At 38.0% G+C, this 120,526-nt stretch overlaps 6 protein-coding genes and 1 long non-coding RNA gene across 10 annotated transcripts; 3 read left to right on the forward strand and 4 right to left on the reverse strand.

Annotated features, from left to right (window-relative positions):
* Positions 1-9,219: 9,219 nt before the first annotated feature.
* Positions 9,220-10,970, reverse strand: LOC135084200 (putative nuclease HARBI1). The gene is made up of 5 exons (XM_063978935.1): positions 10,451-10,970; positions 10,099-10,380; positions 9,557-9,944; positions 9,343-9,476; positions 9,220-9,253 (listed from the first exon to the last, which is right to left on the reverse strand). Exons 1-4 carry the CDS (start codon positions 10,703-10,705, stop codon positions 9,346-9,348), a joined length of 1,056 nt encoding a protein of 351 aa, XP_063835005.1. The 5' UTR covers positions 10,706-10,970; the 3' UTR covers positions 9,220-9,253; positions 9,343-9,345.
* A 19,867-nt stretch (positions 10,971-30,837) lies between these two features.
* LOC135084173 (uncharacterized) lies at positions 30,838-34,685 on the forward strand. The gene is made up of 3 exons (XR_010259776.1): positions 30,838-31,223; positions 31,809-33,736; positions 34,322-34,685. It is a non-coding gene; the product is annotated as an uncharacterized LOC135084173 (long non-coding RNA).
* A 6,914-nt stretch (positions 34,686-41,599) lies between these two features.
* Positions 41,600-63,426, forward strand: LOC135084281 (facilitated trehalose transporter Tret1-2 homolog). Its single transcript, XM_063979071.1, has 4 exons — positions 41,600-41,817; positions 60,331-60,700; positions 61,337-61,472; positions 62,093-63,426. The coding sequence occupies exons 2-4, from the start codon at positions 60,338-60,340 to the stop codon at positions 63,307-63,309; spliced, it is 1,716 nt and encodes a 571-aa protein (XP_063835141.1). The 5' UTR covers positions 41,600-41,817; positions 60,331-60,337; the 3' UTR covers positions 63,310-63,426.
* Positions 63,427-64,660: 1,234 nt separating this feature from the next.
* On the reverse strand, positions 64,661-74,742 carry LOC135084291 (uncharacterized). Of its 4 annotated transcripts, XM_063979098.1 has the most exons (7): positions 74,622-74,742; positions 71,436-71,735; positions 69,983-70,036; positions 67,639-67,801; positions 66,571-66,808; positions 65,811-65,880; positions 64,950-65,037 (listed from the first exon to the last, which is right to left on the reverse strand). In XM_063979098.1, the coding sequence occupies exons 1-6, from the start codon at positions 74,691-74,693 to the stop codon at positions 65,820-65,822; spliced, it is 888 nt and encodes a 295-aa protein (XP_063835168.1). In that variant the 5' UTR covers positions 74,694-74,742; the 3' UTR covers positions 64,950-65,037; positions 65,811-65,819. The 4 variants fall into 4 exon arrangements, with proteins under 4 accessions (XP_063835166.1, XP_063835165.1, XP_063835167.1 ...); XM_063979096.1 differs by lacking the exon at positions 65,811-65,880 and having other exon boundaries at positions 64,661-65,037; positions 70,013-70,036; XM_063979095.1 differs by lacking the exon at positions 65,811-65,880 and having other exon boundaries at positions 64,661-65,037.
* Positions 74,743-100,329: 25,587 nt separating this feature from the next.
* LOC135084160 (facilitated trehalose transporter Tret1-like) lies at positions 100,330-104,207 on the reverse strand. The gene is made up of 3 exons (XM_063978905.1): positions 104,103-104,207; positions 103,383-103,518; positions 100,330-102,168 (listed from the first exon to the last, which is right to left on the reverse strand). Exons 1-3 carry the CDS (start codon positions 104,142-104,144, stop codon positions 100,889-100,891), a joined length of 1,458 nt encoding a protein of 485 aa, XP_063834975.1. The 5' UTR covers positions 104,145-104,207; the 3' UTR covers positions 100,330-100,888.
* A 4,786-nt stretch (positions 104,208-108,993) lies between these two features.
* Positions 108,994-112,816, reverse strand: LOC135084017 (facilitated trehalose transporter Tret1-like). Its single transcript, XM_063978757.1, has 4 exons — positions 112,566-112,816; positions 111,168-111,303; positions 109,137-110,393; positions 108,994-109,094 (listed from the first exon to the last, which is right to left on the reverse strand). The coding sequence occupies exons 1-4, from the start codon at positions 112,611-112,613 to the stop codon at positions 109,081-109,083; spliced, it is 1,455 nt and encodes a 484-aa protein (XP_063834827.1). The 5' UTR covers positions 112,614-112,816; the 3' UTR covers positions 108,994-109,080.
* Positions 112,817-114,622: 1,806 nt separating this feature from the next.
* LOC135084138 (facilitated trehalose transporter Tret1-like) lies at positions 114,623-119,540 on the forward strand. Its single transcript, XM_063978880.1, has 4 exons — positions 114,623-114,713; positions 115,068-115,203; positions 115,899-116,041; positions 116,792-119,540. Exons 1-4 carry the CDS (start codon positions 114,672-114,674, stop codon positions 117,974-117,976), a joined length of 1,506 nt encoding a protein of 501 aa, XP_063834950.1. The 5' UTR covers positions 114,623-114,671; the 3' UTR covers positions 117,977-119,540.
* Positions 119,541-120,526: the final 986 nt, after the last annotated feature.

A 120,526-nucleotide genomic window follows, 5' to 3' on the forward strand; every position in this document is an offset into this window, starting at 1 on the left:
GTTACGCTTGGGGCATTATACCAGAACCGTGGAATTGGGTCAAAGTTCGTTTTATACCCAAAACGGGGAAAAGGGACTACTCACAACCCAAATCCTTCAGACCCATAAGTCTAACATCCTTCCTGATGAAGGCCATGGAAAGGATAATAGACCAGCACATTAGAGCCAAATACTTAGTGAAAAGACCACTAAGCATCAACCAACATGCATACCAAAAGGGAAAATCTACTCAAACAGCCCTGCTCGATCTGGTCGAAAAGGTGCAAAAATCCCTAGAGGATAAGCAAACGGCCCTATGTGCTTTTCTTGATGTTGAAGGTGCATTTGACAATACCCCTATAGAAACCATTCTAAAAGGAATGGAGGCAAAAGGGATTGATATAAGCACCATCAGATGGGTAAAAAACATGCTCTCCAACCGAGTAGTAAACATAACCCTCAATGCTGCAAAGCTTGAATTTCTTGCCACAAGAGGATGTCCACAAGGAGGCGTACTATCCCCACTTTTATGGACCCTAGCAGTAGACCAACTACTTATTAAGATGGCAGAAAAAGACTATGATACTCAAGGCTATGCTGATGACCTAGTGGTTATCATCAGAGGTCCCTGCCTAAGCACAATTTCAAGTCTAATGCAAGGCGCTCTCAACACCATAAGTAGATGGTGTAGAGAAAACGAATTATCTATTAATGCGGATAAAACAGTGATAATACCATTCACAAGGAAGAGAAAACTGGAAAAACTGGTAAATCTGAAGTTAAATGGAAAGACTCTTCCTTTCTCAAGCGAAACCAAGTATCTAGGGGTAACTTTTGACCAAAAGCTTTCTTGGAATTCGCACCTAAACAACATCATCCAAAAAGCCAAAATGGCTCTGTGGAGTTGTTGTCGAATGGCAGGGTCAAGATGGGGACTAAAACCCGCAATCGCCCTATGGCTGTACACAGCGGTCGTGAGACCGATAATAACCTATGCCTCTGCCGTCTGGTGCAGCAAAGTCAACCAAGTGACAACAATACAGAAACTGAGCAGCCTACAACGGCTAGCCTGCATCACAGCAACCGGAGCACTATCAACGACACCAGGGGCTGCATTAAATGCTCTGCTGGATCTTATACCACTGCATATGCATGTGCAAAAAGAAGCCAAGCAGAGCACATATAGAATCTGCACCCGCACGAAAGTCAGATGGGCTTCTCAAAATCTGATAAGACTCAAGGAATCAGTACTTGAAAACAAACTTCTGTGCATGCCTAGTGACGACATGCATACGGAATGTAACTTCACCAAACTATATTCCGTAAACATACCTCCTAGAGACAAATGGCTAGAAGGCCAAATGTCATTTAAGGAAGGTAGTCACGTCTGGTACACGGACGGATCCAAAAAGGAAAATAATGTAGGTTGCGGGATCTACGGAGAGAGGCCTAAGCTCAAAGTTAGCCTAAACATGGGGACTGAAGCCTCAATCTTCCAAGCCGAGGTCTTTGCCATAAACAAATGTGCAGAGATAAACTTGGAAAGGAAGCTCCAGGATCAACACATCTACATCAACTCAGACAGCCAAGCAGCACTGCTGGCCTTAAAATCCTTCGAATACACGTCAAAATTGGTGCAAACATGCACCGAGACACTGAATGCACTGGGAAATACCAACAAAGTAACGCTTACATGGGTACCAGGACATTCGAATATAGAAGGAAATGAAGTAGCAGATGAACTCGCCAGAGATGGAGCCGATAACCCTCAAATCGGCGTAGAACCGTTCTGTGGCATTACCAAACAACGAGCCACCACGCTACTAACCGCCCTCTGCAAACAAGAGGCTATTGAGTGGTGGAAGTCTACATCGGGACAAAAACACTCAAAAGCACTCATTCAGGGATATAGCAACAAAGTAACTAAGGAACTGCTAAAGTTCAAAAGATACAAAGCTTGTGCAGTGACTAGAATACTGACCGGCCACTGCAAACTAAACAAACATAAATCGAACATGAACATGACCGAGGAAACACTGTGCAGATTCTGCCATACAGAAGAAGAAACGGCCATGCATGTTCTTTGCTCATGCTTCCCGCTTATGAGCAAAAGAAGTATCCATCTCGGGCGACACATCATGCACCCGGATGAGATAGCAGATATCACGCTCCAAAGAATCTGGAAATTTATAGACTCAACGGGACTAAGCAGTGAACTCTAAAGACAAGGGCTGCCACAATAGATCAAACCTGGTCGAGTTGGCGCAAATAAAGGCCCAAAAACCAATAATAATAATAATAATAACGTAAAGGAAAACAAAAATTAATTTCCAATGTTCTACAATAACACAGTCGGTAATATCCTGCAACAAACCGTTTTGGTGCCGTTCAATTATGATAAAAATTAGAAACGTCGGTTATGATGCATTATGATAAATGGATGCATTTACAAGATAGAAAGCGGCTATAACTTATTATTGAGCGAGAAAGCTCAAGAGCTTTAAGCTAGGCTGGAATAAATTGCTAGATTATTAACTTAGGGTCCTGTGTAGAGCAGTAACAGGCGTTAGTTTTATTTCAAGGTAGGCAATAAGTAGCTACTAATTTAGGTACCTAATTAAAACAGTTCATCAGTTTGTCGGCCGTTTGGTGTAGTGGTTCGAAACGGACTACTATTCCGGAGGTAGCGGACTCGATTCCCGCACAGTACAAACATTTGTGTGCATGAACATATTATTTGTTTGCATTGGACTGGGTGTTTTCTATGTATAAAAAGTATATATTTACAAAATAAAATATTTAAGTATGTTTAATGTAGGTATACTTAAATACTTTTTTTTTTTGTTATACCGTTACCGTTGTCTAGTACCCATAGTACAAGCTTTGCTTAGTTTGGGACTAGAAGCGCTGTGTAAATGTCCAAGGATATTTAATATTTATTTATTTATTAGTTAAATCAGACTTCTTGACTGTCTATTAATCATCGCACGGTTAGTAGAGTGACTCTATGTTGAAATGAATCAACTTATTTAAACTATAAAGTACCTAGGTAAAGCTAAACCACCCTAAAATTGGGACAAAGTGTTAAGTTTTGATAGCTACTTAGTACGAACAGTTTTGATAAGCAAACCTAGCTACAAAATAATAAACGTTAACATAAGTTTATGTATAAGAAAGCACATAGCTAAATTATGCATTGTCTAAAATCAAAATCAAAAATATTTTATTCAATTTAGACTACTGGTGGCACTTATGAACGGCAAAATATAGTAAATAAGAAAAAAGTCTTATGGATCACTTTACATATCTTCTTATCTTTTGGGCCCTGCCAGCGCTTCGAGACAAACATATTATGGCAAGTGCTGAGAAGAAACGCCGGAACAAACTCAGTCACCACTAGTTGTCGGTATTAATTATCTAACGGTAAGAATAATCAAATTTAAGTAGGTAAGTAGTAGTAGTTAGTAACTGACCACGCATCCTTGTCATGTCATCAATATTATAGTCTCGTACCCTTTGGACATAAGGGTATTTTTATATGTATCTAATTGCTATACTATTAAAAGCTCTGCTCAATTAAGAGGTGGTAAATAGTAAATGTTTTTAAAACATAAAAGCTACTTTATATACCTACCTTTTTGCTCCTTAAGGCAAGCTTACGCCTAGCTGAAGATTATCATTGCCTGCTATAAAATACTTGGCGCGACAACTATGAGAACATTTAAATAAACACACTTTAAATGGGACCACAGAGTTCTAGTATGATTTTATTGCCATAAGGAACCCTACAAGGATCATGCTCAGTATTACATTACATTAAAATGTGTGCCACGGCCTCGATGCCCTGAGATTAAGGCATAAATAAACTGCAATGTTCGCAAAAACACGGCGAAAGTCTCTTACGCAAGCGAGTGAAGCAACACTGGGTATCGATGTCTGTAGTGGTAGTCGATATCGATAGAAAGGAGGTCTAGTTACACGTATCTTCTTCTTCTTATCGTGTCGACAACAAACCTACACAGTGTCTGCCCAAAACACTGCTAAAAGAATGGCGTTGTCAGCAGCGTGGCAGCATTCATTCGGGCACTCAGGGCACGACATCATGTGCTTCAGCGACTGGGGAACAAAACCGCACCTGGTCTGCACTCCATCTTTGAGCCATCTAAGAATCAACAGATTGTCCTTACACGGCGAGACTAGGTGAGATGCAGGCCAAGAGCTTCCTCGTTGTAGATTAAAAATAAAATTGATAGAAAAAAAATTGCAGTCGTACTAATCTCTCTTGAATCTATATTTTCAGAAACAAATTTTATAGAAGAAGAGGGAGTTTAACAGCATAGCTTCATGAAACAGTAGTTTTCTCACCGGCAACCAGCGCTGGCTCGCTTCCAAGTGACCTAATTAACCGCCCTTGCCCTTGCACACATCTGCGACGCGGTAATCAGTCTCGGGAATAATTCTAGATCTTTCCCGTAAACACAACAGTTAGAGAATTTACACAATGCTAGGGATGTACACTAGATTGTGATAAGTTGAAAATATTCTCGTAAATACCTACAAATTACTAATCCCTTATCCCCTCGTGGTAAGATAAATAAGTAGGTATGTGTTATAAGTGGGTTCACCACAATAAATAGGCCCTGTCCATCTGGCAGGGAGAGCTTCACATAATCTACTGGTTCCCCCGGACCAGTGGATATCAATTTCATGCATTTCCTGACGAAAAAATAATGGGTTCACCACAATGGTCGAGTGGCGAATCGAACCCGCGTTCCTGGGATCACGAGTCAGCCATTCGACTATCGTCGCTCAATTCATGAAAAGCTGAAGACAAAACTAATCAATATTTTTGGCAGCATTATGATACGGAAGGCAAACAGTTCATGCTGTATTAATTTTACGACTGCGTTTTAGCGCTCTGGCCAAATAAAACACGGTAGTTGTAGCTCGCCTATAACGTCGCACCAAGACACTAACGAAGCGTCGATCGTACGATTTCCGGTAGATGTTACTAAAAAATTAGGATATTAAAATGGTTTCCGTACAATATCGTAGTTGTGCACATAAAAAATCAACAACTTATAAAGAATTTGCCCTTTTTATCCGTTTCTTTATTAGTTATTATCAGTATTCTGCTGAACTAGCCTTGAATACTTTGAGTGCTTATTTATTTATAAAAACAGTTTCTTCAAGTAAAATCTGTGCATTGTCTTGATAAAGATAAAACACAATCTACCCTTGACCAACCTCTCATTTCCATGCGATAACATCGGTTTTATCGATAGATTTTAGATTAGGTGTCCATCACTACGCTACCTTCACTCTTCCCTCGTGGTGACCGGGCATCTTGACGCGTACTATCCACTCGTTGTTTACTATCGAACTTTATAGAAAGTCTAGTCTATGGTCGGAGAGTGAAGTGTTTTTTTAATGTTTTTAAAGTGTTGCGTTGGGTGTGAGTGATTTGACACCTGAAAGTGAACATACATATAACAACATAGCATTGTTAAGGCAAGTAAAGATAAATTAAATAGATACAGTCTCACTTAAAGTAATGAAATGATAATGTAGAAATGTTTTTATTATGCTACTAAGTTAATGAACTTTAGGAATTAGGAACTATGTTTTATTTGTTTGTTTTACAATAACAGTAGGCGTGAATTTTGCAAAATAGAACAGGTAGAGTTGGATTTACTTTAAGAATAGGTATGCACTAAGTGCGTAGGTAGATGTTACTTACAAAATAAACTAGAATTCTTTATTGCACTTGGTAGAGTCAAGACTACTTTTAAAGCAACAATCTGTAGTCAACCTACGAGGTATAGGTACATTTTTTAAAAGATAAAAATGTTTGGGATGCGAACTGCCTAGCTCGCATAAATATTTATAACTATGTATTTTGAAAACCTGTAAACCTTTGAAAAAGAGGCTGACAATAGTGTCTGAGTTTCTTGCGCTGCTTCTTCTCAGCACTGGCCCATTTATTGTGCTGAAGCAGTGGTAGGGTTAATACTGGGACGTGTAAAAGTGCTTTTTTAAAGCCTACTTACAGAAATAAATGAGTTTTTACTGAGTTTAAATTTAAACTTTACGGCATGCAATAAGATCAAAAAGACTAAGGCAAAGTAACATAGCTACTGAGTATAGGTACCTGTTTCTTGGCCTGTTTATTTAAACTGCGATCTGTGATAAACATTAATCTTTAAACTGCGATCTCCAATCCGCCTGCCAATCGTGGAGATTATGGTAAAACCCTCCACTAAAGTGGAGGAGGCTCATAGTCCAGCAGTGGGCTGTAAAGGGCTGTTGATGATGATGACAACATTCCTAGCGTGGTAAAATACGGAGTCTCAAATCTCCAGCATCATTACCAGAAGCTTGCAGCGGCTTTGACAGGCTGCTCGCTTTTTGGGATAATCTTGGTTGGTTTGCGTAGGAATATTAACTACAAATCACCTGCAATAGTCAAATCAACAAAGTGAGATACGAGTAGTTATTTTTTATGTGACAGGAGGCAAACGAGCAGACGGATCACCCTAGGTAGACCCTACCCTGGCTAAACCCTACCCTAAACTTACTACCAATATTGCTTAGTTAGGTAACATCTGAGCCTAACAATTTATTTTACACAGATTCGTAATCGTTTCACTACGTTTCTTTTTGCTATATTTAATTAGTAACTCATAAGAAGTGATTACGAAATTGATCTGTCACTAATGTCACTTTGTGTGGTTTGCAAGATAACTGTTTAAAATGCCAAAACAATAAAGAAGTCAAACAAATCTACCAAATAGTCAACTATCGAGTGTGCATTCAATCCCTGCGTGGACATACAGACTCCGGTTTTTGTATATTAATGTCTTATTTATAGCCGTCTGGTCTGGTCTGGCTATGCCTGTTTTAAGATAGTTAATGGTTTAAGACAAAACCTGATCCCGTCTCTATACAGAAAATAAGTAATAAAGCTCTTAAAATGATACGTTTTGCTTCTATTTAAACATTAACTGCTATTTAAACATTAAAAAAATCAAAATACTAACGGTCTTATTCATAATAAAATGCTAATATAGGTTTAAAACCTACATTAGCTAAAACGTTTGATAGGCTTAAAACACTCTTATAAACCTCTGATAAAAAACGTTATTCATAATCGTTTATAAACCTTTGATAGCTAAAACAGAGTTTAATATTTTCTTTCCACAGACTATACAAAAAGAATGAACGAAAACAGCTTTTTTGGTGATTTAACTTGATGGACCATGTAAAATCATAGACAAATCGCAGAAAAAAAAAACAAAAAATTGGCAGCTGTGACGTTTTACTTACTGACATTGACATTTGGCACGAAAATTTAATAAAGTTTTCGGTTTTTTCGATCAACTCCCAAGTTTTATCAAACTTTTATAAAACTTGGGATTGTATGTTCTGGATTCTGTACCTCTTACCCTGTACTCTGCAATAAGCTCTTACGACGACCCGGCTAGTTACATCGGATACTAATTATGTCCATGACGAAGGAGAACAGACCGCCTAAAAGGCAACGATCAGAAAACTGGTTGGAGGAAGATAAGGTAGTACTTATTTTTAGCCTGATAAAGTGCCTACTAATTTTTGTAGCATGGTTTTATTTATGTTTGACGCCTAGTGTTTGCTTTTCAGTATTTGCTGAAAGAGTTGGTGAAAGAAAGAGTAAATGCAATCGAAAATAAAAATACAGACACTAACACGAATAAACGGAAGGTTGCGGCTTGGGCTGATTTACAAACAACGTTGGTACATCTTTTGATTTCTGCCTTCAATATAAAATTTTGCCTTTACCTGTAATTCAAAATCCTGTCATTTCTTTTTCAGGTTTAATTCAATGTGCGCTGGTATGAACCGCTCCATTACCCAGTTAAAATCGCAATGGAGCCTCATAAAAATCAGTGCGAAGAAAGACAAGACCATTGCTAGGCAGGCTCAAATTAAAACTGGCGGTGGTCCACCATTATCAGTGCCTGACGATAGGGCTGATGATATAGCATCTTGGTTGCCCAATGAATTTGTAGTCGATGTTAACAGATTTGACTCGGACTCAAATAAAAGTGAATTAATTAACATTCAAGAGGAGGAATCAACTCAAAATACGCAAGATCAGGAATTGATAAATAATGAAGAAATCCAATATGAATTGGTGGTACTTGATGAAGAAATAGAAGATACACATGCTTGTACTACTAGAGGCATATTGGAAGATAAAGAAAATAAAAAAGTAGAGGCAAAAGAAAATAAAGCAAAACCTAATTTTAAAGCACCAGCAATCAAAAAAAAAAGGAAACTGTTAAACAAAGAAGGCTTAATTGATTTAAGCAAAGTTAGGATTTCCGAAATTGCAGAAACAGAATCAAAATGCCGGATTGAACTGCATGAAGTTCAAATGGAAAACGAACGGAAGAAAGGGAGAAACTTGGATCTTGAGCATCAATTATTACAGGAAAAACTTAAATATTACACTCACATTAATAAAGAATAATAAGTCTTTTGATGTTAAAGTTTTTCAAGTACTAACAGATTCTAAATAATAAGTTAGTTCCTCCCTTACTTCTGTTTGTTTTTAATTTGTATTTTATGCAGTTCCAATCCGCATTTTGATTGTGTTTCTGCAATATATTTAGACGGCTATGAATATGTTTACTAGTCATAACTTAATAAGAGTTTGAGATTACTATTAACTAGCTGTTGCCCACGACTCCGCCTGCGTAGACTACTATTTCTGTAACCTACAGGATCTGTGCATTTTTCCAGGATAAAAAGAAGCCTATATGTTATTCGAGACTATATAATCTATCTGTTTTAGCAATTTATTTGTTTATAAGAATTGAACTGTGATTTTTAGTAAGTAAGTTTAATAATTGTACTTAAATTAGTGATATAAAGTAAATACACATATGCCTAGTCACAAACATTCGCCTTTATAATAATAGTGTAAATTATGGTTATTTTGTTTTAAATGTAGAAGGTTGATAACCTCCGAATAGAAACGTTTATACTTAAGCAATTTCTTTGTTTTAAAGAATTGAACTGTGATTTTTAATAAGTAAGTTTGTTGAAACTAATTGTACTTAAATTAGTGATATAAAGTAATTTGTTTTGAATTTTTGCAGAATAATTGCTTTTTTAAAGAGAACTACAGGTTTTGTTTTTGTGATAGTAACAAATTGGACTGAAAATTGAAATACAGGTATTTTTCAATCAAATATTCTTTTTATTTTCATTAAGATGCCAGGAACAGTATCTGAAAAATTAAAATACAACATTTTCATGAACTCAAATGACATTACATAAAAGTAAATCGTTGGAATTTATCAAAATGTATTTTAGTACCATTCAAAAATGTTGATTTATAAAATTTTGTAGTATCAACTGCGACCTACGCCTCAACAATGAAGGTCGGTTGTCGTGAACACTGTTCTCCGTCGAAAGTTGCGGAGTTACAGGGACCTGCTCCATATGTTGTTCTGAAAAATATTATGAATTTGTCAACATTTTGTCATAAAGATTTGTATTCCTTATGTACAGTCAAATTGATAACATTTACCTAACAATGTGTCATTCATATCAATGGCTATATTATGTAATACAGCCAATGCTATGATCACAGCTTTTCCATTTTGGAGGCTTACTGGTAAGCCATGGAGTAGGCATTGGAACCGCTGCTTCCACACCCCAAAACACCTTTCAACAGTGTTCCTAGTTGAGATGTGAGCATTATTGTATGCTTCTTCTTCTGGACGACTAGGCCTTAAAATAGGTGTAAATAGATATGGCAGAAGAGGGTAGCCCGAATCGCCAATAAGGCGTCCTCTAAACTGCCTATCCTCAAATCGTTGTTTTATATTGCTCTCCATAAAAATTCGACTGTCATGTGTACTGCCTCGCCATCTAGCCACTATATCCATTATTTTGAGGTCAGCATCACAGACAACCTAAAATAAAAAAAACAGTATCCTGTAGGTAATCCATCCAATAATATAGTGTTGAATGTTGCTAAAATTTAGATCATACAAAGTAAAAATTATAGACATTATTAAAACAAATCTTTCTCTGTTGTAAACTGTATAAAATCAAAATATATTTTACCTGAACATTCAGGGAATAATAGCCTTTTCTATTAATATAGTACTGGGCCATGTCACCTCCGGTTTTTTTAATTTTAATGTGGGTGCAATCTATGGCTCCTATCACCCCAGGAAAATTTTTAATTGCTCTAAATTTGGCACTAATTCTTTCCTGCTCTCCTATAGTGATAGGCATTTTGATGAAGGAATTTGCCTTATTCGCGATTGCATGCGCGACTCTGGCGCATATCCGGCTCACTGTCGGCTGACTTAGGCCATGGAGGTCACCAGCATCATCTTGTACCTGAAAATGTATGAAAATAATTATAGCAGCCACGACAAAGGGATAAAATAAAACACTTTTTTGTGCTTACCTCACGACGTCCCCAACATCTTATGGCCACTAAAACTTGCAGTTCAGGACACGTGCCACCACCTCTAGCGCTCTGAACCAGATCATCTTCCACCAAATCTATGATGGTGCGCACTGTGTCCTTATTGAACCTATATTTTATTTTAAAATTTAGGTCCCGCAAATCGAATGGGTTGCTTCGTTGGCGGTAGAGCTTTCTACGTCGCGCTGGGTCGGCATTATTGGCTAAATGCACAATTGCATTTATAGCATTCATTTTCACAAGCAAGGATCACAGCAAGGATATTTTGAATAAATAAACCAACGAAGTGACATTCATATGAAATGACATTTATAAAAGTTAGGTTAAAATAGGTTTATTAGAGCTTTAAACAAGGCCCGAGCTCTCGATAACTTATCACACAGTTATAAGAGGATTTTAGCGCTAAATGACGATTATGAATAACAATTTTTATCAAACGTTTTATAAACCTCTAATAAGCATTTGATAAAATGTGAAAAATGATTATGAATAAGACCGTAAGGCTCTATACTCTATCCCCTTATTAATAAAAGTTACACCCTAGTTGAACTCTGGCTTAAATCATTTAGAATGGAAATGTCATTTTAATCCATGGTTCATCCTAGGTGTAACTTTTTATAAGGGGGCAAGGTCTATCGGATGACTTTGGCGATACCTAATATATCTACCACGTAAGTAGTTAAGTACAATATGCATTAGGGCCAGAACAGACGGTGAAAAGCAACTGCAACGAAACTGCAACTGCTAGTTACTTTTGAGTTGCATCTAAGTTTCTGCCGTTGAGAAAACACACATGACGCGACCAGTTTGAAACTTTCAGTTTCAGTTTCATTCATTAGAATCATCAAAAAGTTGCAGTTTCGTTGCAGTTGCGTTTCACCGTCTGTTCTGGGCTTTAGTGTAAGAGTGGGTGGAAAGTTTTAATTAAAATTTTACGTTTAATGTAGAGACTCTATTGTCATCTTCCTTCCATTCCATCCTATTTATACCAAACTTATTTTCTGTACTCTTGGTATCCCGACAGTATCATTAACCCTAAAAAACAAGTTAATTTGAGATTAATAAACTGTGACAATAGGAAAAGCAGTTATTTAGACTATTGAGCCCCGGGAAAGTTATTTTTCGTTTTTATTGCGATGACGTCACAGCAGCACACCCTCGGGACGTCATCAGGAATGTTTCTTTGCTAAATATACGAGGAATTTAGCTAATAACAGTTTAAACATCTACGTCATTTAGGGCTGTCAAAATGCAGGTGAGCTTTTCATCGTCTCGGAAAAATAGGGCCAAATTAAAAAAAGAGCATACCGTTATACAAATTCTTTTTTTTTAGGCAAAGCCCTTCATTTTAATGCCAGATTTTAAAAGCCATACATAGTTAAGATTGCCTGGAAGAAAATAAGCCGCAAGAGACGAAGTTTGCTTGTCTACAAGTGTTTTTCCAATAACAAAAATAAAAAGATTGATTTGAAAAAGTCAGAAATATCGAAAAATACTACGAATTAAAAAGAAATAACCTGTTTTAGTTCTTGTACAGCCCTACAAAGAACAGTTATTTTGCCAAACTTCATTGAAGACAATGCAAGGTCGCCATGTTGTTTCTCTTCAAGATCTCTATTCTGATAAGATTTTAATTTACGCGGAAATTTCCTTGCTCTTCCTAGGCTGTGGTTTGTCTTATAGCGGAGAGCGGGTGAATTGAATTTTGAATTTTATGCCTAATGATAAATTTTAATAGCCTTTTAAAAAGCAAGTTTACAAGTGCCAGTATTAACCCTACCACTGCATAGGGACAATAAACGGGCCATTGCTGAGAAGAAGCAGCGCAAGAAACTCAAGTCACTATTATTATTATAATAGTTTGAGTTGTTTCGTAGGTCTTGGTTTCGATTGTTGATCGTGCTTTATGTGTGAGCTTATAAAGCTTTATATGTACTTAGGAGTGCTGCTATTATTGTATTCTGTGGTGCTCTATGATAAAGGTCTCAGCATGAACAGTTTCTGTTTATTTCAAAGCACTTACATCTGGAAATATATTATAGATGCATGTAAATAAATTATAATTAAGATTGTTTTTACCGCGTAGCTACTTGCAACACACTGCGACGCAATAATATATTGGATTATTGTTGTTAATATTTTATTAATTTTGACATAAATATTTGGCATAGCTACCTATAAAGTAATATTTAGGAATAGTGCCAAACTTTGAGCAATTAATCTGAAAACTCATGAAAATCTTTAGTAAATAATTTCTTCTGCTGACACTATTGACACATCCTACTAATATTATAAAATAATGCGAAAGTTTATATGGATGTCTGGATGTCAACATGTTTGTTACTCTTTCACGCAAAAACTGCTGGCTGGATTTTGATGAAACTTTACAGTATTATTTTTTATAACCCAGAATAACAAACAAGCTGTAATTTATGACGATCTGTGACGAACTGAATTTCACGCGGGTGAAGCCGCTTGCAAAAGCTAGTGCCTTATAAAACGAATGTTTCTTTCTTCAATTCTTTCAACACTAGTTACGCTCGGTTAAACCCGCGTAACAGATTTAGGTCTAACCTGTTCTAAAACTAGATATACTCGTAGCAGACAATTCCTTTAATTTTAAAGCAACATTTATTCATTACAAAACAAAATCAGATTAATCTTAATTAAAACTGTATTTAAAAGGCTAAACAGAACAAAATGAAATATGGCGTTAAGTTCACCATTTCTACACTGTTCGGTTCGAATAAGTTTTAAATAAATAAATTCATGAACTATTTTATCATAATGCTGTATAGCCCCTAGTTGGTAACAGTGCAGTAGATAGTGGTAGTTAGTAGCAACTTTTACTATTAAAATTTTTTTAATATAAAAATATATTGGACACGTATATTTTGAATTGTCAATCAAACAAATAATTACAAAGTTATAATGCGTTGAAGTTGCTTGCGACATCACAAAGTGCTGCACTTTTACGCACTCGTTGACGTCACGGGCCTTTTTTTAGAACTCTGACACGCTTTATCTATTTTTACATTTTCATTAGTTTTAAAAAGTAAAAAATACGTGTTGAGTAGTTTTTGATAAGCTAACTGACGGACTAATTAAAACTCTTGCTTTTTTACTCAGGAAACATCCCTATAAACCAGATAGTAACAAAACTACCAAATACAGTCATTTTTATCTTGCAAATTTTCCAGCAAGTTCATATTTGTACTACCTACCTGTGTCACACCGCAAAATGTCACAAAAATATCAGATCGTTTGTCTTTCACAAACAGAAAATATTTATTTAACATTTTTGAATATAACATGTACCTTTTTACAGCGTCATTGTTAAAACAGAAGTCTGATGAAATAGCAACACACAAAAATAGAATATAAAACATGATAATTGTCTTATGACTTTATTTATAAAACAACTTCGCAATTGGCAAAGAAAGGACATAGAAGAATATTCGCGACACGTTTATGAAATTAATTTCGGGATCATTGAAAGACAAACGCATTAATTCGACAGTTATCGTCGATTTTCATGAGTATTATTCTATTGATTTTAGTGGGAAAGTTTGGGAAACATTCCATGGCATCTACATAATACACTAGATATTCAATAATCTGACTTGTTTACACAGTGATCCGTTTTACAGATATTCGTGTAGGTATACTTCAAAGTATGTATATTAATTACTGGCAGCCGCCCACGACTTCGTACGCATGAACCCGGTTTTACCCACTTTTGCAAAACCCCGTCTTAGTGGGCACCTATTACGTTCTAAAAGGAACCCCCATGCTAAATTAGAGACTCCTAGCACTTGTAGTTTCTGAGATTTCGTGATGAGTGAGTGATTCAGGACTTTTCGCTTTTATACAGGGTGGAATTTTATAATGACACCTGGAGGGAAAGTACTCTTAATATTGTAGATAGACATTTTTTCTTAAAGAAAACATTCCTTTGTTTTTGAAAAGAAATAGAACTGCATTCAAAGATTTCCGAAAATTTACTTGCCACACCCGGAATTCGAACCAACTAAATTCTGTGAAAAATTACACTCTGTTTTTTTATTGCATCGATCGTTAGGGTTAGGTATAAGGATGAAATCTCTCTAACAAACTTGATAAATCAAATGAAAGGAAAACCATGAAATCTTAAATTATTTTAATTATGTAGGTACAGGAAATTGTATGTATGTTGTAGGTGGTAGTGAATTTTCGAAAAATTTTCGAAAATCTTTGAATGCAGTTCTATTTCTTTTCAAAAATAAAGGAATGTTTTCTTTCACTAAAATTTTCTATCTACAGTATTAAGAGTACTTTCCCTCCAGGTGGCATTACAAAATTCCACCCTGTATATCGTAGATGTATGTTACTACGACATTATCAGTCTTCGTTGGGGGTCGTTCTACTTATGAAGTGGTACTTTTACGGTTTTTCCTTTAACCTCAAGTAATCTGAAATCAAAATAAATGTACGAAGATAGCAGTTCACACGTAAACTTGATAATGATTTTAGAGGACACTCTCGTACTACGCAAACATTGCATGAACTGAATAAATACAGTAACTATGCGAATGATCGCTTTGCTAAAATAAAGACTACAATAAAATATGTTAAGACCTTTTGAGTACTAGATTTATGTACTTTATTTTAACTCTAGAGTCACCTGCGGCTTTGCGGCACATGTTGAAATAGTTGAAGCAATGGCAACCACAAAGTGTGCGTCATGCATTGAGTTATAATGTACTACGTACTAGAGAAGACATGTCAACTAGACTGTTTCTGGCACGTAAATAGGTCCACGGACCGAAATTCAATTAGTATGTGCTCAGCGGTTGCTGTGACAACACGCTTGAGAGCAGTTTTGTTTTTTGAAATATGCCATCCTATAGACGAAAATACTGTTCAAAATAACTCCAGATACATATTAAGTAAAAATCAAGGAATGACTTTTTACCATTAAGTTGTACATTTATGCACTTTAAAACACTGATTTAATTTTAATTTGTTAATTACAAGGCGTCACCGCGGCGGCAGCCATTTTACGAAAATTTCAAAGAATAAAAATCGCAGACTTGACACTGACGCATAAATTAGTATACGAAAGGAAGGTTAAATACAGCAATAAAAAGATTTTTTTAAAGATTATAAGCACTTTGTATTGCACAAATTACTAATAGTCCCGTCCAGCCCCTTGTGTTAAGCTAAATAAGTTTGGGTTACGGGTGGGCTCACACAATAGTCGTGCGGCATCATGGATCAAACTTGTTTGAATCTCACTGCTGTTGTTCGTATGCGACTGGTTAGTTAGTAAATCACCCTAATTATTGACACCTAGCTCACGAGATAGGCTAAAATTATAATAATTGTACAGTGTGTCTGGTCACCAGTGTCCGACCCGTTAGGGCGCAGTAATATGATCAATTTAATCGACAAATCCAGTATTAAAAAATTACAGCTATTTTAATTTTTTTAGTTTCTGAGTCCGGATGGATTCATTTATTTACCAAATCTACCAATGTACAGGACCTATGAGTATAAAAGTGATTCGTTCGACAGCTGAAAAAGTAAGCAATACGTTGTCATCAAAAGCTTCCATTTAAATTTCTTAGAAACACTTGGTAAAAAAATGATGCTTCTTTTTAGATTTTTCAATGTTACAAAAAACTAGAAAGTTTTACATTTTTAGATGCACTAAGTCATTACCTAAAAACTGATATACCTTGGCTTTAAATCAACTAGTCTAGGTGCTAGCTACACAGGAGATGCAGCGGTGAAAAGGAGAGGTGGGAATAGTCCCGTAACTTCTACCTCACAGCTATTATACGTGTAGTTTCTGACTTTCAGTTATTTTATTGGTTCTGGAGTGAAGGCGTGGGTCATCCCTAGCTTTGTTCCTACCGTGACGAGTGGGTTTTTTTCTAAAATCTCAAGATGGACTGACTGAAGATAGCAGGAAGACGCTGGGTGCAGGCCACTATCAACTGGGCGATGTGGAAATCATTAGAGGAGGCCTTTGTTCAGCAGTGGACGTCCAGTAGCTAAAATGATGATGACGATGTTTCCTTACAGTATCCAATTCAATAGGCAGAAACTAAACGTAAACGAAGTGTCGCCTCTGTAATGGTATCATTATCTATAACTCATAATATTTCGTGCGCTGTTGGATGACAGTTTTAAACTAGAGATGGGTAATTTTTTTATCGAATTAGAAAATACCAGTTAACGATTCTCAAGGCGATTATCGATTACATTAGATTTTAATCGGGAAGAAAAATAATTAATGGCTTAAGCATCAGTATGAAGCCCATACGCACTTGTAGCACACGTAACACGATTAGCCTCAGTCCCCTCAGTTGTGAATTCGGAATCGCCAGTTGTAATTTTAAAATCGCATCACAGAGTGAAGTAACTAACACCAAAAAACGGCAGAGCGAAGTGATTTCGAATGTTTCAACTGCTACGTTTTGTCACTTGTCTAGGAGGGCTAATTTTAGTCTAAGGGAGGGGAGCTCAGATTACATTACAGGAAACGCACAATATAATAAAAGAAAATAATGTAAGTAGCTGAACCTTTTTGCTATTGAGCACCATGAAAATTTAACACAATTTAGCCGATTTGTTTATTTTCACAATCGTTTCACAATGTCTATGATGAGGCGACCGCAGGAACGTCACTATTCGTGCAATCCTATCAATGAAGTACGACATTTTCTGGTGCAGATTTTATCGCCATAAATTATGAAACTTGATAGTCATGGATTTGACTGACAGCTGTCCGTCAAATTCCCGCCCCGCACCCCGCACTGTACATATTTTGTTCGCGATGTCTGTTCTATACGTAGTAATATTACTTCAATGGCGTCATGTTCGAGATTAGAACCCAGAACAACGCTGGTATTCTGTGGAAGGCATAATATTTGAAAAAAGAGCTTTGCTTTGTTAATAGCCTTAGGCGTATCTAAGCTTTAGATATTTATTTATTCCAGTTTCTACCATAAGAGCTTAGGCTCTACATAATTTGAGGCAATTGAAGTGATTTCAGCCACAGGACGTCCACTGCTGAACATAGGCCTCCCCCAATGACTTCCACATCGCACAGTTGGTAGTGGACGTCCTGTGGCTGAAATGATGATGATGATTAATTGAAATGATAGACTAAAAAAAGTGAAGAAAATTCGGAAAATTCAAGGCATTCAAGACATAGCTGCAATGATAACACTTATAAATAAGAATGTAAATATTAATATTGTAAATTCTTATTTGTGTCTGACTCTGATCTTATCGTCAATGCAAAATATTAATCTTATTATCAATAGCACACTATGCCATATAAATACAGTAGAATATTCATGCATAATGATCTACAATGTTGAATGATTGTGATACTAAAGTCATCATTTTTCAATGAATTATGATCGTGTTATGATTTATTTTACGAACAATTATGAATTTTAGCTAAGTATCAAACAAAAGTTATAACAAAGATTAGAAAAAAAATTAACAGTCTAACATATTTTAACTTGGCCTTAATACTAGTATATAGACGTTACATAGGCTCTTATAAGTTTAAAAACAACGTCATTGTCACTATTCACCGTAATAAAATAACTGCAAACAATACGCATGTTTATTTAGGATAATGCATGGCATTGGATTCAATTCAGATAAATAACTCCGTCGTTAATGAAGGAGTCACGTGAAAACTGATGAAGTAACTCCAATACTTGTGTAATAAGTGGCAATTGATTCACATTCTAACAAAATTCAAAGCAAAACCACACCTTTCTTTCCCACCACTGTAACTTCTGTGTAACTATAGGATCTACAGGGTCCTCGTCATCTAGCGAGTGTATTGAAAAAATTTAATCTATGAAGATTTATCATAATCTACTAAAATAAAAGCGAAAGGTCAGTGTCTGACTCACTCATCACGAAATATCTCAGAAACTTCAAGTGCTAGGAGTCTCAAATTTTGCATGGGGGTTCCTTTTAAAACGTAGGTGCTCACTAAGACGGGATTTTTCAAAATTCAACCCCTAAGGGGGTAAAACGGGATCCACGCGTACGAAATCGCGGGCGGCCGCTAATGCCATTTAATTTCTTACGCTGTCGATAGCGTGCACCTAATGTAAACTTATGGTGGTAATCACACAGATTGGCAGACAGTTATAATTATTTCTAAAAAATAATATGTGAGGAAACTCCTATATAGCCAAGATCTACAGTTTGACCTCCAATGAAACCGAACCAGTGAAGGATAAGTTCTAAATAAGAGAGAGTAATCAAATCGTCATTGGATCCGCAACGAAATTAGAAGAAAATTGGAGTTAAAGAAAATTACTAGCCTTCGTGGTCCAGTGGTCATGGAGTTAGGTACTCATGATAGATTCACAAGATTTAAAGCACATATCAATTTGCTCGGAATTTAGTAGACATTGCAGATTTAAAACGAAATACGAATTATGATTCCGTGATTTAAAGAGAAAATTAACTTAATTCATTAGGGGTACCGAGTGGAGTTGAAGTGGAGGCCACGTACCGGAAAACGCAGCGTGGGAAGTCCACCCACAAGATGGACCGACGACCTCATAAAGGTAGCGGGAAGGCGCCGGATGCAGGCCGCCACCAACCGGCCATTGTGGAAATCATTGGGGGAGACCTGTTCAGCAGTGGACGTCCTGTGGCTGAAATGATGATTATGATAACATCTGACACCATTGTTATGCCATCAATTGTTACTACGAAATCTGACACCATAAATGAGTATCAGTAGTAGGTACTACGAACTACTTTAAAAAACATGTTGATGTGTGTACATCAATATTAAAGAAATTCGATACTGTAACTGCGTAGACCTCACACTTGACCCCCCAAATTTACAGTTCACTTGTGACGTCATAGTGACGTAAACACGGCACGTATCAATACGACTGATATTTCGTTTTATCTATTACTTCGCGGAAACAATACATATTTTTTGTTCTCGCTCTAGTTTGGGGAAGTTATCTCGTATGATTTTGAAAGCAATAATAATAACCTTGGAAATCTGCGTTGTTTGATGTTTTGTTATTGCATTCTATTTTTATTATAAGTAGGATAATTCGTGCACAGTATTTATAAAATGCAGCTGGATGCTGCAGCGTAGGACCGGTCGCTGTAGAAAGAAATCCTTGAAGAAGACTTTTTTTTTTTTGCCAGCAGTGGGCGACTTTTGGTTGAAACGAACGAATGTAAAGCCTTTGTCAGAAGTGAAAGGGTTGGTTTTGGTGCTTGTTTACACCACAATCTAAAAAGGGTTTTCGCGATTGAAAAATCCGCGAGATGGCAATACGTAGACGCGAGGCCCAAATGCTGCGTGATTGGTGGATTTTGGCATATCTGTCAATGTCATGTCAAAAATAACCAATCATGCAGCATTTGGTCCTCGCGTCTACGTATTGCCATCTGGCGGATTTTTCAATCGCGAAAACCCTCATTACATAATTTTTAAGAGATGTCAAAACGCGAAATTTTTGAGGAATGAATCTAAAAAATAACAATAATAAAAATGCTCTACACTAAACTGAAATATCTTACGACCAAACAGCATTAAGGCGGCAGATTGGAATTAATTAATTTTAAATGATTTCAAGTGGAATAATATAACATTGCTTACTTTTATTTTTCAGCCCAGACACTTAATTAAAATACTTAACTTTGCTGCAAATGAGCAAAAAATAGGTCTACTCAATTCGAATGCAAAGTACTGAAACCTACTTGCCTTGAATTAACCCAGGTTTGGTTTCAATGTCAATGATAACTTGTAAGTTAACTGGATATAATTAATAAACTTTCGTCAAAAACTAGATTTTTCCACGTGGTTCCGTTCGTAAACTTTGGTTAAAGAAGAAGGGATCAGTAAATCAGTTATCCTCATACAAATGCCTTCATTTTCTTTTTTTATTTATTTTATTTTAAGTCACTTCTGGAATTTAGTAACTACTTATAAGTTATTTTCTTTGAAAAAGCGATAGGATTTTAAAAAGCCATTTTAATTTAACCCTTCCACCGCTTCGAAACAAAAATATGAATCAGTACTCAGAAGAATCAGCGCAAGTACCTACTTACATTATACATAGTTATTGTTTCCGCAAAGAAGTAAAAAGGATAGCTTCAATTGTGACGTCACTAAAGTTCCAAGAAAATAATTTAATTTAAAACAAAAAAGCATACCTACACAAAAACATTGGTGCTTGTCAATACGAATAAACAGAAAATACCTGTCTGGTTGGTGTTAAACTGGTCAAAAATACATAAAAAATATCTACAAAAACATAGCTAATGTCACTTTGAGAATAACTAGACTAACTGACATCTGACAAGTTGTTAGATTGCAGCACAAAAAATAGTGTGGGTAGAAACGGGCTACTACCGCTATCTGATTTTGTGAAATCGATAATCTAAAAAAATCTGACAAAAAGTTATTATGACGCTAAGCGAGTTAAAAGTAAGTAATATGAGTATACGCTTATGTACGTAGGTACGCACTGCGCATCCCCGTTCTTCCCATCTTTATCATGATGGTATAAAGTGAAGGGGTTAAATAATAATAATAATAATAAGTGGAAGAGGGTCTGCAGGACTTTCACCTCTGGCTTGCCTTAACCGGCCGGCCAGAGTGGAGTCGCTAGAGCTATATGCTCCAGGGGTGGAAGTGTTAAAGGGCATAACGCCGCGAGTAACTCCGGAGAAAGCGCAGCACACCTCTCTACACCCCTGAGCTGGCAGACGCCAATGTTGCCCCTCAGTCCGGTCTATACGACCCATGACGCCAGGGGGGGCCCATTTAGTCGCTGGCTAGTCACCGCCTGCCATTTTTTCAGTCCGAGACTATGAACCAGGCAGGTGTCCCGTAGTCTCCATCCATAGCCCAGTAACCAGTCCATCCATCCTTCATCCATAACCCTAGTCCATTCTCCAATAACTGCAATAGCTCCTGTGCACAGGCTGGGGATGGTCTCTGGCTACATCCCATGATATAGTCAGAGACTAGATCCAGCATTTGCACCACTTTCACTTTTGTCGATTATTTTGCGCTTAAAACGGCCTCTACGTGTTGGATCTGTATCCCCACGCAAGCCTTATAAAGGACCGGGCCACTTTTGACCCGTGAGCTCCAAAGCGTACAAACATAATAATAATAATAATAATTGTACGGCGATTCCTACAAGAGGACCATCACTTGGTTAACAACCCGTGAGGTTCTCTTTCAATACCGGAACAACCAGTTCCGAGAATCTTTAAGAAGAAAATATAGATAATAATAATAAAGCCTTTTATTCCAAACCTTGAATAACATTTCAGATTTTTGCAATGACATATTAAGAATTTAATCTAATTAAGGGTATGGACCCCGTTTTGGGTATAGGCCTCCTCCAATCCTTTCCATCTTGCCCTGTCCGCGCCTAGGTCGATCCAGTCTTTCCCACCCGTCTGCACAATGTCATCTTCCCATCGCTGTTTCGGTCTACCTGCCTTTCTTTTGCCTGATGGTCCTTTCCATTTGGTGGTTTCCAATGTCCATCTTCCATCAGTGCAGCGTGCTATGTGACCAGCCCATTTCCACTTCAGTTCTAGTGCGTGTCTCAATGCATCCGTAACCTTTGTTTTTTTCCTTATCTCTTCACTTCGTACTTTATGTATCTTCCTGATCCGTAGTATGCTTCTCTCCATTGCTCTTTGTGTATTCCTGATTTTTTGTTTAATATTTTTTGTGAATACCCAAGTCTGACATCCGTATAAAAGGCAGGGCATAATGCAAGTGTTTATCACAATTTTTTTCATGTGTAGGTTGTAGTTGCCTTTTAATATTTCTTTTAGCGACCAGAATTTTTTCCAAGTTATAGATATTCTTCTCGTTATTTCTTCCAAGTTACTGTTCGTATTAAAAGAGACTTGTTTTCCCAGATAAATATAGCTGTCAACATATTCTATTTTGTGGCCGTTCACTTGTATTGGTCTTTTGTGATAGTTAGTCATTATTTTTGTCTTGCTTGTATTCATATCAAGGCCGACTTTTTTACTTTCCTGATCTAGTGTTGTTACCATTTCCTCTAGGTCTTTAGGCGTTTCGGCCAATACAGCAATGTCATCTGCAAATCTTAAATGGTTAAGATACTTTCCGTTGATCAGTATGCCCTTTTGTGCCCAATTTATTTTGCTGAAAATGCCTTGCAACACCGCTATAAAAAGTTTTGGAGATAGTGGATCACCCTGTCTCACACCACGTTCAACCTTGAAAGGTTCGCCACAGGTCTCGAGTTTTACTCTGTTTGTACTGTTTTCATATATGTTTTTTATTATGTTAATATATTTCTGATCTATTGTTAGTGAGTTGAGTGACTTCCAGATGGAACTGTGGCTAATGCTATCGAAGGCTTTACTATAATCTATAAAGGCCACATAAAGGGGTCTGTTAAATTCCCTGTATTTTTCTATTACTTGTTCTATTGTCTGTAGATGGTCGGTAGTGCTGAAACCTGAGCGAAAACCTGCTTGCTCTATAGGTTGTGAGCTGTCAATTTCTTGAGCTATTCGTTTGAGTAATATTGAAGCAAAGAGTTTGTAGGTACTTGCAAGAAGACTGATTGGTCTATAGTTACCTATGTCGCACGGGTCGCCTTTTTTAAAAAGTAAAATGATGTCTGACGAGCACCATTTTTTCGGAACTGTTTCTGATTCTAGAATCATATTAAATAGTTTAGTCAGGTGGTATACTAAGACTGGTGCTCCAATTTTTATAGCTTCATTACTGATTCCATCAGAACCGGGACTTTTTTCGTTTTTTAATTGTTTTATATGTGTGTACACCTCCCATTCATCGATTGAGTGGACCGTGTTAGTTTTTGTTTCGTTAGTCTCTTGATTATTATCAGTGATAGTGTTGTCCCTATTCTTGTATAGGTTTCTATAGAAGTTTGTAGCATGTTCTATCACTTTTTTTCTTGACTTGGTTTCCTCTGATTTGTGGTTAAGGTTCTGTATCCAGTCTTTATGTGTGGTTAGCTCCTTGAACGCCCTTTTTGTACTCCTGTACTTGACTAAATTTTTTGTTATGATGTTGTATCTGTATTTGTTGTAATCCTTTTTTATTGCTTTATTTGTGGCTTTGTACAATCGGCTAAGTTCCGCTTTCAGTTCGTTGTTCTTGTTTTGTGTCTTGATTAACTCTGTTCGTCTTCTGATTAGTAGTTCTGTATCTTTGCTGAAAATTTTATTTGGTTTGTTTTCTGTTTCATGGTGTGTTTTCAGGCTGTCTAATATAGCGTTTTCGAGCTGATTGTAGTAGGCCTGTACGTCGGTAGCTTTGATTAGTTTGTCTGAGGAATTCATGATTTCGCTAAGACTTTTCAAGTATTTGTCAATGTCTTCGCTTGTTTTGGGGGTTAAATAATACATGACATCAACTGACTCCATGCCGACGTTATAAAAAGATATTATGAGACATGTAAGTAAAGGCTCCATAAGAACAAAACTAAAGTTTTTTTTTTAATATTTGACGATTTGTAAGCAAGCACTATTTAAACTATAGTCTCCCAATGATTTCCATGTTGATTCAGCGGTGGACGTCCTTGCCTGAAATGATGATGATTATAATAGTCCATGCAAATAAAGGAATTTTGACTTTATCACTTCCCCCTTTGATAATCGAACCTAGAACACTTAGTACAATCAAGACTGAATAGTAAACATTCCTGCAATTAAAAAATAATTAAAAGCACAATTTATTTAAAAGCTTTATTTAGTTCTTTAGAGCCCAACAAGTAAGTGCGCCATCCAGTTGGCAACTTTAGCATAGCAATAAGATAAAAATAAGTTCTGCTCAGTCAACGAACTATATAGGTGAGGTTCAAGGCGACGTGAGTAATCTTTCTTGGCGACTTTATTCAATAAGAATCGAGTTTTCAAGGCATTCACTTGCAAAGTCCGCGACAATATAAACACACAATTTTACTAACAAATAGATAAAAATTGACGCCAAGCTGTCTATGTATAAAAACTCATAAAACTCATTTATTTTTGCGAATAGGCTTTTAAAAAGCACTTTTACACGTCCCAATAATAACCCTACAACTGCATCGGGACAATAAATGGGCCACTGAGAAGAAGCAGCGTAAGAAACTCAGTCACTATTAGTATCATGAGATTTAATAAAAAAATAAATAAATTCTTTATTGACGTAGATTACACTTAAAACATATCAAACAATAATAAGGAGATAAACCTATGTGATATTAAGCAATACTTATCGTGAGCTTAAAGTTTGTACAACTCTTTGAGAGTTTCAGGACCTAGTGGTATATCATGCAAAGAAGACGCATGGAAACAATTAAGCAAGCTTTCTTGCAAAGTTAAGCTGAGTTGCACCACCTAACTTTGACCGTAAATATCACGATAACTGGTGTTTTTGTATGGAGTTTGACGGAATTTTGACGTTTGTCAAAGTTAAAATAAGATGGCGCAACCCAGCCTTAGTTTCAAAAACAGCACGTCACGCTAAAAACTATGTAATTGCATTATTGTAACATTATCTTCGGTGGCAGAGTGAATTAAATTATTACTCTGATTAGATTTTTATCATAATAATGTTAAAAAACTACCAGTATCCATTGGCGCGGACTATAAAGCTCTTAAGCCTGTTTCCGAACCAATTAAGTATCGATAAAATAGAAAACATTTATCGCCATTCGAATGTAAAGTGTCCGCTGTGCTAGAGTAGGTATTATTATGAGAAACGACACAAAAACTATGCTAAGTATGTTTATTTTTTTAAACATGTGACAGAAGAAAAAAATATCTTTGGATAAATTATAATAAACTAACTATTAAAACTAACTTTTGCCCGGGCTTCACCCGCGTGAAATTTTGTCTGAAACAGAAAACTTTATCGCGCGCGTCCCTGTTTCAAAAACCGGGATAAAAACTATCCTATGTCCTTTCCCGGGACTCGAACTATCAGATAGACGGACAGAGACACTTTCGCATTTTTAATAATAGTAGGGAAGTAGGGATTGGAAATTCGTAATGTACTTAAATGCCTGTTAACTACGTAAGTGCGAAAATGTTTTGGACAATACCGTATACAATGTTTGTCCATTTTACTAGCACTAATAATACCCAAAATAGTCAAAATTTAACAGTACCTGTTTATTATTCCCAAAATGAAATATCACATTAGATCATCATTTACTAGTTCATCAATAGTTATGTGGTATTTTCCCATCCAATACGTTCGCAATACATATAAAATTACCATGGGGACAGTCGTCATTCACCATTACATAATCATTAATGATCAAGGCCATAACCCAAATCCCTTTACATATTAAAATACCTAGCTTGAATCAATATTTATTCAAACGTAAGGAAAAAGTTTTAGCGGAGGCCCTTGAGGTAGCGGGAGTAGACTTGAGGAAAAGCTGCTTCTCCCACTGCCAGTTGTATGTGGCATGCTGGAAGCTTGGGGATTCTAGCACCCGTAGGAAAATAAAAAAAAAATTAAGAAATACTGCGGTAGGTGTAGTATTCGATTTCGTTGTAAAAAGATAATATCCCCGAGAAACTTTCATCAGATCAAAGGCCGAGCTTCATGTTCATTAAACATAACAAAATTTCATTTAAATCCCTACATTTTGTTAAAGATTTTATATTTTATAACTAACTATTCAAATATTTAATAACGTTAAAAACCATTTCAAAATCCCATGAAAACGTTTTCGACTTCTACGCGGACGAAGTCGCGGGTAAAAGATAGTTTACCATAAAGACCAGTTTCACCGGTTCCCAAAGTTTCAAGTTACAGTTGGCGTTGCATGTCATTTGACATTTAAAGATAAGGAACTGGTAGATTCACAAGTCCTTCTTGTTATTAATTAATTTACTTAAAATGCTATCTAATACAATATTGCCTGCCTTTAACTGTCGGATTAATTTAATTTCTGAAACATTGACGTAAAAAATATATAAAACAATTTATAAATACTCACTTTTTCATTATTTTTCCCGCTCTAAAACAAGTTACAGACGAAAATATTAAGTGCTGGTGGTTCACACGCGAATGCGAATGCTTAGTCGATGACACCACGCGAATTGAAATTCGCCCGTTACTTACGATGGCGGCTAATTGCAAAGTTTAGCCAACAAGCCTCAATTGGGGCTTAATAATTAATTAACTCAAATAGTTCCGCAGTCCAATTAATTGAGCCCGCAATAACAATTGTTTTCTATTGTCTTGTTGCTGTATAAATGATTAGAGAAGACCGCTAATCTCTTAGGCCTAAAGAACTCTAGACAAAATAACATTCGCCTAATTTTTTTGTTTGTCTTTACTACGAGAAACGATCACAAATTGGATCTGTCACGATGTATATTGTGTACCGAGTCCTATGTAGATTCGACTATGTGTTTCGCTTCTCTACCTTTCACAAGGTTAGCCTTTGTTTATCACCTGTCATCCGCTTTGCAATGGAGTTACGTCAAACCTTAACTTCGAACTCCTCCTTATGTTCTTCTGATTAATTTCGTTGCGGGTCCAATGACAGTTTAACTTTTCCCCGGGACAAACTTGGCCTTCACTGGTTGGGTTTTTATGACGGTCAAGCTGTAGATCCTGGCTACACAGGAGTTGCAGGAGTGGGAACGAGAGGTGGGAATAGTCCCGTACCTTTCACAATGAAGTTAAATTAAAGCAGAGAGTGTTATCTACAGACACAATTAGATCGGGATATAGCAAATCTTCAATTACAAACAAAATGTAAGAGCGAAGGAGTCTGAGTTTCAGTCGCTGCTTTTTCAGTTCTGGCCCCTAAGCAGTAGTAGAATCAACATTGTTTAATAGATTTGTTCACCTATTGGAGAGAATGCTATGGCAAATCAGACGTCATTTTTTGCTAACCAGTTACGGTACCTTATGTTTAGTGAGCGTGACGCAAATGATCAAGTATTGAACCCGGGTCCAAAGCTCAAAAGCTGGTTAAGAAACATCCCGTACGCAAGTCAAAGTTAGCTTATTGATTGCTTTATTAAACTCCAATAACAAGCTGGATATGCCGCTGTCTGTAGTTTAGCGCAAAATCGCCTTTTTTGCAAGATCTATCTATAAAGTTATTCATAGTCACGCTTGTAATCATTCTTTTAATAAACACGCAGAGCCAATAAAGCCAGTTTTCAGAAGAATTTATAACGAAAATATCCTTGGATTATTACTACTAAAATCCTTTGGATATGCATTTTATAGAGCTCCATTAAAACATTATTCTAATCCAAAACTCAATTGATTTAAGACGACAAAAAGGCTACATTACGCTACATCGACTACAAAGAAAAAACTACCTTAATAATGGGATCAAATAAATAGTGTAATATAGGGGATTTCTCAACCGCTGCATGAAACCGTCGGTAGGTAAATAGGATGCGTTATTCACACGTGACTTAGAAACTTATTTTACACAAAATTAGACACTTTTTACTTTTTTACAAAAAAATAAGACATTTTTTAATTCTTTAATCCATCCATTTTAACTCGCACCGTTTCCAACACGTGGGTTTTAAACGTGATATTTAAAAAAACTTATCCGACGTTTCACATAAAATGCTGCCTACTTAAAACCACACAACGCTCACCTGTGTTTTAAAGAATCTAGGTACTTATAATAATATCTATACCTACTAATATTATAAAGCTGAAGAGTTTGTATGTTTGAACGTGTTAATCTCAGAAACTACCGGTACGATTTGTAAAATTATTTTTGTGTTAGATAGCCTATTTATCGAGGAAGGCTTTATGCTATATAACATCACCCTTCAGCGAATAGGGGCGGAATAATAAATGAAAATGTTGCAAAAACGGTAAACTTTATTCAAACCATTTTCACGCGTCCAAAGTCGCGGGCACAGGTAGTCAATTATAAAAAGCATAGAGTAACTTCTAAAATCACGCATCATAAATCATTCACTATACAGGATAAAAAGCAACCTTTCACAGCAATAGCAAACACATTACATAATTTATTGGTGCCTTTTAGTTATGTAAGAATTAAATAATCTTCGCCATCTTTCAATTTCACCATCAAATTGATTGACAATACGTATGGCGACTCCGAAGCGTACAAAAAATGAAGGCAAAAAGCTTTTCTAACTGTATAGAAACGACAGTTAATAATGTAGAGTCAACAAAATAATCAGCAATTGACTTTATTCTACCATATAACTAAAGCAGTAAAGCTCAAAGTCTGTTTCAGGCTTCCATTTTTTTATTATACATAACTAAATAATATAATTTAGCAATTTATTTTACACGGTGACGTAATATTTCTCCCAATCAATCAGTAAAAAATTGACAAAAAACAACATGAGGAAGTATATTCTGCACAAAAAGTCAATTAGATCGGGTCCGTGCTTAATTTTGTTTGTGTGCTATAAATAGGCATTTTCCGTGACAATCAAAACTGAAGGACAGTGGGCTTTCTAACTGGGACGACAAATAATGTGTACCTGCTCGTACTTTTAAAGTTCAATTACTAAAAAGAAACATGAGTCATCATCATCATTTCAGGCAGAGGACGTCCACTGCTGAACTCCGCTTCCTTCAATGATTTTCACATCGCCCGGTTGGTAGCGGCCTGCATCCAGCGCCTTCCTGCTACCTTTATGAGGTCGTCGGTTCACCTTGTGGTGAAAAAAAAACATCTGCTCAGCTGAAAACTTCTCCAGCACAATGGACAGACGACCTCAAGAATATTACAGGCAGTGACTGGATGAAAAAAGAGGGAGATTGAACTCTATGGCATTCAAATTCAAATTTAAAATCTTTATTAGTTTGTAGGCCCCTTTCAGGGCATTTATAATTTATATAGCCTGACCAGGAACATAAAAACCCTCGCCATGTTGCGGAAAATTAATGGTACTAATTTCTTTTAATGGCAACAGTAACTGAAAACTTCATTGACATGTCACCTTGCATGTCAGTCTATTGCTGTCAAAGTGTAAACAAACTTTATTTTAAATGTGCGCAATTGATTTTGTGAATTAAATTGCTAAAATCTTTTTATAGTCGTGAAAGAAAAGTGGTTCACAATGTGTTAAAGTATTTGTCGAAGAGAAATACTAAGGGTTCGGACAATATTTTCATTGAATAATGTTTCCGACAAAGGTTGTCAAATTGACTGACATGTTTATCGTATAGTACAGTCAACTATGAAAATTAGCTGTGGTTTGTTTCAACTACCTATTTTAAAGTTTTTTGTCACTTTGTAAGTATTTAATTTTATGGAATTGGGAAAGAAGTTCCGAGTTTGAAGCGTTCATGAGCAGACATTGTAGTTGAATATTCAAGTTCAGAATTTGATTATTGATGAATAATAATAAAATCTTACTTGCTCCATTGATGGTTTCATTTAATTTATTTAAACCAGTTTACCTATAATATAATATTTTTTTGTTAATTTATGAAAATATTAAATTAGCCTATAATCCTGAATCCTGATACATAAAGTTAGCCTATTAATTTAATACAGGTACGACTGTACCCAGTGTTACACTATCAAATGCAATTGACGCGCCTCTATGCCAGGGTTTTTATGTTCCTGGTCAGGCTATACGTCCCATTTATAGGTTGCCCTATAGCCACTTCTTTTTGCTTGGCTGAAATGTGAAATGTGAGTATTTCATATTTGATAAAAAATCATCAAAATAGCCAGTAGTTTTAAACAAACTACCGCCCGTATTCACAAACGATGATTGCTTAAGTGAAGCAGCAAATTGAACGCACAGCGTTGAATACAGCTCTGTGATTGGTTCGTATGTCATCCAGTGCGTCCACGCGTACTGTGAGACCTCATAGTAATACTCATAGTTTGTGAATACGGGCGCAATCTTCCCAAACTTTCTTAGTTGGGGAGATACTAAAAATAATTCAAATTCAATTACAACTAAATTATTTAAATATGTACAAAGACTTTATATGTATAATTCTCGAAAGATATGACTGTTCAAAAAGATATATTTACATTGTAATTCTGATAAAGATGCTTACAAAAACCGCATGGATACAACATATTTGTCTCGCAATCTGTAATATAAACAACAAGTGGCGTGTTCACGTACAAATACATAATTTAGCGAAATCTGTCACCACTAGTGTTGTTATCGATTGTAAAGACTGTCTAGAATGTCAAGGGAGTATAGTCTATAGTATTGTCATGTGCAATAGTATCGTTAGTGTCAATATGGCATTTTGAAAAAAAAAAGTAAATTATATTACAATACTATTGATCCCACATACTGTAACGGTTAGCGTTACCGCTGACCGTTATCTTAGATCTAAATTCTAATTTAATTACTATTATCTACCTAAATAAATAAACTTTAATAATAATATATCTAAATCAACGTAAACTACCTAACTAAATAACTTAATTAAATAATTTATATTGTTCTACACTAATAAAATAAATAAAATAATAAATCTACAAGCAAACCCGCGCGAAACAAGTTGTTCAATATTTCTTTTGTTCTCTGTCGAGCGGGCGGGCTGTTTTTTATGCATGCGCAAGCGACGCGCCTACGGCCTCGATGCTCCCGCCGCGTCTCGTAGTCCGAGCCAGAGCGTTAATGAGCACGGACGTATCGCTGTCCGTCACCGCCGGACCCGCGATGTACGTAACCTTATAAAACTACAAATATGTAATCGCGTATTGGTGAACCCCGCTACCGGGTGAGTGTTGCAAAAGTATTTTTAATGCCTAGATTTTATACTTGTGCTAAATGTAAGTACCTAGCCGCCATTTTGTTCTTCAAATGTGCTATCCATGTGCTCGGTGTCATTTCATACAAATTTCCTATTTCTATAACTTCCTAATATTATTAATTTACAACTTACTACATTATTAAATAAATAAACTAAATATTTTATGAAATGACATCGACACGTCATGACCTTTAAATGACCTTGTTCGTACTGTAACGACACTTTCTAAAATCTATTTAATTTGCTAAATTGAACTATTCTAATCTTATTCTACTGTTCTAATAATTCTAAATTACTACCTACCTATATTGTTCTATAAATTAATTGCCTACATAGATGATATGCTAAATTATCTTCTACCTACATAATTTAATATTTTGCCTACTTCACTGCAATCACTTTCACTGCACCTATTGTAATTCTGTTTGACTGCCACATCATTACATCACCATTAATTACCAAAAATCATTCCATCTGCTTCGCTAGTATTTTGATGTCGCAGTCAAACGGACAAAAGCTAGCAACTGCTTTAGTGTCCGCTTTGATTCACAGGGTTCACGTTTACCTTCACGCTCATCTTCTTCACTACAAAAACCTGCCATGCATGGTCACCACTGCCGAAACTACCACCTGGGTCTTCAACCCGGCAGAGCTGCCTGCCGTGTCGGACGGCCCGTGCGCACATTCTAAGTGGCCCTACACCACAGTGCGTACGGCCCTAACCGTCTGGCGCGTCGACGACTCTGCGGGCCTACCATCAAGAAGAACCAACCCACATCACCATCAATGCTAGCGAGGACAGTGGTTTGAATATACTACCCCGGTGACGAATCTCGTGCGATATGATAGTTAGCTCGTAACCCACACCCTTAAGGTCTCTTACTCTTAATTGCAATAAATGACTTGTTAACCTAAACTATCTTTTATTTCTCTAATAACTCTAAATTCTAATTATGTCATGGCTCTAAAGCTCCAACCGTGACATTTTGTTAACCTAAACTATCTTTTATTTCTCTAATAACTCTAAATTCTAATTATGTCATGGCCCTAAAGCTACCAACCGTGACATTGGCGCCCATACCGGTCTATTCTATCGCACTTGAGACGTTACCAGTGAGTTTTACTTGTAATGAATGGTTATTTTTGGTGTTGGCATTCAAATAACTTAGTTATAAGATTGTAACTAATATTGTAATCTCTGTGTGGTAGTACTAAACTTGTAATTTTTGTGGAGAATAGCTACACTATTCTACCTACTATAATTTTGTTGAACATGAAATGTATCTACCTACATTTTATAATATTAACTAAATTCTACCTACCTTTGGTAATATTATTTAAATTTTAATCACTACCTACCACACATAGATTTTGTTTAACTAAATTGTAATACTTACTGTCTTATTGTGTAAATTGCAACACACACCCGCGTGCCTACCTAGTATTTTTTTATATTACGTACTCGGTAATTCTAATCTAAAATATATATTTAACTTGTAACTGAAAACGTTACTTCTAAATAAACTATTAAATTAAATAATAAATTGTAAATACTACTAAAAATAAACAATTTATTATACCTACTCGTATCTTACCTACTGGTATCTCTTAAACCTATAATTGAAAATCTACCTTAATTAAAAAGTCTAAAACTATTTTTAACTGTCTTGTCTGACGCACCATCTAAAATGGATTGCAAGGTACACTCTACTTAGTACCTCTTTGCATTGCTTAGGACTTAAGATAGGAAGTTGTTGGGTGCAGCAGTTGCTAAACAACTGCGCATACTTGTAATTAGCTGTAGTCTACCCTACAGATAATATTCCGACCTCTTCATTAAATAATGGTTATCTTATGACTTTCTCTAAATCTTAACTTAATGAATCTTGTGAGTATTATGAGATCTACTAAAAATCATATACTCTGTACGTCAGGTTGCAAGTAAACAGACCTAAAATGTTTATTTTGTTAGTCAGACTCAAGATTAGCTAGTACAGTTGAGATAGCGGATTTTCCTTAGGTAAAATCCTACCGTAAAAAGGGGGATATGTAACGGTTAGCGTTACCGCTGACCGTTATCTTAGATCTAAATTCTAATTTAATTACTATTATCTACCTAAATAAATAAACTTTAATAATAATATATCTAAATCAACGTAAACTACCTAACTAAATAACTTAATTAAATAATTTATATTGTTCTACACTAATAAAATAAATAAAATAATAAATCTACAAGCAAACCCGCGCGAAACAAGTTGTTCAATATTTCTTTTGTTCTCTGTCGAGCGGGCGGGCTGTTTTTTATGCATGCGCAAGCGACGCGCCTACGGCCTCGATGCTCCCGCCGCGTCTCGTAGTCCGAGCCAGAGCGTTAATGAGCACGGACGTATCGCTGTCCGTCACCGCCGGACCCGCGATGTACGTAACCTTATAAAACTACAAATATGTAATCGCGTATTGGTGAACCCCGCTACCGGGTGAGTGTTGCAAAAGTATTTTTAATGCCTAGATTTTATACTTGTGCTAAATGTAAGTACCTAGCCGCCATTTTGTTCTTCAAATGTGCTATCCATGTGCTCGGTGTCATTTCATACAAATTTCCTATTTCTATAACTTCCTAATATTATTAATTTACAACTTACTACATTATTAAATAAATAAACTAAATATTTTATGAAATGACATCGACACGTCATGACCTTTAAATGACCTTGTTCGTACTGTAACGACACTTTCTAAAATCTATTTAATTTGCTAAATTGAACTATTCTAATCTTATTCTACTGTTCTAATAATTCTAAATTACTACCTACCTATATTGTTCTATAAATTAATTGCCTACATAGATGATATGCTAAATTATCTTCTACCTACATAATTTAATATTTTGCCTACTTCACTGCAATCACTTTCACTGCACCTATTGTAATTCTGTTTGACTGCCACATCATTACATCACCATTTATTACCAAAAATCATTCCATCTGCTTCGCTAGTATTTTGATGTCGCAGTCAAACGGACAAAAGCTAGCAACTGCTTTAGTGTCCGCTTTGATTCACAGGGTTCACGTTTACCTTCACGCTCATCTTCTTCACTACAAAAACCTGCCATGCATGGTCACCACTGCCGAAACTACCACCTGGGTCTTCAACCCGGCAGAGCTGCCTGCCGTGTCGGACGGCCCGTGCGCACATTCTAAGTGGCCCTACACCACAGTGCGTACGGCCCTAACCGTCTGGCGCGTCGACGACTCTGCGGGCCTACCATCAAGAAGAACCAACCCACATCACCATCAATGCTAGCGAGGACAGTGGTTTGAATATACTACCCCGGTGACGAATCTCGTGCGATATGATAGTTAGCTCGTAACCCACACCCTTAAGGTCTCTTACTCTTAATTGCAATAAATGACTTGTTAACCTAAACTATCTTTTATTTCTCTAATAACTCTAAATTCTAATTATGTCATGGCTCTAAAGCTCCAACCGTGACATTTTGTTAACCTAAACTATCTTTTATTTCTCTAATAACTCTAAATTCTAATTATGTCATGGCTCTAAAGCTCCAACCGTGACAATACGGGTTTACTATCGATAGTATTGTGATTTATAATAGTACTAGCGGCCGCCCGCGACTTCGTACGCGTGGATCCCGTTTTACCCCCTTAAGGGCGGAGTTTAGTAAATCCTTTCTTAGCGGATGCCTACCTACGTCATAACATCTACCTGCATGCCAAATTTCAGCCCGATCCGTCCAGTGGTTTGGGCTGTGCGTTGATAGATCACTATGGCAGTCAGTCGGTCAGTCACCTTTGAGTAATATAATTATGTTTAGATTAACCAAAAACAATCGATAAATAGAAAAAAAGAAAGAAATTCAGTGACTCAAAAAAAAAACACCAAGACCTGTTTGGAGTTTGACAGATTTTTGACGATTGTTAAAGTTAAAGTAAGATGGTGCAACCCAGCCTAAAACTAAAACAACGAACGTATCACCGAAATGGTATCCACTTAGCATCATGCCGTTTATTTACAGTATTGCCGTTATTAACAGTTTTCGCTTTGTCCAAAATATCATTTAAGTACACATGGCACTATCGATATCCTGAATATTTTTCGAAGTCAACTATCGATGATTCTGCAACACTAGTGACCACAAAACAATCCCATAAGAGCGTGCTATCTGGCAGATAGCCTTTGCACCGGCGCCGATCAATCTGGATGCGTGTGCGCACCATCAATTTAGTCCTTTGTTTACAATTCAGATAAAGTATTTTATGAAGGGAGATAGAGTCAATTAGAGGTAATATTTATAGCTGTGATTGAGTTAAGAACTTATATGTTTAATAATACAATTATATTTACTACACATTAACGTGTTTCGATAAACTTCAGTTAATTAGTAGAGTCTAACGAACTCTAAAATAATAAAATGTAAGAACTATAAAAATGCCTGTTTGTGTTATTATTATAAAGAGCTGTGGTTTTCTGAATATAAAAAAATAAAATAAAATAAAACGCATAACGCTACTGTTTTCCGGTGACTTTTCAATCAGATCTAGGTATCTCTATCCGAGATTTGTGAAACCAAAAGTTATTAGCTATAAGTTTATTTAACACAAAGCTCCCTAAATAGGCGTCTTAAAGCCTTTTTCAGATAGCTAGTGCTGAAACATATGAAAGCCTTAATGATTTCCCAAAATGACGTATCTAAATCTAAATATATAAAAGGAGAAACTGACTGACTGACTGACAGATCAACGCACAGCCTAAACGGCTAAACGTAGGCACTTGAAATTTGGAAGGGACGTAGCTTAGGTACCGTAGAGGTGCACTAAGAAAGGAATTCCCGAAATTCCCACGGGAACGGGAATTAGCGGGAAAAACGGGATTCACGCGTACGAAGTCGCGGGCGGCCGCTAGTATATTATAAAAGGAGAAACTGACCGACTTAGTGACATATCAACGCACAGCCTAAACGGCTAAACGTACGCACTTGAAATTTGGAAGGGACGTAGCTTAGGTACCGTAAAGGTGCACTAAGAAAGGAATTACCGAAAATCCCAAGTGAACGGGAATTAGCGGGAAAATCCTTTTGTATGAAAAATCTAAACCGTTTAAGTTAGACGCTTGAAATTTGGCATGCAGGTACCTTAGTAAACTTTAAGCTTAGTTACAACAGGATATTGCAAAATTCCCACGGGAACGGGAGTTAGCGGGAAAAAACTTTTGTATGAAAAAATCTAAACCGCGTAAGATAGATGAAGGGGGTAAAACGGGATCCACGCGTACGAAGTCGCGGGCGGCCGCTAGTCTATGTATAAATGGCGTTCTCCCGTTAGGATAGATCAGGCTGAAGGGAGTCTGAAGTCAGTTTACATAGCATTTATCAATTACCTATTCACTTAGAATTAATAAGCTAATTGAATGTGCTTCCCATATTAATAGGTTCGTAACGATCAATTCGATTGTGTATTGGGCAAGTTCGACAATGTAACATACAGTATTTAATTTTATTTTTTCAATGACTGCATAACTTCATTATTTTGCTGCAGTGCTTCTAGACAGTCTGGTCAATCTTGCAGTGATTGGAGAAGAATAGTCGAAGGTCAGGCTCAGAAGTGTACATTAATCAAAATTACTTTATTTGCATGGACTTTTAAAAATAGTGGTTACAAATCGTCATAAATATTAAATTAAAAAATAAAAGACTAATTAAAAAAAATCTTTAAAAGTTTTGCTCTTATGGAGCCTTAACATGTCTCATAATCTTTTTGCTCTACCAGCGCTTCGAGACCAACATTTGGCAAGTGCCAAGAAGAAAGGCCGCAACAAACTCAGTCATTAGGAGAGGCCTATATGTTCAGTAGTGGACTTTGGTAAGCTAATGATATCAGACTTATGCATCAGACTGCGGTTTAACATGCTATCTGAATCAAATTTATTTTTTACACAATATTACACATTATTGTGTAAAAAACTAAGCTAACTCGGACAAAATGATTTTACACAAAGTGTCTCGCACAAAGCAAATTAAAATAGAGCTTTTATGAAAGAGAAATTGTGTAAACGCTTAGGTAGGTATAGCGTAAAATATTAAGGTAGTAAATAATGCGATTAGGTATACATGTATTTCTAATAATATAAAATGCTTCTGGCATCTGTGTCATGTGCTAAAAGAACTGGAACATGACCTAATTACCACAATCAAAGTATAAAATTTGGCCATTGCAATACTAATCAGTAAATACTACGAGATGACCAGATGTTTTTAATGCACATAATCTAAATATACTCGTGCAATCTGAATAAGGCATGGTGGTTCCGCTATGCACTACCTACTACGTCTGGTGCAGTAAGGTTCGAATCCTGCTGAGATGACGCACATACGAGCATTAGTCAAGTCGTAATATCTCTGTTTAAAGTTTATCCATAACTTATCAAGGATTCTACTCTAACTGACTTAATTTCCCTAAATACCTATGGAGACAAGCTTTTCAGAATGAAAATAAGTACCATACTAGTTTTATAGCTAAAGTGCGCCATCACCTACATTTAACTACCTTTTTTCCCCCGTAAAAATACCTACTTAAATACCTAAAACGACCTAAATTCACGTAAATACATCGTGCACGTCGTACTAAATACTTAATTATATATATTTTTTTAATTTATTTAAGGCAACATACAGTCATGTACAATCAATAGTACTATAGTAAAGATGAATATGATTAAAGACCAAATTAGTGCCTATAACATTTATAGCTATTACAATATTGGGTACAAATGAGCCACTCTTAGGACTAAAATTTTTAACAACAAGCCAAAACCTAGTGCACAGACAACAGCATATCGAGCCAACCACTATGGAATCTTATGTAGTTGTAATAGTTACTTTTTGCAACTAAAATATACTAGGTATGTAGATATAGGTCCGACATGCTGTCAGTCGGAAACAAAATAAAATAAAACAGAAAAATAAATGAGGAACACAAAGATAGTGACAGATTGGAAAGCTATTCACTAGCCAAACTATTAAAAAGGACGGATTTGAGCGTTGATAATGTTACATTAAACAAATCAATTTCTGTGAAGTTTTTATTGTAAACGTTAGTGGAACGATACACGAATGAGTTACGAGTATAATTTTAATGACAACGCTTTATTGTTAACCGTTATTAGATTGTCCACAAAACCTTTTCGGTGTCGCTGCAGCGAATAACTACATTGGTGTTGCTATAATAACAGCTATCAACCTATCTTGCCTAATAATTATTATACTTTGCAGTTATTAATTGATCAGTCTTTGCTAATAACAAGAAAATTCGGTCAAACATGACAATGAAACACGTACTCCACCATAATAATTATTGCCAGATAAGCCAAATCCATTTGCTTTGCCAGACGTGTCACGCACGCGCTGCTGTTTCTCTACGGTCGTGAAGTGTCGAATCATTACTCATTATGCACTATAAAATTGAGTTCTAGTTCTCATTATGAAAATCCATGCCTACGTTTAGTTTAAAAAGAGATTTTTACCCATAAATATACGAACAGGGTGTCCTAAAATAGCACATAACACTGACACTGGAGATAGCTGGGCCTATGACGTACGAACAGGCCTAGTATGTCCACAGTAAAAGTTTCATAAGTTTTATACAGTAGAAAACACACTTTATAAGTATTGTACGATTGACGATCTAGTATCTACTTTTGCATCAAGCTTTTGAAAAGCTCTATACACGTTCTAATAATCAGTATTAACCACTGCTTAGACAGAAACTGTTCCACTATTTGCCTATATCTATTTACTTCTTTGAACATTCCAAATTATAAGTAGAGACATTTAGATAATTTGGAAATGAATACGACGTAGAATGATGCTATATTATATAGTAGGTAATAGCTAAATAACTGCATTTTCAATGAAAACCGCATTATCAGAACTAGTTTTATTGCACACGGACGATTCTAAAACGTTTGGTTTCGTGCAAAAGATATCACAAACTATGCAGTCAACATGATGTAAGTTAGCGAGTACTTACTTAAGTGTTACTATAGTTATCTGAACTCTGTGAACAATAACAACGATAAAAACGTTGCTGGGGATCGTTAATTTGTATATTTTGTTGATATGTGACGAGTAATCGCTAACTTGTTACATGCTGATGACCTGCGAACTTACCTGGACGATATACGAATCAAGTCATGTATCACGATTGATACATATTCGTACGCGTGAAAAAGTTTATGTTTATCGTTGTGGATCACATGACATCGGATGATGCATTTCATGCGTTCTGGATTTATCGTAAAGTCAGCCCAGAGGACAGAGAAGAATATTTTTTTAAGGAGAGAGCTCCTGAAAAATTTAATGCTCCACTCAACCGAGAGAACATTGGAGGGACAGATACCCTCCTCCCTGAGAACTGAATGCTCCTAACTACCTTCCTTCCTTCTTGGGTTTACTCTAAATGCTAAATAAATATTTGGCATAAGGACAGCTATACTAGACCTTTTCCAAGCTAGAAGTTGGGTATCTACACAATACATACAATATATTATTATGTATGTTATGTTCTTATACATAAATTAAATAGACTGATTGTGAAATATGGCGTCATAATTATGTTTAGTCTAACAAATGCTTACCCTCATTGACGTCATTGTTAACTAAACTTTGGAATAACAAAACTTTATTCTGACTTCGCACTATTTTAGTTCGCTATTGATTATCGCAAAAAATCATAGATTCCTGTGTAACTAATAGTCAAAATCTAACAAATAACATAATTGATCCAATCATATACAATAAAGTTTATATTTCCGGGTTCTGACGTCCATGTCAAATCAAAACTAAATATAAAACTTAAATATAAATTAAAAGTTTTTGCGTTTGTTATAAAATATAATTGCGTTAAGAATATTATATTAATTTAGTCAGCTTTTTCAGGATTGCAAAAACCTACACTGCGTTTTTTGCAAGAGCAAGAACTATTAATTTTATTAAAAATAAAGTTCAATTTTTTTGTACTGAAATAGCCAGTATCTTCGTACTATATGAAGTCCAAATTAGCAATTGGCAACAAGCTATTAAAAATGAGACTCAAATCATACCGGCTGTATGCAGGAGGCTTTATAATAAACGAGTAGGTACATAATATTTAAGTGATGTACTGTTTTTGTTGAAAAGATAAATACATATTTTTTTTCGCGTAAACTAAGTTATGAAATACTGCAATATTATGAGATTTTCTAAAACTAAGTAACACACTCATTTAAATAAGTATAATTTATTATGAGTACTATGCCCGTTTTCACCATCAATCTTTAATTTTTAAGTGACCCCTATGAAAACAAAATGCCTGTTGTGTTAAAATACCATAGGGGTCACTTAAAAATTAGGGATTGATGGTGAAAACGGGCACTAGACTAACAAACTCCCAATAGTTTTTTACATAACTTGTCTATTTGCCCGTTACAAACGGACGGACAGAAAAACTAATTCATATATTAGTAAGGAAAGGTCAGGGAAAGTTGAATGACAGGCGCCTCGCTACTCATATCTGCGTAGATTCTAAGAAGCGACTAGAGGTGGGGCACTATCGATATCTCTAGGAAATAATGTATAGCGACAAGTACTTAAAATATGTTAGAATAGATAATGTGGTTTAGAAGAATCTATTTTAAATCTTATTTGTTTCGGTAACAAAAATGTTTCATTGAAATTTTGATGATCGTTTTTGTGGAGTTTATTTATTTGATTTGAAAAGAGTTTACAGTTTAGAACAGTAAAAAATGATATTTAAAAATCAGCTGGATTTCAATATTTTCCTTTTTTAGTTTAATTCAAAGGCAATAAGTAAGCCTCTACATGTTTTTGAAAATACCTGCACTTTCTAGCAGCATTTTGAATTTCTTTCCAAGGACAAAATTAAATGGTTTAAACGTGAACTGTTAAAATGTGAAACTAATCTACCACTGGTAGAGCTTTTAGTAGCGGTTAAGCTATAGATATAGTCAACAGAAGTAGTTAGTAAGCTTTAGTATCGAGGGATGGGATTACATAGTCCCATAAATAACAATCACTTTCCGAATCCAAGGCAAAACGATTTTATTTAGAATCTAATTAGCCATAAAATCTACAAATAAAACGATAATGATGAGAGTCTTGTGACAAATACATATTTTACATACTGTTATTTCCTTCTTTCGTAAAACTGAATTAAAAACATGTTGATGTTTTTAATTCAGTTTTAATTTCACGCGTTTGTCGATCTTTCTTATCTCATCGACACCACCGGCGCCCGCTTCTAGCAGGGCCAACGTGCGTGCGCGCCGGCTCTATGTATCAGTACGGTGATCGAGACAACCCACTCCACCCGCTTCACTGTGCATTCCCATTGTTAACTATAATTTTATAGTGCATTTAATATTGTTTTGTGAAGTTAATTTCTTTTTTTTTGTATTCCAAATTGTGTTGTGAAAACTTTTTGTGTTTGCGAGTGTTTTGTTTTTTTTTGTGATTTTTTTTTGTTGTTGTTGTGGAGTTTTTGAAGTAAGTAAATTATTGAGTGATGAATGAAATTAGGGTGGATTTTTATATTATAAATGGCATAGCTTTAATTCATAGCATTGATGAAATATTGAATTTACCATTTTATCGCACTTATACACTTACAACCCAGGGCGCATTTTTCGGGCGGCAAGGAAATAAGTATAAAGTAACATAAATAAAATAATTTTACAGATGAATTGATAGATCACAAGTAGGTAGACAGAGGCTCAAGAAAATAAACCTTAATTGATTGTAATAATTTTAATTGAAAGATTATTAAAAATAATTTCAAATTAAATACAACATGTAGGCTTTGAATATAGAACTTCTTCAGGAAAGACTTACTACATCAGCAGTATCTACAATATCAACTCGCAAGTGAATTTCATAGAAATAAAAAATAATTGCACATTATTTGCATTAAAACTGCAATCACAGATATATTGTACTACTCTTAGGTTTCAACACGAAATCCTAAACTCGTTTATCCGTTACTAAACAGGTGTAATTAACTGTAAGGAAGTGGTTTGGATTTATCAGTTTTATTGCTGTAATTAATTTTTAGACTTTACAATTTTATAATATAATTACGTGAACGGTACATTTTTGTTAAATATTTTGCGCTCTCAAGAAAACTCGGTTTTGTTGAAAGAAAGAAAAAACAAATCAACTTAAAGAGCTATTAAGGCTTTTTATTGGAATTAACTCTACCATCTTTACTATCAAAGCATGATATCATTATATCATGCTTTATGGTACACTCATATCAATGGATTTTTGTTTTAAATAACATTGATTAACTGTTTTTATGCACCAAAAGGTGTTAAGGAGATGATCGATTAGAGCGTTTACTTGTAACGAGCATTCCAGCGAATGTAACTTTGTTGTCTCAAATGAAATAAACTAGAGCGTTCTGTTTTGTATTACGATATAATAATAGTGTGATTCATAGTAGTAGTCAATCAAAAAAATGACCCTTCTTCTGCTGCGTCGGGTAAATATAATTTGCTTCGAGCTTTTTGCCGTGCAATTCACTTAATTCCACCTACCAGTCTCTTGACTGATCGAAAGTAAGCTCGCCAAACAAACCGACAGTTCACAGTAGTTGTCATGAAGTTGGCTTGGTTTTACTAGATTGTTGTTCAGTTTTACAAAAAAAGTAAACCTAATTATGGACATTCTCCTTTTTTGAAATCGGTAAAAAATAGCAAAATAAGGTACTTGATACAAATAAGGCCTACCTAACTTTAAATGCTTATAATTCAATAAATATTAACGCCAATTAACAAAAACAAGGTTAATTATCTTCTTCCATCCTTTAATTTTAGCAATATTACAAAAAAAAACACAATTTTTAACTAAATCTATTCAAAATAAGCAAATTACGAAACCACTGATTTTGGCTTTATTAAATCACCTACACGGAATAAGGCCTACATGATTCAAATGCCTCTAGACCTTAAAATTGAGGTTGTATTAAACAAAATGCGGTCTTATAACATTAAACACGTCGATTTGTTTGCGTTATCAAAATTTTACATAACAAGTAAACAGAAATATACTGTACATGTCTAGATAAACTTAAATTCCACTTATTAAGAATTATACATAAATTATAGATAAAATTAAATATTCATAGTAACAAAGTTACGATTCCTTACATATATTATAAAAAAAATTATCACAAACAAACAATATTGTTTTTTTGTATAGGGCTTATTAAAACACCGTGTTCGAATAAGGCCTACCTACACATAAAACCTTTTAAATAAATCAGTTTAGGAACATCATTTAGTTTGTAAACAAAATGAGATATCAATTTTTGTTAGAACCAGGGCATAAAAAGGCTTCTGAATCATTTTTGCGAACTCCTACACAATACTTGTGATACCACCTAAAGCAGTCATTTATGGTCGCGTATCTGCTACTTTGTCTTCGAAACAGGCATGATAATACCAGCTTTTATTCTTCTTTCCTTAAGAATTATACATACGGCTTCTTTTTTCTTATTTTTTATTGTTTTTGTATTTTGTTTCTTTTTTTACAGGTTTTGTATTTTTTTTTGACACTGTTATCTTTTTCTTTTCTGTGCTGTTAGTAACATTCTTATTAAATAAATATTTTGTTACTCTTTGACTCATTTAGTTTAATGAATTTGTCCGTAAACAGGTGTTAACATAAGTATCTAATATGGCCTACCATGCTGAAATAAGGCCTAGGCCTTATTAGATATCTCGCTCTTGTTGTCTTTAAAAATTTACAAATAATGCATCTATAGCCAGTAGTACAAATTAAGGTAATTATTAGCTAGTAAGATATATTTAGAAACGATTACTAAGAAAAGCTTAATCTAAAACAGCGTCATTTTACCGAAAACTTAAGATGAAATCGCCGGATTTTTATAAGGGAGCACGAAATCACCCACCACCTTAGAAGAACGCGTGCCAATTGGTGCTGGGATCGTGGATCGGGATGCTCTAGCACTCTACTGGGTTATAGGGCATATGAGTACGTGTCCTTGAAGTATTGTCCCGGATGGATTTATTTATCTGTGTTTTCTGATGTATAGGCCTTATTAGAACGTAGGCCTTATTTGTATCAAGTACCTTACTTTTGTGTTGTTACGAGTGAACGACCAAGTTCATCGGCGCCCTTAGATGTCCTTCAGTCATTTAATGACTGAAAAGTATTTTTGGGCGTCAAAATAAAGCCATTGATAAGGCAAATATATGCACCGACGTGTAATTTATTTAATCAAACTCATTTTTGTTTGTTAGTTATTCAGCTGTTAAATGACGGACAAAAGAACCAACTTCTACTTTTTAACGATATAAAACTCTTAAAAAACTCATTTATTTTTGCAAATAGGCTTTTAAAAAGCACTTTTACACGTCCCAATATTAACCCTACCACTGCTTCGGGACAATAAATGGGCCAGTGCTGAGAAGAAGTAGCGCAAGAAATTCAGTCACCATAAGTAGAAGTAGAGTCGATACTCTACTGAGGTAACAACCCTAGACTCTATCTTTTTTTTAATTAAAAAAAGAACCAGCTGCTTTTTTATCGACTCTACTAAGCAACCCTACTTTGTCACACTTCTCTTCTCTTGTAAAAATAAGACGCTGACAAAGGTGCCTATATTTATTTCAACACTTTTCAACACCAGCTGAATATGTTGTCCCGAAGTGGCGGTAGGGCAAGCTTTATTGGAACGTGTATAAGTCCCTGAAAAGAGCCTTCATACTAAAGAACTCGATTATTCTGCATAAATCTTGTCCTATTACTCAGAATCATATTTCTTTTTTAAGCATAAATGGTTAATACCATCCGGTTCGACCAAACTTTTATCCGAGAATATCTCCTGGTATAACTGGCACATTGACAGTTTCAGTATGGGAAATAAATATGTCAAAACTGACTATTTATTCTGAGATTAATATTTACTCTTGTTTGGTCGAATCCACCCTAAGTAAACTAGGATGACAGAAATTAATTTTTCATTATGACAGTTGACAGGGAATCGAACTTAGAACCTGAAGTTGAGAGAACCTCCCTCTCTTTATACTCTACAACGAGGCATTTCAATAAATAATTCACAATTAAGTGAAAACAATTAACATTAACCTATAATCAAAGAGATTTGCAAGGCAAATGCAGTTTTACATGTTTATTTAGTTATCTACAGTAAATTTTAGAAACACCATTAAATAAAGTTCTAAAGTAGGTAAACGTATTTAAAAGGACAAATAAACGATACGTCAACTTAATGCACCTATCTTTGCTATAGTACAGTCAGTGTCAATTAGTTCGTGACAAAAGTGGCCCAAAAGTTGACAACACAACTTATTCCAATAGACGGTGAAACGCAACTGCAACGAAACTGCAACTGCTACTTACTTTTGAGTTGCATCTAAGTTTCTGCCATAGCGTCCGTTGAGAGACCACACATGACGCGACCAGTTTGAAAATTTCAGTTTCATTCATTAGAATCTTCAGAAAGTTGCAGTTTCGTTGCAGTTGCGTTTCACCGTCTGTTCTGGGCCTTAGGTGTCACGAACTATAAATTATAATGTGACATGCAATAAACGTTTTGAATTTGAATTTGAATTTGAACTATTTGACGCTGACTGAACATGCAATTATAGACAACTGGACATCAAGCTTAACTACTGTTCATATCATATCCAAATTAATTACTGAGACTGAACTTAACAAGGTGACAGAAAGTGTCAGTCGAGTTCAATTTTTAATTTTAAAAATAATAATATCGCAAGTTTGGACGAAAGTACCCCATCAACTTGCAGCCCTGAGCTTTCTACTCGACTGTACGTGTGGGCAACTTTGATTGAACAGTGTGTCATAAAGTTTTTACACAAATTATTTTCTGAAATCAGCTGTGCCGCTGTCATTTTATATAACGTGACAGTTTCTAAGGACGCCTCATCAGCGGCTACCGTTGCTAGGCGCCCACTGCAACCGTGACCAATAGAAGGCCGGTATTATCGCCGCTGCCTAGCAACCTGGTGTCGTTTTCGTCGTCATCGTTATAATGACATTATGTTTGTGACATTTGTGTTTTAGGTGTTTTTATATTTTCAATGTTTTTTTGGATGCCTTTTTACTATTTTAGGATTTGTTCTTTTGTAAGTAAAATCATATGAGTGTTTCTTCCGCTATTAGTGCAGTGCCTTCAAACGGAGATAACGTTTCGTCGGAGAACTTGATACGTTGCCCCAAATGCTCCCAGCCTCGATTTTTCAAAGGCCAACGAGGCCTGAGAATTCATCTCAGTCGTATTCACCCAAGTACAGTGCCAGATTCCATCCAACCAAATCCATCTCCATCTCAACCCTCACCGTCCACTTGTCCTTTTTGGAAAAAATTATGTCACCTTAAACATTCTCATCCTCTCATTAAACGGATTCCTCGTGGCGCTCGTGCCTCAGTTGCACAGTGCCTAAGTCAATCCATATCCCATGTAGTTCGAAGCAACTCTGTTGAGGCCTGGGAGCATTTGTTTACTTTTTCTTATAGAGTTTTACACATAAAATCTGAACCAAATAACCATCAATCATTGACAAACAGAATTAAGCAAAATTGTAGTACACCGTGGCAAACCTCTGATATCATTTCCATACCTAACTCCCGTTATTCTAACAGTGAACATTTCATAAAACATGTAGAATCAAAAATCAGTGACGGTGACATTAAAGGTGCTGCGCGCATTATGTTCTCCGACGATCTTATAGCCCCTAATACCCCTGATACCCTCTCGGCCCTTCAAAGCAAACATCCACTTTCAGCAACCACCACAGTATACCCTGAACAACCAGATCCTGCACAGTCCTGCCTCCAGACAACACCAGAAGCATTATTGGGTGCAATCAATTCCTTTGCGAGTGGTTCTGCGGGCGGCTTGGATGGCCTTACTCCACAGCATCTCAAAGACTTAGTAAGTGCTAACTGTGGCGAAGCCGGTACCCTCCTCCTGAAGGAGTTGGTTTCCCTGACAAATTTGATGCTATCTGGTGGCGTCAACCTTCAATTTATAAATATTTTATACGGAGCCAATCTCTGCGCTCTCAAAAAAAAGGATGGTGGCATTCGACCCATTGCTGTTGGCTCAACTCTGAGACGACTAGCCGCCAAAATTTGCTGTAGGGCTGTTTCCGATAGCCTTGCAGCTTATTTTGAACCTGTCCAGCTGGGCTTTGGCATAAAAGGCGGTTGCGAAGCCGCCATCCATTCAGTCCGTTCTTTTTTGTATAGTAATCCCAGCGACGTCCTGCTGAAAGTGGATGTTAAAAATGCTTTTAATTCAGTTGATAGGGGCGTCTTGCTGACACAAATAAAAGAGCAGGCTCCGCTGATTTATCCTTTCCTTTGGCAGTGCTATAGCACCCCAAGCAAACTATTATATAAGGATAATATCATTGAGTCTGCTGTTGGGTGTCAGCAAGGTGACCCTCTTGGTCCAGCTATTTTCGGCCTATCAATTCATCCTTTCATAACCTTACTAAATTCCCAATTAAATGTGTGGTATTTAGACGACGGGACCCTTGGAGGAGACCCTAATACAGTTTTGGCCGATTTAAATATGTTAACACAAAACTTTGAAAAAGCCGGTTTAGATTTAAATTTTTCAAAATGTGAATTGTTTGTACCCGACTCCTGCCCTAATTCAGATAGGGTCATTTCGAATTTTAATTCCATAGCTCCCAATATTAAAATTATTAAAAGAGATTCCCTTCGCCTCCTTGGGTCTCCTATATTGGAGGAAGCGTTTGCTTCTTTCACAGACGAAAAATTACAGAGCTTTGAAAATGTTTCGGACCGTTTACTTAAAATTAACACACACATGGCGTGCACAATTATTCGATTTTGTCTTTTTGTCCCTAAATTCACATATTGCATTCGTTCTTCACAGTTTTGGAAATACCCTAGCTTAACTGCCAAATTAGATAACTCTATAAAACAAATTATTTCCTCCGTTTTAAATATTCCTTTAGATGATCGATCATGGACCCAAGCCTCTCTACCTATTAGGTTTGGAGGTTTGGGTATTCGCAAAATTTCCAGTGTTGCTCTACCGGCTTTTTTGTCTTCGGCTCATAGCACCAGTGGATTGGTTTCAAAAATACTGAGTAAGTGTTCTGACTCAACTACCATCCACCTAGCCGAAGGCATTAGCGCTTGGAGGCAGTTAAGCTCTGAAAATTTGCCGTTGTCTCTCATCTCACAAAGGCAGTGGGACGAGCCGCTCTGCAGACTTGTACGGAATAACTTATTAAACACGTCTTCCAGTTCTGCAGATCGAGCTCGTCTTCTGGCTGTAGCCGAGTGGGAATCAGGTCTTTGGCTTCACTCCCTACCTTCTCCTCATATTGGCACACTTTTGGATAATACCACTTTTAATTTAGCAGTCTCGCTCCGTTTGGGGGCACCATGCATTGTCCCCCATCGCTGTCCCTGCGGTGACATGGTTGACTCCCTTGGTCATCACGGACTGTCATGCAGCAGAAGTGCCGGGAGATTTTCCCGTCACGCCAGCCTCAATGACATCATACGCAGGTCTCTTTCTAGCGCTTCCGTACCGGCCATTCTTGAACCAAATGGCCTGGTTCGAAGTGATGGTAAGAGACCTGATGGTATGACTTTGGTTCCATGGAAGGTGGGACGGCCACTAGTGTGGGATGCAACCTGCGTAGACACACTGGCACCGTCTCATCTTCCGCAAACCTCGTCTGGGGCTGGTACTGCCGCTGCATCAGCGGAATCCCTCAAGCGACGCAAATATGTAGGTCTTAGTAGTACCTACATGTTTGAGCCATTTGGGGTCGAGACGCTAGGTCCGTGGGGACCAAGTGCTCATCGCCTGTACAGGGAATTAGCCAAGCGGCTGATTGACTGTACAGGTGATAGAAGAGCTGGCGCATTTCTTGGCCAACGAATCAGTTTGGCCATTCAGCGCGGAAATGCAGCCAGCATTCTGGGCACCATGTCGCGTTGTTTGGACAGCGATTTGGGACATATTTTTTATTTGTAAATATTTGTAAATATTTAATTTTAGTCTATGTAGGTTAATTATTTGTATTATTCTTAATCTCTTAATTCTATACTTATGACTATAATTTGTATATTTTAAAGACTGTAAACCCTTGAACAGGAGGCTGACAATAGTGACTGAGTTTCTTGCGCTGCTTGGTCTCAGCACTGGCCCATTTATTGTCCCCAAGCAGTGGTAGGGTTAATACTGGGACGTGTAAAAGTGCTTTTTAAAAGCCTATTTTAAAAAATAAATGAGTTTTTATAATAATATTAGTAAAATAAACTACTATTTAATAATTTGATTCGTCATTTTTTGTCCTACATAATGTAAACAGACTCTATTTTCCAGAAAATAACGGCACTCTCTAGAAACCTCATCCGCCGACATACATTCGGAGTGCACTAATCACTCGCGATTTGTCTCAGCCTGATCATTGAATTACTTGTTTTAAACTAGAAAGTCGTTTTATCTCAACTTTTAATGTAATTAAAATTTGGTTCCCATACCTTTTGACTTTGATAAACCTTACATGAAAATTCAATTAGAAAAAGTAGGTAGTCAAAAGAGACAGTTATCTAATGAGAGGCGACTCTACATTAGAAAATTTTAATAGTTATCCAATGGGTAATAAAATTATTTTGCTAAGTAAGTAGGTATTTTCAGTAGGTCTTTCTAAAGTAAGTTATGTCAATTCTCTATATTATAGTTCATTCAACTTATGATGGTGATTTAGACAGATAAAACGTTTCGTTTTATGATTCTAACTTTCTACGAATAAAAATATTGAGTTGTAAAAATCAATTACTTTTGTGTGTTTTCATCCTTCCAAAATATCAATCACTAATCTTTCTCAATTAACCTAAACAAGAATTTCTAATTATTTATTAGTTTATTATTTAGAAAAAATTGTGAAAAAATATTAAATGAATTGCTTCTGCGTTAGTCGGAACTTTTGCTCATAGGGATGGGACATAAACAATCGCAATAAATCAGTAATCGGCATGGTGGTCATCTTACCATCGAATCACGATTATTATCTCAGGCAGGTCAAAGCTAAGTCAGTACGTGTGCGTTTGCCTTTGATGACGGTTTTGTTTTATGCGATTTCTCCACGTATTGTTTGTTATTGTTATTTTGATGTTTTATTGAATAAAATGCATATATTTAATTCTTTGTGATTTATTTTGTACCACTAAGAATATTCACGTTTATTCCATTTCCACCTAGTTGAAATTCATAGATATAATTTTGATCAAGATTAAAAATCAAATAAATAAAAGGCGATTAGATTTCTATAGAAAATATTCTCGATTCTAAAAAATATCGATTAGGTTTATAAGGAGCGCCTCACTAAATAGAACTGTCATAATCACCATCTTACGCTGAATGGACTATAGCTTTATTTAGATTTGACACAAAAAAAGAAATTTGAACTAATTTGACAGAGACAAACTAGAAAATGAAATAAACATCTAGATAAGGTTTATGCTATGAATAAACCTATTTTTAGACCAGACATTTTTCAGAAAAAAATTCCTGTGTGAGATATACATATTGATTGACAAATAAATGTCTTTATTTATATTAGCTTTCACGATAATTTCTCAAAAATTTTTTTAGCCGTGTAAGTTTTCATTATTATGCATTATTAAGTAACTATAACTTTCGTAGTTTCTGATCTGACGCACACGCACTTGACTTACTTAAATTTGCACACCTACTTACTTATTAAGCGAAAAAAACAATTTTCAAGGACTTTTCACGATGACTTTTTACTTGTTGCAAAATTCGAGTCTAGATGATGATGATTTCTAGAATTAACAACATAATTCTGATTGCCTAAAGTCGATTGACGAATACATTTCACAATAATTAGACAAGTAAAGAAGCGTGAATAGTGAAACTAATTATTTAAAACAACCTTGATAGAAAGCCTTATCATGAGCATTAGACCAAGGTGACAACTCTTATTTAATTTATGATGTAAATGATCACAATATGGGTTATATTCTTCACTGATAGTGGTATAACCTTCACATAGTCATTAGGTATTGAGGGCAATCTGAACTCAGCCCGTATCATCAAATCATTGCAAATATAATATTTATCTCTTCACTATCTTCAATCTGTGCTTCTATCTACTCTTTTTTTGAAGGTTGCCTTTACACTTACTTTACGCCGACATGAGTCGTCGACTTTTGACATGTTGTCAATCTGTCGACATTTACACAATAGCCGCTAAGTCGCCGGATGTGTAGAGTCCTTAACAGCACACAAACACACATTGAAATAGAGTCAAGAAATACAGAAATTACTGGAGGAGCTTATCTCTATAATTTTCTTTCTAACTATGATCATAGATTAAGGGCGACATCCCTACAAATATCCCTCCCTAGCCCTGCAAATATTATAAATGCGAAAGTAACCCTGTCTGTTACGCTTTCACGCCTAAACCACTATACCGATTTTAGAGAGTTTTGACTCCCGGTGTGCTTCGGGTTTGAAACAGGGACTCGCAGTACTAAAGTTTTTCTGTGACAGACAAAATTTCACGCGGGAGAAAAGTTAGTTACATAATAAATGACACCTATTTCCCAGTATGCACTACCTAAACGTCTAAATGCAGCGCAAGCAAGCAATTTAGATTTTATTTCAATTTATTGCATAATTTACATTATAAATGTTAAGTAGCAATCTCAGTCGATATTGGCTTACGAAACTTACATAATTCTCAGTCAGGCAAAAAATTACGGTCATTCAACTGTTTAACTTAAAACCAGCCAAGCGCGATTCATTTTAAACATGCAGCGGATTCCGTATGTACATTTTGTATCATATTTCTACTACTGAAATAGTTATCCAGATAGAAATAATTTTATCCATAATATTTTAAAGAGTCTCTCTCTTTAAAATATTATGGATAAAATTATTTCAGTCATTTTAAGTTTTATGTGGAGAGTATTTATTTATTTAACACCTGAACTTACATGAATGACAATTCACGTGGGTATAAATTCTTCATAAAAAGCTCTTATTTTGATATCTCATGCAGTAAACGCATTATCTGGCAAATTCCTAGTTTGGTTCATAACATTGCAAGTTGATATACTTATTATAATAGTTACAAATTCAGTATTAATAGGTTTCGTCTTTTTCAATATTTATAAGGAACCCTAAAAACTATCCAAGGTGTCAAAGAACCGATTCTATTAAGAATTGGATCGTATCTCCTTTTTATTAAACTTTAAAATTTATTTAAGAAAAATACTAAAAATCGTTATCAACTAGTTCTTTATTATTATTTAACGTGAATAATATTACAAGGAGGTTCATAATAATATGTATACATACAACCTATAAACAGTCTGATTATCAATAATTACATGAGAAATCGAGGAATAAAGCAGACTTCCAAACTTTAATCCGGATTATTATTATTATGTCCAGTCCGTAAATTATACATACCATTAACCTTATGTAGATTCCACAACAAAATAGTCCCACATACAACATTAGACAAAAGGAGAGTCCCTAGGTTCACTATTCCCATAACACACTCAGCACTCATGAAACGGCATTTTTCACACATGGCCCCTAGACTGTACAACAAAATACTTGCAACAAGTAAAGACATCACACAACTTGTTTCGGTAACGTTTAAAAAACTTATTATAAAATGGATGGAACAATATACGTACGACACTTTAGAAAAGTTAATCCAGACAATTACTAGTTTCTCTTAGCACACTTATTCACTTACACACAAAATCACACTCACACTATCACACACACATTTTTGTTTTGTTTTTCTATTTAAATTATTTTTTAAATTAAAAGATAAAATTTAATCTAAACACTAAATTTTAGTCTTATGTTTTTTTTTTAGGAGGAGCCTGACTCTCGTTACACAGGTTAACCTTATACGAGAGCGGCACATATCTTGTAATTGTAAAGTGTTTATTTAATAAAAGTATTTTCATTTTCATTTTCATTATGTACTTTCGTTAACTGATATAAACAATAACCCATGTTCAAAAACACGTTCCTTGGTATCTTGGTATGGGCCCCTTTAATTTTAATTAAAGCATTAAAATCGGGCAAAAAGTATTTATGTATTAGCCATGGTGGTAATAACAGAAAACAAAAATTTTAACTTCGTAATCGTGATTATAAGTAAAGATTTATTGGCAAATTTTGGGTACATACAGTTACTTAAAAACCTGTCATTCGCTTTGAACTAGAGAAGTCGAATCTTAACTCTTCTAATTTCGTTGCGGGTCCAATGTCAGCTTAACTTTCCCCCGGGACAAACTTGACCTTTACTGATTGGGTTATTGGTGATCAAGCTGTAGATCCTAGCTACACAGGAGTTGCAGCGGTGGGAACGAGAGGTGGGAATAGTCCCTTAGTTGATACTTAAAATAAAGCTAATGCCCTCCACTTAGGTACGTATTAGTCCTAAATATAGATACTAACTCTAGGCTCAGTTAAATCTAACCAGTCATTTAGGTTTCAAGGCAGTCTGGTTACCTAAGACTGGAATAGCATCAATATGTTTACTAAGTCCAAACCAGTTCGATCACGAGTTAAATTTCATTCATTTCGCGAATAATTAACTTAAATTACTAACCGGTTAGTTTGTAATTCCCAAAGTATTCAAATATCTCTATTACAAGCGGAATAGCTTGTTGATTAATTTACTTGAATAAAGGATAGTGCCAGGGTCTGGACCAAGTGTTGCCCAGAATCAACCCATAGTGCATTTTGTTCCTCAGGCCTATACTGATGTGTAAACCGAAGCGCACTGAAATCTATCCCTGGAGTCAAGAGAAAAAAAGAGTTTTGTTTTGAATTATTTACATACAAAATATCGTCGATGTATACGTACCACGCATAAGATTTCGCGATTGTGGCATTAAATAACACTCGCTATGTTGAACTTAACCATACTGCATCCGTACACGTTACTTTAGTGCGATTTAGACATTCTTTATAAACGATCTAGCGCTGTTTTAATTGTTTGGTAAGTTGACAGAAATCATTATTTCCAAAATAAAGCAAAAAGTTTTAGTTATCTATCCTTGCAAAAATTCAATTTATTGGTGTGTTACAATCGATTATTAAAGTTATTGTAAGCTAAAACTTCTTGCTCCATTTTGGAAATAATTACTTACTGTCAACTAACCAAACTACTGCAACAGCGCTTGATCGCTTATAAAGAATGTCGGAGTCGTACTAAAATAATGTGTACGTATGCAGTTTGGTTAAGTTCAACATAGCGAGTGTTATTTAATGCCAAAATCGTGAAATCTTATGCGTAGTACGTATACATCGATGATATTTTGTATGTTAATAATTCAAAACAAAACTCTTTTTTTCTCCTAAATCCAGGGATAGTTTTCAGTGCGCTCCGGTTATAAATTAGTATTGGCCTGAGGAACAAAATGCACTATGGTTTCGTTCTGGGCAGCACTTGGTCCAACTTCCATACATGGATTGGCACTGTCCTTTGAATAAGCTTACTAACTATTAAAGTATGTTTGTTTTGTAAATTGTACATAACTAATAGTTGTTATGATATTGTTTTATGTGGAGTCACATTTGCAAATGTTATTTAACTTCTGGTAAACAATAAAATACAACTGCCCTCTAGTTGTCTATCTACCTGTAAGAGATACGAGTAGATTTATAAATATAAGACCGCCTAAATTGCACTCTTGGGTCTCTTGTGTATTATTGTCATTGGTATAAATAAGGTATTGGCATATGGTAGGGCAAAAAAAAGAATAAGACATGTAAAGGCTTTGACGATTTGTAAGTACTAATTTAATTAGTCTCCACAAATACTAAAGATAATTTTGATTTTTTATTGGATATCTATCAGAATCAGAAAAATCATCTTCTTTCCCACATTAGTATCATCTCCGTATTTTACCCTTTTCTTCAAGTTTTTTTTTATGTTAAGGTTTACATAGCTATCATATGGTTTTCTCCATGGCATTATATCCCAATACAAAGTATAGAGTCAGGTAATTTACCTAATTTGTTTTCCAATGTCTATTAGCTACTTGTACGTGAGATTATGTGAAGTATATTTTATGTATAAGTACATAATATACATGGTGGAATCGATCGTTAGGGTTAAGTGTAAGGATGAAATCACTAACAAACTTGATAAATCAAATGAAAAGTAAACCATGAAATCTTAAATTAGAAATATTTGAAAGCAGTTCTCTTTCTTTTAAAAAAACAAGGAATGTTTTCTTTGAGTAAAATTTTCTATTTACAGTATTATGAGTACTCAGTACTGTCGCTTCAGGTGGCATTACAAAATTCCACCCTGTATACTTCAATATCTAAATCAAAACATATCATATACTCTCAAACGTCCTCACAGCCCAAGTAGGTCAATTGCTATGATACGATTATGACATAGTGTTTATAGTAATGGCTGCACCATGGAGTGTTACACAATAAGTGATTTGTGGAGCACAAAGATAATAGATCGTTAGCCTCTATTGTTTGAAAAGGAAAAAGATGGAAAGTGTGAATTTAGGTAAGAGATAGGAGTAGACGTAGCTTGGGCAGGCCTCCCACTAGGTGGACCGACGATCTGGTGAAGGTCGCGGGAGGTGCCTGGATGCGGACGGCGCAGGACCGGTCTTTGTGGAAATCCTTGGGGGAGGCCTTTGTCCAGCACTGGACGTCTTTCGGCGGAAACGAACGATAGGAGTATAGGATGGCCCGGTAGTTAGCGTGAGGGACCAACGATAGGAATGGTTGCGGCATCGAATCCCGCTGTAAACCTTGGCGGGATAAACAATCTGGACATCGCGGTGCAGCTTTTCGCACCTCAAAGAACAGTGCCATCTAGCGGCAAATATCAGAACTAAAATATAAAAACATCCTCCCGTGCCGCTCCCATACCTCAGGCTCTGACTGAGTTAAGCACTGTTAAAAATATTATGTTAATAATACCTATGAGTATTATTAACATAATATTTTTAACATACATAACATAAGATTACTCATAAACGCTGTAGTGCCTCGGTCATGGCGCTACAAACGTGCGCGTTGCATTGAAATTCAAAATGGCGGATTATTTACTAGCAAAACGCATTGTTTGTTGATTAGTCCAGTTAATTGCCCGACACATGTCTGCCTTAGAACCCTAGCACACTTCATCGTCTTTAAGTCTTAACTAAAAATCACAGTAATAAATTAGCGTATCACTTCGCATACAGCCTCAGGAAAATTACTAAATAAGTGTCCATGCACTCAAATGTCTTTCGCGCTAGTGTCTTTTCGCGCAAACGCCCGATACGCATAAAACCGATTTATATTATTTGCAAATAGGCTTTTAAAAAGCACTTTACACGTATTAACCCTACCACAGTTTTCATTAGGCCGTAGTAGATTCCGTATTCCGTCCGTCAACATGGCGCCATTTAACCAGCTTGTACCAGTATTTCTACTTTCATCTTCAGTTAAACTAGATGTCAACTTCCTAACGGTTAGTTCAGTTTTAGTAGAACGCTAATGAGAGCTTTTCACGAGAAAATTATTTAGACCCGTTAGATTCTGGAAAATGGCGGTTCAGTTGTATTTACTTTTTAAAGTCTATACTGGCTCAGTGTATGCAGGACCCAGGATTCAGGATTTTTTGGTTCCCATTGGAAAGAGAGGGTAAATAATTTTCTAATCTGTGGTACTCTATTCCTTCCCAAATACCCCCAATTAAATTTTCACCAGGAATGGTTCCTTTAAAATTGCAATCTGCCCGATACCCCTGGGTTTCGATATAGGTAGACCATTTTGAGTATCTGCTATAGCAGAAGCCTGGCTTTATATCATGGTCATCTTCTACTTCACAGAAGGCTGATTAGGAATGGAAATAGTATTATTAACATCTTTTACTTTATTAAGCACTAGCAAAATCAAAACGACACACTTTTGGCGGTCTTATCACCGCGATCTATTCCACACAACCCAGAGAGAGGACAAGGAAAATAAATGAGGGTCGCATTAATGACATTTAACCGGCAAATTTTGTTTATTAGATAACGTGAATTATACTATTAATTACATCATTATTACTAACCCAGTGCGATCGTGGCTCGTGACCCGTCTTATCGGCATCTGTTGACTCGTGCCCTCGTTGTAGATCATGTGATTGAATCGTAATCGATTGTAAATTAGGTATTATTGTAGGTAGACATAATATTTATAAGGCTTTATCTTTGGTAGTAAATCAAGTCTAAGTTAACACACTAATAAACTAGATAGGCCAGCCTCTTTGTATTGATCCCGTTTTACCCCCTTAGGGGTTGAATTTTTCAATATCCCGTCTTATTAGTGCTAAAAGGAACCCCCGAGCAAATTTGAAACTTAGCACTTGTTTCTGAGATTTTGTAATGAGTGAGTCAGTCAGTGACCTTTTGCTTTTATATGAATATATGATAACAGGAGAAGTATACGAGTATAAGATGTCATAGTATTTAGCATTTGGTTTAAGTGGCGTCATGAAACATACTTTATTAATCAACGATCAATGGCCCAAATATCGAATTTCTTTAATGGAACAAGGCCATATCTATACAAAGCTACCATTCAGATATTAGGGCCTTGGAAAATCATAACATCTGCATGGCTTAAAAGATTTTTTTTTTTTTTTTTTTTATGTGATAGGAGGCAAACGAGCAGACGGATCACCTGATGGTAAGTGATTACCGTCGCCCATAGACACCCGCAGACCCAGGGGCGTTACAGGTGCGTTGCCGGCCTTTAAGGTAAAGATACGCTCTCCTCTTGAAAGCTTGCAGGTCGTATCCGTCCGGAAACACCGCAGACGACAGTCCATTCCACAGTTTGGTTGTACGGGGCAGGAAGTTTCTAGAGAAACGTACTGTTGTGGACTGCCAACCATCTAAGTGATGATGATGATGTTATATAGAAATAGTTGTGGTGTACCATGTCTTGGAACATTGCAAGCAAGGTCCATACATCACACTAATGCTATGGTGTCCAAATAAGGGACTAAATTTGGATTTAGGATTTAGGCTAGCGTCATAAGCTTAGCTCAGAATACTATTACTACTATTACTGTTTCAAAAACCGAGATAAAAACTATTCTTTGTCCTTTCCCGGGATTCAAACTATCTCTATGCCAAATTTCATCAAAATCGGTTCAGTGGTTTAGGCGTGAAAGCGAGACAGACAGATAGACAGACAGACAGATTTACTTTCGCATTTATAATATTAGTATAGGTAAAGATGAACTTCCTATTCTTCATCTACGCTAAACTTATTCCAATATATTGAAACAATTACTTACAGGGTCATAAGTTGAGACTAAGTTTAAGATCACCACCTATGTACACTTATGAAGCAATAAATAAATGATTATGATTATGATTATTATAACACCATTATTAATATTTATAAGGACTTCTATTTAACCACATGGTATTGACCTACCGACGGACACTTGTGAAATGTATAATTAGTCCAAGGCATACAATGGATCGCGTGATGCATTTATAATTAGCATGGAAAAGTCTGTGGATCCAGAAACAAATAACAGTGTAGTTTTAGTGTTAAGTACTTTTATTTTAATCTTTTGGCAGACACGAGACTTGCTTAATTATCCTAAATAAATATACCTACTGGTACTAATTCGTTTGTTTTTTCCTATCGAATTCTTTGAATTTTACTTACGATATTGGGCTCAGCAGGTTTAAAACTATAAATAACAATTTACGTAACTAAAATAGGTAACTAACAAGCACGAGAATCTTATCTTGTTCAATTTGAAATGAAATTTCGTTTCGATCTAGGTATTTACACGTGTTTTTTTTAATAATTTAGGTGAATCTTGTTCCGGGATATTTTAGATTTCTACCCATTGCGCTTATTTCTATAAAAATACTGTAAGCAACTGTTTTTAGGTTGTCGGAAACAACATAAACTGAGAACGCTTCCTAGCGATAACACAATTTTAATGTTATATAATTATCTTTTTTGTACGTTTGGTATAGTGTGCAATAAATGTACCTACACTATCTAAGAATGTATAATGTAGAGCCACCAATTTGGGGGAGGCCTAAGTTCAGCAGTGGACGTCTTGTGACTGAAATGATGATGATGATGATTAAGCCACTAAACTCATTGTTGAAACTTATCACCTATTAAACTAAACTGTCACAGTGTTTAGCATAATGTACTGAGTTATACTACGCACAATTTCGCTACAAATCTGCTCGTGTCGTCGGCCTATAAAACTTTGCTCTCCGATAACTCCCACAAACGATACATTTGGTGTAAATTACGTCAGCCAGAACAATGGACACGAAATTTACTGGTTTGTTTACTGATACAGTTATTGACCACCGTCAGTTATAAATCGATATAGAATCAGATGACCTACACCAGGGGTGGCCAACCGGTCGATCGCGACTATTAGTCCAGTCGATCATGGCAAGGCAAAAAATACTACATGATTGTGTATTAAACTATGCTGTTTTATTTAAGATTTCAAGAAGTATGAAAGTGGTAGATCGCTCAGGGTTTCGTTAGTAAACAGTAGATTTTATGTCTAATCAAGTTGGCCACCCCTGACCTACACTGAACCGTCCCAGCGAAGACATTGACTGGAGGGCGCCACTATCAATGCTGGATTATTAGTTCCGATTATTGCCACGTTGGATCGGAAAAGCTTGGATAGTTTTCATTATAATTAACAAACTATTCTATAGTTAATGAAACGTAGACAGAGTAAAAAGTCTGTGAACATTTATCAAAACCTTGGTATCTGTGAAGTTTGTTTAGATAATCTTCTTTTTATTTCTTTATTAACTACATGTTAAATATTTAAGGAAGTATTAGGTTAATAGACAGGCAATGCAGATGTGTAAATGTTTTTGTCTCTGACTTTTATATTACAAAGAGCATTGCAATTGTTTCAGATAAACTATGGCTGGTGATACCGCTGAGAGGGTAGAAGATCACACACACGTGGAAGAATCAAATACACCCCCCGAAGTTGCAGAATCAAAACCCGAAAATGAAGAACTAAAAACAAATAGTATTAACAACACTAGTGATAAAGATACAGATACAAACGAGAACAAAACAAAAGAAGCCGAGAAAACAAATGAAGATAATAACAAAGATGAAACCAAAAATGGCGGCGAAAGCAAAACGTCGCACTACATGCAAAATCTCAAGATTTCAAACTCTGGTACCGGATTAGTATTAAATGATAAGGAAAACAAGGAAGCCACTTTGCTGAGCGATTCCAAGACTGTGGCCCGATTCTCGCCGGTTTGGAGACAGGTAATTGACCTTGTTACTGATTTTTAATTAAGATTATTATGCTAACCATTAAAATTGCAAGTTGCAATGCTCTTAGGACTCGTTCCCACTGCAATCCAGTTTTACGGACTCCAGAGATGCAGGTTTTCTCAAAACTGGACTGTCGTGTGAGCACACATACGTTTGTAACCACAGATCACAGAAACTAAAGGGAGATGTGATAAGGGGGCATGGCCGGTGTTGCAGCAATATGTGCCCTATACAGTGTGTTTGGGATAGGGCTAGCGGTAATTTAAGGCGTTGTTGTGATGTCAATTTTATCGACAAAAATGCCCCCATAAGTAGGTAAGAAAAAAAATATTATTAAACCCCAAAATATAAATGACACTCGAGAAAATTATGGTTTTTACGAGAGTGCTAAAAAAGTATGAAAAAGTCTTCGCTTCAGTCAAATGACGTCCACTGCTGGACAAAGGCCTCCCCCAAGGTTTTCCATAATGAACGGTCCTGCGCTGCCCACATCCAGGTTCTTCCCGCAAACTTTACCAGATTGTCGCTCCACCTAGTAAGAGGCCTGCCCACTGCCCTACAACCTACAACTATTGTCAATATTAAAATAATTCATTCCCACTAAAAATCAATCCATCTGGTTTCCAGACCCTGGCATCATCAGCGGCGATCCTGCTGACCTTCACGGCGGGCCTGACGTCGGGCTACTCCGCCATCTTGCTGCCCAAGCTCGAGCAGCCCGGCAGCCCTATCATGATCGATGCCAGCACCAAGTCTTGGATTGGTAAGTTACCCATTTATTTATTTAGGACAACTAATAATAAGAAAGACACCAAGGCTTGGAGAAACACAACACATAAGCTCTCTTGTCTTATCATATCTATGCTTAAAGTGAAGCAGCAAATCAAACGCAAGGCGTTGCATAGAGGTCTGTGATTGGTTAGTGAAGTGTGTCACCCTGTGCGTCCACGCGCACTGTGAGACCTCATATTATTTTTTGTGAATACGAGCGTTAGTTATTTTATTATTTACTGGCTGCCACGGCAAGCAATCTACCCAGCAAACCTATCTAATATTTGCAGTTCAAATAGCTAAGGCGTTACAGCGAAAAAAATTAGTATTTAAAAAATGAGAATCGTTGAAAGTAAATATTAAGCACTGTACTGTACTGCCTAATACACTACATTTTATGTATTTAGTGTGACTTTCATGCCACGTACGGACTAATTTCTACCCGAACCAATCAGTAAATAAACATTTTGAGTTTGAGTTTAATTGTGCAACTTTACGTTAAGAATAGGCACAATGGGTTCGATCTCGTACTTACTGTACAAATATTTATATGCAAAACCACAATCTTTATTCCTATTCATAAAACTTATTATTTATTATTGTCTATTACAGCTGCAATGGCTGCCCTGCCCATGGCTCCAGGCTGCCTCATCGCGGGCTGGATGATGGAGAAGTTCGGAAGAAAAACATCCCTCTACATCATTTGTGTGCCCTTCCTCCTCGGGTGGATCCTCATCGCCTGCGCATCAAACCTGGGCCTCATGCTCCTCGGCAGATTCTTCACGGGACTCTGCGTCGGTCTACTTGGACCCCTAGGCCCCGTCTACATCGGAGAAACCTCTGAACCCAGATACAGAGGATTCTTCCTCGCTGCCATATCTTTAGCCATAGCAATAGGCATATTCGTTGCCCACCTCATCGGCACCTTCATGACTTGGCAATGGACTGCCACCATCTGCTGCTTGTTCCCTATCCTATCAGTTCTACTTCTAATGCTGATCCCTGAAAGTCCTACGTGGCTTATTTCTAAAGGAGAAGTCGAACAAGGTGTAAAAGCTTTCGGCTGGCTGAGAGGCTACAGCGAAGAGGCTAATGCTGAGCTAAAATGTATTATTGACAACCAAAAAGCTGCTGACAACGAACCTATAATGACCTGGCAAGAGAAAATCAAGGATCTAAGAAGCCCTGAGCTGATCAAGCCACTATTCATCATGATCCTATTCTTCATTACGTGCCAGTTCTCCGGGGTCAACGCGGTTGCTTTCTACTCTATTGAAATCGTGGAGAAGGCGGTCGGTTCTGGCTTAAACCACTACATGGTGATGCTGATCATAGATTTAGTAAGAGTGGCGATGTCAGTTGTTGCTTGTGTTATCTGTAAGCTGTACGGCAGAAGGCCCTTGTGCTTCATAAGTGGTATTTGGACTGCGATAGCCATGGTTGGTTTGTCAATGTTCCTGTATTTCAAGCCAGAGAACCTATCGTGGGTGCCCCTGACTTGCCTGACCGTGTACATCTGCGCGATATCAATAGGTCTGGTACCGCTTCCATGGATAATGTGTGGGGAGGTGTTCCCAACCAAAGTACGCGGCTTAGGCTCAGGCATAAGTTCAGCCACGACATTCGTGGCGTTCTTTGTCGTCGTCAAAACAGCCCCTGGCATGATGACACACCTCGGGGAAGTCTTCACATTCCTTATTTACGGAGTAGTGTCCTTAGTTGGAACAGCAGTTATGTATTTCATATTACCAGAAACTAAAGGAAAGAGCTTGCAAGAAATTGAAGAGAGATTCAAACACGGGAAGAAGAGTACCGAACTGAAAGTATAAATTATGTGCCTTATTAATATTTTATGTTTAGTTAGTTCGCTAAGCGACGTAATATTTAATCTGTGATACTCATATTGTCAGTGATGACTGAATAAAAATCGTATTATTGTGATACTACGCCATTCTTTTCATTTTTATACCATTTCATTAGCATTCCTAATATTCCGATACCTCCACATCATGGCAATTAAAACACCAATATAAAAAATCGACTTTGAAAAATATACCTACCTACCTAAATATGCAAACAAATGAGATTCTAAAGATACCCAAGTACCTACCAAACCTAAATACGCTGACGCAATACACTAAAATGAAATAACTATACATAGACTTCAGCGGGATAGTCTATACAAAAAATACAACCCTCCTTCTGGCGCAGTCGGGTAAAAAAACAGTAAAGCAAAATAAAAATCCTACCTTGTACAAACTCGATCTCGATCTTCCTCGTCTCGTCTCTGACCACCAACCACACTTGTACTTAGGTATTATGAAACACACAACACAATACTTTCTCGTCAATCGCACATTTCAATTGTAAAGTTTATTTGAAACCTTATAGTTAGTACGCAACAAAGATTTGAATTTGAAGTAAGTATAGTTACGACACACAATGAAAGTAGCTAATCTTTTGGAAAAAAAAATTAATTTATTAACTTGACTCCAGCAACATGGCGAGTCACAATAACACACTGACACATTTATTTACTTTGCACTATGTTCGTATTTGTTTTTTTGGCCTACCCTACAAATTAAAATAAAAATTACTTTACTGACTTCCTTTTTCACGTTAAGCTTTTCATAGGTGGCGCCATGTCTTATTTGTATTGGATTCGTAACGGTGCGGTGATTCTTTACTTATCCACAACTTTTGCTTGGATTTTAATTATAAATAACAAAAATCTAGTTGTCACAAATCACACTGTGCTAATTGATTTTGCACTTGGCTCGTATTTGAGTAAGATCTTTCCTACCTTACAAATAAAATTAAAAAAAATGAAGACTCTTTTATCACGCAAAGCTTCTCACAGATGGCGCCAGCAGCGGTTGTGATGCTTTGCTATTTGTATTGGATTGTTTTTTCTGTGGCTATTTATTATGCAAAACTTTTGCTTGGATTTAAATTATAAATAACAGAAATCTAGTCACAAAACACTAAAATGCACTTTTCACTTGGTTCATATTCGAGTCAAGTGATCTTTCGGCCTACCTTACGAATAAAAAAAAATTGACTTCTTTTTTGTTCACGCAAACTTATCACAGGTGGCGCCAGCGACGGTTATTTATGATATACTCGTATGTATTAGATTCGTTTTACTTGGCTTTTTTAAAATTATAAATAAGACAAATCTAAGTAATTAAATTAATTTATTGGTAACAATGGTAAATACAAGTTCTATCAATGGCACGTATTAGTATCTCGTAACATGTAAATGCAGGATGGTACAAAGGATCTTCTAAAAATAATCTCATCATTAATTTCGATATTAGTACTGATTTACTGTGGTTACATTATATTTCGATAGAACCGTGTTCTTGGCCGGGTCGTCAGGGTCAGCTGTGCCCTTGGCTTCATTGCCAAGTGTTGTGGAGACTTGGCGAGGGTTTGTTTACTTGGACCGGGGCTTGACCAGTCGGGAGGCGGGAGGGGCAAACTTGGCGAAGCCCTGCTGATCGAAAACTGGTAGAAGATCGCGGACTCGAGCTGATACAGTGCCTCCTGTGACTCTGGAAGGAGAATAATACGCATTGGCATTCATCATCATCATTTCAGCCACAGGATTCACTGCTGAACATAGGCCTCCCCCAATGACTTCCACATCGCATGGTTGATAGCGGTCTGCATCCAGCGCCTTCCTGCTAACTTTATCAGGTCGTCAGTCCACATCGCGGGTGGACGTCCCATGCAGCATTAGCATTGGTTGTAACTATTGCAACCCGATCGAGGTAACTGCGCACCTGGCAGCCGTGACGTCACTTCGACGCTCTGGTACGGACGGGACGAACGCGGTGAGGTGTGCGGGTGAGTGCGAGGAAGTCGCAATCCTACGAGGTGCGCAGTTAGCTGGATTGGATTATATGTGCCTGCTGAGAGATGTGATTTCTATAGTCTGGTCCGTGAGCACGTAGAATTTTGTCCAATGACCCCAAGCTACCCATCCTTATCGCTCGCGGGTAATTATGTTGCTGTCGCGCTCGCACACTCACTGCGGGCACATGAGTAAAGAAACTGCGGGCGCCCGTCGCACAGTCGCGACAGCAATATAATTACGCGCGTGCGATAAGGATGGGTAGCTTGGGGTCATTGGACAAAATTCTACATGCTCACAGACCGGGCTTTAGCTACATCACGCAAAATGGTTTCCACTTTAGTTCCATCTTTCTCTGTGGCAAAAAAACTGTTAGTGGCGTTTAGTGGGTATTTTGGTGTATTCAACTTTACCCATAGCATACACTTCTCACACATATTAGATAGGTAGCAAAGATTTAGTTTTACCTACCTATTGATATTACTTTTTGGGTTTAAACGGTGTTGGTTTCGCATCCACTCTGTCTTTGTATAATAACCACCTGTAATTTAACTTAAGATAAAACCTATTTCAAAGAGTATGCACACATTAATTTGAAACCCAAACAAATCAAGAATTTTTACAGTCATCTTGGTTAACTTGGCATTTTCTGGGTAGCTTTGAATTGATTTCATGTAGGTAGTAGCTACTAATGTATTATTTTTTTAATGCTACCAGAGTAAATACAAATGAGTAGGTCATCTTCAAAATTCGGTCGAATATTGTCCACGTCACAAAATACGGAGAGGATTCAACCCTACAACTCGATCGAGTTAACTGCGTACCTCGCTGGAATGTGGCTCTTCCTCGCACTCACCCGCGTTCGCCCCGTCCATGCCAGAGCGTCGATGTGACGTCACGGCTGCCAGGTGCGCAGTTAACTCGATCGGTTTGTACGACATTATGATCCGGTAGTGACAACTAGGCAATGTTGTAGACACCATCGGACTAATCGTTGTCAATCCTTGAAGGTGAGTTAGCTAAAGTCTGGTCGCCGAGCACGTAAAATTTTGTCCAATGACCCCAAGTTACCTATCCTCGCGCTCGCACACTCACTGCTGCCGCCCGTCGCACAGTCGCGACAGCAATAATTACGCGCGAGCGATAAGGATAGCTTGGGGTCATTGGACAAAATTCTACGTGCTCGGCGACCAGATTATAGAGGGGTTGTAGTTATCTTTTAAACACATACCTGCTCGGTTTAATAAGCTTAGCGGCCTGCGCCGGAGTCGCCAGCTCCGTAGGAAAGTACGTAGCCCCGTAGAAGTCGAGTCCGTTCTGCAACAGGATGTTAGCCTCCTCTATGTTGGCCAGGGTCACGCGGATGACGCTGCTGGCCTCCTTGGGCACCATGCTGCTGACCAATTCCCCGTCTATGGTGGTCAGCGCGCGGGGAGGAGTTTTCTCCATGGGCTTGGGGGTGGAGGTTCCTGGAGGTAAAGTAAGCATGTGAATACCTAAAAGCTGTCTACATACCTTAAGGATATAACTGGGACCGGTTAGTTTCTTGAGCAGTAAGTATATCAAAACCTACGGCAATTATCATCATGATTTCAGCCATAGGACGTCTACTGCTGAACATAGGCCTCCCCCAATGCTTTCCATTGTTGATCGATTGGTAGCGACCTGCGTCCAGCGCTTCCCTGCTACCTTTATGATGTCGTCGGTCCACCTTGTGGGTTTTCAAAGGCAATAGGAACTGGTATTCTTCCGAACAAAATGATGACTAGAGACATGGACAAAGATGCTCCAGTATCTTCCATCACTTCTCAGCGCGAGCTGAAATTGTCCCCATGTGGTTATAGGGTATGGTCACGATGGTGCTATAGGAATAGCGCCTAGAATCTATTTTCATGGCCTCACATGAGTTTGGCCAATTCGATGACAACTTTTCCAAGGAGCCTATACCTGGCTGTTCAGGTTGCTCCAAGGTGCTGGACCAACATGTTGGGCCAAAGTATCATGTATGGTCACATTTACCTAGAACAATAGTAGACCAAATTTTCCAAATTCCTAAGGAATCTAAATATATTAACTCAAAGGTGACTGACTGACTGACATAGTGATCTATTGATCAACGCACAGCCCAAACCACTGGACAGATCGGGCTGAAATTTGCCATGCAGATAGATATTAAGACGTAGGCATCCGCTAAGAAAGGATTTTACGAAACTCCAGCCCTAAAGGGGGTAAAACGGGATCCCTCGCGTACGAAGTTGAGGGCGGCCGCTAGTTCTAAATAATTCTAAAGATTCCTCACCAGTATTCCCTTCCCTGGGAGAACCGGTGAAGTGTAGACGCACCACTTCGACCACGGAGGTGAACTTGTAGAGAGCGTGGCGCACGTCCTCCTCAGGCACCTCGTCGGGGACGTCGTACACATACACGGTGAAAGTCTTCTGCGGCCGACACGGGATGGCGATCTGGAAATAAGAGGTGGTTCGTAATGGCGAACAACGTGGTGGAAATGATGATGATGTTTTGAAATGTAGGTACGAACACTGGAGCTGATTACAGCTGGAATGTTTCTAAAAAGCCCGGTCTGTGAGCACGTAGAATTTTGTCCAATGACCCCAAGTTACCCATCCTTATCGCTCGCGAGCAATTATATTGCTGTCGCGACTGTGCGACGGGCGGGCGCCCGTCGCACAGTCGCGACAGCAGTGAGTGTGCGAGCGCGACAGCAACATAATTACGCGCGAGCGATAAGGATGGGTAGCTTGGGGTCATTGGTCAAAATTCTACGTGCACGCAGACCAGAATTATACAATTAAATAATTTAAAATTTGATTATGATAAAGGGCTGAATGATTCTACTTGAAAAAGAATGACAGGAATATACACTACTGTTAACCCTACAGTGGTCGCGTGGATTACACCCGTAATCCACTCGTGCAAATTGTCGAATATTTTGAAATCGGTCAACGTGATCGTTTTGATACTTCGTGTACTTTAAGTTGCATAGTCGAAGATCACACTTAATGACGTGTGAGCGCCAGGTCGCTTGTGGATGTGTCGCAGGAGCCCCGTAAATGCCAATGGTCTACCCGTGTAATCCGCGCGACCAATTACGTAAGTATTTTTTAAGTTACCTTTTTTACTTAATGTGTTTGTTTTTGCATTATTAGTGTAAATTAATGCTTTGTAATAAATAATTACGGCATAGGTATGTATTTACATTTGTGTTTTCAATAAAATCATTATATTTCAGATAAAAATCATGAACAATAGACAAAAAACACAAATTGCGGAATGGCTAGAAGTAATTGACAATGAAAGCGTATCTTCTAGCGACTCTTCGGTTTCTGATGAAGAAGTGCACATTATTCCACAAGGGAACAAGTTTCTCAGACCAGTGATTAGCCATCTAACTCAGAACCATCACAGCGGAGTTTTTTAGGTCGCTACTTTGACTGCGGAAGAAAGCGAAATAAAAGTTCTGGAAATACTTGTAATTCGTGCAACAAATTTATTTGTCCTTAGGGGTCATCCATAAAGTACGTCACAGGTAAAGAGGGGGGGAGGGGGTTGACAAAGTGTGACATGGTGTGACAAGGGGTGGGAGGGGTCCTAAGTTTCGTGACATCACATTTCAATTGTTTGAAATATTTGATATAATGTTGATTTCATTAAAAAAAGTACTTAATTTAAATGGAAATAAAACTAATTTCGGAACTGCTGTTAATTTAATAATTTTTCGATGTGAAATTGCAAAACATGTGACGTCACACTAGGGAGGGGGGGGTCTCAGAAATGTGACCACCTGTGACAAGGACGGAGGGGGGGTCAAAAAATCATGAAATTCATGTGACGTACTTTATGGATGGCCCCTTATCATTCCATGATGGCCTGTATCTCTTTTTCAAAACATAATTAATAAATAAGTGCAATTAGTACTAAATAATTTCTGAACTGCCACAGTTGACATTTTCTTGATGAAAAATGATGATTTTTATGTTTTGGTTAATTTATAAAAACTGAGAAGAACTGCTCGTTTCTTTGTTTGATTATTTCATTAACTAATACATAACAATAAATATAAAAAATAAAGAAACATATTTTTATAAAGCGATGTCTTCTTTTTTTACTCTATAAAATGGCTTACGCATGTAATCCACGCGACCATTTACGTAATATTTTAGAGCGCGACCACCGTAGGGTTAATGCTGATGAAGACATAAATAAAACTACTAGGGAATATAAAATAGTTCATAATGAAATAGAATAGAGTTCTTCAAGGAATATCAAGCAAAATACGTAGCTAAAGCCAGTAAAAATGATATCAGCCTGTTTCGTAACACCACGATGCAAAGCTAACATAAAAGAAAGAAAAAACTAAATAATAAGCATAATACTAATGTTATTCAATACATAGACAACATTAAAGAAACAAATTAAAACAGAAACCAAACATACATGAGAAATAATGATCTAAAGCGGAAAAATACATAAATAATAAGTTATACACAGATAAGCACTCAGAAGGGCGAAGAGATGAAGATGAGAAAGGTGAAGAAAATGATGTCAGAAACAGAAAAAACACTAGAAAACACAAAACAATCACAAACAAAATCAGCGATGATAAAAAACTGTTAAATACTGGCCATCTGTGTATCAATGTACGATGTCCATACCCAATCTGCATAAACTTGGAAAATCTGGAAAAAATAATCGAGTTCGGAAAAAAGAAGGCTGGTTCATAAAAGAGAAAGTCTGTGGACTTTTTTTAGTGTGTAAGTAGTTAATTTTACTACTTCAATATTATTAATATCCACGTCTGCACTGCTGTCTACAAGATAATTTAGACTTAACAAAATGCATAATAGAACACTAATAGGTACCTATCAAGATTCGCTCAGTTCTTGGAAAGAGCTTAATATCGGAATCAACTGTGAAAACTAGCTCTTTAGTTATTTATAAATTAGGAACCTCGTCGTTTCTTGAAATATTGTTGTTTAAAAAGGCTTTATGTGTGATACACAAATCGATTACTATCGCCGCAAATGCGAAAAAATGAAGGAGTCAATTTTGAAAAGCAATATACATAGCTGGGCATTAACTCGTTAATCCGTTAATCGTTAATTAACGAAGTTAACATTTCTATTAACGGATTAACTTTTAAGTTAACTTTAAAAAATGTTAACGGACTCGTTAACTTCCGTTAAATTATCCTAAGTCCGTTAATCGTTAATCCAGTGCCTACTATTTACCAAAAAGATACAGCAGGCACGCTGAAAAACGCTAGAAAAACGCGTTTTGACAAGTACGTTCGGGCTTCCAGAACCCAAAACAACAGTTTTAGTAACCAGATCACTAACGAGACTTGTTAGTAGGTATGTGTGGGACAACTCTTGCAATTGAATTTAGGACCAGTTTTCCTCAACCGATTGAGCTGAAAGTACGATGACAATGCAATGTTATGGTACCATGGAGCTGATCTGATGATGGAGTCATGAGGTGGCCATAGGAACTCCTAAATGAAACGGCGGCATCGCATCGAATTTGGGTTCGTTGGATTTGTCTTTTCGAATGGAGTCAGGAGGTGGCCATAGGAATTCCTAAACGAAACGGTGGAAACTTATCGAGTTTGGGTTTGCTGGATTTGTCTTTTCGAGCATTTTGGTGCTAAATTGTATTGTAATTGAACCAAGGCTCTGAGATTGAGATACTATTAAAAAGTGTAAAATAAAATTATAATATTTTTTTTTTTTTAAAACAAGCTTTTATTCTGAAATGCAGTTGTACTAAAACTAAAAAAATAATTGTACTTAAGCAAGGTTCAAATAATTTCGAAAGCTTGTAGCGCATAAAAGAGGAATAAATTTCATGCGCGATGCAAGCTTTCGAAATGATTTGAACCTTGCATACAATTATTTTTTTCGTTTTATTATCATGTGTTAACGGATTAACGATTAACGTTAACTTGCGTTAAATCTTGCGAAATGTAACGTTTTAACGTTTAACGAAGTTAATTTTTTTATTAACGGTTTAACGATTAACGAAGTTAACTATTTGATTAACGGTGCCCAGCTATGGCAATATACCAGCACCAATTACCTTCCTATAGAACCTTGATCCCGTCACTTTGTGGAATCCCTTCTTGAAGACCATCTGGTAGTCGTCCACGCTTGAGAACTTGAAGAGGATCCCAGTAGCCGTCTTGGTGAGAGAGAAGCAGCCTTTGAACTCCATCTTCTCGCAGATAGCGGAGGCCTTCTCCATGCTGAGCCCGTGAGAGGGAGTGAGGAGGAACGCGCCCTTCGTGAGGAAGTGTTCGGAGTCCGATATGTCGGACTCGCTCTCTCCGCCCTTCATGAGAGTGTGAATCTGTTCTTTCCACATGTACGAGTCTGACATCTGGGGAATAGGGTTTGAGATTAGATTCTGAAGTAATTAATTTAATAAAAATATAGAACTATCTTTGAAAAAATACTGCGCGTAAAATCATAGTAAAATGAAATTGTAAAAGCTGTGTATAATAGTAAAGTTGCTCTCTTTATTTTAGCTTGATACGTTTTGATCAAAGAAAAAGTTTGGTCCTAAGAGAAGAACATAGGCTGGGTAATTATGGATTGCATCGACTTATCATAACCCTGGAGTGAAACGTAAATCTTTATCACGCAATCCTCGACTTTGTCCCCCCTGCTCAAAAGCTGTCCCCGAATCATCTTTGTCATTGGACAATCAAGTTGATTCAAGTCCTAATGATACTTTGGAATAGAATTTAGGACCTCTGGATTGGGAAAGTTTAATTCTCTAACCACTAGAACACGGAGAATTTATAAGTAAACGATGAAGGTGTAATATCACCTCCTATATCAAAAAGCAGCTTATAACACAAACATACAATGACCCTCTTAATAATAAACATTACCTCCATCATAACATCACAAAAGCTTATTGAATGAACCAGAAAAAGGCGAATCTAAATACAATAGAAGTCAAAGTCGGCTGTAATGGCGCACGCGTGTTCGCGCTCGGCTGCGCACGCGCCTCGATTAAAGCATTGTTCTTTCTTACGACTTCCTGCTGAAAAATGCTACGCCCTTCTGTTGGGCAATAAGTTTGTTGTTTGGAACATTTCAGTAAATATTCTCAGATACAAAACTAATTGGAGACCTAACATAAACCTTCTCAAAAATCGGACACATTAATAATACTATGAGCAAAAGCTCATTTAGCTGTCATGGAATTGTTTTAATATAAAGATGGGACTTAATTAATTACCAAAATCCATAGGTTGCTAAGAATTTATGGGGCAAGGCAAATTACAAAGCTTTGAAGTTTAGAGAAAAATTAAAGACGTGTTTAAATAAAATAGGAACAAATCTTGAGAAAACGAGCCATCTTCATCATGATGAATAACTGCCTTCAAAATAGTATCAGGTAGAAATGGAGAAGATTTAAGTAATCAAGTAACCTATGCATTTCTCCAATATTATTTAAAGTGATCTTTAAAACTTAATTTGAAAATCCATCCGCATTAATTCCCATCTTTATTACTGTAATTGTTTATCCTTAATTAGGTCAATAAAATGTCTATAGTCATCCATAAACGCCTCCTCATCTGTGGGTGGACAGACCACAGTGATCATCAATTGTCATTAGTTTCCCAGGACCATGTTTGGAGCAAATGGCCAGTAATTGGTTAATACATCTCTGATAGATCCAAGGTCTTCTCATTGTTGCAATCAGTGGTTTTGGGCAAAACACTATTAAACAATAAAAATAATGGCGGTCCAGTTGTATGGCGGCATTTGATGACCAATTTTTGATTCGGTTGCGGCTTCTTTGGATGATTGGTTTATGATCTTCTGACTGATCAGACAATGTACAGTCTTAATTATTTGGACAATGGATATTCTTGAGATTGATTGGTTGGAGTAACTTACATACGTTGGGATTGGAAACGAGAGGAAGAATTTATCCACGTGTAGTTCTTAAAAGAGCCCTCCATTTTAGGAGTATAAATAACTAGTGGTTATGAATTTTAATTGTAATGTTAAATGAAGGTATAGGTTTAATTTCGATTTTAGACTTCAAAAAAATTATAGAGTTCTTTAACACTTTATTTTGAAGTGTGTTTTGATTTTTACACAATGTGGATCAACTAAACACGCACGTGTGAAAGAAAGGTTTAATAAAATCAATCAAAAATTTACCACTGACCATCATTATTGAATTTCAATAAAATACTCAACTTTAATTAAATCATTTGCTTAGTGCCCGTTTTCAAATCAATCCCTAAAAAGTGACGCCTATGAAAACTAAATTCCTGTTGTGTTACCATAGGGGTCATTATTAAAAAAATAGGGATTGATGGTGAAAAGGGCATAGGATATTTAAGTATTAACTTGCCTAATGTTGAATTAGTTACAACATTTTTATTTCAAAATAACGCGACATCAAAAAACGTGAAAAACGACAGTAATTCTTGATCATGCACAGCATACCTGACCATTGTTGAAAAACAATATGATATTTTCTGAGAGACAAAGACGATCATTTACACAAACGAGACGCATATTACGACATTCATTGGCTTGGCTGAAAGCTCGCGAAAGTTATGAGATTAACTGAAGTTTATGAACCGACTAAAGAACTACAGTTTATGATAAAACAGCTCGTCAAAGGTGTAATAAAATTATTTTGATGCGAAATTTCAATACAAAATTGTTATTAGAAGTTTTTGTTTAATTTCATGGTTTTCTTTCCCTACTTTTAAATTGATACTCGTAAGTGAAACTTTTGATCGCGTCTTATTGGTATGGAATTTTGCTAGGTGTCTACCTATTACAATCATTTTTGTTCCACCATTGTAAATTTTTTACGTAATAGGTTAACATTAAAGATATCCAGGATATTTTATCTTTAAAAATATTCATTTTTGGTACCATCCAAAAGTTAATCTTACAAATTCAAGCTTTTACTGCATAAGGAACACGAAATGTGATGTCTTCAAATTGAGCTTTGTTCTTAATTTTTCTAAATAATAATATGACATGTAGTTTTTTATTGTTACACATTTTAGACACAATGAAATAAGTTTTCACAAAAATACTGCTTAACCGCCCACTTTCTTCAAAAATGAATTACCCATAACCTGCAATATTTTCAAACGATTTCGAAAGCACTGAACTTGGAGACTTACAGGCACTCTCTTCAGGATTTTTTCAGAGAATATAAGTCTAAAAAAACATACCTGCCCCCAGCCCATCACAACACAGAATCCTCAATCCTCACCTGCCTCTTGTCGCTCTTGGTGTCCTCTTGGCGAGCCTGGTCGTTGTCAGATGCGCCCTCCGCTAAGGACATGGTATACTGGCACCGGCGGTCGATTGCCGCGGGTTTTCGTTCGCGACTGGTGCCAAGCGAGCCGTGGAGACGCGCCTTCTTGACTCCGGAACGAGGGTGGGATGGAGTCGAAGTGGAGATTTTATTTTTTGACTGATGTCGTTTTTGGATTTTTTTGTTAGACGATCGCAGTTCTCTCTAGTTCTAAAAGCAAAGCTTTTACCAGATTACTGCTATAATGATAACACATTTCAATGAAAGATAAAAAATTAAGCACTCACAAATAGCAATGCACACAATATAATTTTTAAAGTAGGATATGAATGGAATGCGACATAAAAGGAATTTCAGTTTTATAAAGTAAAAAAACTGCACGAAAACAAAAAAGTAGGTACCTACATGAGGAACAAGAATTGTGTCTTGTCAATGTGTGTCTACATTCGTCTTCGAGCATAAAAGTAATATGTATCTAAATACCTACATATTTTTTCTTTGATAAGCTCATAAATTGGTTTAAATAGCAATCAGTAAAACTATCATAATCAAATTCCTATATCTTAGTCACAAAAATATTTCATGTGTTTGTTTCGACTCCATGGATTTCCGATGATTTTTATGGCAGTGGCTAGTAGGTAAAGGAAGAAGGAGGTATTGTCACATTGCTTGTAGAGTCAGACAAAACGGAGAATAATAGAACTTAATTAAATTAAAGCCCTTGTTCCAGATTCCGGAAGCCCGAAGTTATACCTATATAAATTATGAAACCAACCAACCTTAAAATTGGCCGAATCACCAAAGTTTATTTCGAGGGAATTTGTTTAATTGCCCTGAAAAATGTAACAATCTGGGGGCACGGCAGTGCCCCCACCAAGTCGAGCAAAAAAGCGGCACGGCCGTACCATCCTTTTCTCGAAGCAATTCAGGCCATTTTCGACCGCCTGTAACTTCGTTGTGGATAAAACTAGAAGGCTGAATTTTCATTAGCTATGCAGGCATTGTAAAGACACGGTATATTTAAAATTTCATTCAATTTGAACCAGTAGTTTAAGAATTATAACGGGTCAAAGTTACTTAATTTTGTCACTCACTGACTGACTCACTGACTCACTGACTCACCGATCATCAAAACTCTAAGGCACTTCTAGCAGACCTAGAAGCTTCAAATTTGGAATATAAGTAGTGTTTGGTGTATGAATCAAGGAAAAACTAAAATATTTGGGGGCACGGTAGTGCAACCGCCAAGTCGAGTAAAATTTTTCAATTTCGGTCCAGTTTTCTAGATACATAACTGCTGTCTACAAAATACAAAAAGAAATGATATTTGGGGGCACGGTAGTGCAACCGCCAAGTCGAGTAAAATTTTTCAATTTCGGTCCAGTTTTCTAGATACATAACTGCTGTCTACAAAATACAAAAAGAAATGAGATCCCATCAAAAACAATACTTGTCAAAAAAACCAAGTCTCGCAACTCAGTTGTTCTACGGTAAAAAGTTGTGAGATCCATGTAATACCAAGTCCAGGCCAGGAAATCTTTAACGTTTTACATAAATATATTGACTTGGCCATCGCATGAAAACACGTGTAAATTAAATTATTTAGTGCGATGGCCAAGTCAATATATTTATGTAAAACGTTAAAGATTTCCTGGCCTGGACTTGGTATTACATGGATCTCACAACTTTTTACCGTAGAACAACTGAGTTGCGAGACTTGTTTTTTTTGACAAGTATTGTTTTTGATGGTAACATTTACGAGTAGGTATACAAATCTAATACCTTAAAAGGAAGATACTTATCTGATATCATTAACTTTACAACAAGAAAAATGAAAAATGCTTTATGAAACTCAATTTTCAGTTAACCTAGGTACATCGGCTTATTACAGAAAAAATACAGACCGAGAACGATAATTAAAACTCTTTCATTGTAGTTGCATAAAATTAATTGAAAATGACTTATACTTATACGGGAATATGTAATCAAAATACGTTAAGTTGTGCTCAGTATTAATGTCGTTGTTTGTATTAATAGAAACGCCTACATAACCATTAGATAGGTTTTAAATTGTATTGTTATGGAGGAACACCGTCGTCATACAAACGCCTTCAAGACGTGCAGTTGGAAGTAGATTACCACTTCTACCTTGGAAGAGGACTTCGGGTCACTCGGTTCCCCGTTCGGTCTGATTCTTTACGTAAAATGCAGGCCAAAATCTTCTCGCTGTGGGTAAAAAATACATTAATTTCTTCCTCTCATGTAAGCTAAAACAACTGTCGTCGCAAACGTGGTGTCAAATTAGCCGCAATAGGCGTTTGATATGACTCTTATCGTAGCAACCAACAGTACATTTTCTTTTTCGGAAAATCATCGTCATTCAAGCCTGAAATGTAAATAGGCTAAGATTTTTTTAAATATTTTATTAGCAATTTGTATTGCACAAATTACTAATAGTCCCGTTAGCCCCTCGTGTTAAGCTAAATAAGCTTGTGTTACGAGTGGGCTCACCACAATAGTCGAGCTGCGGTGGGATTCGAACCCGCGTTTCTCGGATCTCGAGTCTGCCAGTCCGACCCATTCACCGTTCGGCTATTGTGGCTATAAAGATTTACGACTAGTTTTGATTTTGATAAAAAATATAAATACTTGAAAATATATTTATATAAAAATATAATCATCATCATCATCATTTCAGCCATAGGACGTCCACTGCTGAACATAGGCCTCCCCCAATGCTTTCCATGTTGATCGATTGGCAGCGGTCTGCGTCCAGCGCTTCCCTGCTACCTTTACGATGTCGTCGGTCCACCTTGTAGGTGGACGTCCCACGCTGCGTTTTCCGGTACGCGGCCTCCATTCCAGAACCTTTCTGCCCCATCGGCCGTCAGTTCTGCGTACTATGTGCCCTGCCCATTGCCACTTCAGCTTGCTAATCCGTCGGGCTATGTCAGCGACTTTGGTTCGTTTACGGATCTCCTCATTTCTGATTCGATCTCGCAAAGAAACACCAAGCATAGCCCTCTCCATAGCACGCTGTGCAACTTTGAGCTTCTGAAGGCCTATAGTGAGAGGCCACGTTTCCGAGCCATAAGTTATCACTGGTAACACACATTGGTTATACACTCTAGTCTTCAGGCATTGAGGTATTTTGGACGAAAAGATGTTGCGTAGTTTCCCGAACGCTGCCCAGCCGAGTTGGATTCGACGATTGACCTCCTTCTCGAAATTGGACCTACCTAGCTGGATCGTTTGTCCGAGGTAGACATACTTGTCGACAATCTCGAGAATTGAGCTCCCAACTGAAACTGGGTAGGGCGTAACATGGACATTCGACATAAGCTTCGTTTTGTCCATGTTCATCCTCAGGCCTACCTGTTGGGAAACTCGATTAAGGTCTTCGAGCATTGTGCCAAGATCTTCCAACGATTCTGCCATGACTACAATATCGTCGGCAAACCGAAGGTGAGTGATGTACTCGCCATTAATGTTTATGCCGAATCCTTTCCATTCCAGGAGTTTGAAAGCGTCTTCCAATGCAGCGGTGAACAGTTTCGGAGATATAACATCTCCCTGCCTAACGCCTCGCTGCAGTGGAATCGCCCCCGTGCTCTGCTCCTGTACTCGGACCGACATGGTGGCGTTTTTGTACAAGCACTTCAGCACCTCGATATACCGATAGTCAATACGGCACCGCTGGAGAGATTGTAACACTGCCCAAGTCTCAATCGAATCGAAGGCCTTCTCATAGTCCACGAACGCCAAGCATAGTGGCAAGTTATACTCCTCAGTCTTCTGTATAACCTGCCGCAGCGTATGGATATGGTCTATGGTACTATAACCTTTTCGGAATCCGGCTTGTTCGGGAGGCTGGAAGTCATCGAACCTACGCGCGAGACGGTTCGTGATGACTCTCGAAAACAGTTTGTAGACATGACTCAGAAGCGAGATGGGTCTGTAATTCTTCAGCAAGGTCTTATCACCTTTCTTGAAGAAGAGCACCACCACGCTTCTGTTCCATGCCTCTGGCGTAGTTCCCTGGAGTAACACGGAGTTAAAGAGTCTCTGAAGGACTTTCAGTATCGGTGTTCCACCCGCATTCAGAAGCTCCGATGTTATTCCGTCATCACCCGGTGCCTTGTTGTTCTTTAGCTGTTTGAGAGCCATCCTAATCTCGTATAGGCTGATGTCCGGGATATCTTCGGTATAGTGTCGAGTTAGCTTAGCTCTTGGATCTGAAGTTGAGCTATCAACGGGTTTGGTGACCGAGGTATATAGCTGTCCATAAAACCTCTCGATCTCACCTAGAACCTCGGCTTTTGTTGACGTTACACTACCGTCCGCCGTCGTTAGCTTCGTCAGCTGGCTTTGCCCAATAGAGTTGTCTCTTGCGAACACTTTGGAGCCTTGGTTCCGCTCTATCGCCTCTTTAATACTGTTTGTATTAAAGTTGCGAATATCATGTCGCAAGGACTTCCTTATCTGTCTATTGAGCTGCCTATATGCCGTAGCGTCAACGGAGGACTGCAGCGTCATTGCACGTCGTTCTGCCATGAGGTTGAGGGTGTGGTCGGTGAGCTTTTGCGGCTTGTCTTTACGACGAGGTCTAAAGAATTTAAACCCAGCCGCCTGGACAGTTTCTACGAACCCGTTATTGATCTCATCCACTGACTCGCAGTTTTCCAGGCATGCAAAGCGATTTGACAACTCGAGCTGAAAGCTCTCGGGGCAGTGGATATGGGAATTGTAGGGTCGGAGCGTAGACTTCATCAGACGGGACCTTTCTAGCTTGACGTTAATATTTAGTATGCCTCTGACCATTCGGTGATCACTACCGGTTTTCACCCTGTTGATCACGGAGACATCACTAAATATTCGTCGCTTTGTGGTCATGATGAAGTCAATCTCATTTTTCGTAGAACCATCGGGACTCATCCATGTCCACTTCCTATGAGGCGGCTTCTGGAAGAAGGAGTTCATCGCAAAGAGGTCTTCCTTCTCCAGAAATTCGGCCAGCCTCTGCCCCCTGGGGTTCCTTTGCCCACATCCAAATTGCCCCACTCTCAGCTCATCATCACCTCGCATGCCCAGCTTCGCGTTGAAGTCCCCCATAACAACATTGAAGTAGGTTTTAGTAGTATGTATGGCCCTACTTATGTCCTCATACATAGCCTCTACTTCCTCATCTGGGTGTGTAGAGGTCGGTGCGTATACCTGAATTACCTTCAGCAAGTATCTTTTGGATACTCTGAGTATCAGGTAAGCAACCCTGCTCGACACACTTCCGATGGTGATGATGTTGTTAATGAGGGACTTGTGGACGAGAAACCCGACACCACCTTGGGACAGTTGTTCGCCCTCCCGGTAGTAGAGTAGGTTGCCGGATTTTAGGGTGATCGTGTCCTCGCCCTCTCGTCGGACTTCCGATAGTCCCATTATACTCCATCGCAACCTACTCAGTTCGTCTTCCAACTCTGTGATCCTTTCGTCAGTCCTCAGCGTGCGTATATTATGGGTTACCAGGGCCAGTCGTCGTTGGTGTGGGTAGCCAGTCCGCCTCCGGAGATTCTTAGCACCCCCCGCCCCGCTGCTACCCTGACCGCTACCGTAGCCAGGAACAGCGGGGCCACCGGAGACTGGGGGCCTGGTCGCTGTTATGTTTTGCATTAAGGGGATTTGCCGATACTCGCCACGCTTGGCAGGCGGGTTGGCGAGCGCAGTTTTTTGTAAGTTTCGCACGCAGACGCTGCTGCCCATCTCGTGCTACAGGATTTTGTCGCCTCTTACGACACGCCTCCTGTTGGCGGTGGAGAATTGTATTCTTTACGGCCGTCCCCACACGGCACACATAAAAATATAAATACTTGAAAATTATAAAGTTAATGATTTAGAAGACAATAACTGTGAAACGTGAATTATTATTTTACTGAAAGATGTGAAGAGCTTTTAATGTACCACCAAGATAGAGCTATGGTTTTATGAAGATGACAGGGAATGGTAATTTCAATGTCAAATAATTCAGCCACCCTGTATACTAAGATGCGTCACCGTGCCCCAATTCCGACGACAATTCAAATACCTCAACATCATCTGATATTTACAGCTTTTTAAACGTTCAGACAATGCTCGGCATCTATTTTTACCTGTTTTTTGCCGTCGGTACTCTTTGTGGATATACTTTATAGGCTCGGTGATTGAAAAACGTCCCCATAACTTCTGGTTACGACTCAAGACATTTGAAATAGAACAATAAATGATTAAACTTGAGATGAAATTGTTAAACTGTCTCGAATCGTAGTACTTTTTTGTAAAAATAGACGGTGGAGGTTAAAAAGGTGTTTGGGATTTTTTGAGACAGGCATTATGCATCTTCTTTAATGTTGGGGTAAATGGTTCAATGTTATATTTATCTGTTTAATCGCTTTATTTAATTTGGCATAATAAACATATTATAAACTTTGGCATAATAAACTTGTCGGCGCCGGACACAGATGCTGCAAATTATTATTGATGATTAATAGTACCAATCTTAATATTATGTTATCTGTAAATCTGTAGAGCGGAAGGTTTGTGATTCCTAAACGTAACACCCGACTGATGCGCAGAAAAAGATAACTGTCAATCAGTTGTGTCATGTCAAGTGTGAGCAGGCGGCTGCGAGGTTATCTTTGAAAGCGTATTGAGTTTGGTGGAACGTTAAATTGTAGGAAAAGTGATTGTCAACCATCCAAGATATTATCTCCTTGCCCGTTAACCCACGCCTATGGAGATTCCACCCCTAGAGTTCCTTCTGATAGAGACCCAGTGCCTTTATCAGAAGTGGGATTCGAAGGGCACTATTCAAAGGAGATAAATCTTTCAGCATGCACACCTACGCTACGCAACTCATCAAGTTTTACATGGAGGATGCTGGCTCAGACATTGAGAGTTGGTGCAGGTTGACGGAAATTATTGTGATTGACGTAAACTGGAAGGGCCTTTGTGAGTGAGTGAGTTGAGGGGGCCGGGCCAAGGGCGCCCGGGCCACCCTGTTGCCGTGGTTGAAGGGGCTGTTTACGCCCGGGCCACGCTGGTGTAATGTTGGTTTCCTGGTCGCACGGCTGCATGCCTGGATCAGCAGTAGTAGTGGTGCGGTTTGAGGTAAATGGTTGAAGGAGCCTTGGCTTAAGCCTTGCGCGTCGGGCCATGTTACCTAAACCCTGGTTTCCTGGTCGCATGGCTGTATGCCTGGATCAGCAGTAGTAGTGGTGCGGTTTGAGGTAAATGGTTGAAGGAGCCTTGGCTTAAGCCTTGCGCGTCGGGCCATGTTACCTAAACCCCGGTTTCCTGGTCGAAGGGGCCTCACGCCCGGGCCAGCTGTAATGTTTTGGTTTCCTGGTCGGGCTTCGCGCCCGGGCCAGCTGTAATGGTTTGGTTTCCTGATCCAGGGTCATCACGCCCTGATCAGCTGTATTTATTGTGATTCTACGATCTGATATTCGCACGCTCTGTAGTCAGGAATGGACGAGCTGTGATAATAAGAAACTGAATGTTTACAGATGGACAAACCCTGGACTAAGCGCACGAGGCCGTGCGATAGTCAGGCTGGCCGTGTCGGCGCCGGACACAGATGCTGCAAATTATTATTGATGATTAATAGTACCAATCTTAATATTATGTTATCTGTAAATCTGTAGAGCGGAAGGTTTGTGATTCCTAAACGTAACACCCGACTGATGCGCAGAAAAAGATAACTGTCAATCAGTTGTGTCATGTCAAGTGTGAGCAGGCGGCTGCGAGGTTATCTTTGAAAGCGTATTGAGTTTGGTGGAACGTTAAATTGTAGGAAAAGTGATTGTCAACCATCCAAGATATTATCTCCTTGCCCGTTAACCCACGCCTATGGAGATTCCACCCCTAGAGTTCCTTCTGATAGAGACCCAGTGCCTTTAAACTTAATATACTTTCTATGTCAGGTTTAAAGAATTGGAAAAATGGAAGGAATTTTCATTCATCATTTTATTTTGTTTCAACCACTAAACTGGCAATTTTTATAAGAGGTCTCCAGCTCCACCTTTGGAAAGATGAATGGGTTTGGATTAAAATAAATTAAGAATGTTACGGGTTGTTGGGCACAACAACCGTTACAAAAAGTGTATTACAATGTAATTACCTATGTCATGCGTAATAATTTTTATCTCAGATCATTTTCTGACGGCCTTAGAAATGATTATAAATGCGAAAGTTTGTATGGATGTCTGGATTTGTAACTCTTTCACGCAAAAACTTACTGAACGGATTTTGATGAAACTTTACAGTATTTTTTTAAAATTTATTTAGGAAAACAAACAACTGAACAATACATATTTTTCTTAAGATAGTTAAATAAATATTAAAACTAAGTAATTGGACAGACAACACCGTTATCCTAGTTTAATAAAATGAACATGCAATGTACGTAATACGTACCCTACAGATACTTAACTTAATAAATTACCACTACTAATAACAAATGCGAAAGTGTCAACAAAACGCAAAGGCCACTCAATGGACCTTCATGATACCTTACAGAACCAACTGTAAACGATCACGAAACAAAAGAGTACCTACCAACACTGAATCGGTCAACAACAATGAAACCCCACGCATTCAAGTGTCTAATCTGTTTCTCTAGTTTTCAAATTCTAGTCACATTAAGTAATATTAACGTAATCGTAAGCATGCATATTACAGACAGGGTGGAATTTTGTAATGCCACCTGGAGGGAAAGTACTCTTAATATTGAAGATAGAAAAAAATTCTCAAAGAAAACATTCCTTTATTTTTGAAAAGAAATAGAACTGCATTCAAAGATTTCCAAAAATTTGCTTGCCACACCCGGGAATCGAACCAAATAAAATCTGTTAAAAATTACACCCTGTATTTTTATAGCATCGATCGTTAGGGTCAAGTATAAGGATGAAATCTCTCTAACAAACTTGATAAATCAAATAAAAGGAAATCCATATAATCTTAAATTATTTTAATTATGTACAGAAAATTGTATGGTATGGTAGTGAATTTTCGAAAATCTGTGAATGCAGTTCTCTTTCTTTTCAAAAATAAAGGAATGTATTTCCTTTAGTAAAATTTTCTATCTGCAGTATTAAGAGTAGGTACTTTCCCTCCAGGTGGCATTACAAAATTCCATCCTGTATACCATTTGTTAACTGTCAACAATCAAAGTAGTTATGGATGATTTTATATAGGGTCATTGAACCCAGCATGATCCTGCGTATCTGGAGACTTTGCAAAGAGTATCTATTTAATGAGTCACTATACGAACATTTTGGCAGCCGACATTTGTAATTAACTCTTTTTAAAAACTTTCTCTGGACCGCCTCGATCAATTCATTATAACGGGTGTAAAAAAACCTATCCCGAAGCCGAAGACTACTTATTCTCCACATCATGGGGATCATTTTTTTCTTTGGGACCATACCTGGGAAACTTGTGGTTTAGGAGATATTGAAGGTCAAAGTCAGAATATTTTTTTCAAGATTTTTACATTATCAATTTCAATTCGTTGTTTAAAATTTTTTTTTCTAAGAAACCTTATTAAAATTTTGAGTATTTTCGTCACAATAAGGCTTTTGTCTTTACAATAAGAAATGGACATCAGCGCGCGCACACACGCTCAAGCGCTGCCCCCACGCCCCGAACCGCAACCCGCGCTCGCCCATGAGTCATTCAACTCTACTGTGAGTTCAACGACTACGACTGGACCAACTGAACTGAGCTTAATCCAAATCTACCTAGTTTGTAAAAATGAAATGAGTACTTAAATTAGTTACTTACACCTTAATATCACCTTACCAGTTTAGTTTTTATTCTAAAAAATAATAAATTACATTTTAATTAATAAAAACCCTTTACACGAATTTGTTTCTTTCCGCAAATTAAATAATCTTACAGAACCTAGGTTGTTAACTAAACCGTGCTTTTACGCATAACCGTTATTCTATCACAATGTAGTATCACAGGTCTTATTAGCTACGCAAGTGTGATAAGCGTAAGTAGGTATCATTAAAAAGTACCGTAAACAGATGAATAATGATCTTTTGAATGAGGCCTGTCATTCTTTACATTAATAACTCTCTACTTCAATAACTTAAGTCTTTACGATAGTAATAAAATTCATAAAGTAAAACTCAAATTATTGCTTACACCACACCGCTCTAAACGCCTAGAGTAAACACCTGGCAATGTTACTCCTATCGTTGATTAAGGCATTCACTTTCGATAGGAGTGATGATTGTGTGTTCTTTAAACTTAATTGATTTCAGCAACTAAATAAAAAGGTCTCTTTTTTCAGTCTTCCTTCCATACTCATTACTTCCTTTCTTCATAATTTACTTGAAATAAATAATGGTTATGCAAACGATTCTAAATAAACGTAATTTTAATCGTTAATCACAGGCAATAAGCAGATGTGATAAACTTGTATCATTAAAAAGTACTGTAAACAAATGACAAATGCTCTTACACACAGGTTCATTATTTCTAGCTCTCTAACTTAATAAATTTTACGTCTTTACGATAGTAATTAATAAAATAAAACTTAACTTACTTATTACTGCAATCTGAACGCCTAGAAATAACACACTGGCAAACTCTTGCTCCTTCACTTTCGATGGGAGATTAAAAGATAAGATTTTATTTTTAAACTCGATTGATTTTAGAAACTAAACAAAATTTCATATCTTTTAGCACTTCTTTCATACCAATTACTTCCATTCTTCAACATAAAAAGATTCATCGTCTTGTTCGTGATTATTTTAAATGAACGTAACTTTATTACACGGAATAACTATCAAAATGTATTGATATTCTTATTGTTTTATTAATAACGATTGCGCATCTACAATTCATTCAAATTTGAGTATTTTGGAAGCTTGCTTAAAGCATTAATTATTATTAAGTATGCTAGGACGGATCTTTAGTTAACAAAGATTAATCAAAGTATTTTTGCCGCCGCTTTTACAATCTCATTCGTTGATAGACTTGCCTGTACTAAAGTGATGAAATTAAATTTTTGTTAAGTTAAAAATTACGTAAATTTGTAGTTGAAAATGAAGAGTAATAACAAAGCGCTACCGATTCACGACGACACATTCGATAGACGTATTGCTTGACTGTTATTGGTCAGTCAGTCTCGCCGCGCGGGGCAGTGCCTTTGTTGCGAGGGGCCGCTCGCGCCTCGTACGGCCAGTTCGGTTTCTTCGGCCGTCGAATGCGCTTGCGACTTTTGATTGTTTTCTCGTGCGGATAGTTAGTGTGTGAACGTGTGATAGTGAGTGTGGTAATAGTGAATGTGTGTTAGAAAGATGCCTAACCATACGTACAGTGCTCGTGAGTACGTAAACATGGTTTACTGTTATGGGAGGGCACGTGGAAACGCATCTGAAGCCCTGCAGGCTGTAGGTATCGGGCTGAACATCCTACAGCGCACCACCGTACTGATGCACGTATTATTGTTCTGGCTGTACAACGTCTGTTGGACAATCAGCCGATTGTGCCTCCGTCCGCCTCGTCTAGGCGTGTATTGTGTCGGATTTGAGGAACTTAAATACCGGTCTGTACGTGAAGGAATACTGGAGCGCGCATCAAAACACGATTTACCTGGCACGCGTTTGCTTGCACGTGGAAGGCCGTCAGTTCGAGCCACAACTTCTCCGGTTGGAGCGGCCGATTCCAGACGACGTCGAAGGGGATTAGTCGGTAAGTACTTAGTTCTAAACCTAAACAAATGCTAAAGGAATGTGTTTTTTAAATGTAGTGTTGACGATGGCCACCTGAAGTAGGTACAACTTAGCTAGATTTAAATATTATTAATTAAAATGGCTGCTTATGAAACTAATTTACTACTACCTTATTAGATTTGCCTTTCATATGTATGAATAATTATGTAACTGATGGTGCCTGAATGTAACCTATAGGTAATATTATTAACCTACTAAACTTACCGAAGTCTTGTGACTTACCTTGTATTTTGTTTACATAGCCTGGGATCTTTTAACTAAATATGTATCAATGTTTAACGTATGAGTATATTTACATCGTAATAATTATTATGTAATCTGTTAATTGATAATTATGTACAACTAACACTGTTTGTGTTTTTGAAGACATTAAATAAGTAAGCGAATCTGGGTGCGCGCGTAGGTAATAATATTATCGCGCGCCTAGAACATTCCGAGCTAGCCGTTAGCAATGCGGCCCGCTGATTGGCCGGAGGCCTCTCGCCTTTTATGGTGAGAAGCTTCTAGCGGCTCACCGCGCCGCACACGCGGCCGAGAGCCGCCAGTCGTCGTCGAACTCTCACCCTCTGCGAACGTACTAGTGCGCACACCCGGACGCGCCTTCATTTTCAACGTACCTACCTGGACTTTCATTTCACATTCATCATCGTTCACCCATCGACCTACATCGCCTACAAAGTGGTCCTACGAGCCGAATCATCGATTTGTGAACTCAGTGATACGTCAACAACATGTCTCTGCTTCGCACCCCCCGCGGCGCCGGAGTCAAAACACGCCGACAGTTGAAGGTCGAAGACGAGGCACTCAAGGTTGGCACTGAAGTGAAAGTGGCAAGTGAAATGCTGAAAAGTGAGTGCAGCCGGTCCACGCGCACGTCCTCTGCAGCACGACGACTCACAATTGAAGCTGCACGCAAGAGGGCGGAAATCGAGATCGAAGCGATCGAAGCCGCTGCGGAAGCCGCAGCGAAAGCCGCCGCGAAGAAGGCGGCGATTCGAAAGTCGCTCGTTGACATGGAGTTGAACGCCGACTTGGCCAAGCTTGGCTCGGAAGCGAGGACTGTGAGGTCATCATCGGAGAAAGTGGAAGCTTGGCTTGACACATCACACGTTGAAGCGACACGTCGAGAGGAGAATGCCACCTGCACCGCGCCCCAGCAGCGTACTGATATTCAAGAGCTGGCGGCGGCACTCACAGGTGCAATCTCCAACGCTGCTGCAACAAACCTTAATGACCAGCTGTTGTCAAGATTGGCCACCTCTAAAGACCTACCCATCTACTACGGTGACCCCCTCGACTGGCTACAGTTCCGGAACGCATACTTCGAGTCCACCGACATCTGTAAATACACCGACACCGAGAACATGTGGCGCCTTCGTAAATGCCTACGAGGCGAAGCTAAAGACGCAGTATCTTCGCTACTCATCGACTGTACATCACCTAACGAGATAATCGACATGTTAGAGCTTCGGTTTGGCCGACCCGAAATTATCATGAACAAGATAGTGTCACAACTCAAAAAGATAAAACCACTACCTGAAAGTTACCACACCGAATTAGTGCAGTTCGCAATCAACATCAAAAACCACGTAGCAGCCGCCCGAGCGATAAAACAACGCGAGTACCTACAGAGCCCCGAACTCGTAAACATCATCGTGTCAAAGTTACCTACACTACTCGTGACCAAGTGGGCTGACTACGCATACACCAACCGTGAGTTACATGAAAAACCTAAACTTGAGTGCCTATCGGACTTTCTATACTTGGAAGCACAAAAAGTAGCCGCGGCCGGTGTTAGCTTCGTACACAACCAACACGAAGCCAGACGTAAGCCAGAGTACATCAGAAACTCACACAAAAATGTACTCGTGTCTACCAACTACGACCACACCGAAAAGTGTAACTTTTGTAAAACACAAACACACTCACTTGAACAATGCCTAAAGTTCAAGCGAGCCCTACGCAAGAATCGCTGGCGCTTCGCACGTACAGAGAAACTGTGTTTTCAATGCCTACTACCACGACACGCCGATACTAAGTGCACAGCCCCCGAGTGTGACGTCGAAGGTTGCGGGCTCGGCCACCATCGCCTTCTACATTGGTCGAACCCGCGACCCCTGCTGCAGACGGCATCAGAACGCGACGAACAGCGTCTCAGTGAGAGTGACTGCGAAACCGTAAACCATACCACCGCGCTTCAGTGCAACAACGAGTCCCAAGTTCTACTCAAAATAGTGCCGGTTACAGTGTTCGGTCCGAAAGGCAGTATGCACACGCACGCCTTGCTAGACGACGGTTCGACCGTATCGTTAATCGCGTCGCGACTCGCTGATGAGGTTGGACTGCACGGAGCGCCTCATACCATGCGCGCTCGTGGTGCATGGGACAATGAACTGACATGTGAGACGGAGATAGTGAACTTTGAAATCGCGAATAGGGACAATAAGCGTTTTAGTTTACAAGCTAGAAAGATTTCCAAACTCAATTTGCCAATGCAAAGTGTAGTTAATGTTGATTTTTGTAAATATGAATGTGTAAATATTGATTTGTGTAAGTGTAATGCCCAGCCAATGTTGTTAATCGGGCAAGATAATTGCGACCTAATCGCTCCTATTGAGTGCATAAGGGGAAAACCAGGTGAGCCATACATGACGAAAACGAGCCTAGGATGGTGCGTGCACGGGACAACAAAAAAGGTAATTGATTCATCTGTTTGCTTTACCACAAACTTGTGTTTTGAATCCCGTGAACCAACTCAAACCGTCGCCGCCTGTTGTAATAATACCGACGCGCTGACCGGTAGCGCGGTCCCGCTCGCACTCGTTGCGTGCGAACAGGCCCCACTTGGGCCCCGCGCGCATAGCGACGCGCTGGCCGATAGCGCGGTCTCACTCGCACTCGGTGCGTGCGAGCCGCCCCCACTCGGGCCCCACGCGTCTGCCGACGCCGCTTGCATACCTACGGCGGCGCGCGCGCTCGTTCCTACTTGTGACGAGATTTTAGGCAATAATGTAGAGAATTCACCAACTAGTTTATTTACCGAATGTACGAATGGAAAGTCGTTGCCGCGCGAACTAAATAAACCTTCTGTCGAATCCACTAAATTTCATGTTAATAGTGAAAGTATATTTTGTTTACAACACGATCAATATGAACATGATTTGCTGCAGTTGCAAGAGTTAGTGCACAATGATTTGTCTTTAGAAACACTACAAATAATTAGTAAACAGTGTAAATATAAAGATTTACTTATATGATATTAATATTCTAGAAAGTATAGGTAAACTTGTTGACGGTCTTAGTTGGACCGCAGGCCTGCCACGGACGCGTGACGTCATTAATTTGCCAGGCTCTTACCAAATGCTTGTTTGAAATCCGTTTTGAATTTAAAAGTTAATAAGTTGACGAGTAGTGATTATTTTGTAGGGGTTGATTTATTTCATATAAATATTAATTGTTAAAATAATTTACCTGTGTGCTTTTGAAAATGTTACTTTGTTTATACCTACATACTTTACCGTTTTTTACGACATCGTTTTATCCCAATACCTACATATTGGAAACTTGTTGGAACCGCGCAACGCTAACCGTGCTTGAGCCAACTGGAACTAAGGTCTGGGACCAACAGCTATGGCTGCGAAGAAGTGACCAGTGACGCGCGTAGTTTTAACCTTGGTTATGAGTGTCGCAAAGCGACACTAGGGGGGAGGATGTTGACGATGGCCACCTGAAGTAGGTACAACTTAGCTAGATTTAAATATTATTAATTAAAATGGCTGCTTATGAAACTAATTTACTACTACCTTATTAGATTTGCCTTTCATATGTATGAATAATTATGTAACTGATGGTGCCTGAATGTAACCTATAGGTAATATTATTAACCTACTAAACTTACCGAAGTCTTGTGACTTACCTTGTATTTTGTTTACATAGCCTGGGATCTTTTAACTAAATATGTATCAATGTTTAACGTATGAGTATATTTACATCGTAATAATTATTATGTAATCTGTTAATTGATAATTATGTACAACTAACACTGTTTGTGTTTTTGAAGACATTAAATAAGTAAGCGAATCTGGGTGCGCGCGTAGGTAATAATATTATCGCGCGCCTAGAACATTCCGAGCTAGCCGTTAGCAATGCGGCCCGCTGATTGGCCGGAGGCCTCTCGCCTTTTATGGTGAGAAGCTTCTAGCGGCTCACCGCGCCGCACACGCGGCCGAGAGCCGCCAGTCGTCGTCGAACTCTCACCCTCTGCGAACGTACTAGTGCGCACACCCGGACGCGCCTTCATTTTCAACGTACCTACCTGGACTTTCATTTCACATTCATCATCGTTCACCCATCGACCTACATCGCCTACATGTAGGAAGTGAATAATCTGGTAATTTTGTGTACAAAATACTTCTGCGGTCGCGGTAGGTAGTGGCGGGAAAGCGCGTACGCTCCAATACACTCACACACACATAGGCACAGTCATTGCGTTGCGTGGCGCGCTGTACATTGCGGGCTGCGGAATATTGTATTTTTTTTAATCATAAAAATAAAAAATATTTCCCACCAATAATATTTTGTAATATTACTTGGTTGGGTGTACAGAAGGCGTAGTTTCAGTCTTCGTGATAGGTTTTTTTACACCCTGTATTTATTATAATGAGGATTCCATATAGTGGTGGCATATTCCAGTTGCGGCCTCACAAGACTCTTAAGCAAATGTAAATAGGTGCTCGGTTTTTTGAAGTTACAGCTTATACGCATAATGAACCCATACATTTGGTAAGCCCTGCTGACAATTTTAGCTATATGATTATCAAGATGAAGTTCAGAATCAAGTAATACACCAAGATCACGGATGTTTTGAACTTTCTCTAAGATGGTATTACCAAGAGAATAAGTAAAGTTAGCTAGTAACATTAAGTTTTTTTGTGAATGTTATGGACTTGCACTTTTCAATACTAAGATGTAATTTATTTAGTCTACCTCTACATTCTATAATATTCAACAAGACGATTCAAATCTGCCTGAAGACTAAGACAATCATCTGAGTTATAATTTTTTTTTAACTTTTAGATCATCTGCATATAACAGAAACTCGCAATTTTTAAGCACTGATCTATGTCATTTATAAATATTATAAACAGCAGCGGCCCAAGAATGGAGCCCTGCGGAACGCCAGACGTAACCACACTGCTACCAGAACTGTAACCCCTGACAACCACTCTCTGAGTCCTATTATCCACATATGACTGAAACCAGTGCAAGAGGTTCCCCCCTAATACCGTTAAAGGCCAACTTTTGAAGGAGAATTTCGTGGTCAACCTTGTCGAAGGCCTTGCAAAAGTCTTTATAAATGGCGTCAACTTGAACGCGCTGATCCATACTCTCGAACAAAAAGTTGCTAAAAATCAGTAAATTCGACTCAGTTGATCTTTGCTTAACAAAACCATGTTGCTGTCGTAAGATAATAGTATGTAACTGAGGATAAATGGCGTTGTGGACAAGCCTTTCCAAGACCTTCGCCAAGACCGACAAAAGAGAAATAGGACGGTAGTTTTTGACATTATTTTCGGACCCATTTTTATGAATAGGAGTAATGTTAGCACTTTTCCAGGCCTGCGGTACAGTTGCTTCGTTCATGCATTTATTAAAAAGTATGACTAATGGGACAGATATATTTTCGGCCGTAAATTTGAAGAATATAGGGGGAATATTATCTGGTCCATGTCCCTTACTAATATCTAATGCCTTTAGTATGTTAATTATTTCTTGTCGTGAGAAGGTAACATCCGATAATCTGAAGTTACTGTTACAATTTTCTGCGTGCAATGAGTCAATATTAAATCCATTTAAGGAATGGGCTCAAAGACGGAGCCAAAGAAATCATTAAAAAGGTTACAGATTTGTTCGAGATCATCAGCCTTTGTGTCGTTATAAGTCATGACCTCGGGTACACCACCAACTTGTGGACATATGACCAGAAAGCCATTATGTCAGATCGTATACTTTCCTCCACAGTCTTTATATAATTATCGAAACATTGTTTGGCATTATCTTTAAACCTGCGACGGTAAAGGGAGAAAATCTCATAGTCAGATAGGTTACCATATTTCTTCCATTGAATCCACGCCTTTTCCTTATTTTTAAAGATATGTATGAGTGTACGACTTAATCATACTGGATGGAATTCTCTAGACTTCACTGGCCTTGAAGGAATGTTTTTAGCAATAATTTGATATATATGCTCGTAGAATAAGTTGACAGCTTCCTCAGCCGGCAGAGAATCAAGTAAATTAAGTCAATCAATAGCCATGATATCAGTGTTTATTGCATGGTAATCGCCTTCAATAAAAATATATCTTGGGGCTTTATTTACTTTTATAGATGTATGATTAAGATTAAGTTGTGCAGACAGACACCTACAGTATTATCGTTTATAACCCAGAATAACATAATTATAGGCTATTTATGACGATATCGATGGGTGCCTGGAATAAAGCCACAATCGACAAAACACAATTTTACAGGAGAAGACATTTAGTATCAATTTTGAATAATTCTAAACTAAGAGGCGTATCAAAACGGTTTGTATATCAAACGATGCGTTATTTTTTCTGGAGTAACATTTAATGTGCTTAAGGTTATAGTGCTTAGAATATACTTTAAAAAAGGTATAAATACATATTGCCGCTTCATACATTGAAAGTCGGTTCCGTAAGAGTCCATTGTGGTTTTATTCCGGTAAAAAGTGTGCAATTAATCAAACAGCAATAGTGTATTGCAGCCTCGGGCGCTGATCTGAAGGATACAGTAATAGCCGTTTGCTTGTAGAAGATTTAAATAAAAGTTTTAACATTGTATATTGCACGATTATTCCGGTCAACAAATTTTAAATGATGAATGGGAATAACGATTCAATATCCATAGTGCTTTTGGTAAATCAGGCAGTTTCAAAGATAAAATTCTGAAAAAAATTCAAAAGGTGTATAGGGACCCGCAGTTTACTAAAATCACTTAATCGGAAAACTGCTGCTATGGCTATTGCGGCTTTATTCCAGGCACCCATCGATATTATGTGATAAAAAACTTAAGCTAATGTGTAATAAAGCTATGTCTGGATTTTAAAAAGTAAAAGTAAAAAGTATTTACCCACCAAAAACATTCTGTAAAAAACTAGCCAAGTCTCGATGGAGCTGCTTGTTTATCTCTAAAAAGTAATGAAATCTAGACAAAGTCATGCCAAGTCTATGGTTCCTTACTGCGATTTCTTTATTATTATAGTTAATGTTGTGTGACTTGGCCGTTGAAGGGTACAAAATGAGGTGCTCCATGACACAATTGCACCAATCGGTCGCTAGAACCGCTACCTACCGCGCCACTTGGAAAACGTTGATTCAACAATAACCAGTCAATTGTAGGTTTAATAAAGCTGCGTATTTCAATAATACTTATGTCGTCAGTGGAAAGGAAAAAGGACTAAAGCGCCATTTTGGCCAAAATGAGTTATATACATTGTTGGATAGGATTTTTTTTTCTGCGTCGATCTATCTAGGTTTCAACTCAATCCGATGACTTTTTTGGCGCTTTAGCACTCTGAAAATTTTAAGTATTTCTAAAATCACCGCCCTCGTCGCTGCTAAAACGACGTGTTTTCAGTGTTTTTGCAACAAGTGTCGCGTAAGGGTTTTTTTGCTGGCAAAATATTTTTGCTTTCACAACATTAAGTATTTTTTTGTTATTTAAGAACTCGAATGACTTGTTACTTTAGCAATTCGAGCTTTTTGAGTTTTATAGTTCATTGGTATATTAGTAGTTATTCATGGTTGTAGTTCAAAATGATTTGGCGTGTAAGCAAAAGTAAGTGAACAAGATTCGATTAATTTTGGCGCTTTAGCAAAAAGTAGCCTTTTTTTAATAAGCTTTAAAGTATTTTAGCGAAAATGAGAGCATTAATCAAAGCAAAAACTATAGTAGTTAAGTATTATTAACAAAGACATCTCAAACACACTTGTGACTATAAGCACACACTACGCACTCGGGTCACTCACAAGTGCCTGCAAAGATGCAAGAATGTTGCAACTATCCAAATAAATAATTTGCTCCCTGGGCACACATTTATGCCGGTGGATTCAATGCACTCAGTCATTGAAAAAAAGTGTTCGTTCGTTTCAGCCCGAACGATATCCACTGCTGGATCCCCCAAGGCCAGGCCTCCCCCAAGGATTTTCACAAAGACCGGGCTCGCGCTCGCATCCAGGCACCTCCTGCAACCACCACCTCCAGATCGTCGGTCCACCTAGTGGGAGGCCTGCCCACACCACGTCTTCCGGCTCGTGGTTGCTACTCTTTTTCCAGAAATTTTCTACCCCTGCAGCCATCAGCTCTGCAAGCTATGTGCCCCGCCCACTGCCACTAGATTTTAGCGATTCTGCGGGCTATGTCAGTCACTTTGGTTCCCCTGCGGATCTCCTCATTTCTGATTCGATCACGCAGGGAAAATCCGAGCATAGCACGCTCCATCGCTCTTTGGGCGACTTTGAGCCTTCTTATGAGGCCTATATAAGCGACCACGTCTCAGATCCACAAGCCAAGAAAAAAGGGTAACAAACACTATTGTATGGGCGCCGCGCCGTCTAATTGGCCTGCCTGCATAGCTGCAGTATATGCTGCTCTATCAAGAAAAGTTCCCAAACTAATGGCAAGATAAGTCTTTCCCTGGCTTCTTGAGGATGAAGTGAGCCGTCTTCCATTGTTTGGGGAAATACGCTATAGATAGGCATTTGTTTGCAATTTCCATGAATATCTCCCTTTCGCTACGAATAGCTCTGGTACATAAATATCGGCGGGAAATCATCCGGTCCCGGGGCTTTCTTTAGATTTTGCACGTTAAGCACGGCCTCCACTCCTGCCTCGGTAAAAAGGGGATCGTTTGCTGTTTGCTCTTCTAAAGTTTCGCTCTCTATCAGTTGTCGGAGACGCGTGTGGTGTGGTTTATCTATTGTCACGGAATCATCTGGATCAGCCGATTATTCTGGGCACTCTGCCCAGTCTTGCCGTTAAAACCATTCAGGAGCATGTCCTCTTGTCTCTGGAGCTTTCCCGATGACTCCATAGATTCCATCCCACATGTTTTCTCTCTCGTGTGTCGAGCAGAACTCATTCCAACTCTTTGTTTGCGCCTCGCTGGTCTTCTGTGCGTATTCTTGTTGCCGCACTTTCACCCAGACAGAGAGAATAGGTTATGGCGTTGTGGTCTGAAGTGACTAGCGTTCTGTCCACTTTCTCTTTAATCCTACCCAGTAGTGGCTTACTGCACGCTGACACATCCACTTTGCTTGTGCGCAATCTGCCCTGTCGATATTTTTTGAAAGAAGAAACTGTAAGCTTCACCTAAGCTTTCGGAAACGCTGCCCCACCATTGGTTCTAGGCGTTCACGTCTCCCCCTATAATGATGTTTTGGGTGTTTAGCTTTTTCATACCGCTTTGTGCGTTATATCTAAAGCTCAATTGGATTGTCTCCCTCATAATACACGGACACAATTCCTAGTTTTAGCCTGCCTGCCTCCAGTGTTACCGCGGCCTCCGTCTCCGTGACCAGTTAGGGGTCGTGAATGACTCAATCGGTCACCGAAGACTGAGTGACTGGTTTCTGCCGATTGAGTGCTAAGGTTATGTCCTTCTCCTCGGCTGCTTGCAGCAGTTCGGCAGTGGCTTGCTTGGAGCGTCTCAGGTTAGCTCAGATGATGTTGAGCTTTCACAAATCAAATCAAATCTCCCAAAAGACCACGGACACGGTCTTTTAGGAGATTTGAACTCTGCATGTTTAGGGTGTTCTTGGCAGTATGCTGTTCTGGAAAGCGCTAAGTAAGTAGTCCTACTTTTGTTTTTCTGGGCATTCATCACTTTATCACTGAATGCCATGTAGTGGTGAATGTTGGATGTGTCAGTTCTCGCCCTCGCATTTTTTCCACGATTGTGGTGTGCCTTATTTTCAGGCTGGACAGTTTAGCCATGAGTAAGTTCCTCTGCAGTTCCTCTTCCTCTTTGCATAGGGCTTTTGTATGTCCAAAACAGAGGCATTTGGCGCATTTCACTAGTGGGGTCTTCTACCGGTCTTATCTCCAGACCTATGTGGACTGCCCCCGCCTCGAACAAGCGTTTGTAGAGAATGGGCGACACTTCCATCCATAGCATTGTAGAGTTTCTTATTTTGGGCCTTTAGATTGTCATCCTTTTCCACCTTTAGACCTTTGATTTTGAAGTCAAAAGTGGTTCTGACGGTCTTATGACATTGTCGCCGATTATGCTCGAGTCCGTCGATAAGACTATCAGTGTGTGGTTTGGATTTTTTGGTGGGATGGACATGGTGGTGGCCGCGTAAGTCACCACCCACCATGTCCATCCCACCAAAGGTTCCCACCAGTGGTTAGTGGTGGTCATTAAAATTGTTAAGTGTCCCTACGTTTGTTCACTATAATTCAAAATATAGTAATTACCTACCACTCCCGTACCCGGTTAGAAGTAATGACAATCAAATTATGCATGATGTTAGGATAAATTAAGCATTTTTTGTCATAAAACATAATACCTATTCAATCTATAAGCATTACTTTTGCTTAAAACGTTTAATGTAGTAAGAGTTTAGTAACATTTGCTTATATTCGTTCTATAGGGTCTGCGTAAGTAAGCAAATATTCATGTAAGCTCCATGGATAATATCGCTTTTACGCATTTTTACGCTGGCGCATGCGACTATCTTATTATGTAGTTTAGTAATTTATCTTCGACTTACTTATTAAGCTGTATCTCACTAAGTATTTTTTCTCTTTTATCAAAAAGGTTGTTCAAACTATTTAGCACTTATTGGTTGCTGGATATTTGATTATAAATGGAGGTTAGCAGTTTTACCCTGACTAACATTTAATGAATTTTCATAATTCTTTTGCTAAAGCGACACCTATTTTACGATCTAAAAGAGCTACAAACCTGGTGTTTTCATTAAAATATAGGCAAAAAATCAAGAACACGATTGCATTTTAACCCTTAAATGCATGATTTTTTATTTAGTTATGAAAAAAATATTTCAATTAGGTTTTTAGTCACAGATAGGGGGAAAAATAATTAAAAAAATCTTAGTACGAAAAAAAAGTATATTTTTGAAAAATAACAGTATGTAGCCAAATGTCTACACCATGCGTTTGTATGCCATAAAATTGTTCTGTGGTTTGCTTATTTGGCTTTTCTTTTTAGCATATTTGGCTCGCTACCTGAAAAGGAAATTGAGGCAGCTCTTGCTGCATTAAATGATGGTGCAGTCTCAGAAGATGATGAAAATTTAGATGGTGATAACATCGATTATTACGGGATTTATTGCATGATCTGAATGAGGAGTCCATAGATCATAATGTGCCCTTGGAACATAACGAAGACCCTCCCATAGTCTATGAAGAGGAGCACATATTAGATGGTGTTTCCATGGCGGAACCTGTGGCGGGTACTTCATCGCAATCAAGTTCAGGTATTCCAGGAATTGCTGATCACGTAGCCGTACGGGTCACGTAGATGATTTGGAAAAAAAGAAATTTACCATGGGACGAAGATGGCATTGCTTTTTTAGGGGATTCGGAACTGCCCACAGAAATATCTGACCTGGAGGAGCCATTTCAGATCTTTATCCAGTTCATAAACGATGACATTGTTTCGAAAATTGTAGTCGAAACGAATTTATACATTACTCAAAAAGGGTTTACTTCAAATATTCGTATTCTATTAAGACGAATCTCAATAGAACTGACACGAAACACCATCTGAACTAATATATGCTCCTCTTCATAGACTACTAGCTTTCCGCCCGCGGCTTCGCCCGCGTGGAATTTTGTCTGTCACAGAAAAACTTTATCGCGCGCGTCCCTGTTTCAAAAACCGGGATAAAAACTATCCTATGTTCTTTCCCGGGACTCAAACTATCTCTATGCCAAATTTCATCAAAATCGGTTGCGAGGTTTAAGCGGGAAAGCGTAACAGACAGACAGACAGACAGAGTTACTTTCGCATTTATAATATTAGTTGGGATAGTTGGGATGGAAGGGTCTCCGTTATGTTCCAAGGGTAAGGTCTTCGTTATGTTCCAAGGGTAGATTATGACCTATGGACTCCTCGTCAAGATCATGCAATAAATCCTGTAAGTTTGGGTAAAAATCGATGTTATCATCATCTAAATTTTCATCATCTTCTGAGACTGCACCATAATTTAAAGCAGCGAGCTGCCTCAATTTCCTTTTCAGATAGCGAGCCAAACATGCTGAAAAGAAAAGCCAAATAAGCAAACCATGGAACAATTCCTATCCGAACAATTTTAGGGCATAAACGCATGGTGTAGACATTTGGCTACATACACAAAAACCAAGTCGAAGGCACATTCGGGATAGATTACCAAAAAATAAGTTATAATAATGAATTCTTACATTATTTCTAACACGTATGTATTTTTTTCCAATCGTTTTAGCAATTAATTCTCACTGAATCCGAAATTCAAATACCACAAATTTTAACACTACCAATTTTTTCTCTTTCGCGATCGCTACGTCAAATATCGGTTAATTTTTTTTCAAATCTACCTTCATTTGCGGTTTTTTTATTTTTATTATGATGTTTCCTATGATATTAGCGTACGTTCAGAAACGCTTATAGAATGTGTTACTTTTTATAATTAAAAAAGTACTTCGTAGACAAATGGCAACACTATGCATTTAAGGGTTAAAAGAACTGTTTAACATTAATATCAAAAGAGATACGAATTTTTTTCGTAAAAAAAAAACTTTGATCCTCATTTCCCACAAGTACGGTTTTGGCGCTTTAGTCTTTTTTCCTTTCCACTGACGATGTAATTATCTTAATAAAGATTGTTCAACGGCCAAGTCACACAACATTAACTATAATAATAAAGAAATCGCAGTAAGGAACCATAGACTTGGCATGACTTTGTCTAGATTTCATTACTTTTTAGAGATAAACAAGCAGCTCCATCGAGACTTGGCTAGTTTTTTACAGAATGTTTTTGGTGGGATTTCACTTCTTTTTGTAGAAAGTGGCAAAATTATTTAACGTCGTCGTTTTACCGACATTTTTTTACGATATTAAACACAAATAAACTCAACGACCCTTAAAATGGACAACGAACAACGAATAAACAATTATTTAAATAACATAACCTTAGCGAACCTTATGATATAATAAACGAAATTAACGAAATGCAAATTACATAACATTCAACTTAATCGACGGGGGACTCTAGAAAGGAAAAAAATCTGGACACCGCTTGCTAGTGCTAGCGCCATCTAGTGGTGAGCGATATATGCGAACACCACGGTGCCGGAGTAGTATTGATTATGAATGTGGTGTTACTCCAGATCTTCGATTTTCCTAGTTTTTATAGTTTTCCCTTTATGTGGCCATTAAACCCTAACTCTGTACCAAATTTCAGCTCTCTGAGTTTACGGGAAGTACTAGTTCTATTTTGATGATTATCAGTGAGTGAGTGTCGTAAATACGAAACTTTGCTTTCGCTTAACTTCGGAACTAAATGAGCTACAGGCTTGAAATTTTGGATTTGAAGTATGTGATTATAGCTTACTAGATGGCGAAAATTTCTGCGTTGTGGTCTTATCCAGAGGTTCTCAAATAGGGGCCTGAAAATGCGGCGAAATGGTTCCAGTAAAGGATGGTACGGCAGTGTTTGCTTCGCGCTCGACTTGGCGGGGGCACTGCCGTGCCCCCAGATTTCTAAAAGATGTCACATGTAAAATTTATTCTGGTGCCATCTGGTGGTCTCTTTATAGAAGGCTTTTATTTATAAAACTTTAAAATAAAAAAGTCAATCTTGGTTTAAAATTAATTTAATTATTTTTAACTTATAAGTAGGTATGACTGGAGGATATTATAGGTACTCTTAAACTTTCGGTTTACCGGTCGCATAGAAAACACAGAATGTACTTTTTTAAGTTGCCTGAAGACACTGAGAGGTAAATAAGTAGTTAATGTTATTCATGATAATTCATGCTTAGTCATGTATTTCCTCCGCTATTTTCTGCAGTTTGGCACCTCACGTCACACATCATTTTACGGAAGTCAGCCCTATGACTTCGGCGCAGTACCGATCACTGACGTTTGTCAACAAAATGGTGCTCGACTCTTAAGACAAGCTAAATTACACCATATTGTTAACGAAATTGAGTATAATTTTTTTTAAATACCTTCGCGAAGAAAATCTCCTGTACGAAGTACTTATTATTATTCTGTGGCAATATGCCTATGGCTATGCCACTTGCTCACACTCTACTCCATACCTACTCCCGTTTAAAGCTTCAATGGAATATCATCAAGACTAGATTTCCTTTCAAGTTTCCATCATTCTGCCTCAAAATTAAAGCAGATTCCAATTAAACCTCATCATCTTTATGACTCGCATTTAAAGGTATAGCTGCTGCATTGTCCTCAGCAGATTTTACTCTCGGAGTCCCTCTAAATTCCTCTTCAATGTCTTGCAGAGTCCTGTCTTTCGTCTCTGGCAAAAATATCAAAATCACCACCAAACAGTAAAAAGTCACGGCTGCATACAACGCATATGTCCCGTATATCCCTATACTGTTGTATAGAAGCATCACAGTTTTGCTAGTCAAGAAATAGTTCACAGAAAACGCTATGGCGCTGATCCCTCCAGCCAAACTCCTGAACTCCAGAGGAAATAACTCCCCTGATATGATTATTGGCATCGGCAAAGCTCCCGTAGACATTGAACACATATGAATATGAAGTAGAGTAAGACCAATTGCTGGATGATCAAACGGCAAAGATGTATTTGCTTTTATATACGTATATGCTGCTATAGACACTAAAGTAGCAAAATTTAAACCTACAGTTACACTTAACACAGTCCGTCTTTTGAGTTTTTTAATTATAATCAAGCCAAATATCGTGGATATCGTTCTTTGGACATCTAAAATCGTTATGTGCAGCGCTACGTCCACATCGTTTCCTACTATAGCGTGAATGGTGTCCACCGTATACACAACTAACAACGCCATCCCTGACCATAGAGACAGCATGTATAAGTGTATCATTATAAGCACTGGTTTGTTGAACTCCCGTCTACTGAAGGCTTTCTTAATGTAACTAAAAATATTATTTCTGTGAGTGTTTTCATCTCTGACTGTCCGTGCTTCTAGCATTTTCTCTAACTCTTCGTTCTCAGCGTCTCCCCTCAACCAGCGGTAAGATTGCCGGCTATCTTCAAATCTTCCTTTATCGGCCAGCCAGCTTGGAGACTCAGGTGAGAACAGCAACACGGCAAGACTGGTGAAACTGATAGCAGCACAAATTAGGGATGCTGTCTGCCAGGCTAAGTAAGATCCGGCGACGTGGACCAGCAGGGTCATAGCTGTGATGGAGCTGGCCATTATTGAGGAGAACATGCCCCTGTTGGATGGGCTGGTGAATTCGCCGACCATGATAGGGGAGAGTGAGAGGTTAATGCCTAAAGAGAGTCCTTGTAACGCTCTGGCGATGAGGATGGAGGTGACGTCAGTGGCCAGGACTAGCCAGATCCAGCAGACGAGGATGTTGGTACAGCTGATGAGGCTGGCGATCTTCCTGCCGAACTTGCCCATGAGAGTGGGCACCATGAGGTTTCCCGCGAGGAGAGAAAGCCCCACGATGGAAGCTGGAAAGTAAAACATAAACAAATGTTATCTGTTGCAGAGAAAATACATAATCATAAAGAGCAGACTTTGAGTTATGACGCTACAGTTGATAAAATTAAATATAAAATCGCTAAACAAACAATTTGTTTGAATTGCAACAATGCAGTAATTAAATACAATTAATAATATACTTGTGTTGCTCGTACAGTGGAAATTACAATGTAAGATTTGCGAACTTGAACTATTTTCTTCAAATAGCTTATTTCAACTAAAATAGAGAAACACGGGTCTCAACGCGACATAAGCAAATAGCTTATTTATTAAAATTATACCGTAATGGCACTTAATTAAAACTGCTACTTATCTGTCATATTAACAGAGGTTATCAGTATGAAATATTGACCAGTCAATTTGTTAGCAGTATCATTCAAATACTGCTAAAATTATAAATGCGAAAGTTTGTACTGATGTATGGATGTATGTTTGTTACTCTTTCACGCAAAAACTACTGAACGGATTTTGATGAAACTTATAACATCAGAATAACATATTAGGTCAGCTATAATTTGTAAGCTATAGTCGTGGGCAAAATCTGATACAAAATATAGCACACTCTATTTTTTCGTGTTTTATTAAAACACAGTCGTAAAAGGTCAAATAGACAAGTAACTACAAGTAATGACAATAATTAATTAAGTCATGCTGCTATGTCGACAGGATTCAACGGACGCGTTTATTTAAATTTATATAAGTCTTAAGCAATAAATAACAAAAATATGCCAACACATAAATGTAGAAAAACACGAATAGTCAGATTTATACTGGTCTATATCATCATGGTCATTAATCATCAAGAAGGTTTCAAAATCAAGTCTTCTTCTAAGCGTCCGATACGAATCCATGACAATTATTATGGTCCGGACTTCTGGAGTACCTAATATGTAGAACTGTTGTAGTTTACGCATTTCTTCATCCGATTTAACTCTATAAGATTTCTAGATCCAGATAGAATTCCAATCGGACCTAGTGGGAAACCGCTCTAAGCGTATCGTTGTAGCATAGTTGGTAAAATCGCCTGCGGGATTAGATGACTCGAGTTCAAATCGCGATCAGAGCGAGTCGTATTCCACAATAACGTCCTGAAGCAGTGGTAGTTTAAATGGGAAGTGTAAAAGCACTATTTAAAAGCTTTTTAAGACAGGAAATTACTTTTATTACTTTGTCTTTTACCAACCTATCCAAGAGCCAGAGACGCTGTCAACAGTGATCTGGGAACCGGGTGCCCTCAGCTGTGGCAGCAGCACAGCAGGGAACCCCAATATGGCCCCCATACCCGACATGTTGAGCGAGATTCCTAACACCACGAACATCTGGAAATTGACAAATCGGACAAGTTAGGGAAGTTTATAGGGTCCATAGTCCATACACAACTCGCGGCTTCATTACATGGAAGTTTATAGGGTCCAACTCGCGGCTTCATTAAATTGGGCTCCGGTGGACACCATCGGGTTTTAGTGGGTAGGCCCCGCCTTTAGTGAGCAGGCAGAGAGTCCCACATAACCCACTGGCCGTCCCCATTCACTATTAAACAGTGGTGGATACTAGTAATTTATCACACCAAAACCAGTGGACAAAAGTGGCATTAAACCTGTTTCAAAATTATGGATGCATAGATTTTACCATAACAATCACGTTTGAATTTAAAATTGTTATGAAATACTTACTATGAAGCTCTGTAAAAATAATTATTCACAAATAATACTACTTAGAGCGCCTTAACTATTATTGGTTATTATTATTACACTTGTAATTTGCCATCACAAACTTATTCTGAAGAAAATTTAGGGTCCACTCGTAAATGTTTATTAAAAATATTGTGCAACTTAACTATCAGAGCTAATTTAAGTTTTTCGTAAACAAAAAGCTCCTCCGTTATTATATAAAAAATACCAACCTGCTTCATAGTCGGTGTAATCCATTTCTCGTTCCCCGCCATGATAAACTTTATTAATTTAATATTAATTTAATCACAAACACATCGCATCGTCCGCGTCGCGATTTGACCGGGCGCGGTATGGCGATACCACCGTTAATCACTACCAAGGGAAAAACAGACAGTAAGCACATGTTATTAAACGATATCACTTAATCATCATATTAAATACCTAACGCAACAATGGCCGGGCGGCATAGTAAAATGAAAGCCATTTAATTGCCATAGAATTGCGGTGCACTGCTGCGTGCACGCAGGATCTAGAGTTCGGACTCATACTTAAAGGCAGGGCTTCCCTAACTGTGCGTCGCAGCATCATACCAAGGGCATCGTGAGGCGATTGAAAATAAATGTAGAGAAAGAGTAGTAATTCCCAAAGTTGAGCGACGTTTTGAAAACCATACTTACTTATCCTTTTGGGCCGTAAAAATGGCTAATTCCCAAGGGCGTCACAGTTAAACATGTATGGGAAGCTTAAGGTAATAGCTATGGTTTGAGGTGATCAAGCATGAGGCCGTACCTTCACCTTCTTCTTTAAATTCATGTGTCGTCTCTTTGTAGACTTGGGCCTCTTGTTTTTTGTTGAGGTCGTAACTTCACCTGGTCTAGAAAAAAATGCTTGCGTGAAGTAACATACACACAGCGCCATCTATGATCCAAAATTTGGAAACAATAGTTTCACTTACTTTCTTGTGAAGAAATAAAGAAACAAACCTACTGAATCTACTCGCGTTACGCACTGGGCGTCCTTGGTTCGCGGCTCTAAACTATGACTTAGTAGAGCTTTACGAATTTTGATCGGGTTTGTCATTACTCCCTTAAAATTCCCTTTAAAATGTGTTTGTTATGGACTCATAGTCAAAAATTATCACTAGAAAAACTGTCCAGAAAATAATGAGATATTAGCATACTTATTATTATTCTGTGATATTAGTGTTCAGTAACTTTCTGATTGATAACGCAACATCTTTTGTCGAGCGAGAGCTTGAGAAAATATTAGGCGCGCAAATGTTTTAGTCGACAAACTACCACTTAGTACTTATGATAAAATAATAGGTAGGTAATTATTTTAGTCTGTTAATATAATAACTGTAATCGCCTGTAAGTCGGTCATTCTCCGGATCTGGATTATTTTGTTGATTACCCCGACCTTTTTTATTTTTGAATTTAGAGTAAGTTTAGGTAAAACATTTCAAAATAGACATTATTACGAGCATATTTTTTATATTGGCCCATCTGTAGCAAGCAGTTATAAAAAGTTATGCGACATCAAAATTTTCATGGTCGGGGTAATCAAAGTTGGGAGTCAGAGTAATCAAAAATAAAACAAAATATTTTATTTTCTAAGGTTTTTTTTAAGTTATGGTAAAATAAATGTTATTATAACTAGCCATTTGTTATTTTGATGTATAAACGACAATATTGTAAAGTTTCAACAAAATCTGTTGAGTAGTTGTTGCGTAAAAGAGTAAAAAACATACATATACATTATAATATTAGTGACTCAATGTCCTATGTCTCCTATATGGGACAGAAGGCGTCCACAACAGTCCTCCATGGCATTCGGTCTTGAGCTTCGTGTTTGATCTCGCTCCAAGTCTTAACAGTGCGCCGCTATGTTTTTTTGGCGCGACCACGTTTGCATTTTCCCTGGGGGTTCCAATCTAGAGCCTGCTTGAGGATGTGATCGGGGTCCCTTCGGAGAGTGTGGCCGATCCAGTTCCACTTGCAGCGTTTATTCTGCTGAAAGATCGGTATTTCGTGGCAGCGTTCCAAAAGTTCGTCGTTTGAAGATTTTGGAGAATTCGGCGAAGACAGCGGCTGAAGAAGATCTGCAGCTGGTGCGAGATAACCTTAGTGACCTTCCACGTTTCACGCCCATAGAGCAGAACTGGTTTGACGTTGGACCCGAATATTTTGATCTTGCTTGGGTCAATTTCCGTGACTGCCATACGGCTCGAAGGTGTGCGAAGGTAGCTCTGGCCTTGGCAATGCGCGAAGTGATGTCCTCTTCGGTACCTCCAGACTCTGAAACGATGCTCCCGAGGTAAGTGAAATTGTGGACTCGTTGGACATCCTCTGCACCAACGGTGTGCAAATCCTCACTCCAGATCTCTCCACTCGCATCTCTTGGGTCTTCCGGTACTGATACCCTTGCTTTACCCTTTTTTCGGCACAATAATTAGAAGCCCCTTATGCCAGTCGTCTGGGAGTTCCTCTTCCATCCAGATGTTTTCGAAGACAGGTGTCAGGACGTTAACGGCGGAGTTTACATCGGCTTACAGCATTTCAGCGGTGATAAGGTCGAGTCCAGGGGTCTTGTCAATTTTGAGGGATAATAGTATGTATTAATAGGAGATAGGATTTCATTTTAGTAAAGGGTAATTTTGCTTATTAAACGTTATTTAGTTAATCATTCATTAGTAAAATTACAGTATTATTGATTACTCGGTGACAAAAGTCGGGGTAGTCAAAAAATTAAGGTTTATCCTGAGCCCTGCCCAATCTGTAAGTTGAATCCCATATGTTTTAATACACAAAAATGCGGTTACATGGACCATTATTCCTGTACATTCTCAAGAACTTTCCATGTAAAGAAACCTAAAAAAACAGGATAGAGTAAATCAACCGTGCACTGAACCAAGGTCGGGGTAATCATATTCTTATCCCGATAACTCCGAAATCCTGCGACGAGTTGCATTACCGATCACCTCGGCACGCAGGCCACCACTAAAGGTTCACGGGGGAGGATAAAGCTCGTTTCTAAATTGCGTAGCTAGGGACGTAGGCGCACATTAGTGACGTGTCGGGGTAATCACGGTTAACGCCCGGACACAACTTCAAATAGTTATTTTACAAAACCTTTTAGTCATATAGTTATATCGTATTTAATTTATCAATGTTTATTTAATCAGTAATCGATTACATAAGCATTGAAAGCGGTAATAATAACGGATTAATTTATACGAGCAAATTTGTTCTGAAATCGGGAGCGCGGACACGTCGTGGTAATCAATTTTTGACGACTTACGATTTTTTTTAAATTACTTAGTTAACTATTATTAACTATCTCTGTGGTTTAACAACAAGAACCAAAGTTATACTATTAGATAAAAATATTTGTTACTAAAATATTATGATATTCGGGTACTTTTTGGCCCCGGACACGTGATTTTCTTGGTCGGTGGAATGACCCAAGTACCCCCAAGAGGATAGCCGCAAGTCCTGGCGAAGTAGGTACCTAAGTGTAGCCACACGATGTTCAAACTGAAGTTTTAGTACAATATACCGACAAAACATCAACATTTTTACAGACACATTTAGTTAGCGAGGTTAACATAATATTTATAGGTTCTTAACTACCGACACGATGTGATATAACCGTTATTCGTAACAGCTGGTACCCATTTGTTGTGCCATTTGTCACTATAATCTAGGCCTCTTCTACGCGAGAGTACCAGTAAATCGATTACTAGGCAGTTAGGTAGGTACAAACCACCCCAGGTTACATTTCACATAACACCAGGTGTGATTGGTGTAAAAAAACTATTCGTAACCTTGGATTATTAAACTTTTTGTCCGCGGTCTAGTTGGCGGCTTCACTTATTACAAGTCGGAAAATTTGGTCGGAGGCATGTCGGCGGCTTGAGATGAGTTTGGCAGTCAGCATACAAGCACGTCACTAGGTCGAGGGTCGCCGGGTAACTGAGCGCAGGCGTACCCAAGCCGCCAAAATGTCGGCGGGTAACACCCGCGGGCGCATGTTGCTGACATGATTCTTTTCATACAGGCCGCCGGGTTGTGTCGCCGGGCTTTGTCGGCGGCCCGGCGGGCTCAGTGTGTATTGCGCTTTATAATCTTATGGCCTGAAAATCCGGTCCGGCAGCCGGACCGGTCGTTGTGGAAATGCTTATCGGTGGTCTTTTTTAACAGCTTGGAACAGTGAACGTGTTTTAGATGAAAAATAAATGTCTTAAAATATGTCTTCGTTTATGGTCCGTGACCCTCACTCGGCATGGGGCACACTGAAAACCAGCGCCGTGGCCTTCGTCACCGTGGGCCACGGCATATGCTGAGTGGGGTCCCGTTGCAGTGGGCATCTTGTTGGTGAATGGGTGGCACTGCTCAGTTTACTCTTGTTTTTATTTTTTTCTTCTTTTATTATTATGTGCCACTGTCATGTCTATGTAATTGCCTGTATTTGTGTAATGTCCATTGTAATAAATGTATCTTTCTTTCTTTCTTTATGGATTAAAAATTCAAAGGGTAGGTCAGTTGCTAACAAAACACGGGTAAAACACTTGATTTAAATTAAAAGTTAGCGTCGCTAAAGTCCCCGATAACTGGGTCAAGATCAATGACATTAATATGCATGTGTCTCAATGAAGCCGGGACTGATTGCTGTAATTAAGTTTGCTATCTAGTTTATTATAAATAGTATAAAACAGTTACAGCAAACTTGGAATTAGATAAAAGAGCAAAACTAATCAAGAGCTTGTAAATGATCCTAAGTTTTGTGATTATTTGCTTAACTCTTAGTACCTATGGGGGATCTACGCATGTGCAAAAAAATTATAGAAGGCAGTGCCTTTCTTCAAACTCAATACAAGTAGGTACTTCATTTTCAACCTAATTTACATTAAGAAAAAACAAAATTAAAGTTTCAGGACTTAAGGCTGGTAATGCTCAAAACTTAAAACTTGTAAAAATACCTGAAAGTTATTGAAAGGCAAATTCTTAATACAGACGAATTGCGATTCATTTTATGGAAAGCTTTATGAATCCGATCAATAAGTATGGTTAACCATCAAATTACTATAGATATCTGAAAGGAAAAGTAATTAGTCATTAACCCATTCAAAATGTGTTTATTTCTCTAAATATTGTTTGTGTAGGTACTTAGATTAAGTATAAAGTCTCGGAATAATCCGCCTTCTTATTATGGTGTCAAACCTATTGGTCATTTAGGTTCTATTGGTCATTTATTTATTTAACCTAAAGGCACTGGTTTCTTCTTCCCTTTAAATTCTTCCTCAATTTCTTGCAAAGTCTTATCCTTAGTTTCTGGCAGCATACACCCAACCACAGTCAGGCAATATATCAACAGTACAGCATAGGCAGTAAAAGTTCCATGGATATCAATACTGTTCATCAAAAGTGGGAGAGTTTTGAGGGCAATGAACATGTTCAGGGAGAAAAAGGAGGAGCTGATCCCTCCCGCTAAACTCTTGAATTGCAACGGCAGGATTTCCCCTGCCAGGATAAACGAAATAGGGAGACATCCCATCCCCATCGACAATGTCATTATATGGAGCAACGCAATGCCCACATACTCATTGTCCAAAGTGATCAGATTGTAAGTTTTCGAATACGTGTACCCTGCTACGGCTAGCAAACATACAATATTCAATCCAATAGTCGAAAACATCATGAATTTTCTTCTTATTTTCCTGATTAAAATCAGAGCAATAGTGTTTGATATTATTCTGTTGCAATCTAATGATATGATCATCAAAGGCACGTTGATGTTGGTGCCTATGGTGTTATGTATCAGGACAAAACCATATGACGCTAGGACGTGGAGACCACACCATTGAGCCATGGTGTAGATATGCAACATTATTACGATCGGTTTGTAAAATTCGTTCCTCTTTAGCGTCAATCTGAAATCTTTTATGTTATTCCACATCTTCACTAAGCATGCATCTGCTGTAGCAACATCGTCTTTCTCTTTCCGTAACGCCGTGCTTGTTTTGATCATTTTCTCTAATTCATCTTCCTCTGTATCACCTCTTAGCCATCTAAAGATCACAGTACACTCCTCAAACCTTCCCTGATCAGCCAACCAGGCTGGAGATTCTGGTGAGGATATAACAATCAATAAGTCTACCACAGTCATGGCTATCACAATCAGCGCTGCAGTCTGCCAACGCAAATATGAACCTAAAACGTGTACAGCTAGTACTCCAATTCCAATGGTAATGGAAATGGTCATGAGGAAGGCACCCCTATTTTTAGGACTAGTGTATTCTCCGATGAGAACTGGTCCTAACGCGGAGACCATGCCTAGGGCGATTCCTTGCAAGCCTCTAGCTGCTAGAAGGGAGATGACGTCACTGGCTAGGTAGACGCTGATCCAGCCAGCGATGGTGATGAAAATGCAGGTCAGGCTGGCAATTTTCCTCCCGAACTGCCCCATGATGCTTGGGATGGTGAAATTACCGATGAGGATGGTGACAGCAGGTAGAGATGCTGAAATGTAAAAAATGAAATTTATGGAGATCGTTTGATATCAAATTAACTATTTCTATAGATGGTAAATTACACGTGCAAGAAAAATATTAACTAAATTTTAAATCGTATTCCAACACCAGTGTTACAGACAGATTACATAAGGTTACAAACAGTAACCGCGGTACTTTATCATCTGCCTATGTTTGTTTTCATTGATAAATATTGTTTGAAATTACGTATTCAACCAGCAAAATTATAGCAACCGCGTGATTTCCATTGTGTTGAAGACTTGATACATTGTTATCCAGACAATAAATACGGTAGAATTTGTTGACATTACACAGGCAAATTGCGGTCTATTTAAGACAAATATTATTTCAACTGTTTTACGGTACACTCAACTACACTCACATGATGTTAAAGTATAGGCTACCTAGATTTGGAAAGCTAACATGACAATTATATTCCGTAATTTGTCTTTAAGATAAACTGAACTAAATTAATTGTGCCTTAAAGTAGTACTTAGTAGAGCAAGCTCTATTTGAGACTAGTATAAGTGCCCTAAAAGGGGCCTATCCTACTAATATTATAAATACGAAAGTTTGGATGTCTGGATGTTTGTTACTCTTTCACGCAAAAAGTACTGAACGGACATTAAATTTCACGCGGGTGAAGCCGCGGACAAAAGCTAGTAATCTAATAAAAAAATGTAATTTAAAGCGAGGTACGAGCTCACAATATTCGGAGTAAAAACACCTATAACTTAAGCACTAGCTAAAACTACTGGCTTACCTATCCATGACCCATAATTATCATCAATGGGTATCGAGGAACCGGGAGACTTCAGCTGAGGCAGGAGGATGGTGGAGAACCCCATAATAAGGCCCATCTGCATCATGCTAAGAGACACCCCCATGGTGACATAGCACTGAAATGGATAACATCATCAGCATCATCATTTCAGCCATTCAACTCCCACTGCTGAACATAATTTCAGCCATTTTTCCAGATTAGCCGACTGGCATCTAGCGTCTACCCACACCGGTAGCCTATCGATTTGGAACTTCATTCTCGAGATTGTTGACAGAATGTCTAGGTACCTTGAATAAAAAAATCTTTAAGCAATGCCTCTAGTAAATTTAAGAGAGTCGTAGTGAAGAATGAAATGACCTGATAATGTTAACGAGAGCGCTTTTGAGACTAAATTTTCATGCAAATGGAGGCTCTACCTACGTATTGTATAGTATTGCCCCTAAATGCAAAAAATTACCACTTATTTTTTAGGAAGGATCACCTTTCTTTGCAGTTCAAAATACCATTATCAATTCAAATACCATACCTGTATTTGAATTGATAATGGTGAGGGAAACCTATCTAGGTGTATTCATTACATTTTTAGACAGCCAAAGGCATACGACTCATCTTTTTGTTCTGATAAAGTTGTAGGTAGGTATTTTAGTTAAATTCGATGCTGTTGCTGATGCTTCTGAATTAGTATTTAAGTCTTATCTATGTTCTAACTAGGTAGGTATACCTACCTATTGACCTAGTGTTACAAAGAACCTAAAAAATCCAAAAACAATGAAAGAGGCTGACAAAGGTGACTAATGCCCGTTTTCACCAGCAATCCCTAATTTTTAAGTGACCCCTATGTAAACAAAATTCCTGTTATTTGTTACCTTAAGGATCACTTAAAAATTAGGGCTTGATGGTGAAAACGGGCATAAGTTTCTTCCGCCACTTCTTCTTAGCACCAGCCCATATGTTGTCCCGAAGTGGTCGTAGGGCAAGCTATATGTGGGACGTGTAAAAAGTGCCCTGAAAAGGGGCTATGTACTGAATAAATTATTTGAATTCAATGAAATGAATGTGCAAGGATAGAAAATCATACAAATATCTTAGAAATGTCTTTGAAACGAATCCAATTAATTTTAGCCATTATTAGAAGTCCATTGCTGGACATGACGATCTTTCGCTGTTGTAAAGTCGGCAGCTCATAGGGCTAAAAAGTTTTTTTTGCGTAATTTCTTCCTTTTCGGTAAAATACCGTTGGTTAAGGCGTAAAAAATGAACAGTTTAACAGAATAACTTTCATATCAAAAACGGGATAGTAATAATTGTGTTACTAAAATTTTCATACATTTAAAAATCTAAAAGTCAATAAAACTTGAAAATAAAAAAGGTCCATACCTGTCTGGTGAATGGTGTTATCCATTGTGTCGATTTACCCGTCATCATTCTTCAAATTAAATGCATTTTCACAAAATGTGGCACATAAAAAATTTACACGAAGTATTTTTTGTGTAACTTGCAAAGACCTTTTAGAATAAAATATTCTATTGTAGGTAATTTTAAATTAAAAGTTAGACACATTTGAACGAGTAAGAGTATGGAATAGAATGATTAGGTACTCTTTATAATTATTTTGTACGAGGCGATGGATTTAGCCATTATGTGTGCGCGTGCGCACATAATATGACTTCAAGACAAAAGGCGTCAAACGTAATAAACTGTCGTAATTTTTCTGCATTAAACAATCAGCTGATTTATTTAGTACCAACTTACTTGTTAAAATATGTAATTAATAATACCATCTGTTCAAATATTGTAACAAACCACTGATAAAATGAGTAAATATTGACCCATCTACTGCTAAAAACCGGATTATTTTAACATTAAGAAGATTCGCCTTTAAGATGATACGAGCAAGGTTGAATTTCATTGATTATTATGTACGAGTAATAGGTACGAGTATGTACCTACCTACATTGTTTGGTTAAAAAGGCCAGATTACTTATTTAATTTTCTGTCTGCAAAATCATCATCATCATCATCTCAGTCATATGACGTCCACTGCTGAACTTAGGCCTCCCCCAATGCTTTCCATGCTGCCCGGTTGGTAGCGGCGTCCTGCGTCAGCGCCTTCCTGCTACCTTTACGATGTCGTCGGTCCACCTTGTCTTCTGCGGGACAGTCCACATAAAAACAGTAAAAGCAAAATAAAAATCTCACCTTGTACAGACTCGATCTTCCTCGTCTGTCACCAACAATCACACCTTGTCTTGTACTTAAATAATAAGGATACCTGGATACCTTTTATACACAACACAATGAGAGGTACACTACCTACTACACCAAAAATTCACCAATACTTAGTCGTCTCTCACCAATCACACATTTCAATTGTGAGTACTTCGAAACAGAATATAAGTTGCAAATCTTCCGGAAAGATTGCTAATTTATTGGAAATTAACTCCAGCAAAAATGCGAATTAATCCGAGTCACGAATCACACTGCCTTCACTTTGCACTTGGTTCGTATTCGAGTAAAACATTTCAGCCTACCCTACAAATAAAAATAAAAATTACGGTTCTTTTTTTACGCAAAGCTTTTAACAGGTGGCGCCAGCGGGGATTATTTTAGTACCACAGGTACTACGTAGAACCCAAAGTTCAACTAGAAAATTATCAAACAAAAACGCAATGAGATAAAAATTGAGATGGCTTCAATTTGCAAGATATTTACGTAAATAGAGATCAATATCGGCGAAACGCTATCTTTAAAAATAACGAACTAGTGACTCTCTTTGACTTCGTTTATAATTCTTAATAGGTAATTCATGATATTTAGGGATCTTTCAAATAAGTCGTTTTGAGCTGGATGGTAGTCGTCTGTTTACAGTCCGCACACGGTTTTTTTTAATGACAACTGCATCGGAATAAAAATTATATGAAGTAGCTAGTTACCTACTGAGTTAGATCAACAGTTGAGTTTGTTCCGGCGTTTCTTCTCAGCACTTGCCATATTATGTTTGTCTCGAAGCGCTCTGGTAGGGCCCAAAAAAAAAGGAGACGTAACGTTCCCATAAGGGCTACGTCTTTTTTACTGTATTTTGACGTTCATAAAATATTTTTGATTTGAGACGAGTAGAACCATGTGGTCGTGCATACGCACAACTGATCAAGTGAACTGCTCAAAACAGCAGGTAGCACAGGTCGTAGGTAAGATTCATATCATTTTTTGTTAAAACTATGATTACCTACTTACACTTATATCATATTTTGTTTTTGTGCCTTATTAAAAATAATGACGTCACCAAGGCGATTTATGACCCAAAACTAGTCAAACAATCAGGTTCTCTGTCTATATTAGTAATACTACGATAACTGAAGATAATGATTACTTGAATAAGTTATCGGGTGATTTATCTAATCGTCGAATTGGAAAAGAAGGAAGATTATTTTATTGCTTTAGAAGATCAAAGACATGTGAAGTGAATAGGTCAATTTTGGTGCGATGTCGAGCAAAAATAGCAGGTTCTCGCCGTTTCAGAAGCAAGTTAGTTATTTTATTTATTTTTACTTGTTTAAATTGTTATGAAAATATTTAATGTTAACACCGTGAAACGACATGCGATCTCCTTGTCTAACTTTACAACTGACTGGTAGTAAACTTTAACGGTTCCCGCGCAAATTATCCAAATATATTTATCTTGTATTCTATCCAGAATTCATAGCTACGAGTAAGTTTGCACTTTATTACTGAAGGGAAGTTTATTTATGCTAAGGATAATTCTTTAAAATTTTGTCATAGGTTCAGAGAAATTTACTTTTACAACTCGGTCTCCCCTAAAGTGCAAACTTGCTCGCAGTTGTCTATGGATCATAGTTCAGTTACATACCTTATGTACAGTGCTTCGTGACTGCGGCGGTGGGCATCAACATCATCGGCCACGGCTGCGTGCTGGGCTTCCCAGCCATCCTGCTGCCGCAGCTGCATGAGCCTTCCTCGCCCATCCAGCTCACCAAGGAGCAAGAGTCTTGGATAGGTAGGCTGGTTGATACATTTCGTACTTGAACAGTTTTCTTCTTATTCTTCTTCGTCGGTACACTCTTGCCAAAGTGGTCGTGGTTGTCACACCAGGTCCGGTGGCAAGCCTCACAACGTCGCCATTCCTCCCGCACTGCAGCCTTTCTTTAACCTTAAGCCTTGAACAGTTTTAGTTTGTAAGATAAGAAAGACAAAACTTGAACACTTAACTGGCTGATTGATTTGCCGTGTGCCTACTTACTTCGTCTGATGATGAATTTGAAACTTTAGTGAAGGTGAGTCCACCCAAAATGTGGACCGACGACCTCATAAAGGTAGCATGAAGGCGCTGGATGCAGGTCGCTACCAACCGCGCGACATGGAAATCATTGGGGAGGTCTATGTTTAGTGCACGTCCTGTGGCTGAAATAATGGTGATGATGAACCGTTTAAATATGAAACCGTTAAATACAAACCTTTATTTTGATACCACATGTTGGAGCTACTTGAGCGCTTTCACATTAGGGCGTCAGAAGCGCGACAACAGCGCGGCAGCAGCGTTTTTATAATGTGAAGGCATGTATCCGCTGTCATATAGTAAGAAATTTTCGCGTCAGTCGCGCATTTCTAAATCGCCTAAATGTGAAAGCTCTCTTAAGTTTCAGCTGGACAGCTCAAACTTAAACAGCTCAAATGTTTCGGTATTCTTTCCAGCATCGATCACCGGCATCGTGATGATGGCGGGGGCCTTCATCATGCTTCACCTCATGAGCTGCAGCCGCAAGACTGAGCACTACGCCGTCATCGCGCCCGTCGCCATTGGCTGGGCCATCACCATCGCTGCCACTAGCTTTCAGGTGACGTACCCTTTCATTTATTAAATTAGGTACCTATTATTAATGGTCTGCAGCCGCAAGACCGCGCACTACGCCGTCATCACGCCCGTCACGATTGGATGGACTATCACCATCGCTGCCACTAGCTTTCAGTTGACATTCTCTTTTACTAATTTTTTGGTAATTATTTTCCACGACATTAATTATTTAGCCACGATAGCCGAACGGTGAAGGGGTCGGACTGGCCGACTCGAGATCCGAGCCACCGCCGCTCGACTGTTGTGGTGAGGCCACACGTAACACAAACTAATATTTAGCTTAACACGAGTGGCTAACGGGAGTATTAGTAATTTGTGCAATAAAAATTGCTAATAATCTTTAAAAAAAAAAAAAATCTTCGTTTCAATCTAGTGCCGTCCACTGCTGGACAAAGGGGAGGCCAAAGGGTTTCCATAACAACCGGTCTCGTAACTTATTATCATTACTGTAGCTTTGTTTGCAAGTATCATTTACTTCAATGCATAGGAGTGAGGGAGAAACATCTTCGCAATTAAGTCAAAGCTGTATTTTTTAACTTCATTTAAATTTTACTGCTTCTGCAGTCTGCTCACCATCGACGGTTGACGTCAATTAACATACTAATTGTTCGATTATTGGTCGGCTGTAGGCATTATGTGCCTGATTAGTCAAGAAAGGAGGAAAACTTTAATCACATTGAGAGATTCAATACTTAGTTTTTTATCGTTTAAAAATGTCTCTTTATCTTTCCAGGCAATATTCATCGGAAGGATGCTCTGCGGATTATCTTTCGGAATGCTCTACCCTCTCCGCTCCGTCCTTATCGGAGAATACACCAGCCCCAAGAACCGAGGGGCCTTCCTGACCACGGTGTCCCTTGCGCAAGCTTTCGGCATTTTCTTCGTCCATCTGCTCGGCTCTCTACTCAGCTGGAAGACCACCGCTATCATCTGCATGTTCTTCTCAATTATCAGCTTCGCTATGACCATATATTGCCCTGAATCTCCCAGCTGGCTGGCCTCTAAAGGACGGTACGACGACTGCAGAAAAGTCTTCAAGTGGATGAGAGGCGATGACGAAGATGAAGAGCTAGAAGCCATGATCCATGCCAGAATTCTGATGGAAAAGAAAACCATCGGTGAAAGTGTTAGACAGAATCGCTTGAAAAGTATCAGAGACACCATAAAGAAGAGGGAATTTTATTTGCCGATCATTGTAATGATTCACGCGAACGCCATGCTCCAGTTTTCTGGTGGAACGACGATGGCAGCTTACTGCACGAAGATTTTAACTCATCTCATGGGACCCGGAGCGAACATTCACCTCTGGATGGTTGTGCTAGATATTCAAAGAATAGTATCAAATTCTGCAGCAGTTTACGTCATCAATAGAGCTAAAAGACGCACCATGATGTTTGCTACAGGCGGTATAAGCGTTTGCAGCCATCTGGCGATTGCTGTTTATGTGTATTCCAGAAACCAGAATTGGATATCAGGAGAAAGCGTTGTGTTGCCAGCAATTCTCATCAATCTTCTATATTTTGCTGTTTCAACCGGAACGGTTCCTCTCCCGAACGTCATTGCAGGAGAGGTATTCCCGCTGGAGTACAAAGGTATAGGTGGAATGATAGGCATGGTCTCTTTATCCGGGTGCATGTTCCTTGTCCTCAAAACGTTCCCTGGGTTAGTGGATAGTGTGGGACTGAATGGAACGTACTTGATCTTTGCCGCAGTTCTGTTTTACAACCTTGTTGTCGTTTGGTTCACGCTGCCCGAGACGAAAGGAAGGACTTTGCAGGAGATCGAAGACGAGTTCAGAGGGAAACCGTTGGCTCCCGAAGAGATTGAAGTGAGGAAATCTATGCAAGCAGATCCTGTGATGATTTTCAAGAGGAAGGAGTCAGAATGGACTGGCAGCGCAGGGTTTTTGAACGAGTGAGGTACAGAATATTCGGCTAATCTCAGCTGTGCCGGATCACGTACCTACTCTTATAACACGCGTCACAAGTTGATACCAAAATACTCAAAATATTTTAAGCCAAGATGACACGATAAGATGACCTTATCTGTTACTTGCGTTACGTATTTAGTTTAAAGATGTTTTTATCTTTGTTTTTTGTATGCTACGAGTTGATATCATCTTTCTTAGCTCGGATGGAGTATGACGATAGACAAAAGAAGGCTGTTGACATATACACTGCCACTTTTTCAGGTCATCGTGACCAAATGAGTTAGACGATAGATGAGTTACGAATCCGAGTTCTCTTTTTTCTATTGTTTGTAAACACCTTTTCTCTAATCTTTTTATAGTCTCAAGGGAAACATAGGTATATTTTCCGTAACACCATACATATCATTTGCTTTTGATTGTTACTAATTTCAAACCATTAACTTACATCAGGCAACCATTTCCAATATCCGAATGGGGACCTGTTAAATAAAACCACAAAGTATTTTTCTATAATATTCTATATTATTTGGTACACAACAGTCGCCCTGTCCAACCATACGTGGTGAGCTAGCCAGTAACGGTCGCAATGGCGACAAAATTTGGAAAATGTACAATTTAATACAAAATTTGCTATACAAATGGTCGCGGTGTCTCCAGTATAGTTGCACAGGCGATGTTCGCTACACTCTGTACACGTTTCATACATGGGTTCAGCTTCAGATCAGACCGGGTTGTGATCGTAATCGAATCGAGATCGCATCGATTGTAATTAACAAATCCGATTTTTTATTGTCAGATAAAATGTAGATAAGAGTTGTAAAAACCCTATCATCATATTGATTTGGCCGAATGTGATTTATCTGACTACAAAATATCAGATCTAATGTGAACAATATATCAAATTAGAACTTCCTATCGCTATAAATTTACTACCGAGGCCATTGATAAGAAAAATTATTCACTCAAAAATTTTATAGACAAAACTATGACACCCTATAATTGGAGGGTGACGAACAAATCTTGATACTTGAACGAAACAGAAACGATCTCGAGTCGATCCGACCGCATGACAATTCGATCGGACAGCGCGCCCTGGGGCAGAGATCAAACGAACGGATAATAAAAGGCCAGGTGACTCGCTACTTACAATTTAACAGCCAATTTCTTAAATGGCATGGTTTTTTACACAAAATAAAAAAATAGTTGTCTAAAAACAACTGTCTGGCAACAACGCAAAAACGTAACAATATTGACTATTTCTCACACCAATAAGAACTAGAACAGATTAGCAAACAAGATTTGTCGTTAAGGATCAAACATACTTGCTCCTTGTATTCGATATAACACGATGCAACATTCGTACTCGTACAAATTAGAAAACTCTTTATATTAATGATGTGTAAGAAACCGCGCCAGCACAAAACCTAAATCTATAACAAGCCAAAACTTTTAAATTTAATAAAAAAAACTTGGACTAAATTAAAAAAATGGCTCGCGGCATCTGCCGTGGTTACCTGTACATAAATAAAAGCTTTCTTTTTTAAGCGTTTAAGTTCATTTTCGCTTACAAAAGAATTGTCATTGGGCTCGGAATAAACAGCGAATGTATTAGTGGAAATCTTTATAAAGCCTCCTAATCACGAGTCAACATTAAAATATATTTTTTAACATCACATTTAATACATTACAGATGTCTAAATATCAGTGCTGATTGATTAAGAATTGATATTACGAGAAACTAAATCATATTAAACGATATAAACGTGTATTACATTTACTTAGATTAATGTAACTTATTTAAGTTAAGCAATCAAAATTAGATCTATGTATAGTCGATTTAAGCTGAAAAGGCCATACAAAATGTAAAAAATCATCTATCCGTACAATAAATTATTACCAAGTACCAGAAATATAAGTATTACACCGTATAAAGTGTTTTCTTCGTGACACAAGACTTTAATACCAACTTCCACTGTTCTGATTCTGATACTCTCGTTTGCCACACCCTACGTTACGACGAACCGCCAAAGCTCTTATTTTATTACACTAACAATGATGCGCACACGCGCAAATATACAACACTGCTACATATTTACAAATTCAATACAAAATATCTTTCATTCTTAAATCATAACTGAAAACGCACCAACAATACTTCAAGTCGAATTTATGAGTGTTGGTGCGTGAGAGGATGCCTTAACGGTTAAGGCTCCTACACACAGCTGCGATTCGTTTGATGATGTATATTTCTTGAATAGAAGGCTAAGAAGCGAAACTTTGTGTAAGAGCCTTAAGACTTATCTGACAGATAACTTGTATCCAAAGTGCAACTAAAACTAATGCGTCAATAAAAACACATTTCCACACTAGATATTATAACTTAATATAAACAATGAGTCTTAAAAAGCGTGTCCAAGTCACCGCAGCGGCTAATACTTCATTAAGAAGGGCCAGTGTTAAACTGTAGTAACTAAAATTAGCTGCGCCGACTTGGAACTTAAACAATGCAAATGTTCGCGAGCTCCGCGAACGCTCATC

Source organism: Ostrinia nubilalis, chromosome 25 (genome assembly GCF_963855985.1).
Source record: "Ostrinia nubilalis chromosome 25, ilOstNubi1.1, whole genome shotgun sequence".
In the NCBI taxonomy this organism is placed as follows: domain Eukaryota; kingdom Metazoa; phylum Arthropoda; class Insecta; order Lepidoptera; family Crambidae; genus Ostrinia; species Ostrinia nubilalis.

What these genes read in the sequence shown, in the direction of transcription:
- LOC135084291 (XM_063979095.1), bottom strand. Translation starts at nt 74,693, where the DNA reads ATGTCCTTAGCGGAGGGCGCATCTGACAACGACCAGGCTCGCCAAGAG. An exon ending in CCAAGAGCGACAAGAGGCAG is followed by an intron (nt 71,736 to 74,621) that starts GTGAGGATTGAG and finishes CCTATTCCCCAG; the next exon opens with ATGTCAGACTCGTACATGTG. An exon ending in CGTACATTGATACACAGATG is followed by an intron (nt 67,802 to 69,982) that starts GCCAGTATTTAA and finishes TCTTATTTCCAG; the next exon opens with ATCGCCATCCCGTGTCGGCC.
- LOC135084200 (XM_063978935.1), bottom strand. Translation starts at nt 10,705, where the DNA reads ATGAATGCTATAAATGCAATTGTGCATTTAGCCAATAATGCCGACCCA. An exon ending in ATTATTCCCTGAATGTTCAG is followed by an intron (nt 9,945 to 10,098) that starts GTAAAATATATT and finishes TTTTTATTTTAG; the next exon opens with GTTGTCTGTGATGCTGACCT. An exon ending in TATGAATGACACATTGTTAG is followed by an intron (nt 9,477 to 9,556) that starts GTAAATGTTATC and finishes AATATTTTTCAG; the next exon opens with AACAACATATGGAGCAGGTC.
- LOC135084017 (XM_063978757.1), bottom strand. Translation starts at nt 112,613, where the DNA reads ATGATGACGGGTAAATCGACACAATGGATAACACCATTCACCAGACAG. An exon ending in TAACACCATTCACCAGACAG is followed by an intron (nt 111,304 to 112,565) that starts GTATGGACCTTT and finishes TATCCATTTCAG; the next exon opens with TGCTATGTCACCATGGGGGT. An exon ending in TAATTATGGGTCATGGATAG is followed by an intron (nt 110,394 to 111,167) that starts GTAAGCCAGTAG and finishes TTTACATTTCAG; the next exon opens with CATCTCTACCTGCTGTCACC.
- LOC135084138 (XM_063978880.1), top strand. Translation starts at nt 114,672, where the DNA reads ATGTCGAGCAAAAATAGCAGGTTCTCGCCGTTTCAGAAGCAA. An exon ending in TCTCGCCGTTTCAGAAGCAA is followed by an intron (nt 114,714 to 115,067) that starts GTTAGTTATTTT and finishes CCTTATGTACAG; the next exon opens with TGCTTCGTGACTGCGGCGGT. An exon ending in TCGCTGCCACTAGCTTTCAG is followed by an intron (nt 116,042 to 116,791) that starts GTGACGTACCCT and finishes TTATCTTTCCAG; the next exon opens with GCAATATTCATCGGAAGGAT.
- LOC135084281 (XM_063979071.1), top strand. Translation starts at nt 60,338, where the DNA reads ATGGCTGGTGATACCGCTGAGAGGGTAGAAGATCACACACACGTGGAA. An exon ending in TCTCGCCGGTTTGGAGACAG is followed by an intron (nt 60,701 to 61,336) that starts GTAATTGACCTT and finishes TCTGGTTTCCAG; the next exon opens with ACCCTGGCATCATCAGCGGC. An exon ending in CAGCACCAAGTCTTGGATTG is followed by an intron (nt 61,473 to 62,092) that starts GTAAGTTACCCA and finishes TGTCTATTACAG; the next exon opens with CTGCAATGGCTGCCCTGCCC.
- LOC135084160 (XM_063978905.1), bottom strand. Translation starts at nt 104,144, where the DNA reads ATGGCGGGGAACGAGAAATGGATTACACCGACTATGAAGCAG. An exon ending in TTACACCGACTATGAAGCAG is followed by an intron (nt 103,519 to 104,102) that starts GTTGGTATTTTT and finishes GTCAATTTCCAG; the next exon opens with ATGTTCGTGGTGTTAGGAAT. An exon ending in CGTCTCTGGCTCTTGGATAG is followed by an intron (nt 102,169 to 103,382) that starts GTTGGTAAAAGA and finishes TTTACTTTCCAG; the next exon opens with CTTCCATCGTGGGGCTTTCT.